This window comes from Larus michahellis, chromosome 1, assembly GCF_964199755.1.
Source record: "Larus michahellis chromosome 1, bLarMic1.1, whole genome shotgun sequence".
In the NCBI taxonomy this organism is placed as follows: Eukaryota; Metazoa; Chordata; class Aves; order Charadriiformes; family Laridae; genus Larus; species Larus michahellis.
Window position 1 is genome coordinate 43,184,969 of NC_133896.1, and position 144,179 is coordinate 43,329,147.

Sequence of the window (144,179 nt, forward strand, 5' to 3'; positions counted from 1 at the left end):
ATAGAAAGAGGGTTACAAATAGATTTGCTGTAGATAGCACTGTAAGCTGTTCCGTGTAGGTTAAGATTTCAGACCATTCCACATCTTTGCAGCAAACATAAATCTTGAAATTATTCCTTTTTTGTTTGTTTGTTTTCAATCTTTATTTGGCTTTCTCTCTTTTCCTTTTTCTTTTATGCACTGCAATTCTGTGTCCTCTGAAAAGATGCTTTGTGGAAAGGCAGTTTTTTGCCACACATAACACTGAAAGAAATTACTGCACAGTGCAGAGGGGGTTGTTATGGACTAGTCAAAGAATTGTGTAAGCAGCTGCGGTTTCTTTATCACCTTGTGTCGACATAGTGACATACTGATGCGCTGGAGGTTTAGAATCTTGCCTGCTGAATATCTCACGCTTTCCTGAAATGGCTTATCTCTCTGGGAATTACAGAGTCTTTATGCCTTGTGCAAAAAAACTGCCAAACATCTGATAGAACAGCCACAGTGAGATTAACAGCGCTTGTTTAGACCAGCTCTAAAAATGCAGTGATATTCTTCATGCTCATATTTTCCCAAGTATACAGCGTACCTACTTAAATGAAAACTTCAGTTCCAGAGCAGAAGATGGCAGCATATGGAAGAAAATTTGTTGTTTCATGAACCATTCCAATTTTTAGCTGCTTTGGATGGCTTCCATAGAATAACATTATTAATAATAAACAGAAATCTTTTATATGATATAATTAGATGTTACTGGAACCAGGGATGGGTAGAAAGTGCCTTTCTAGCCTGGTACTTTGTAAACTCACTTGTCAGACACAGAATTTACAGGCCTTGCTCCAGATTCCAGAAAAGATTTAATCACTGTTAATCTCAGATGAGGGGAAGTGCTGCCCACAGCCTGGAGTCAGCCTGCTACCTCCCTGAGAAATATTTCCTCTTGGCTTATTTAGGCAGATCCCTGTTATAGCAGCCTAGCTTCAGAGCAGAAGGAGTCTGAGTATCTCTGTACATAATATAGGGAACTTGGCTGCCTGACCTGGAGCTCTGGATTCAGCAAGTGCCTGGGAGCAGGTGTTGCAGTGATAAGCACAACTCATCGCGCTGGCTTTGCCACTAAAATCCTTCACTGTTTTACTCCTTTTAGGAGTGCAGCCCATCTAAATGCTCCATGTGTGTATGCCCTGCCAATATTATGCTGCTCCTTGGATTGCCTGAGCCTGTTTGAGCTGGGAGAAATCACAGAAAGCCCTGGTGAATGGCTCCCTATCTCCATGTATCATTGTCACAGCTAAAGAAAATCTGTAAAACAACCACCAAGGGGCTCTCGGTTTACATGTTGCTTGCAGACAGCAACGTGGAGAAGGCTTCGTTTCAGTGAGGAAGCTACCAGACCTCCTAAATATTCTTACAATATTCTTATGCTTCCTTCCTCTGTCCTCCTTCCAGATTCGTAAGCATTTTTGTGCTTCATAGTAAGGAAAATCTACCCTTTGTGAAAGATCTTAACCTTGTGAAAGATCTCAAACTTAAGGTGTGGACAGATGTCTGCTTCTGCATCCCATTTTGCTGGGAGAAGAGAACAATCTGTACTGGCACTTGCTAATTCACTTCACACAAAATCCAATTAACTTGAATGTCTTGGATAGGTCTGAGTTAATTTCACCGATACACCTTAAGTAAATTACCTAAAGGTCTCACTTCACATTGTGTAAAGAATTTGTGGTTCCCACTGTTGCCTACAAGTATCGCTAGTTATGGAGTGCTTTTCAACTTGCAGCCACTCTGCGTATTGAAGGAGCATTAATGGAGATGAGGTCTTGTCATATCTGAGTGCTGAGCACATCTGAAAGCAAGCCACTTACTAAAATGGTTTAGATGCTTTTAATGACTTTTGTGAGCTCTTAAAACTGGTGCTGAAAACTCTGTAGGATACTTACCTGTGTTATATCCATAATATAGATGTACGGTAAGAGGGCACCCTGGGAAGATCCCTCCAAGTGGGTAGCTGATACCTATCCATGGAGCTCTGCATCTCTACAGCATGAGTGGCCATCGCTACTTCAGCTAAGACCAGAAGATGTTGGTTATGAAGGTTATGCATCAGCAAAGGAAGGAACAACCTCAAAGCACGTTCCGCAGACTGATACAGAGGGGGATCCCTTGGTAAGATTTAAATTTTGGGGAAAAGGCTTTTCAGTATGTACTTCACTGTCACATGTTAAATTGTACACTGTACAGTAAAAAACTACTGTGTACCTGTTCCAAAATGGGCTTTTAAAAATGAATCCTACTGTAATTTATTAAAAAGGTTGAAAATAAATAGAAAATCTAGTAGGAGGACAGGTATCACCGTCATGTTAATATGTCCTTAAATTGTTTGCATTTCCCACCTGCCCAGAAATGTATCTAGTCTTCATCATTATCATGTTTGAATACCATTCTTCAGCAACTTCTTAATCAGTTTATTCTAAAAAACACCTTTCCAGGTTGGGCAGTCCTTCATCTGCATTCTACAAATGAGGGACTGAGAAACTCACATTATCTAATTTGTCTATCATAGAGAATTTAGTGGAAATGCAAATTAGACAGCCATCCTCCCATTCCTCAGAACATTTCAAGATAACTGATGACTGTATAACAGTCTTAATGTAAAAGAAATGCAAGTGTGGTGGCATTAAAAGATAAGAGGTTGATTTCCCTCAATGCCGTGTATTGTTTTATTTAAATATGATCCCAGACATTTGGGTTTACCATTGCCGCCTCTGATAATGGACTATTAAATTGCATATATTGAACTGCTATTCTTGCATAGTGCTTTCTCTACAGACTGCCTTTATCGCAATTCAAAATACCGTTTTAGAGAACTGTACTTTTGGAATACAGGCAGCCCTTGGAAAAGGGAATTTCTCAGAGGAAAATGCATTTAACTCTTATCAGTGCCAAGAAAATGATTCCTCAGCCTCACTGAAGCGTTCGGTAGAAAAACCTCATTTGATCCCCTGTCTCCCAGTCCATAAGCTTTGGGGTGATTGTTTGACCCTGTGATTTGGGCTGCCAGTGAGTGTATCGGCCAGGCTTCCAGCACACATGCATCATCTCCACTAAGGTGAAAATACGTGGGCAGCTCGAGCTCAGTGTCCCATCACCCCTGCTCCCTGCGCACTGTGATCAGTGTCTGTATGTGCTAAATATCAGAAGCTTGAAATTTGTGAACGGAGGGCTTGCCCCTGCCTGCGATGGAGCTCACGGGGAGACAGACACTGCACTTGTGGAAACAGGCCGTGTCACATGCAGGCTGTATTGCACAGCCCCCACGTATCCTGTATTATCAAACATGGATACCTGTTAAACCTTCAGCAAAAGCTACCTGATAGCATTAAAGAGTATTAAACGCTGTTCAATGCCTACGAAAAACTTTACAAGCTGTGCAGGCTGAAACCACAGAGATGTAAGGATTCCTGAGCAAACTAGAAAAAGGGGCTTAACACAAAACCACACAAGAATACCTCTTTCTCTTTGGTTTTTTGTTGCCTGCTTTTTTGTAATGACAGCATATTTGTTCCTTGAAAAACACTAAAGCAATATCAACATTGCTTGCAGCCCTGAGCATGCTGGCAGAAGCGAATGTTTTATAAATAAAATCCTGATCATTACACAGAGTTAGGCATCAAGCATCCAAGTAATTTTCTGGGGCTTAATGCTGCTTTTTGATGATTTTTCAGATGGGTTTCAGGTTCTAATAATCCCCAAATTGTGTGGGGGCTGTCTTCTCCTGGGTAGGAGGATCTGTTGCTGCTTCCCTGCTGAGGTCAGCCCCTCCACAGCAGATGGGACTCTTCTGTGAAGCAGCTGGCCTCAGTCCACCCCTCTCTCTCTCCCTCCCCGTCTCTCTCTTGCAGAGGGGGTATGTTAGCGTGATTATGTTTTCAGTTGCCTTTCCAATGTAGTGTGTCTACGCCATCCAAAAATTATCTGGAAGCTTGACTGTCTCCAAATACAGGCCCAGACGTCCAGCTGTGATATGGCTTCCTTCCCCTGCCCATGTTGCAGCTGCAGCCGGTCTCACCCCTGAATTAAAGAGAGTTATCAGGCAGCTCCATTGTATCCCTCTGGTTCTTTGGACCTTTAAACTTCTATTTAAAGACCAGAAGGCAATGAAAAGGGTGCCAGGAGGAGCCGCTGACACTCTGCCCTTTCTGAAATCCTTTTGTGTGGTCCCCTCAGCTAGATACCAGCACACCTCACACAGCAAGGGAGCTTAATTAAATTTTAACACGGTCACTGCAGCACTAAATGAGATGAGATTATGTAAACATTGCTTTCTTCTTTCAGATGAATATGCTAATGAGGCTTCAAGAGGCAGCCAACTATTCGAGCGCGCAAAGCTGTGACAGTGATAGCACCAGCCACCATGACGACATTTTGGATTCGTCCCTTGAATCAACTCTCTGAAAGGGACAAACCTTGGTGGAGGATGATGGTAAAATCTGTTTCCACGAGACCACTGCCAGTATTAAAGCAGCACGCCGAGGTCCCTGAGCGAGAATGGTGTGTTGTAGGTAGGCAGGAGACCTAACTCTGCAAAGTCAGGAAGAAAAATTGAAGTGGAAAGCTTGAATTAGTTTAATTTCAAGGCATTTCAATACCTATGGAGCCAAGTGAGACTCCATTTGTCAACTGGAAAGGGCCCTAGACCAAGGGCATCTAAGCAGATTGCACACGTGTTAGCCAAACTGGAATATTTTTTTTCCCTCTTTCTCTCTCTCTCTGTTTCTCTCTCTCTCTCTCTCTGTTTCTCTGTACAAGTTTACAGTGCAACTTCTTCTGGTTTTCTCCTTTAGTTTACCCTGAAGCGCTGCATGAACAATGCGGTCTTCTAATTTTCTTCTAACCTCTGTTGTGCCGCATGGTGCTGGTCACAGGACTGCAGTGGTGTTTGTGTTGTACGCTACTGCCCATTCCAAAACGAGTCAAAGATGATGATAGTAACTCAGAAAGCACAAACAATATTGTGCAATCACCAGAAAACATGACTGTGATATGCTGGATAAGTGCCAATTTAATTCTAACTGCCATGGTCACGGTGATGCGCTCCATCAAGTTTTTAGTACACGAGTCACAGATTTTATAAAGTTGTTTTTACCACAAAGGTCTTTTTTAACCACCTGCCCACTCCTTAACAACAGTTTTATACCAATTATTAACCAACACTGATTAAAGGCTTTTTAGGGCTTCGTTTGTTTGAGCCTTTTCAGTGAAAGAAGGAACATTTCTTATGGTGCTGTCTCACTGCCTTAAAACAGATTTCTAGAACAGTTTTACAGTTGGTTTAATTCCTAAACCATTGGTAATTTACACTGTTTTTTTCTTCATTTACTAATGAGAAAATGTCAGTTAACACAGTAGCCTCATAACTGTATATCATGATTTTTTAAAGTAATGGATAGGAGAAAGAACAGTTGCTATATAATATTTTTATCTTGTGAATAGATTGCTCTGCCTACCCTCAGAAATACACAAGGAACCCAAACCCACTTCCACTGCCACCTAAATGCTGAGAAAATCGGCTCAAATCCATTTGGTCCCACGGAATGGAATTTTTGGAGGATAGATGTTTTGAATTCTTATCCAGCAGAGCTGGATGCACTTGATGCAGCATGAGCACAAATATATGGGTTTGTTTTTTTTTCCTTTTTCTAGTTTTAGCATGTTGTTTTGATTGCTATTGTTGTACATGAAGAATTCAGCATAAAAGAACACTGAAGCAGTGATGTCCACTGTGGAAGAGGAAGAGTTTATACTGTAAAAGTGGGTTGGTTTTGCACAGTCTACTGGGTGGGTATTGTAAATACTAAAAAAAAAGAAAAAAGAAAAAAGAAAAAAGAAAAAAAAAAGCCTTGCACAAATCAAATCGAAAACAAACAAACAAACAAAAAAAAATTGTATTTTATTCTGTTGGTGTTAAGAGATGTTTCACTTGCTGAGATTTCCTGTATGTTGCAAACAAATACAGAATGCAAACCTTAAAAGCTGTTATTACCTGGTGTGTTTGTCCTGTACTTACAGTTGTTATGACTATGCAGGAGCTATCAATGCTACAGTCGGCATGTTTCAATATCTATACGAAGCCAATACATTTTGGGGGGAAAAAAATCTGAAAACGTTTTAAGCGCATATGTCACGGCAGGCTACAACCAGATTGCATTCCAACTGCTCAGACTAATCGGGAACGCTTTTTTACCGCAAGAGGCGTCCGGTTAAAATAGGTGCATATAAACAAGAAGGTATCTAAGGGCTTTGGCATTGTGTAGACAAGTACTGTACACCTCCGTGGATGTTACCTTCAGGATGTGTATTTGGTGCTATTAACTCTTTGTGGCCACCCTGTGGTCACTCGCTGTAGAACAAAGATAAATCAATGCAGTATCCAAATGGCACTGAGCTGCATCGCTGAATCTAGAGGTTCCTACACGGTGCTATTGCCCTAATAAAACTCTAACTGAATTTATGCATGTAGGATTCAGTCAGACCAACATCATGCCCCCCAAATCTGGATCCATTTCTGATGCAAAATGTCAGCGCCTACACCTTGGCTGACTCAAAGAACTAAAGGAAAGCTGCTCTTTCCTGTACCTGCGCTCTGAGCAAACCTGCAAATCTTTTCCTGCCATATTTAACACACAAACACACAATATCACATATACAAAACTTCCTGCAATACATCTCAGTGAGTCCACCTAGTTTACAACTCAGAAATTGTTTGTGAAACATTTGTCTGTACACATTTTATATTTTGTACATTTTTGATGTAACATATCATGTAAATAGACAGAAACAGTGAAATAAATCATCTGAAAAGTTTTGTAGTCTTTGTAAAGCCCTAATAATAAGTATTTGGTGTCATCGGACTTAACTGGATGATGTATTTTCTATTGGTTTATTGTTCCTCTAGCTTGTAAACCAGCTTGCGTATATTTTTTTGCAGGTGTGCGCACTGTATCTGTCTAAATTATTACTTTGCCATTAAAGTGGAATTATTTATTGAAAACACAGTCTGGTGTTTTTGCAGTCAGAACCACTTAACGGTTAGGTATTATTTCAAATATAAAAAACATACAAACAAAATGACAAACTGAAGGGTATAATTTTCTGTATTCAGCAGAACTAATCTCTGTAGAAACAAAATTAAGTACTGTTTCTAGTTCCAGTGATTCGGTATGATTTTTGAATTACCCTGTCTATGGTGGGAACAGGTTGTGCTGTTCAGAAACAACTTTGCAGTCTCCCCGTTCTCAAGATTATCTTCACGTACAAGGCTATTGATTTCAGTGGTGGTAAATCTGTACAAAACCAGCGCAGCATTATGCCTTATTTTCAAACTTAAAGGACTCGGGGCTGGCTACTTCCTCAGCAGGTATACATCAATAGGGTTTAATAAATTCAAAGAAAGCAGAATTATGTTAGTCAGCGAATCACAGACTTTGAGGCTGGAAGAGATCGCTATGGTCCCGCAAGCTGCAGCGTCTCAGCAGCAGGTCTATAATTTCTCCGGAAATTGTCACATCCCTGGAAAGACCTTTAGACATAACAGCGTGGAGTAGAAGATCTAGCACCTCGTTGTCAATGTGGCTAATTATTCACTGGGTTGGTTTGGGTCTTGACGGCTTTATTTGCAGGTAGATCTTACATATCTCTTTCTTTTCAAGAGAAAAATACCCCTAACTGTCTTTCCTTATGCCTTTTCCTCCGATACTAAAAAGCCGACCACAATCAAAAATATCTTTTACATTGAAGTAATAGTCTTCCTTTCTTTTCTTTTTGATAAGACGGGCAGCTTGCTCATTCTTAGCTTTTGGTGCTAAGGCAAGCCTTTCAGACCTCAACACATTTTTTTGCAGGACTTCCTGACTACTTTTTGATTTGTCAGAGCCCTTTCTGAAGCGTGGGTATGAGAACTGCACACGGTATTCCTGTGATGATTTTACTTTTGCTATAAACAGAACTAATATCACCTTCCTACTCCCACTTCACATTTTCCCTGCTTAGGCTTCAGGGCTGACATTCACTCTCTAATTGCATCATCCTCCTGCAGGCTCATGTTCAGTTAATTACCTACCAAGTTCCTGACTTCTTTTCATGTTGCATCATTTTGAAATACTTTGTCCAATCCTGTCTGCATAAACTATGCTCTTTGTTCCTTAGATGTATGATTGCAAATTTAGCTGTATTAAAACAGGATATTCAAATCCGCCCACTGTACCAAACGATTCAGATCATGCTCTACAATCGGCATCTGTCTAATTTACCACTCCACCGACTTCCCTGGCTTCCAAAAACTGCTAACCACATCCCCTTACTTTGTCTTTCAGTTTTTAGGTAAATGTAGTAAGTAACATTTTGTCAAGAGCAAAGCCCCGCTGAATCCTGCTAGGACCCTCCATGAAGATTTGATTTACACCTACGTTGTTGGGTCACTTATGTCATGGGTATATTTGTATTCCACTTAATCCGGGTATTAATATCAGCATGTCATACAAAACCGTGTGCGTATAATATTATAGGAAATATATGATGAGTTACATGGCTTCTCCATCCCTGTAGTTCTCCAAGGACGGATTAAATTAGTCTCTGTTGAAAATTACATATGTAGAGCTTATCTTACACAGAAAGGGGAAGAGACTAGATGACTTTAGCGATCTCAGTGTGGCTTTCCTATAATTCAGTGCTGCAGCCTTTGCACATTATCCAGCTGCCATTACTTATGGGAAAAGGTATGAAATTTAATTGTCAAACTCGTTCTACGTCTACTGTCTCAGCATATCTACCTGTTAGCCTTCATCTGGAGACCTGCCTGGTGAACGCCCGGGTCCCCAGGACAGGAACAGGAGCAGGAATGGGATAGTGCAGCCTCTGAAGGAAAAGTGGTTTTAGCAAAGTACTTGAGACATTGCTCTTGCTTACAAGAGCTCATTTTTTATGCTATCATTAAATAGCCAGCGTGTTTCTCAGCATGTGCTACTTTTTCTTGATAACTGAATAATGTCACGCAAATTAAATGCTACCACTACGTTTGGCAATGCAAGAGCTACGGCTGCGCTATCAGGGACGAAATGTATTGGTGGGTAATAATACTAGTAGGAGAAAATAGAATCTGTCATGAAAGATAAATTAACTAAGACCCAGGCCATGTGACCTTGCCTTTCTACACTAAATTGCATTTACTGTTCTTTGTTCAATTGCAACCTTAATCAAACATTGATAAATAAGAATGAGTGAGCACACTGAAAGAAGTAAAGTCCTGCTTTTAGTAACAAATTTCATAAATGAAATAATGTTTTGCCTTTGGCAGTGTATTTATTTGGTTTGTAAACATTTTTTTTTTTAAGTCAGTTTACATAATTTAGGAAACTAAAATGAATCTTGACAATTAAATGCCAAAGCTAAAAGAAAAGGCACCTGGTAACTGCTACGTAACAAAATAAAGCATTTACATGGTGACACATAACCAGCACTGATGATTTTATCATGCCACATATGGATGGCTCTGAAAGAACAAAGAAGCAGACAAAATACATACTAACTGTATGACCAAACCCCAAGAACTTAGTGAAATAAGTCATTTAAACTAGTGAACTCTATTTTAGCACTGATAATTCACGGCACCTGAAATACATCCAGCTAATCACAGAATCACAGAATGATAGGGGTTGGAAGGGACCTCTGGAGATCACCTAGTCCAACCCCCCTGCCAGAGCAGGGTCACCTAGAGCAGGTTGCACAGGAACAACGTGTCCAGGTGGGTTTTGAATGTCTCCAGAGTTGGAGACTCCACCACCTCTCTGGGCAGCCTGTTCCAGTGCTCTGCCACCCTCAAAGTAAAGAAGTTCCTCCTCATGTTTACGTGGAACTTCCTGTGCTCAAGTTTGTGCCCATTACCTCTTGTCCTGTCCCCGGGCACCACTGAAAAGAGCCTGGCCCCATCCTCCTGACACCCACCCTTTAAGTATTTATAAGCATTGATAAGATCCCCCCTCAGCCGTCTTTTTTCCAGACTGAAAAGACCCAAATCCCTCAGCCTTTCTTCACAAGAGAGATGTTCTAGTCCCCTCATCATCTTTGTAGCCCTTTGCTGTACCCTCTGCAGCAGTTCCCTGTCCTTCTTGAACCAAATCCTGTGTTCTGTGTTCTATAAGTGCAAGGAAAAGACATACACAGGCTGAAATAGACTCTTCAGTGCAACTGTTAATGCAGGTTGGATGTTCCTCTCATGTAGGCTACATACAATAAAGAGATGTGTCTTCTGTACAGCAGTCCCTGAGCTACCACAGATAATTGGGTGGCAGAATGAATAATTTCGCTCCATCGTTAGCACACTCCTCATATAACGGTCATGATCTTTAACCTACCCTGTCCCTGCTTATCCAGGTCAAGCTAATGGCACTGTGTGGGACTAGTGGCACTGGCTCTTGATTGTGGCTGGGGAAGGTCATGCTGGATGCAAAATCTTACATCTTAACTGAACTACCATTACAGAGCAAATACGTTTTTCATCTAGAGGAAATCTAAAAGCTACGTAAGAAAACTTTGTAGTCTTATTAGTAATTGCTGTGATTAATCTCATTATTACTTAATGGCTTTGTATTACTGCTTTTGTAGTGCCTATGTATCTCACATACTTTATAAATAGTTTTCTTGTAAAAACAAATTATCTATCCAAGTGTAAAATTATACTGCTTGTTTGAGAGCTGGTTAATACCTTTTTTCAGAACACCAGCCTATTAACAAACTACATCCACAAACAGTAAACTTCATCTCTAGCTTAAGGGTCTCTGACATTAAAGAACATGCTTAGTCTTACTATGTGTTCCAAGCAAGTGATGTTCTTTGATTTCTGTCCTGAATATAGTGTTAAGCATGTGAAGAGCTTACCTAATTTAGACTTCAGCACCTGCAAGTCATTCTTCCATAAACCATTGTCTTCAGAGGGTAAGATGGTCAACTAACCCCTGCAAGATTCAGCTGAACATTGTTTGTAGCAACTGTGCAGCATATTACACACAAGAATTATAATTTAATTGTATGCTTAGATGCAGCATTCAGTAGGATGCCATATTGCCTGTCATAATGTTCTCTGAAGTTGAATAAAAGCTTCAGACTACGTTGCTAATCAGAGTAGAGGGAGGCCTCCTCCTTTTCTGGAGTGGAGCAGCTGCTAGCAATAACACCTAGTTGTAGCTGCAGGACGATAGAGAGGTCACTCCAGCTAGAGGGAGACAGATAAGCTGTAGCGTATGTTACAGGGCCTGCTGGAAGAAATCTTTCACATTGGAAAAATACCAGAATCACTCAGCTGTTACCATCCCTTGCTGTATATCAGAATCAGGTGGGTAACTTTTGTAGTCAATCATAGCTTTATCTTACCAGGTGTTGAGATATTTGTGGGTTTTCTGAACTATGCAGAAATCGAAATATAAAATATAGGATTGAAACTCAATATGAACCTTAGAACAAATATCCATGCTTTAAAGGTCATGTTATATTGAAACTCTCTGCTTAATGATGAAGGACATACTACAGTGAGCAGAAATTACACCTATGTCCACAGAAACCTCCATGCTTGCTCAAGAATGGTGAGTCCTGTTCTGGTCCTTCTTCTGGGGGTGCGGGATAAAGAGAAAAAGGGGTTTCTGGTTCACTTGCCTTTTCATGGTTACAAAAAGTCCTCTTTGTGCTGGTTCTCTCCCCTCAGTTTCGTTAGCAGACCTGCTGAATATCAAACCACAGCTGGTCAGGAAGTTTCCAACTAACAAAGCTGTCCTTTGAAGCCAAAATGATGCACCAAAGAATATCAGAGTAAATAAACTTTGGATATACCACAAGCAGAGGATATTTTTGGCCTCGTTTCCTGCCAGCTGACCAGGCAGATGCTTCAGAAGCGGGATTACAGAGGTCCACGGCTCTGGTGAAGTTTTGTTCAGGACCCATAGCGTGAAGCTTCTTGCTCCAGAGCCAAAAAGGCTTGTTGCAGGGCTTCAGCTCCCGTCTCCCCTGGCTGCCCTGAACGCTCCCACTGCGGACAGAGTGGGCAGGGTTTCTTAGCATCCCTCCGCTGCCAGGGAAATACCCACGCTACCCTCAGCTCCCAAGGAGGAACACCTCCTAAAGCTGAAGATGCTCTAAAAATTGTGAGGATGCGAGGAAGGGACAGGGGACAAAGCAGATGGTTGCTCCGATCTGTTCCAGACAACATGAGCAAAACCACTTCTACTTTCTGGAATGAAAGCAGAGAGCATATCTTTCTAGTGGAATTTTTTAGATAAGCTTTTACTGAAATTATTCCAAACAGACACACGCACACAGAGGAATTTCCTGTAAAGGTCATTTCTATATGAAACCAGCTTTGTGGTGTTAACACGAGTTCCTTAGCAGTTCGTTGAGGCTGCAGTGGCAATGGTAGCTGCAGAGCGGGGTCAGGTTTGTGTTGCTGAAGCAGACATTGCAGCTCTCTTTGGGAACTGATGTTCCCAAAACAGGGAAGACACATGCTCAAAGAATTCCAGCTATGTGGGGGTTTAGCCTTTTGTTTTTCCTTTTTCACCCTTTTTTAGATAAGAAAATAGCTCCTGGCACCATCACAGGTCTTTCCTCTCCCTCTGCATTTTGCCCTCTCTGCCCTTCTGTCACGTAGCACATCCCTTCTTCCTCCTCTGCCTGCCTTGTACGTGTTCCTCTTCTCACGGCTGTTCGCCTTGACGCTCGCGTTGGCTCCCCTTCTCTCCCTGGCACGTTTCACGTGTCCGTCTCCTCACTCCCCAGGAGGCTGCTTGCCACTCAGAGCGCGCCAGGACAGCATCGTGTCCCTTTCTGGCTCTGAAGGCCCAGCATATGCTGTGACAGCTGCGCAGTGCGCGGCGACGGCAATGCAGCCAGCGACATCCCCTCCCGGTGGCTGCCCGAGCACCGGCCGCTCTGCCAGCGCCGGGGTAAGACCCGCTGCAGCGGCAGGAGGGGACAGCAGGCGCTGAGAAGCCCCGAACCTCACCCGTGGCAATGTGCTTCAGTGAAAAAGCTGAATGACTTGCGAGGTCGTGGCTCCTCAGTGCTCCCCTCCCTTTCCACCCACTCTGTTGACCGAGAAATATTAAGTTAAAAAACAACTTCTCGCTGTTTTTTTGTTTTTTTTTAGTACTATGCCAAAACTAAGTAGCTCATATTTTGTAGACTAGAGGAAGAGTCTGTGGGATGTGAGATGGGAGACAGGCAGTCAGCTAGGATACAGGAAAGTGGGAGCTCTCCCACTTCTCCTCTTCACCTCTCAGACTGAGTCTACTCTAAGGAGTTTTATTCTCTTTCTTTGGTGCTTGCCAGAGGAAAAGAAGGATATCATCTGCACTGCCGCTTCTGTGACCAAGAATGGTGAATTTTCACTGTAAAAAAAAAAAAAAAAAAAAAAAAAAAAAAAAAAAAAAAAAGGTGGAATTTCAATTCAGTTTCAGAAAGAACAAGCAGAAACATCTCATCCTGAAAGTGAATCAAAATCTCATTGGCAATTTGGAAGAAAATTAGAAATAGTCGTGTTACTATAGTGATGTTTGTTAAGTAGTCATTAGCTCTGGGCAAACACAGAAAACATTTTTCCGTAGCTGTCACTGCAATCGCAATAATCTGATAATATTATTTAGTACTTGCTTAGTGCTTTTGAAGCGTCATCTTGCATCCTTTACAAAGGTCAGGGTGAGCGTTATTGTTAAGGAATGAATGGGAATGAAACCTTACTAACAGCAGCGGGATGCGGATGACAATATCTCACAGCTTCATGTATAGACCTTTGTCTCAAGATGCTGCTAATGAAGAAAGTCCTAGAACTGATTGACATTCCTATCATCTATCATATTTTATTTGGGAGGGGGATGTATAAAATTCGTAGCTTCAGAATGTTTTTGGAGCTGTTATCATGTAAGATGCTTCTTTCACTAACTGAAAATGATGTTGGGAGAGACTTTTAGACCCACAAAATTGTTCCTAGAAAATACAAAACATTTTGTTGTCTGTGAGAATATGCGCAATCATATGTTCGCATATGGAAAAAGGGAGAGAAAAAAAAATATTGGATTTGGGGATTTTAGAAAAGTAGATTTCATGGAGTTGTTGATGTTACCTAAGTGACTAAGGGGCCTGAATTGTATTTTCAATTGTGACTTAAGTCACTTGAGTAGACTTTGTAATTAGTCCTTATAGTCTTTAAATTTATGGTCAGTTGTGACAGTTTCTGAACTCGTTTCAGCTTTCCCAGTTAGCTGGATTTGGAGGCCTTCATGGCTAGGCAGAGCAGGGATTTGGGAAGCAGAGAAGATTAATCACCTCATATGCTGTGATCTAATGTTATGTCTGCAAATGAGATTTCCGGGCAACTGCTAGACATATATTTTTGGATCCTATATTTTTAGTTTGATAACAGTAATCTTAGATATAACTCATTTACGGACTAGTCTAGTCCAGCCAGAAGGCTAGTCCAGACAGAAGGCTCCATTTTATTAGGACACGGTTAGACAGATGCCATGGTAGCAGCAGCAGCAGCTTCTGTAACTCCATCAAACATGCTCAGCCTAGCTTTTCTCAGGAGATGGCAGCAGCAGCATTCCCGAGATGGCTGCAATAATTTCCATTTACTTGGCGGGGCATGAGGTGCAAAGCAATAGTTGGGTGGGAAACAACCCCTCCTTCCCCCTGAAAAATCCTCCCTGCAGCCGTGTGGAGTCTTGTGCTTAGAAATAGAGACCTGTACGTGTTTCACGCAACGTGAGTGATGGTTGAAGTGGTACAGCTAACGAAATATTAGTGAGCTACAACTTACCTGAACTTTTCACAGGTAACCCAAAGCAAGTGTTTCCTTCTGAGCCAACTGAACAAAGGCACTTCGAGCGATGCCGTGGCAGGGTGGCACCATTGCATGTCACTGCTGCCAACTTGCCTACAACCGTCCCCTCTGCAGGCGGAGCGGAGGGCTGAGGAAGGTGAGAGCAAGCTGATGGTGTTTGTGCTGGGTGGGGCGCAGGATTTCACTTTGCCATGGGAGATGCAAGGGAGGTGAGGGAGGAAAGAGTGGAAGGGCAGTAATACGGCAGGAGCAGGCAGGGAGTCGAGAAGGCTATTTTACACTTTATATGTTCTTCTGATGCTGTATTGAGAGCACCTGAGCACTTACGTGTAATGATGAACATCTGTTATGTCCTGTTTGCACTGTAATCCAGCCACCACGGGGAGGAGCAGGGGCAGAAGAACGTTTTATTTTCTGAAGACATTTTATTTAGTCTTTTTTTTAAATACGCGTGCTGCTGTGAGACTGAAGAGGTCAGAAGTGGGTCTCAGGCAGCAGTAGACGAGGAGCTCCGTCACAGTCCGAGGCTCCCACCAGGGCTTGGATGGGCAGGACCCACCCTGCTCACAGAGGTCTTGTGCACCAAATGCACGGAGATGTTGAGGACTGTCTTCCCCTCAGATGTACGAGGTGCCTTATTTTAATAGGGCTTGGATGCAGCTTCTCAAGCATTTTGTTTAAATCAATGTGTTTAGCTTTCTTCTAAATGCTATGGAAAGCCTGTATGGAGCTCAGAGAGAGGTTGGCTACCTATGCAGCATCCTGGCTTGCTGACAAAGGTAGCTATAGAGGTCCATGTTACTCAGGGTTTTCTAGTGCTGTGGACTTCACGCTCGGATATATCACAGGGCCTTAGGCCAGCTGACAGGTGAAAAAAGCAGGAATAACCATCGCCTGCTTTTACCCTCCACTGTCTTCGTCGATTGTAATTTGTGTCCCACTTCAGCCTGCCACTTTTCATCGGTGCTTTGACCACATCCAAGTCTGAGATGGTATGGGTGGCAATGATATAATTACCTGTAACAAAATATGAGCTATATGTGTTGTTCACATATGGTTGCACATGAATCCAGACCATCAGCTTATTCTTCTTGGTTAGGGAAAAAAAAAAAAAAAAAAAAAAAGAAAGGGTCTCTGATCATTAAGGAAATGGCTACTTAAAAAAAAAAAATTAAAAAAATTTAAAAACCCCCAAGCCCCAAACAAACAAAATAAAAAAACTAAGTAGAAAATAATGCTGTGCTTTTTTTCCTGCTCTGTTCATCTGCTCTGGTAGGAATCCTGCCTAGGGAAATCTTTTCCTATACAAAGATGATAACTTGTCTCAGATCCATAGCCAGTCCCTCCATCCCTTCCTGTCATCTTGAACAGGCTGTAGGTTGCTCTGAGCCAAGAATAGTGCCCAGCTACTGAGCGACCCTTGTGGCTGCTGGATTGTATCAGCCGGGGTTAGATATTTAATGCAAGTTGTTGTCATTGTTTCCTCTTACCCATCCAAGGTGGCTTGCACATCCCAAGGGTGGCTACACAGTTCTCCTCCGCCTAGTGCTTACAGAGGGTGGAAAGGGACAGGTTTTGTGTGGGCCACAACAGGAAACCTGTAGATTTGAGATTTTAGGTACACCTGGGACCTTAAAAAAAATAAAATAAAAACAGAGTGGAGAGGAGGGTAAGAAGAGAAAGGAGCTGCAGATAAACCACATCTGCTTCAATGTGGAGAAGCCTGAACAACATTATTTATTCATGTCCTTGGGATGCCAAGCAGTTGAATAAGGAAAAAAAAAAGTGTGTTTCTTCAGAGAAGGACTTCTTCATTTCTTCCCAATATTCCTAAAAGAGACAACTCATTGGAAGGTCAACTTTAGGTGGCTTTTGAGGACATAACATCGATATGTTTTCTAAAATGATATATTTTGCACCTGTCTAGAGCAGACATGTCAAGGGCTAGACTTGACACCATGATGTTTATGCGACAGCTGAAGAACTATCATTTAAGAAGGCCATAGCCAGGACTGCGATAGCAATTATCTGCAGGGTGGAAGGAACGGGAGAGCCTACAGGAGCAGAGGTAGTGTGTGGGAGCAGCAGTCCTTATCTAAAGACTAGGGAGTGTTTCTGTACTGCCCTTCCCATCTTACCCTTCATATTTCAAATGGTGTGGAGAGGTGAGTGGTCTCTGCTTTGTTGTTCCCAGGTGGCACAGCTGGAACCTGTCTGGGTCTAATTCTCTCACTGCAGCTGAGAAACAGAGGTTATTAATAGCAGAGGAAGGTTTTTGAGAGAGTAGTTTAGAGAAATCTGAAGTACCTGCTATTACAGAGCTGCTCTCAATTGTCCAGATATTTTTACATTCTTTTCTGTCTTTAGAAGTAAAAACTGAGCAAAGGAACAAAATACAAAAAGTGGTAAATTGTAAGATAAGAAAGCTGAGTAGGGATCAAAATGAGGGTGGTGAAACACTGGAAGAGCTTGCCAAGAGATACCATCAGATTTCCATCCTTGGGGACAGTCAAAACTTGAAAGGATGTGACCATGAGCAGCCTGCTCCAACTGCTAAGTTACACCTGCTCTGAGCAAAGGATCGGATGACGTAACCTTCAGAAGTCAATTCCAACCTTAGTTATTCTGTGATTCTAGGAAAAATCACAGGTCAGAAAAGAAACCAAGGAACCGAGTCTGGCCTCATTAAAAGCGCCTTTAACTTAGTAAAATTAAACACTGTAGCTAGCTGCAGCCAACTGAAATTCCATTGTAAAGAGAACAAACAGGAGCAGCAGCGGCTCCTGTGTCTGCTGCTTTTCAGTAACTCTTCGCTACTGTCCAGTAAGAAGAACTCAGAGACAATCTTCCCATCTTCTGAACAAAACCATCTGCCCTTTGCTGTAACCCCACACCTGCAGCTCAGGCACTTTCTTTTTCTTTACCAAATTTTCAGCTTTATTGCAAGACATACTAATTGCTCCCCAAGGTCAGAGGTATTGGTACGCCTTCATTACTTAAAAGTGTGCGAGATGGATGAATGAACCTCTAAAGGAAATGTTCAACGTTAAGTGTTTACAGTTCAATTTAGCGACTACAACAGATGAAAGCTCGATAGCTTTATGGGCTGATGTGCTCTGCATCTAGGAGGGGCAGCATCTAGGACCGTCACTGTTTATTATGATTATTAATGACCTGGAAACAGGTTGAACTTTAAGATATGTGCCCAGGTGGCCAAGAAGGCCAGTAGCACCCTGGCTTGTATCAGAAATAGCGTGGCCAGCAGGACTAAGGAAGTTTTGTCCTGCTGTACTCAGCACTGGTGAGGCCGCATCTCAAATACTGTCTTCAGTTAAGGGTCCCTCACTACAAGAACAACATTGAGGAGCTGGAGTGCATCCAAAGAAGACCAACAATGCTGGTGAAAGGTCTAGAGCACAAGTCTTATGAAGAGGGGCGAGGGAACTGGAGAAAAGGAGGCTGAGGAGAGACCTTGTCGCTCTCTACAACTACCTGAAAGGAGGTTGTAGAGAGGGGAGTGTCAGTCTCTTCTCCCAAGTAACAGGCGATAGGACAAGAGGAAACAGCCTCAAGTTGCACCAGGGGAGATTTAGTTTGGATATTAGGAAAAAGCATTGGAACAGGCTGCCCAGGGAAGTGGTTGAGTCACCATCCCTAGAGGTATTTAAAGGATGTGTAGATGTGGCACTTTCAGGGACATGGATTAGTGGTGGACTTGGCAGTGTTAGGTTTATGGTTGGACTCGATGATCTTAAAGGTATTTTCCAACCTAAATGATTCTATGATTCTGTCAACAATAGCAGGTAACAGCATTACTTGGACTGTAATATCTGGAGGCGGTCCCCTCGAGACTATGGAGGTGACAAGATCTTTGGATGGCTTAAAAAAAAAAAAAAAAAGAAAGGGTACATAATGGCAAATGAAAAACGCATTAGCAAATGTAAGTAATTCAGTTTTTAATAAGCACATGGAATTATTCATACACTTGCTAGATTCTCAAGTAATTGCAAACATTCGGCCATCTGTGAAAAACCTCTGCTTACTTCACAGTGGTGATTCAAAAAGCATATGTATTGTTGGGAGATTTGAAGAATGGAATTGAAAATAACACTTGGGGTTATTAGAGGAATAAATACTTTGCATTCAGCTGGTATGATGATGATCCAAGTTCAAAAACGGTAGTAGAAGAAGAAAAAGATTATCGGCATGTGTGTGAAGGTGAGATAGCGAGGGAATTCTTGGGGAAGAAAACATCAGTAAAAGGGTATAGGCATATCATAAACCATGAGCAATAATACAGAAAAAAAAAAATTAATGCTTTTTTCTATACTACAAGTGGGGAAGGAGAAGGACAACCAGTGAATCAAATTATCAACCCGACATTGTTGATAGGCAGGATGCGTTACACAAACACAGCTGAGCAAAGGAACTCAGCCATGAGCATCCAAGGGTTAGGAGAAAGAAACAACAAAGTGTCAGACTAAAAGGATGTCACCAATTGCAGTAGGCCCAGGTACAGTTGTTATGGAATGAACTGCTGAAACATGATCACCACAGTCCCCACAACAAGAACACCAGCGCTAGGCATTGAGCAGAGTATTGGTCTCTATGTCCTTTTGTTTGTTCTGACTGAAAATGACTGGCCTACCCATGGCCAGAAAGGGCAAAGCTAGATGTGAAAACTATATGTTTTACTGTTATTCTGGAAAGCAGAGCAAAGCACAGCTCTTACACAGCCCTGGGATGCTGCCTGGCACATTAAGGAAGGCAAAGCCTGCGTGCGTCTTCACCTGCTGCTCCTGGACCATGTGCTCTGTGGGAGATCTGGTGTCTCAGTGGAGATGGAGATGATCTCCTCTCCTCTTCATCCCCTCCACACAGCTCACCAGAAGACGGATAGGTAAAGATCATCAAATCTCCCGTTGCTGCAATGTGATAGTTTTGCTTTTGATTTAAATGGGGGAAAAAATTTGGTCCAACGTTGATAACAGAAAGGCAGCCAGGACTCACACCACCTGTTTTCCCCTGGTGCCTTTGTGGAGTGCCTGGCTGGGTAGACTTTGGCAGCAGAAATGAACATTCCTTGACACAGCAGGTGGTTTTAGACACAGTCCTCAACTTCATTTAGCTGTTATCACAGAAAATCAGATTCGCTATGACTTTGTGCATGTAATATTACAGCAGTTCACTTTAATTAGACACAGAAACTAACTTTGGACTCCCTGTTGTCCTTCTGGATAGCAAGATCAGCCAAAAGTCTTGGGTCCAGGGTAAGTATTTGCAATTTTATTCTATCATTTTGTTCAGTGTGGGCATGAAGACTCAGTGCAAGCAGAACTGACTGCATGCTGACTCTGGCTTGTTAAAAGTTTCACAAATAAGTGATAACAACAAAAGTGTGGTGGACACTTACTTGTGCTTGACGCAAGCTCGTGACACAAGGAACAGTTATCAGTTACTGCACCTATTTGGGCATTCTGCCCACTCTGTAGAAGAGCTTTCACTCCTGAAAAGCCTCTTTCTCAAGCGCGTACTCATTAACTGTGACTATGCCATCTCTTCTCTTCCTCATTGAATAAATTCCCTGGATCTTTTTCAAGAACTGCTGTGTTGTTGGTTTTTTTTACTCCTTTAAACTATCTCATGGTTCTTCTCTGACCCACTTCTGGTTTATAATCCTCCATCTTGAAGTCCAAACTTTGGAACTGGACAATCTATTCCAGGCAGTGGCACCACTGCCACTTTCTAAATCCATATAATTTATCCTGGTCAATATTACCTTCTGTGTGCAATCCTTGTTCATATGTTTTTAAACATGTTCAGTATCATTCAGGTCACTGTTTGTCTGAGGCTGAGGTCCAGTGGAAGGGTCTGGAGTTACTCAATTTGTCCCATTTATTCCTTTTAAAGTTACGAGAATTTCTCGGGTAGTCTAAGCTTGATAAAAACCGCTGTGATCAGTGTTCACACAACTCTCTTGAAAAATTCTTGCATACAAGAATTCTGTGTTTTGTACACTGCTACTGTTGAATCCCTGCTGTTTAACAAAATCCTAAATTACTCTGGAAAAGAAAGTATCTATCATCGTATGACACAATTATACTATTTTTCATCTTTTCCTGCAGATAGATATACTTCTATGTTCTGCCTTGCATCTACGATTATTGACAATAGTATTATTTCTGTTAATTCTTTAAATTTTCTTTGTTCAAACTCTGCTTTATAACCTTATAATTAACTCAGACTTGCCTGCAATAAGCTCCTCCTCCTTTTGCCTTCCTTCTCAGTGTTCCTCTATTCCTTGCTTCTGATTCATATCAGTCAAAATATCAGAAAGGTCTTATCTTGTGAATACACATACTGGAAGACAAATATTTCTAATTTATAAATAGACTTATACATATGTATACACAAAACAGACACATAAATAATGTTTTTATATATATTATTTGCACATTTTTCCACTTTGTCTCTTAACCAAATTTTTTCTGCCACTGTTGTTTTCATCTAAGTAGATGGATTACAATTTCTGGTGTTGATTTTAAGTTTCCAGTCATGTTCACATAGTTCTGTCAAATTGCTTTTTGCAAATGATTCATTACCTTTACTTTGTTTTCAGTTTCAAGAACACTATTCATTATTAATACTTTTATTTCTCATTCTGTTTGCACAAAGCCAACGTGAAAAGTCATGATTGCGTCTGTTCTGTGTGATCACATCCACATGACCACACAGATCACAGCACGGCCCTTCCTGTGATGCTGACACACCACATGTGATTATGAGTTTCTGGCTCTGTGATCCAAATCCTAATTATCTGCCAAGATGAGGCCTAATACAAAATTCCTTCATGTTGGATGAACACATCTGATTTTAGACACGAGTGTGCATAGATAGGTTCGTATTGGCAGTGTCATGCAGAACAAAAGCCCGTGTGATAACGCTTGTTTCCATCATGACTCTAAGTTATCAGTAGATGCGTGAGATGGTGTGTATCCTTTTCTGTAGTCTGGTATTTTTACGATCAGAAGTGAACACACATTACAGTTCGAAGTCTTGGAATTGTTGATACCTAAGAATCCAAGACACTGTGTTTCCCAGGTATGAGACCAGTAAGTTTTGACCCTGTCAAACTTTTGCCCTTCAACCCACTGAATTAATCTGAAATTGGATCTACCGAATAGTGCTAGCAATGCTAGCCTTGCAGACGTTCCCACAACGTCTCAGTAATGCCTACTAGGTGAAATGTATGCCCTTTAATGAGCAATTCTGATTCCCTTTGTCAGTAATCGGGTCCCTGATATTGCTCTATAGGCAATTAGAGATATTTTTTTTTGCTCCTCATGTGCTTTGATGTCTTGATTAATTTTGCTCACAAACCCTACTTTGGCACTCAGTTTCTCTTTTCATCTTTTCCTTTTTTAGTTAAATACCTTCAGATTTGTTTAGCTGGACTGTCCCCTCAGAGGCAAGTTTTCATTACATTGACACGGATTCCAGGCAAATCATATAACTCCTTTACCTTGTGGAAGGCTAGCCAAATGCGCTTGCAGAAGAGAGACCATCAGTCGTACACCAAATATCTAGGCAAAAACCAAGCAGGAAAAAAAAAAAGCAATCTAGTCTCTCTCTTCAGGTGACAGTGAAAGACAAATGAATTCCAGCACAACCACGTGTCTCTGCTCTTCCTTCAACCCACTTCTGAGTTTCTCTGAAACAGTCTATAGACCATGAAGATGCTGTAATGCAGCAGCATTAGGCCACTGTCTTCAGTGTATCCTCATCACTGAATTCACAAAGCTATTGAATCTCAAAGTACAGTACAGGCTACACTATAATGCAGAGGTACCCAGCCAGCCTTAAATGAACTCACTTGGATTACAGTCTGCAATGGCCATAGCCCTAGAAGTGTAATTTAGTGGAGAAGGAGATAATTAGCTTGCTTTGACTTCTTTGCTGCTTGCTTTCCTGCCGCCAAGACTCAAGCAAGCCTGACCTTTTTTTTGTTTTCTTTTTTTTTTTCTTCTTCTTCTTTTTTTTTTTTTTTATCAGTTCTGAAAACTGGTTCTGATACTGCAATACCTCACTGCAGACCTGCCAGTAGCTGTACTTAGAGAGTGGCACCTTGTGTCTCTGCCTCGGGGAGATAGCACACCATCTGCTGTCTCCTTGTCCTTTACAGGATGTTCTCTCAATTCCGTGTAGGGGAGAAGGCATCACACCAAACTACATTCAGATCTGCAAACTTGTTTTAAACATTACATCCCTGAACTAGAAATGAATCCAAACTATTATTTGAAATCTTTGTTTTAACGCTGTCTAATTGACTATTCTTTCTTAAATCCTGATTGGTTTTTGGAAAGTCTGTTGAACTTGATCTGGAACTTAAAAAAAAAAAAACCAAAAAAACCCAAAAAAACCCGACAAAAAAACCCACCCAAACCAAAACACTCCAAACAGTAAATCTTCAGTTACAGCTAAGTTCAAACCAGGCTGGACTGTTTTGAACAAGGCTGTCTGATTTGTTTGGATAGCTGGTGCTCTCTTTTATGGGTATGTATAGATTTGTTTGGCTAGTATGGAGCTCGCTCTTATTAGTTTTCCTATAAATCAGAACAGTGCAGGTGTGTCTTACTTTCTCATTTCTTTACAGTAACTTTCCTTCCTGTTTGGCCAACTGGCACTCTGTAACATCAGCTGCAGTTATCATGTCAATCACCTAATTGTCTAATACATGAAATCTTTCTATTTTCCTCTTTGTTGACTTTGTTCCTTCGGCTTTGGAGTGCAACCGTTCTTCTCTACCTCCCTGTCCTGGTTTTCTCATGTCTATGGCTATGAGTCACAAACTTCTCTCTGTCATTCCTCAGTGGCCAGCTCTTTCTCCTTGGAAACTTTGTCTTATCTTAAACTATAGCTCATCTCTGCTTTGTGTTCTAATTTGTCACTCTTCTGGAACAGCCAGCATTTTGCATTTTATATACAGGAAGTTTGTTCTGGCTCGTGATAGGAATAAAAATACAGCTCATCCGTTATCGGAAGTAACAACTGTGGGTTTTGATTTCTGAACTCCCTAGAGAATCTAGCTGCTATACACATTTTTAAAGGAAATATTTGAAAAGATATAACAAACCTGCATGCTTTTGTATATAAACCAAGGACCTACCTGGTGTTACAAAGGATCTCCTCCTTTGGCTGTTCTGTTTTTATAATTCATCAGATGCAATATCTCAAATTAGCCAGCGGCCACTTTTAGAGGAAAAATGACTGGGTTAGATAATATCACTGAATTGTAATGTAAGGAAATTTCTAAGCTCTCTGTGAAAAACCTTGACAAGTCATTATACCCCAAAATATTTTGAAGGGGTTGCCAAATGAATTGCGTTTTTTATAAATGATATTTTTTCAGTCTCTCTGACTAGAGCAGTAACAAGTAATGGTAACTATGGAAAATATTTTAATGATATAGACAGCTGGATAGAAGTCATCAGCTAATTTCGTGTTGTCATAAATGTTTTTACATGATTTCCAGTTTACATAAGTTTATTATTCTATTACAATTTGAAATTAATAATCAGATGAAACAGAAAAGGCTTCTTAATAAGTATATATTTGACGGGATGAGGATAAATCCTTGAAGACAAGAAAAAACATTGTAAAGATATTTATGAAAGAATGTAACATAGTTAAGCATTCAAATCAGAAGAACTATAGGAAGAATAAGGTGAGGTAAGTAAATAGCAGCCAGGATTTAAACTCCCTGTTGCACCTCTTTGTATTGCAAAAGCATGATAGCACTGACGTGGAACAGAGCTGCCCGGGCTTACTAGTTCTGAGGATACACCACTCATAAAATTTTAATAACCTTTATAACATGCAGCTTTTCAGAGATAAAGAGCCGGGCTGTAAAATTACAAACAGTCTTTGTGGAGTAAAGGCTGAAAATGCAGAAGAGCATCTGGACTGAGACGAGCTAGCAGAAAATACACATGCTCACTCCAGAATTAATCAGGAGATACTGTAAAAATATATCTTTCAATATATCTTAATCTGGGGGAAGAGAGGTTGTTCATGACACTCGTCTTCACGCAACCTGATTCCTGCCACGTCCCCCTTTGAAGTACAGAGGTGTTGCTATTAAAGCCATAGTCCTATTTTAGTACTCTAAACCAACCTCTGCTTCAATTATTCATATGTATTCCATATAAATTGTACTTGAAGGACTTGTGCTCTTGAAAACAGAAGCTTTTTAGGGTAATTTCTTAGCCCTGTCCTTCATGACATATGTATATTCATCCTTCTTTAGGGTAGTATTTTAGACCTATCTGTTGTGATATATGCATCTGTATAGCTTTAATTCAGAAGGAAGAGATTAGAAAAACAGTCATAGCAGTGAGGACAGTGAGAAGGAAAAGGTGATTATTTTTTTTTAGAGAGAGAGAGAGAGAGAGAGAGAAGCCGGTCAGCAGTGTGTAGGTAATACAGGAGGCAATGTTGAAAGAGAAGGCTGAGAAGAACCAGAAGAAGGAAGCACGGACACTGGTGAGGAAATTGGGAAGAGCAGAGCAGCTGATAAAGCACAGATCTTCACCAAAGATGCAGGTGGGAGCAGTCAAATGCCAGGGGAGAACCTGGTCCCACCAAGAACATGCCTGCCAGCAGAGAAACTGGAAGGAAAAGGAGGAATGAAGTTGGTGTCTGAGAGGATGGCGCTTGCCGGAGGCTCACAATTATACGCAAAGTCTGTTGGCAGACAGCAAATCTGCGTCGGTGCTAGAAAAGGTCGGCCAAGACATAAACTCTTGGGTTTGGTATCAATTCATTGCCTCTCTAAGAGGGCCTGCCCTTCTCTTTCTGTCCTGCAGCTTTCAGCATCCTGAAACTATATGTACTGCTCTCCATATAAAGGCATTTACATAAAAAACATTATTTATTTTTTTTCCTGTTCAGTCTCCTACAGCATGCCAGGTGGCATGGAAGGCAGAACAGTTGCACAAAATGCCCTTTTTATATCAGGCAGCATTTAAATCGCGCTGTTGGTTGAGCGTGGCCCTGTTCCCACAGAAGTCAGTGGGTGCTATTGAGCAAAGGTACCACGATGAGATTAGGCCTTATGCTTTTGAGGCACTGCCCCGTTATAGTCCACACCTCAAATAGCATCCTTCCTCTAACAAACAAGCAGGGATGGATGGGAGCAAGCTGCTTCCCTGGCTGTTTCCTCCAGCACTATTTTATACCCACCGTCTGCCCACCCATCTGTTCAATCCCTGTTACGAAAACTGAAAACATTCCTGCTTTTTAAAAGGGTGAAAAATGCCTCAAAAGAGGAATAGGTACTGTGAGATCTCCATGAAATGACTGACATGCTTTTCCCAATTAAACGAGATAAAACCAGGAAACTAGGAAGATTTTTATTTGTTGAAGGATATGGTCTTCTCTGTGTATTTGGTGAAAGCAGCATATTTTGTCAAGGATTTATCAAAAAGCCAGCGATCAGCTCTGGCGCCACTCAGTCTCTGTTTATGGACTCCTAGGCTAATCTTGAAGCGTTTAGTGGAGCAAAGCTGCTGGCCGATGTTTCTGGGAGCCTTTGACAGTGGAGTGAGTTGCAGAGCTGAAACCTGAGTCCAGAGAGCTGAAACCTGAGTCCACAGAGCAGCCACAAAAGTTGAGAAGCCACCAGCCCTGGGGGTCACTTCACAGCCCAACTCCATGTGGTGGCACCATCAGTCATTGGGTAGCTCTGACCTCTATGGATCTGACTTAAGCCATGGGTAAACATTTGGAGCTTGTGACCAGGCCCTGGCTCACTGCTACCTTGAGGATGGCAGGTCAGCCTTCTCCTGACTTGGGAACCAAGGATGAGGCAGAGCTCAAAGGGGGCAATGAGGGACAGGGAGAGCTGCTGCCATGGGAGACCCTTCCTGGACTCCTGGGCCCCTGTTCAGGGAAGGCCCAGTGGGGAGCAGTAGGGCTTGGTGACCTGGGGTGATGTCCCCCTTGCTGTATTGTTAGGGGCTGCCTGGCTTAAGAGGGAAACACTCCTTGCAATGTCTGAGGCCAGTGCGTATAGAAAGACGTCTTCAGAAAAGTCAGCAGACGACAGCAAGGATCCCCTCTCAGTGAGGCTGTGGTCATTCTGTAAGCTGAGAAAGGCTTTCAGGTCGGAAAGCAGGAAAGGGATTTTCTACAGCAGGCAGATAAGGAGATCCATTAGGAAGCTCCTTGAAACGATGAGGTAAGGCTACTTGGCATCGTGCCACGGTTTGGAGAGGCGTATCGGGGCAGCAAAGACTCAGCAATACGCCTCAAGTGGGGAGGGAATTTGCTTGCTTTTAGATACAGTCATAAGGACCACTTTTAAAAAATCCCAACTCCTAACTTGAAGTCTTACTGCTGGCTTTGCAAGTAGCTGGGGAATAATATTTGCAACAACTGCAAAGAGAAAACTGTAGAAGGAATGAGGTCTGACTATGCATGGCCAGTGGCTCATTATGTTTTATGGCCCCTAATTTTTGCTCTTCTGGTAATTAATCAGTTTATTTATCAGCTGTTCAGGAAGGGGGGAAAAAAGTAGACTGAAGACCCTCCCTGTGACAGGAGGGGACACTGCTGCTGGGGCCACCTTGGCTTGTGCACAGATAACGGTGTATGGAGACGAAGAAGTGCTTGTGTGAAAACAGACACAGCTGGAAAACAGCCTCTAGAAAAATACGTAGTTCAGAGCTGCATTTGCCTTATTATAAAAGTAGTCAAGTTCAAGCAACGTTTATCTCATACGACATCTTTATAGTGTGATCAAGTCTTAGATGGAGACCTGCTACTAGTCACAGTTGTTCATTTTCATTTAGGAAAAAAAGAAAAAAGATACTTGCTGTTTGACAGGGTGGGCTGGTGCTGAACTTCATCTTTTCCTGACTTTTTATAAAGCCAAGACAGCTCAGCACCCTGGCTGTTTTTCATGCCGTGACTAATGCCAGCTAGTTGCACTGAAATCAAGGTTTATGAAAGAGTCTCTTCAAACCTTCGCATTTGAAGCTTATGGCTTAGGCTCTTATCTGAGGAAAAGGAGTCATGCATAACAAGGAAATAAATTTTAGCTTGAATTACTGAATGTGGATTCAGATTCCAATAAAAACTAAGTCACTGGGATTTGGGATATTTTTGAGTTTCAAATCAAACTGCTTTCCCTCTGTTGACAATTTTTTCCACACAGAGAGCATCTTGCTGCATTAAAGAACAGGCTTATCTGCAAACAGTGTGTTGCAACAAAGACTTAGTCTTTTACACTAGGCTTGTCTCCAATTAGAAAAATAAATATTAGAAACTGCTGAGCAGCTGCAGTGAGCAGGAAAAGGTTTAGACAACTTTCTATTTCAGACAATATTTTCTGCCGTAAAATTTGGGCTGGGAGAAGGTTGAATACTGCCTCTGGTACTAATCGTGTTAATATGCACCTGGAAAGATTGATCCAACAACAATTATTCTCGTGTTGTGCCTTTTACCGACTACAAGTCCCACTCTGCAGGGCTTCATAGTGCTGCAGGGCAGAAGTCAGCTTGCAAGACGTGAAGTTGAATGTTGGGAACTGTAGTCTGTACACAATGCAGCTCCATATTAAAGGTTATTACAAAAGACCTGTTTTCTGCAGGCAGAGTGCAATATTTCTGACAGTTTCTAACCTTCAGTTTGCCTAATATTACAGTCTTCTGATGCTTGGTTAAAAGGGAACTTTCTTCTGCAATTTGAACAGAATGTATTTTACAAAAACACGTGAAATAATCAAGTATTTCTTAGGTGATGTGAGAACTTTTATTTTTATAAAATTAGTTTCTTGTCAGGAGAGTAAAAAGTGATGGAATAAGACAGACTACTCTTCAACTCTGTGTAGGGAGGTTGTGGAATACATGGTTCAGTCAAATCACGGAATCACGGAATCACGGAATCTTCAGAGTTGGAAGGAACCTCTAGAGATCATCTAGTCCAACTCCCCTGCTAGAGCAGGATTGCCTAAAGCACATCCCTCAGGGCTGCATCCAGGCGGGTCTTGAAAATCTCCAGAGAAGGCAACTCCACAACCTCCCTGGGCAGCCTGTTCCAGTGCTCTGTCACCCTCACTGTAAAGAAGTTTTTCCGTGTATTTGAACGGAACTTCCTATGTTCTAGCATAAATGTATGTATTATTTTCTAAACTCAAATATCCCTGCAATTCTGTGTGACCTTATGTCACAGTTTTGGCCAGATTGGCCAATGGCTGGTGACAGATGCTGTCCCCCCACTTCCAGAGAGGAGGAGGTGAGGTAAAAAGATTTACAAGTTTAGAAGAAACTGAACTACTTTAATGAAATGTTAATAATAAAATAAAAAGGAAAATAATGAAATAGATACAGTATGTACAAAACCGTATTAAGCTCCCAGGATGACGTCACCAGCAGGCACTGGGGAAGTCCCAGACTGGACTCAGTGATGGGTGGGAACAGGATTGCAGAGTTGGAGTCAAGAACACACGGATACAAAGGCAGATGAACAGACAGGGTCCTCCTTGGACGTCAGCCATTGAAGAGAGAGATGGTTGACCCTTTGATCCCTCAGCTTTTATACAGAGCATGGGGCAGATGGGATGGAATATCCCTGTTTGTCAGTTTTGGGTCACCCGTCCTGTCTGCTCCTCCCTGCGGGTGGGACCCCTCTACGCTTTTCTGTTTCCAACCCTCCAACAGGGCAAATAACGAACTTAGCTGACCTTGGTTGTTATAGCAATAAGTATAAGCAAGAGCCTCTCTGCGTACCATTGCTTGGCATTAATTGTAAACATTGGTCTTATCACTCCGAGAACGAACCGTTCTCAGCACAACATGCTGTTAGTTTCAAAGAGTAAGAAGAGGCCTAGCTAAGAAGTAAAATTACTGAACAGAAAGTTGGTTCTGTTTTACTTCAAACCAGGACACCTTACAAAAGTATAGGTGGCCAAAAGGTGCTCCAAATGCTAGAAAAGGGGAAAAAATAATGGGGATTTGGGGAACCAGAGCCTGCTTTGCTGTTTCTGATTGCTATCTGGATGCTGAAGTCAGATTGTTCTGGGTACGCCCATGCCAGGAGGCCAGGCTGGTGCGTGCTGGCCAGAGCAGGTCCCTGGCTCCCTGGTGCTGAGGTTCTGCTGCCCCTGCTCTTTCCAGATCCGTGTAAAACTACTGCTCATACCCGAGTCCCACATGGCTCGTGTAATCTGTAGATATTGGAGCTCGGCAGTCATTACAGACCCGGAGGCGTGGAGTTTCGGTCCCAGGCTCTGGGGTGCATTATGGGCTAAATGAGATCTTGCGCTCTGTGTCTAACGCTGTAATTGCTGTTGTCAGCACTGTAAGGCTGCAGCTAGCATCCATCTCCAGTAGATATAAATATATATGAAGAAGGTACTAAAGAAAGCCTTAACGTGCATAGAGGAAAAAAAAAATAGCTGGAAGTCTTTAAAGAAAGAAGATGTGTATTAAGATAGGAGCTCCTGACTCCCACAGCAAATAACAGGTTTTCAAGAGGGTTTTCTTTTCTCCTGTGTTGGCAGCCACTTTGTTAGATAATTGCTGTGTTCCAGCCAAATGATACTGCTACACAGCTTCTGGAGATTGTCTGGTGCTTATTAAGGCAGGGAGTTTGTCCATTTTATAAGGGTTACAGGCAAAATAACAGGAAACTTCTACCATTCTGTCTTTACTGCTGTGCATACTATTGGGACTTGGAAGCCAGTTATGCTGGCGAGATGTCTGTTTTCTAGTATCTAGCCCAAGCGGTTGTGCTAGAGATATGTTTATTTTCTTCTGGAAGAAAAGGGTTCATTAATTTGTCTTTGTTATACTTATTAAGAATGCAAGAAAGAGAAGCAGCAGGACTAGGGGACTGTGCAAGCAAGTAAGGAACTAAAATGTTTTTTCTTCTTCTCACTGGTTTGCTGCTGCATAAAATTGTGATGGAGGAGTACAGTCTACCTTCTTTCCTCTCTGAAAACCACTCTCTGAGTGGTTTTAAAGGAAGCACGCAGTGTGGAGGAGGACAGGACATACGGTGTGTTTGCCAAGTTGAGAAATGAAATTAAAGAACAAAACAAGTTGCAGCTTTTTGCAACAGCCTCCTAATAACTCCACGACACAGTGGAGAGGGGCAGTCCAGTATCTCTTGTAAGGCTATTTTAATCAACTGGTCCAAGTTCCAAAATAAATCTCTACCAATTTGCCAACGAGCTTGTTTAAATGCAAGCAGTGCTTAGTTTGCTCAGCAGATGATTTAGAAGACCACAGGGTGAGGTAAATTTGTCACTTCTTTGCAATTACAAGAGTCTGGTACAGTAGCTCAGTACCCTGACAGGTTGCTGAGGGTGCCACGTCTTATTAGGCTCCTAATCCATCCCTGAAAGCGTGTTAGGGCAGAATTTCCTTCACTGCAGCGAATCACTGGGACAATAGTCTGGATTCAGCCAGTCAGGGTATACCTGAGATTTTCGTCTTCTTGACTCAAGGTCAAATCCTGAGTCCTCATCTATCACATGCCAGTGTGATCTTCCCTTGTCTGGTTACAGAAAGTCACCTGAGAACCCCTTTTATAAAATGACATGTGGTAGATCACGATCAGTGGCTTCTTAACACAGTTTGTAGACTAAGGAGTTAGGGATTTAGTAGGGGAAAGGATCTGAACTTCATCTTTGAGTGTATTTTTCTGAAAATGGAAGGTATTGCTTCATCCTAATGTAGAAAACCAGACAAAGTAACTTCCTTCCGACGATAGGTCATTAAAGTTATGATATCTAATGTCAAGCTAGCTACCATTGGCTCCTTTTACAGGAACAAGTTCTTCTAGGGAGCGATTCATCTCATCTGAAGAAAGACATCTAAGGTAGGTCAAAAGAATTGCTCTTTGCAGGCTTCTATTTTTCTTCCTTGACTATAAAGGGAGATTGGGATGAGTGACTCAGGTTCCTGAAAGTGAAATGTCTAAGCCAAGGGGAGACGAATCTTGCTTGGAACAGCGAGCCAGAGAAAGCTCTGTGGCAGGGAAGTGTGATAAACCTTGCCAGGAGACAGACCTCACCAGTGTAAATGCTCAGTGTATATAAAATTAATATTTATTTTATGTTATTGTTTGACATGCTAGTAACTCCTTAATACTAGGTGCCTGTTTCTCTGGCTTTATGGTCCCCATATTTCTTCTCTCCGCTTTCTTGGATAACCTCTTCCTTTTCTGTCTAACAATCCTTGTTTTTCCCTCTCCCTCGCTCTTTCCTTATTAGATTTCTCCTGACCACCTCTATCTCTTGACCTCTCTCACAGACAAGAAGCGAGAGGAACCCCATAGGTGTCTAATGTGGAACTGCATGAGCTCACAGTTCATTCCACGCTGCAGACCTTTAAGGAGCTGGAATTGCACGGAGGAGGATCTGGGGGTTTGAGCACTGTGGGCTGTCCTTGGCATTCCTGGCAGTGCTCCTGCATGACAGACTGGCTTCTTTCATTCCTTGTCTGACTTTTTGGTTTTTGTGTCCTATTTTTCTGTCAAAGGGAACTATACCAGCTTCCTGCTTCTGCAGATGGAAGTGGCTTCCTGGGAAACTGGCAAAGCCCTCTCTGAACCAGGGAGAAGCCAAGCCTATTCCGCAGGGAGCCCACAGGGACTGCTACGGGCACATTTTTTTCAGACCAGGGATTCTTTAAGGAAGCCACTGCTCAGGGGCAGGTATTTCCCTTTTACTATAACAGCTTCTTTGGAAGAGTTTTAGGGAGTGAAACCTGTTTGTAATTTCACTTGCAAGTTCATTTAGGAGCCGCTGTACCTACTGGAACACCCATTCCATATGGGATCACAGGTTCTGCGTATTCATGGCACAGAGCCTGAGAACACCTTCCTCAAGGTCATCTCTCTTATTTTTAAAGAAATCTCATCTAATATCCTGACTGACTAATGGCATTTTAATTGATATTCTTTGACTTAACCTATTCGTCACCCCTACCAGAGTCCCATAATAAACAAATCGGAATGCAGCATTTTCCCCCTAAAACAGCAGATAAAAAGTGATTGAGAGAGAAAAGGTCTTATTATGTTCCCTGTAATACATTTGTAGAAGTGTTCCATATAAGTCCTTGGAGAGATTAAATGGATGATAGTTGTATTAAGTTTTAATTGATGCTGCCTCCTAAGAGATAATACTGTTATGAGTGAGCCAGATTCTTCTGGTGTGTAAATTGCTAGAATTTCATTGACCACCGCTCAGCTTCACAAACTCACACGACCTGAGGATTAGGTCCATGAGGTCTCACTGAATCTTCAGCGTTCACTGTAAATGGATCCTGCTGTATTTAAGACTGACATTAAGGAGAAATAAGTCATTTGTTGAAGTGGGAGCAACGTTTTTATCATTTTCAACTTTTGCCTTCTCTGTTATTCCCTAGTCCATTAGTTTATTTTTTTTCTTGTCTCTGTCTTTGTTCAGTGGCATTAATTTTGCTTATTAGCAAAAGTTGTACTGGAAGATGTTGAAATAGGGGAAATTGTCTCATGCATAACATAGTTTTATTATTTGCTACAAATGAAAAACAGTCTCTTATTGCTTATTTGCACCACATTAGCTCTTACAACCTTAACTAGGTCAGGGCCCCACTGTACTGGAGGGGTACGCCATAAAAGAGAGTCCCTGAAGCAAAGGACCTAAAACTGTAGAGATAAGAAACAGCAACTGAGGGAAACAAAAGAACAGGGAGGACATGAAAAGGTCTAGATAGGCATGAAAAACAGACTCTAATTTCTATCTGCACAATTCCTGGGTGTATTAAGCCGATCAGTAGCAATGATAGCACCTCTGTTATTTGCTCTTCCAGTAAGGCTAGGCTGAACAGAATTTAAATTTCAGAGCACTGCATACTAATTGTGTTTGTATTACCCACTTGCCTTTTTTCCTGATTTTCGAATGCTTTATCACAGACTTTGTATTAATTAAAGCTCTTGGCTGAATGGGATTGTTCGGCCTGGACAAACTGGACTTGAAAGATCAGCCTCTTACACAGCGTCAAGGAAGCCAAGGCCAATTGCTTGGATAATGACCTGCAGAGCAAGGTCCTCCCACCGCTATGTTGCACAAGTTGATCCTTTTCCCTTCTGCCAGGTACCAATGGATCGATCAGCAGCCAGTCTAAAGCCATGATAAGCTCAAAGGCACTTTCCAGGACTGGTATGTCACTAAAATATAGTTGCTCCTTCTGCCGTGAGATACATGGTGCTCCATGGTTTTAGTGAATACAAATAGCGTACCTTTAAAAACAGTATAATAATGAAGAGATGGGTAGGACACCACATTTGCCAGATTGTTTAATTTCTTAAAGTTTACTGAGGGACAGGACAGAATTAGAATGTACATAATTAGCCTCCGTTTAACATTCAGGAAGATTTGTCCAGAATGTCTTCTCATTTTCACTGATGCCACCTGCTATTTCCATTATTTATTTTGATAACCAGCATATTTCATATAGTCGTCCTTCCTGCTACCCATTTTCCTCATCATTAACCTCACAGACTTCTACTCTGCATGTTTCTAGTAGGAAATTATTGAGGTCCTGAACTTAAGAGGTTACTACCTAGTCCAGCAATGTTCTGAAAGAAAGAAGCAAGTATAAGAGTTATCATCGCAAACCTTATTTGCTATTTTCTATTTGATGAACCAGGAAGTTGTAAAGAAAATGTGGTACCTACTATATGAGAGCACTAAGGTCAAACTTATTTTAAGTTTACAAAGAAGCGTGATACTAATTGTATCTCTGTGATTTTGCATCTCAGCTAACAGGTGCAAACAACATGATCTGTCCAAACTTGTGCTGTACTCTGTGACATCTTCAAAAGTCCATACTGGTCATCTTCTTTACCTCCTTACCCCAGCCTGGTTTGCAGATAGATTGCCTTCTTACACCAATGCAATCAAAACTGAACTGTGTTTCAGGGGACACCATACTGGCAACAAACTACCTCTTTTGTTTGCAAAATATGGCTCTGCAGAATCTTTGTGGTTTTTTCTATCATTACAGCTTTTTAACTTGTTTGTATATACATGCTTATGTCTCTCATCAGTATCTTTGGTAGCAGGCAGTTCTTTATGGAATTTGTATTTACCAGGGTATAATATCTATTGATATTAACACTTCAGAGGAAAGGCAGGTTTCTTGTCTGAAGAGCAAGCATCTTAATTTGTAGTCTTGACACAGCTGGAGATGCATGGAAGCAAGAAAGTGAAGGAAGGATGCTCTTTGTGCATAAATAACTGAATCACCCAGACAGATATCTTCATATCCTGAAAAAAACCAAATTTTTATTGTTTTTTTTCTTATCAATGCTTATTTTATCTGATGCTGCAGAATTCAGTAGTCACACATTTCCAGCTTGAAAAAGCATCAGGACCTAAAACAATTCCCTTCTTGAGCTCTGCAGAAGGAGGTTTGTTTCCTCTTTAGACATTTTTAGGATTGTACAGCCATACACACTTCTTGACTGAAGTTAATTTTCCTCCTCCAAGATATATGGAAGTTAGTACGCCTATAGAGCTTTATGTTTAGGCATTTACAAATGTGACTTTTTTTCTCTAGCAGTAGGCCAATATTCCATTTACATTTCCATTCAGTAAGTCGTCTTTTCTCTGAGGTTTCTTCAATATATTTCTAAGGATATCTCCAGAAATATCGGCAAATTCTTACATAATAAATGTGTTTTGCAATATCATACTATAGGAAAGAGATAAATATAAAATAAACTCCCATACAACCCTAAAATCAAATGGCCAGATCTTGAGTTTTCTTACAGGGGATAAAGTTTTCTTCTTGAGGGCAGGAAAAATTTCCTGTCTTATTTCTGGGAATTGTGGTACATCTTCACCTCATGTTTCATTTAGCTCTAGGATTTATTGCAGAAAGTCCTAATCCATGTGCACAATGGGAAGAGGAAGGAAGTCTGATTGGGAACAGACTTTGTGAAGTACGCTAAGAAAAGTCTTGCAGTTCCCCTGGATAAAGAATTGCTCCCGGTACTCTGAGAGTTCCAAGTTGTTCCAATTCCATGCCCAATTTCAACTATAACACAGTTGGAAAACTTCTTTTGTATTTCTTGTGTTCTTGCAACCAGTCTAAAATGCCCCTAGGAGGATCAAATCTCTGTTTCAGAAGTAATTCACCAAGATAGATAATTTTCCATTTAATTATTTATTTATTTTCCAGGCCATTCAAATGTGCAACACGAGTATTATCAAATCTGTGTGGACATAAATGCTTTGAATTCATGCTTGGATGGTAACCATAGCCATTAACGTGCCATATTATTTGGCTGTAATAGCGGGATTATAACAAAAATCACTGATAAGTGATGTGAGGGCAGACTTTATTATTGGAAGGACCATGAATAGAATAGTTAGCAGATGCTTTTAATAATGATAATAGTAAAAAATCATCCCCTCAAAAGTACTGTGCTACTTTCTTCAGTGTCAATGTGCTTCTCAGTTACCTGCTCATGGATGACTGTTTCAAAGTGTGCTTTCTCTATGGAAAGGTAGGCCAATTTGGCTGCTAAAATTTTTCGTGCGTCAATTCCCCTTCCATTTAGATGTTATAAATTCTGAAATTGCTCACAGGAGTTTACACAGTCCCAATTCATCAGACGTTTGTGAGATGTGCCATGCATATACTCAGAAATATCCTGGGTTGCATGTTAAAGTCTGGTGACTAGTGAGATGAACTGGTTCTGTTTCCAAAATACACACTTGGGCACATGAGGGTTTGATCAACAAGCAAATGAAGATCACATACGCTCATCAAAAGGCAAACATCATTTGGTATCATCACAGCAAATTCCATCTTGGTTAGATTTTCTCTTTTATTCCTGATTCTAGCCTCTTATCAACTTATCACAGTGTAAAAATAACGCTCTTGGTCGTTCAGGCTCTATTATTTAGGAAAGGCTTAAGAGGAAATTAGAATCTGGCCTCTTGTTTGGAGAATGATCAAGACAAGGCTTACTTCATTCTCACCTACTTAGGGCCTCTTTGAGAATACTTTGTCTCAGTATTCAGGAGATTGACATTAGTCAATACACAGACAAATGGAAAAGCAGACGATTTCAGTAACTTTTCTCTGACCCTCAAAAACAGATAGGTTCTTCTGCAAGGCTTTCCAATATCCAGTTGTCCCCAAGAAGTCAGTTGAAGGCTCAGGGACAAATTACAACACAACCACAGGTATATGTGTTGAGACTAAGCCACTGCTGTCTCAGTGATGCAAACATTAAAGCTTATGAAAGAAAAACCTGTATTAAAAAAAAAAAAGTTGAGAAAAAATTTTGGGCTGATAAAATGAAAAAATGTCTGTCTGACATTTTTAACTGAATCCTTAACTATTGATTTTTTCCAGAGCCAAAAATGTCCAGAGATTATGTTTCCTTTCAAAAGCTACAAGCGTGTACCTACCTTTCAGCCCTTTGTGAAAGTAGGCTTGTGAGCTCTAAGGCAGCTTCCCTAGTGAGAGGCTGGCTTTGCTCACCCTCCAGGACCTCTGCCTAATGGAGGTATTTGTCTTCCTCCGGGGAGAGAATACCATCACTCCATTAGAAGTGAAGTCAAACAATTGATACAGCCTTGGCATTTCAGAGCATGAGTAATGCTCATGGCAAAGGTTGCCACATTTGGGCTGTTACTAACATTTCCTGAGGCAGTAACCCTACTGGATATGGGAAATTCTCTAGAAGTGTGTTCTCCCCCTTTAATTGTAAAATAAAAGGTGAATTAAACAGTTCCATGATGTGTACCAAAACTGCAGGAACTGTACTGTTAAATCATAAAGATCTTAAATCTTACTTTCAGCAGGGAACAGGGTGCAGTCGTACGCTGCTGGAGAGCTGAACTGCTGGTGGATGAGGCTGTGGATGGGTGCCAGGAGCTGGACTCGTGGACGCGCAGGAGCTCTGCCTTAAGGTTTTGTTCTGAAGTGTGCGGGTGCTGGCTGCGCTTTGCTGGACTTTCTTCCGCAACGGCAATTTTAAAGTGACATCGGGGACAGATAAACAAGTAGTCCTCACAGTGTGAAGTCTTGCCATTACTTTACTTAATGAGGGAGTCTGTGTGTGAAGCAGCTGCATGTGTCTAACCGGTAAATCTTTTTCTCCTTCCCTTCAGAGGGAAGCTCAGCTCTGGAGCAGGGGAAGCAATGCAAGTTGTGGCACCCAACACCTATGTGCTTCCTCTCCCCCTTTTTTTTCCTTTTTTTTTTTTTTTCTTTAGTACAAGGAATGAGTAAATGGCATGTACCTTAAACACAGCCTGTTTATAGAACAGTGACCTTAAGAGCTTTAAATGACTACACTGTTTAATGTGAAGGCAAAGAATACCACAGATCAGTGGAAATGTCATCAGTATTTTTAATGAATCAAGTTTGGTTTAATCGATATCCAAGTCTTCTTTCCGTTGCCCTGAGATTGTCGTGCTTTGCAAAGAGATAATAGTAAATGTCATGCTCTGAAAAAGCAGTGGCTTTGTTGCTATAAATCAATGGAAGCATTGTTCTACTAGATGTGACACGAGTGACAGAAGTGCCGTCTGTCTGAGGAATCACTATTTCCATGCCCCGTTTAGAAATGGGTTCTGGGGAGTATTGCTTAGAGCCTCAGCCCTCTGCTCTCAGATAGACTCTGCAATGGCCGAGACAAACGTGGGAAAACACGTGCAGGACACCAGAGACTGAATCCGAGGGGAGAACTACCCGAGCCGGTCCAGCAGACATACAGTCCTTTTTGGTTTTAGCTCTGTACTGTGAGTTTTGCAGTCCAGTGGAGAGATTAGCTCACATACGAGCCGAGAAATAAGCTCGTTTCTTTTCTACATTTAGGTGAAATCTGAAACTGCAGAACTATACCACAGGGTTTTCCTGTACAGGCAGCTGAAGCTTATCTCTGAGGGAAAGTGTCTTTGCCTTTTCAGGTTTTCTTTTTTTTTTTCCTCCCTAGCCTTTACAAGAATAGCTATAACTTGTTGGTTTGTTTGTTTGTTTTTATAGGTCATTCTGTGGCTATAGTTAGGAGTAAGAGCCTGTAAATTTAATAGCCGAGCATACAGATGTCTGACTTCATAAACTCAAGTCAAGCTCTGGCCCTGCCAGTGAAGTAAATGAGAGAAGTGGTCTGTCACCTCATTCAACACAACATCCAGTGACAAGAATTCATTACTTTAATGCCCAAAGCAGTCAAGAGTATGCTAAAGTACAAGCTACAGTATATTACATTTATTCTGGATCTTGAGACTCAGGCAATCTTGATTTTACTTTTACTTTCTCAACCTTAACTTTATACCTCTGCAATTTATACAGTAGCGTGGAATTTGAATGGTCAGCGCATGTCTAGGTTTGTGCTCCAGAAGCTTTATCAGCTTTATGAGCCCTTGGAGTGAGCCCCTCTCAATGTCACAGCCATGTCCTCTGATTAACACCCTGCAGGCATGGTGCTGTGTACCACTGGACTGCTCAGGACCAAACTGTTTGCTGTTGGCTGCCTCTCTCTTCTCCTGCTAGCAGTATCAGCGCTTCTTCCATCTTCATGTGCTCGGGACACTGCCTCAGCAGAATTACCCCTTATCTGCCTCTCTCTTGCCTGAGGCCTTTCTAAGAACCCTTTACCTCATGTCTTATTGTCATATATTTATGAAACCAGCATCCTCTCTTCTTGGCAACTTGCATTTACACCGGTGCTGTTCATGCCAAAAAAAAAAATGATCCCATCAGGAGTCAAAACTTACAGATGGATGGAAAAGCCCAGAGTACAGTAATGCAAAATAGTATCTGTATTTACTGGACAACTGTTATTCCCTAAGAAACAGGCCAGTTGTTTGAACTTCTTGACAACTTCTTCAAATTTCTGTGATGGTCTGTACTGACACCACTGCCTAAAGCCCTCAGGTAAGGGGAAGCCTGGGGCTGAGAGAGGTCGGCTGCAAGTCAGCTTCTTGTCTGTGCTGTACCGAGATCTGGAATGTTAGCTTTTTAAATTTAGCTCTATTTGAACAGAATTTTCTGTCTTCTTTTTCGTCTTTTGAAAATAGCTTCTGTTTCACTGCAGCGGAAGGATAACAAGGACCCCAGGCAATGCAGCTCTTGCTGACCTATTTCTTGAAGTGTAGGACTGACATCAGTTCTGGGATGGGAAAACATTCCTTTAAAATTCTGCTGAAAACACTCAGGCTCCACCACAGTCTGCGTGTTTTGCGTCCTTGTTTGCTAGCAGACAGATACTACAGACGTGGTTGGCACCTATCAAAAGAAAGCTTTGTAAAGGTGGTTTTCTGATTTGTAAGTATTGTAATACATATGATGAGTTTGGGGAGCTCATTACATGGCTGAATTTATAAGACTCTAGACAGGAAAAAAAGCAGAATCATGACTACATCACAAGACCAGAAAACTTAATTCCTATATTTTATAGAGAGATTACAGAATTTGAAGAGACAAAACTTCAGGAGTTGGAATCTCACTGGAAAACGTATAGAATCTCCTGGTTGAATGAAAGGAGCTTTTTATTTGCTCTTGAATTATGAAGGCCGCTAAGCTAAGAGGCATCTCTGAGCTATGAGGACAACTCTACCAAATTGTAGTTCAAATCCTGACCTCTCCTTCTGCCTTACTTCGGATGTTCTGATTGAACAAGCACTCTGCGCTGGTATCTAAGGCTCGGTTCTTTGGGTGGTGAGGGTGAAGCATTCCTGTTCGTAGACCTTCTTGGTCTACATAACCCCAAAGTGGCTTATAGACATCTTTTCCTGCCAGCTCCATCACTTGGGAGAACCAGGCTTGTGCTGTCACACTTAATTTCAGGCATGGCTGAATTCTACTGTATTCTTGAAGACCTCTTGTTCTGTTGCATATTAACGCCATGTGTCCAGGGCAACCTCAAATAAAGTAGGTAAAACTTCCTTGATTAGCTTGTGCCAGTCATGAAAGCAAAAATAGATTTATGGTAGAATAAGCATGACTGGCCAGCATTTTATACTGTAAGTAAAGCATAAATACCACCTTATAAGTCTGTAAGCTGAATCCCTTTTTCTAGTGGGGATAGACTACACAGACTCTGACAAATGATTGAAATGAAGGATTTTAGGAAAGGTTATGTCTAATATTTTTTTTACATTTAATGTGAATTATCTATACCATATAATAGAAAACTGGCTTGTCCTCGCACACTTGCAAAGAACTGTTAGACTACTGAAGTAAGAAAAAACAGATTACTAGCACTCCATGAAAGGATAAACATGCTGAGGTGCCCTCTGTGATATAATTCCTTTTGGATGTGTTAGATGTTTTGCTGCATGCATTTGCTCTGAGCGTGCCCTCTGAATAGCTTTTTCTGTCAGCAAGTCTCATCATGTTTATAGGGAGCTCTATTAAGGGTTCTGGGAAAGCTAAGAAATGTATTTGCTTCAAGCATAACGCCGGGGAACTTGTTAAAGCAAAGTAATTCCCGTGCTACTACAATATGCAAAACTGGACCACAAGACTGCAGTTGGGTTAACGTACCAAAATGAAATAATTGACTGAGGAAGAGAAAATGCAGCTTTTTGAACATGAGTAAATTCGCAAGTTTAATGAAAGATAGGAGGGGCAGGTAGCAGTCAGAGTCAGCTTGTTAGGAAGGGGGCTACTTTTGTCAGGCAGTTAGGTACTCCTCTATGTCAGTGCCCTGCTACCCAGCCCTAGATGGTCAGTTCACTCTCAAATCAGGTGAAACAGGGATTTGCTAGACATTAAGCACAATGTAACAAGGAGTTTTCTGGGATCCTACCCAGCTGGCCACCAGGAGGTAAATGAGGTTTCTAGAGGAGACAGGCTGCTGTTGCCAGTCTATAGGGAAGACTGGGAAAGCATCACCAGTAGCCTTGACTCAGTTTCCCCCAATCTAGACAACCTTGCTGACCCACTCCACAATCCACAGCTTTTATAGTTTGTCCTAATTATTTGTGACCAAACCTTGGAGCTCTAGAGGCTCCCTACCTCCTTCCACAGCTTCTTGCAACTCTGCTTCACAGGATTATTCACAAAGCAGCCCTGTGTTAAGAGAAGGGAAGGAATATGCTGAAATAAAGTAGAGTCTGGCTTAACAAGGCATAAAAATCCCCTACCAATCCCTGCCCCCCCCTCCCCAAAAAAAAAACAACACCAAAACAACAAATTCCTCACTTTTAAGCATATTTGTGTGCTTGTACACTTGCAGATACGTAGCAATTCTCAAGAAAATGTGGTAGGAAAGTCAGAATACCCACAGAGGTGGGTTTAGCGTTGCGACTGGCTTTGAGACATGGCGTCTACCGATTGATATTTGAATTGTGATGCCTGAACAAAGCAGGGCTGCAGAAGAGGTGTTTTGCCTACACACTAGTCTGGATACAGCTCCTGGCAACCATTGTAAGGTGAAACTGAGGCAGCAGAACAGTTGAATATTGTTAATGCTGCTTAAAAACAATAGAAAGAATTGGATTTTACTAATGTCCAGTTTCTTTTATACCATTGGATTGTGATTGTGTCACTGGGTGTGTTCACAAGAATGCAATCTTACAGCAGATGGGGGTAGAATACAGGACGCTTTACATGGAGCAGATATAATAAACTGTAAAAAACGTACATATCATAAACTGTAAAACCGTATGCAGAGATATTTAGGAATGCAGTCATCTTTAAATCATCCAAATTCTAGCAAATAATACTAGAGCTTAGCACTTGGCATAAGCCAGAATAAGCTTTTCAGGCAAGCTTCTACTTTGCTCTCATGACAACGTTATTATTTATCATCCCTATGTTACCCCGTGTGTCTCAGATGCTGTGGGCTCCATATACGGGGTCAATTAAATGTGCCCAGGAACATCCGTGGGCCCGGAGGCACAGGCACAGCACGGCCTGTGCCCAGACCTGGGAAATGAAGTGTCTGTGAGCCTGCTGCCTGTGGGAGTGTTCCCTGGAGCCCGCAGCATCCGAGCCAGGCTTGGGAATTGCTGGGGATAGTGCTAGTCGTTACAAGCCAGAGCAGTGCAAGGAAGCATTATAACAGTTTACTAATGTAGGCAACTGAACTCCTGAATATTCCTGAATGCTTTGATTGAGTAGTATAGCTTTGGCTGCCTTTTACCACGAGGCTCAACTTTGCTTTTAACGCATCATAAATATATTTTATAATCTTCAGCGGAGGCAGGTGGATGCCATATAGTATGTGCATACACTGCTCAGTTCTTCACGTTAATTCAGCAGTTCACCTCAAATTTAAAGATAATTTCTTGAATTTGCCAAACTCATTATGTTTATTACCTTTTCAGTTATATGCCATGTTTAATGATAGGAAAAATTAAGAACCAAATGTTGCTTATGTTTTCTTCTCCACTACTCCTCTTCAATACAGAAAAATCTGTGTTGCCTGAAAAAGATCTTGTCCGTCCCTTGTCTAGTAGAGAGATTGAGGCTTATGTGTACATAAATATACTTGTTTCACTCTGTTTAAAAAAACACTAAGCTATTTACAATAATCACATGTAGGAGTTTGAAGTAAGACCAAAGGGGATAAAATCAGCCAGTTAATCCTGTTAGCTGATGCTATGACACCAGATCATGATGTATTTGCCCAAGTTCGTTATCCCACTGATGGTACCCTAACAAAGACGCTCATATTAATTTTCCTATTTGCCAAATGGCTTATCACAAAAATTTGTTTTATGAGATACAGACTGCATTGTTGTGGTGCCTCTCAAAATGGTGGTATGATTTTGCATGCTGCATGGGGTGGGGGGAAAGCAAAGTAAAATTGTTTGGTTTTTTTTTATAGGCAGCAACAGGAGAGCAGACCTGCTCGTGTCAGAGCTACCTGCTTTGCTACAGAGTCTTTGCTCACAGCAGTGCTCCACTGGCCACCTGCCCTTGGAGACCATGCAGGGACCTTCGTTGTGCTTCATCCAAGGCATAAGCACTGCCGATCATAATCCTCTGCAATCCTGAGGATGTATTTGCTTGTACTGTTCAAGGATAAAGCACCTATGCTTTTATAATATAGAAATATATTTTAGGAGCTCAATCAGAAGTGTGAAGTTGCTCTAAAATTGTGAGCAGAGGAGATTCTATCTGTCCATCTCCTTGCCAGAGGTGTTGTTACCTCTGATTTACCGTACCTGGGGCTTAGAGGACTGAATCTTTGCAGCCAGCAAGGAATTCAATAAGACGCCCACCTCCTTTCCCTCTGCTATGCCACGGAAGTTAGGAAGAAAAAAAATCCCCACCGAAATAAACAAAACCGAGAACTTTCACAGCTTGGGGATATGCTGATATAACCATAAGCCTATCCCTGGCCAAGCATAATTGCTGTCTTAAATAAGTGTTGTATACCAAATGCAGTACACTTAGAAATTAGTACTATAGCATCCAGGAATAAAAAGGGTTATATGTGCTGAAAATATAGCATATCCCCATCGGTCACAGAACTATCATTCCACGTGAACAGAGCCTGATCTCTGGTATAGATTTACAGAATTTTATAGCACTATGGTATATGTTAATTAAATATCCAGTACTGTATTTGTACTCATAGAAAGATTAATTTTGTTGAGAGCAGAACCTACTGTATTTCTGTTATTTTACCCTTCATAAGAGTGCCTTTTGAAAGAATAAAGAAGCCCCATCTCCCTAAAAATAAAATATGTTGAAAAGCAGCAGGGCGTTTTCCAAGTAACCTAAATACTACAGCAATATAATCAAATTTCTAAAACACATGATCCATAATGATGGGCAACAACTGTTTCATGCTGTCATGGCAACAGGAAATCTTAGGGTTGCAAATCCATAATTTAAAAAGATTATCTTGAGAGTGCAAAGGGTTTTTATACTGCAGCTGGAGCCATAGTATACACGGTATACAGTTGCTGGCTACTTCGCAACCTTTTTCTTTAGTTTGTTCTGCTTTTCATGGGTTTTTAAGCCGCATTCGTGTGTGTGATGTTCTTTTCTTTAAGGATTTGTTTGTCTTTCATTTCATGGTGAAGTTTTTATTAATCTCATGTCATGCTAGTTTATAATACGCTTTTAGAAAATATCTGGGGGTTTGGCCACCTATTTATTTTGTAATTGCAAATTCAGCTCTTCTTTTAAGAAGTACGTTGTTTCATGTCAGGACTATTTTTTGGATTTAATGTTATCGCTGCACATTATCTTAGAATTATGGGTATCGGGACACTGTTCCCTTATCCTTTACCTGAAGCACTGCTCATTGCTATATAGCTACAGATGGTTTTCTCCTTTTTTTTATACCCCAAAAGCCTTAGTAGAAAGTAGAGCAAGGAGCAAGAGGAAGTAACACGGAGTGGAGAGGTTTGCATGTTTTTAATCTGATAGTTGTCCCTGTGATTTCAGGAGGTGGCCTTGTTCAGTATTTGCCTTTATTTAAGGTTGAGTAGCCAAAGCATTAGCCATACAATATATGGATTGTAATATATAAAAATATGGTTGCCTTTTACTGTCACTGTGACCAGTGACAAAATTCCTATAATCTTCTGGGAAGCCAAGATTTGAAAGTAAAAGGATGTTCTGTTCTGAGCAAAGGAGACATGAACAAATTATGTAATGTTCTCTCTTGATCTAAGATGCAAGATTGCTCTGCTAGTCACATGGAAGAGAATATCTCCCCATGCTAAATTTATCCTTAGATAGCAATCATGGAGGAGGAACATTGTCTGACTAGATGTGTCTTGTTAACACATTTCATAAGACTGAAGGGAACTCCTGGATACATGCCATCACCAGAAATTGTGTCATAAAGTTAATAAAGCTTTATCTTAAAGCTACACAAGCTGTTTTCCTCTTCATTACTCATACTGAAAGGCCATTCCTGTAAATATTCCTCTAACTTCCAGCCTAAACTGAGTCTTACCACATACCCATTTTACTTGTGTTAGTGCGGTTCTTCAGCTTTAATAGGTCTTCTCTCTTCCTGCTGTCCCCCTCTAATGTACTCGGAGAGAAAAATCATATCTCCTCTCAGCCTCCATGTTGAGGGCCAAGCTAGCTCTAGGTCTCTAGAGCCTACCTTTTTTTGGTTGACCTAGTGGCTCTTTTCTGCATCTCTTCCCATTGAATTCAGTTATCCTGAAGAAAGGGGAAGGCAGATCAAAGCTGGTCACAGGGTAACCGGTGCCACATGGGGTCCATAAGGCAGAACTTGCATAAGATCCATAGCTCCAGATCCACTCTGTTACAAAATATGCTTTTGTTGTATACATCACAAAGTGAAATTAATTTCTTATATGGCTACATCTTCATTACCTCTTAGAATTTTGTCTCTTATGTTATAGTGTTTCTGTGCGTAGAAATAAAGGCAAATCAATATAAACAAGAACAAACCTCCTAATACATGTGAACAGTCGTTGTGGCCTCATGTTAGTCAATAGATAGTAATAAGCAAATCCTTATACAGTCTATGCAGTGCACCATATGAGATGTCAATATTATGAATTGTTCAGCCCCCCCTTGAAATCACGGTATGGCAAGGTATGGACTTTAAGCTGAAAGTTGGGTTTGTTGGATGACTATTCTGATACGGCTGGCTGAAAATAAACCTCTAAATATTTCTGCATTATAGGTAATTCAAAATATGAATAGAATTGATTTGTGGCTTTGTTCAAACTGGATCTGAAGAGCTCATACCTCTGTAGAATTATGACATCTAAAAAAATGTGTACATTAAGAAATAATGATTTTGTACTTTTAAAAGGTAAGACTGAGTTAGAAGGCTATAGCTAGGTTTGCAAAACTGAAGTCTTAGCAAGGACTCACAGCAAAACTTTGAAATGATAAATATTGCCATAAGATCATTGCTGAATAGAGGTTAGCTAGGGCTTTATCTTTTTAAACTGTTATCTGGAATAGCACATACAGAATACAGAATAGACATAGCCTGAGTTTATCTTGCACATATTATTTCACAGTGCTGTGAAAAGTTATAAATTAGCTCTTGAGACTTCAGGGATTTTCCAGAGCAAGACTGAGGTTTGCATTAGAGCACACATCCTGAGGCTTTGTTCCCTTGGCGTAGCTCTAGTCATAAGATCCACACAGAATCATAGACTCGTTTGGGCTGAAAAGGACACTGGAAGTCTCCTAGCCAAACTTTATGGGTGAAGTGGGGTCAGCACTGAATTCAGAGCAGCTTGCCCAGGGTTTTTCCACAACTGCCTGGGCAACTTGTTCTAATGCTTAGTTTTCCTTATTGAGATTTTTATTTTCCTATATTTCAAGTCAGAAACTGCCATTTTAATTTATGACCATTGTTGTCATTCTGCCATCATGCACCTCCATAAAGGGTTTGGTTCCATCTTCCTGGTAACCACCACTTAGATACCAGGTGGGTGTTATCAGGTCCTCCCTTGAAGCCACCTTTTCTCCAGGCTGAACAATCCCCCCTCCTTCAGCTGCTCCTCACAGGGCAAGTGCTCCAGTCCCCAACCATCTTGGTAGCCCTGATGATCAGGTGAAAATATTGGTTAAAAATTGCTTTACATCTGAACAAGTGGTTATTATAAGAACTATAGTGTGTCTGTGTTGTCATGATTGCTTACAAACTTGATATTGACTAGTATTTAAAAATACTGATATGTTCTGAATGCCAAATTGATGCTGAGATGAAGGGGACTGGGGTGATTTCGCTTTGGAACCCATAATGACTTCAGTGGACTGAACGCTGCTGGCTCATTAGTTAAGAAAAGAGTGGTCTATTGGAAACTCACTTCTGAATCCTGTTCAGGAAAAAAATCCCGCAGGTGCCCATTTCTGGCTAAGCATCCTACCTGCCACAGGGGGTTCCTGGCCATTCCCCCCTTCTGAAGAGCAAGCCTTGTGCAAGCTCTATGCGCAACTGGACCAAGGATCCCAGGACTGGGCCAAGAGCCCAACCCTGTATCTCACTCCCTGAAGAAAAGCAGGGGACCTTATAACGAGTGTCGGTAATGCTGGTTCTGACATCAGACTCGAGTTTCCCCTTCGCTTGCTCTTTCTTGCTGCTCAGTGTTTCAAGGCTCTGTGAACTCAGCTGCTCGTCTCTTCTGTTTCTTCAAAGCCCTGCTCCTGTGGCTGCTCAGTTCTGTGCACGGAAGCAAAGCTTTGAAATCGATGCTGTGTGACCACAGCATCCAAGTAATGAGTATTTAAAAAGAAGATTTGTGAGCACTAGGGAAAAGGAGGAGAGGGTGGGCTGAGGGAAATGCTCATCTGTTTAAAATGTCAAGGCTTAAAATACTGCTCCCCAGGAATTTCAGGGAGCTTTGAGCCCAGCCAGGAGCTGCCTGCTTGTCCCACTTCAGGCATTTTGTTTTCAGAGAGCTATGGCCTGTTTAGAATAGGGACATTTTTTTCCTCTTGTTCTTGATTTGCATGCTCCTTAACACTGCTCTTTTTTTTTGAAATTCTGATTTATTTCTTTTAAATCATGAAAATATTAATACAATAGTATGCATTCCTGCGTGTATATTTGTCAAGTTGAACCTAAACTTACATGGTCTGTTGAAGGCATGAGGTGCTTACATCTCTGACGGAAACATATAGACCTTAACCCCTTGAATTACTGCCTTCCCACTGGCTATAGCACAGTCTTGATGTTCTCTCCACGCCCACCCCCGCCCCCACCCCCAGTTTACTGATGAATGCATTGTGTATTATTCCTTATGGTTCTTAACATTCATATTACTGCAATTTAATTAAAACAATTAATATTCATGTAGTAATAAATGGTAGCAGCAATTTTGTGAGCAAAATGGTTTTGAAAGCACCCTATGTGCATACAAATGGTTTAATTTAAATAAATATTATAATTAACATCTTATTTATAACATAAATCAGGAAATGCTTACAGAGCTCGGTGTTGTGTAGCACTTTTGAAAGACAAAGCTCCAGGCATCTGCAAACACGCAGAGAAACAGGGGCGAGGGGAAGAACAATACAGCCACTGCACTGTTTTCTACCGTTTAATCTTCCAAGGTACACATAATCATATACTAAAAGCAAGATACAGGATCAAATGAAAGGAAGATAAAGATGGGAAACTGACAGACAGAAATCACACTGCTGTGACAAAAAAGATTAAGCTGAAATTACCGTGAGGAGGTGCCGAGTTTGAATCCTCTCACTTGTCACCATTTCATTACATTATTTTTAGTGGGAAACTCAATATGAAGCCTTTGCTGGATGACAAAAGTCACTGTCTTCCTGCAGATCTATAATCCTAAACTATCAGGTGTGGAAAAACAACGCACATGCACAAGGACATGCTTTCACTGCATCAAGGTGGGAGAGCGCTTCAAATATTAGTGCTGTGTCCTGGCTTCCCCGTAAAGATCTTGTTGGCAACATAGAAATTATTCTCAGGTAACTAAAGTTCTTCTTTTATTAACAGGGCTTTCTGCTGACCTGATTTCTCATCTGAGCAGAGATGGTCTGCAGAGGTTTTCAGAAAGAACTGGATGGGACACTACCCACGCCCCGCTCCCCCTTCCCCCCGTATGTCCAAACCACTTCTCCAGGAACATTTAGGCACCATACCAAATAAAGAAGGAATAACTGCTTTCATTTGCTAAGTAGATATTTCAGCTACATCAGAATAATTCCTGAAAGGTCACAGCTGAATGTAGACAGATACACACTTAGTAAATTTTGTTATACTGCACGGATCTAGAAAGGATCTCTTTTCCTAGGAATTGGAAACAACTGTACCCTGCCGAAATGCTGATCATCCCCAAAATAGCGCAGACGTAGGGAATTTGCTCTTACGGTTGTGTATATTCTCCTATGGACAGAGGCTGCAGGGCACTGGGGTAGACGAATTCTCTTCCTGCCATGTTGAAACCCATATTGGGATTGTGCTAATTTTCAACCAAGCTTGGAAATTTTAAGGATCAAGATAGAATTAATAAAAATCCAGCCTAATCTTCAGCCTAACAATTAGGAAATTCATATTGGGAACAGGCTAGGATTCTGCTGCTTCCTCTCTGACCTTCATCTAATACCAAATGGATTTGTTTGTTAGAAGACAGCAGTCCTGACTACCTCGTGGTCTCCGCATCATTTGGGAAGGGGTAGCAATTGTGTCTTGAGTTTTCTGTAACTGAGCAAACCAAGGTAGACTGACAGTGATATGCCCAGAATTTTACATAAAGTTAGCTACTCATCAGTCTGAGAGATGGAATTTCAAGAAGCTGATATTTTGCTGAAAGGGTCATTGCGTTGAATGTGGCTGTATCCATATTCTGGTTTATTATTATTATTTAGATTGAGAATCTGTTTTCCTGTGTGGAAAGCGGATACTTTCTAAACACGCAACAAGGAAACAGTCCATACTCCTTGCAGATGGGAAGGGATTGTAGGTGATCCTTTCGTGCGGATGCAGAAAGAATTGTAGAAGGGATACCCCCATAACAGTGAATAGATTAAACAAAAAGGCATCGAAATAAATATTGTCTTATTAGAAAATACATTTGGTACACTATTTATTCATCTTCGAGGGAGGTTTATTTACTTTGGGTCTGGTTTGGGGTTATTTTTTGTTTAATTTGTTGTCTACAATTTCTACGCTTTGTTAAGAAACAGTTCTTGCCTTGTAAAACACTTTCTGCTTTTCAAGCTAGTGCTCTTGTACAATGATAAATGTATTGTCAGGCCTGGGGACTTCGAGCGCAATACTTTAGAGAATTGGAGAACAGGCATAGAAGCAGAGAGAGTATAGAAGAATGCTGTGGTAAACAGAAGAAACCTTTGGAGTTAGCACAGGAAGGATGTTGGATGGGATTCGTTTCCCAAGAAGCTCTCATCAGGAAGCCTGTGTGTTTTTAACGCTTGAACTGTTGTGAAGCAATTTGTAGGTTGTAGTTCTTCCCTTAAGGCAAGGCTTATGTTTAAAGCATCACTGTGATATTATGAATAGATTTCATTTAGAAGGAAGGCCAAATGAAAACATCATGTCTATTTCTTTCAGGAAATTCTGATGCATCTCTCCATTTGTATCTTGTCTCATCAGGAAATTTATTGGCCCAAGCAGAACTGCCAAGATTTAATTTGGGTGAATTCTTCATTTTTTTCTGCAGTAAAATAGCTTAGCAAGAAGCAATAAATTGCTATCTAATTTTGTTTCTTTATCCCTTTGCAGTATGCAGTTTTCAGTTATACTTCTGGAAAGTGTTACTTCAGGATAGCAATAGATTTCTGTTGTGGTTGTGGTTCAGGTTTAACTTGAATCACATTGTCTCTTCAGTACCAAAGGGACTTCTATCAATGATCTTATGACAGTATAAAAGGAGATTGGCAAGAGAAAGAAAGCAATTTCTACAATCATCATACAAAAGTGCTGATGTGGATATCCTGGAAAACTGTTTTGGCTGTGTACCAAATCCTTAGTCATCTGAGTGACTGTTCTGACTTCTGTACTCCAGTAAACTGTGCCATTCACGGTAGCATCTACTTCAAAGCACTTCCTTGATTTTTGTCCACTCTAGCAGAGAAATATGTCACCATATCTGCAAATCTCTTGTAAAGAAATCAAAGTGGAGGAGCACATGGCGCTGTGATAAGGGAATTGAACAGCTAATGGGCAGCTTATTCCAAACATTTCTCTTGCAGAGTGGGTGCAAGAGACAAATTAAAAATTAAGCCAAACACATTGGCTTAATTTTTAAGAATTTAGAGCAGCGCAGGAAGGTAAAACCCAAACAAAAGTGTATGAGTGAAGAAGAGGGATGAGCACTTCAGGCAGTGAGAGGACAGTCAATGGTACTATTTGAGAAGACATCAATCAAAGGGCAGGAAACAGGCTGCAAAGCTATAATACATACAGACAAACCAAATTAGGTGCTCCCCACAGATCAGATAAGACAAGTTTATCTCTTTAGCCCCCTTTTAAGTGGTAGTAGTGATGAAGGCCCTGGCAATGAGAATAAAGGCTAACATTTCCGTAAAGGTACAGCACTGAACTTCCTCTTTCCCAGAAGAGGGGGCTTAATGTGGCCTTAATGAACTCTTGTTAACCTCTGAGTCCCAGTATAACTTTTTCTAGGTCCTTATCCCAGCTACAGCAACCATCTTCATGGTACCTATGGCCCAAATCACTGCTCAGGGTGGTTGCGGCAATGCCCACTCTTTGTTCTAGCCATTCTCCTAAGATGGTCCCTTCATTTCCCTCCCCACCACTATCCTCAAGGGCAAATTTACCAGTGACTTGGAGGCTGAGGGATTCCTCCAGCTCCCACTGGGGTCAACAGTTTCTTAAAACCCTTCTTCATTCATCAACTATGTAATTATATTGTCTACTGCACTAGGCCCACTGACATTTTCCTCTACAGTCTTACAGATCTTTCAGGAATTCTTTCCAGGCTTTCTTCCAGCCTTGCAGCATCCCTGCTGCATGAGGGAAGGGTTGAAAATGGTAAAGCTAGACGGTGTTTTTTTTAAAAACTAGGCATCTCATCTGCCATTCTGCTCTGGGTCTTGCAATGTTTCTGCTTTAAAGTCTCTCTTTTCTGTGTGCCTTTCACACTTGGTACAAAGCAGCAGGTTTTGAATTTACCTGCTCTTAAATATTGCTTTGTGTAGGAGTCCTTTAGATCCCTGATGATAATGGTTAGTGTGTCGTGCTTCTTACAAGAAAGGGTGGAAGGCTCCATTCATACTTCCTGACTTTCTTAGTTCCAGGATTTTCCGTTTGCTATAGACTCATAGTTTTATTTATTAATGACAGATACAACTGTTGCATTAATGGTTCCACTGATATGTTGGCAAAAATGGTCTAGTGAACATTGAGATTATAATACATTGAGAAGGTAATAACAAAAGTTGTTGAAGCACTTAAACTAAGCACTATGAAAGCAATGTAGACATTATGGATAAAGTGATTGTTTTTCTTGTTATGATATTTTGTTAGACTCTACTCTTAACTCTCTAATATGCCTCCTAGGATTTGATGGAGCTTGTTCAAAACCTCATCTTACATAGTTACCAGCTTTTTGCATCAAGCAGCATGAACAGATTCTCAATACAGTTTAAAATAGTTTGAGAGTATTACAGTTATACTGATATAATTGTGCAATGTGCTATATAATGCAAACAATTGCTTGAATGTGCAGAACAAGATAAGACAATTGGCTTTTTAAAGACAATTAGAGACATTGACTGGATTTCAGTGGTACTTAAGCATATATTCTTTGTTTGAAATCAACGATGCTCCATTAGTCCTTGGTGGACTCCACACTTACAGAAGAGCTAAAAAAACATGTACTTTAGAGGGTAGAGGATATATCAATTTGCAGTGGCTCTCAGAGGTTTGCATGATGTGCCCAGGCGTGTACGCTGCCTCTCTAAGGAAAGTCTCTGTGTTGCCCTATGACCTCTGCTATATGAGGAGAAGGTTGAATGAAACAGACTGGGCATATCAAGAAGAGATTCCTCCTATAAGTGCTTTTCTGCAACGGATGTTTCATACTTGAAATCTAGTGATAAGGCAAGGGCTAAGGAATGGCATCCATAAATGGGTTAATGTCTTTTTTTTTGTATGTGTATGCATGCATAAGCTAATAGATAGCTGTGTCAGTAGCGTTAAGTATAAAGTACTTAAGGCAAACCTCTGCCTGGCTTTATCCTAGTAACATGGGACATCGGTCCATCAGAGCAGTAAGAGCAAGGAAGATTTATTTTTTTTTTTATTACCACAAGGTTCCCTGTGGTAACCCATGCTGTGATTCATAAAGGGGAAGGGGGGGAGGAGGAGGCAGGGCGGAAGAAGAAAGGAGCACCTTGATTCTTATTTATCATTTATCCAGGGACAATAGTCCCTACAACAAGGCAATGATCCCACATGCCTTGAAAGTAAGTTCTGTTCCTTCTTCATCAAACAGCGTAATTTATCTCCCCTTGGAACACTGTGTTACTACCCAGCAAACACTAAGCAAATAAAACTGTTGGATCTTTCATAGACGCTCATTAGATCTCTGTCTTTGGTGTCACATATACTAATTTTGAGCTATGGCAAATGAAAAGATAAGAGAGAAAGGTGGTTATTAACAAGACATTTGCATTTTAACTAGTGTCCTTTAGTGTTCCTATTATTGTAATTTAGAAAATAACTTACAGGTGATAATTAAAGAAAATGTGTTTATTCAATCTTTATCTAGGACTCCAGAAAGAATTCAAAGGGGTTTATATAGCAAAAAGTGAACTAGAAGGAATCTTTCATATTGAGTTTATTCTCCTCTCATCACTGCCATGTTCAATTCCATTCATTAAACAATAGGTCTTAAGCCCTTTCTTAAACACTAGTTAAATTTCTGACCTCTTTTTTTCCTATTATAAAACTGCTTCACTCCTATGATGGTTAGAAACCTTTTCTCATTTCCAGTCTAAATGTATTCGTGACTGCTTTATACTCATTTATTCTTGTGCCAGTACTGCCTTTGAGTTTAAAAAGTTCCTGTGTCTCTACATTTATTCCTTCTTCCCCCACCCTGTGTATTAATAGATGGGAGTCTTATCCACCCTCATCCTTCTTATAGTTTAGCTTAACAAGCCAAGTTCTGCTAGTCTCTTCCAATAGCTCAAGTTTTCCATGCCTCTGCCAGTCTAGGAAAAATATGCTGCATCTGCTCGATCTATAGCATTTCCATTGTGAGTCAGGTATCTTGAGCATATGGAAACAAAAATGTCTGTCTTGCAGATGAGGTCCTGGTAGGAAAATGTATGTGAAGCATAGATAAAAATTAAAATGTATAATGTATCTCTGTCCTGCTGGGTTTTACCAGAATATCTTCTTGGGTTTCTCTGTCTGTGTAAATTATAGGTTATAAATATCTTGCATCATCTTTCTTACATCTTTTTAGTTCTAGAGGTACTGCAGCACTCCCTGAGGACCAGCACACCATCTTGTTGATGTGAGATCTTGGGTCATCTTTGTCTTGTTTTACCTTTTTTGCAACTCATCATTGCAGATCGATTAATTCGGGTACCTTGCTTCCACCTCAGATCTGATGCTTTCACTTCCATGCCCTCCAGACCTCCCATCCCGCTCCCTGCTAGGAAAAACCTGCCTCAGTAGAGGCTTCTTACTATCCTTCCCTGAAGCGGTTGTGACTCAAACAAAAATCTATTTTGTTCATTTTATTCTTTCTTTTACCTCATGTGTCATTACATCATTAATGCAAGTTACATGAGCACCTTCACCTCAATTTCTTAATTTCCTAAAGAAAGTGTATCATTTGGCACACATCCTTGTCTTCCACCGGGTTTTATTTACCTCTGCAATGTCAATTTTTGTATTCTAAATCAGTGGCTAGAGTTGCTCCTTGCAATGGTATCCTAGGAGCCCTCTCAGACCCAGTTTCCTTGAGGGATTAGATGTAGCAGTTTAATTTACACCACTGTCTATCTGGCTACTGCTCTCACCCATATGGGTACCTTCTGCTCTTTTCAGCAGGTTTCTGTTCTCTCATTAGAAGCCTGAATCAAAACCCAGGGCTCCTCCTTTCCTAGCTGAAGGGAGTGATAAAAACAACGACATAAAATGAGAACTAAGGTACAAGCACAGATGGAAATTTTCTGTTAGAATAACAATTGTGATTAATCTGCATTTCAAAATTTGTGTCCCCCGTCCCCTGTCGTTTCCTTCCCCCTCTCCCCAGGAAAAAGAGGCACCAGGAGGTTGCTACGGCTCCACACTACTGTTTTACTGTTCTACACCTTTAAACTATTGTAATAAAAAGGGTGATCAATAGCTCAGTTACAAAAGAGTTTGGAGGGGAGGAGAGGGTTTGCCAGCTCGTGAGCCAGACAGCTCATCTCATGCAATGAGGCTGAACAACTTCTGTTTGGTGATCGTCACGGTTGGGTGAAGTGGAGCAGGGAGGGAATAAATGTCTTTCAAATTAAATTGCAAAACTACAGGGGGAAAATGCCTGCCTTGAATTTTTAACCAACCACAGATCTGGTTAGCTAGAATCATGTCTTTATTTAATTTGATAGCTACTTTCCTAATTTAGGCTTAAATTGTTACAGGCCAGCCCTTTTCAAGAGGGGTCTGTTCTGAGGCTGGTTTTGCTTGCACAGCCCTCGACGGGTGCCGCTGAGGACAGCTTTGCCTTCCCTCCCTGCCTCCCCCCAGCTCCCTGTGCGTGCCCTTATCCCTGTGCAGGCTCTGTGGGAGTCTGGCAACATCAGAAATCAGCTCATGGCATCCTCCTAAACCACCTAAGCCCGAGACACTCTCAGACACCTGGAGTGTCAGATGCTTCAAAGGGGGCAAATTCAGAGAAAGGAGAGACCGAGTCTCATCTTGAGAGTCAAGCAGAGGAGGCCCTCCAAGGCCAGGGTAGACATAACCACTGAATTTTAATGGAAAGGCCGCCTTACTGGGTTGCGGATTGGCAGCCCAAAGGCTTTACAAGGGTTCTGTTTGCTTTAGCAAAGTCTAAAAATGCACTTGAATTCACTGTTGAACCAGGACCTCTCAGATTCAGACAATAAAACCAAATAAGCAGGATACAAGGCAAATCTCATATGAACTTTGCTTCCAACTAAAATGCTCCTACCCTATATCTCAGATGGCAGCAGTCAGTTAATTTACTTCTGTTACCGTTCTAAGAGATGAATTACAAACGTGTTTGCTTTTCGCAGTAACTTTGGGTTATGCTGGATACATCACGTTCGTTTTTGATTGAACAGAGCGGATGCCATATTGCCAGTCATTCTGTTTACACGAAGCTTTTCATCATCAAAATTTATACTGTGCTCTCGACTGGCAATGGTTTAGAAGAGCGGTACATGGAAATACTCACATGATAGAGGTCAGGCATCTCTTCAGAGTGGCAGCGAAACCCTTTCTTTAGAAGCTTAGGTGAAATTGTGACTGTGCTGATTTACACCATTTAACAAGCTGGGCCTCCAGCATTAGCCCAGGGGGACAATAAATTTCTTTAGAATAGCTGTTATTCAGCAGCAATGTTCCTATCTTCCTGCTGCTACCCTCCAAAGGAGAGTGATTGACTTATATTTGTTGTGGTTTCTCTGTCGGGAAAAAAAAAGACAGGTAAATAGGGCTGCCTCTGCCATCAGCAAGAGGTGTCGGGAGCAGCCTAATGGAACGATGGACAACCTGTTATGACACTCCCAGGCACAGGGAGGAAATCTGTTCAGGCCCTATCACAGGAGAAAGATTTAGGGTGAAAGAATCAATTTACCCCACACAAGTTAGGCTTCAAAAGAATAAAGCTGTCCTCAGCTGATTGTAGCAGACAGGAGAAATGAGGTGTCACTAATCCTCCTGCTGCTTTTGCTGGCCGTTTGAGGGGCACGGGTCTCTTTTTAAAGGCCTCCTGCAGGCAGGTCTGTCACAGGTGAGCCCATCTGCGGTGACAGTGGGGGATCTGCAGTGGCACCCACACAACAAAAAGGAGTCGTCCACGGCAGGGTCTAGAACAGGGGTTAGGTTTTGGAAAGAAAGCATGTTTTCAGTTTCAGGATAAAATCATAGAATCATAGAATGGTTCGGGTTGGAAGGGACCTTAAAGATCATCTAGTTCCAACCCCCCTGCCATGGGCAGGGACACTTCCCAAAAGTCTCTAAATGCCATGTTTAGTTGGGTTAGGGCTTAAATTATTTCAAATGGGACAGGTCAGTTTACTTGATCAACAAAATAGAAGAGGCCAATCCAGTGGAAGACTGAATGCTTTTTCTAAGACTACATTTGCTTCAAGTTTCAGCTTTGCTGTAGCCAGTACAATTAGCACTAGGATTGATAATGGCACCATGAATTTTATTCCTCTTTTCTTCCGCTGCTTTCGTCAACTTCAGAGTCTAAGGAAGCTTTAATCCTTATCTTATGATGCCTTATACAGCCTTGTGTGTTGGATTATTTGGTTTTGTTGTTGTTTGGGCAAAATGCCACGATGCAACTGAAAATTACTAGGGCAGCATAAGCTAGGACAGGTTTACAAATAGTAATTGTAGCACGGGCATCTGCAAGATGCCTCGCTATTCAGCGCCTGGGATGAACCGACCCGTTGTGGTGTGCTCCAAGGATGGCGGGCAACCCTGCGGGCAGGGTCTGTGCCCTGCCCCATGCCTTGTCTCACCTTCATCGGAAAGCTGTCTTTAAGAAGTACCTTGTTTGGAGTTATTTCTGCTGGACCAGCTGCAAAACAATTGAGCCTCTGGGAGCAGGAGGTGGAGGGGTGATGTGCGTATGAGCAGGACTGAGCTCTGCAGAGGCGGCATCCGGCTCGCGAAGAAAGGCATTTTAACAAAGCTTGGCCAGTTCTTTCCTGCAGGCTCCCACCGTGGAGCAAGTTCATGACCCTTGTTCTTTCTCAAGCAGACATATTTTCAATTAAAGCTGCCTTCTTAACAAAAAAGGATACATATTAGAAAGGGCAGGCTGGGACACGTGATGGCCCCTCCAGGCTCTTCCCCTGCAGCCTGACTAGAAGAATGGCCTCAGGCGAGGCTGCTTACGACAAGGGGCAAAAAAGTTTCTCTTGCTGCCTTTCAAGATAAGGCAAAGGTGGAGGACTTTTTTGTCCTTTGTGAGTTGGGTTTTTTCCTCTATATTGCTATCCCCTGCTACAGTTCAGGCAACATTAGTGTGTCCATTATAAACCTGTTTGTGTGAAACATCCCATCTATTTTATACGGTGTCTTAACAGAAAATAACATGTAATTTATAAATGTGGGGATGGGAAAACTTCCAGTTTGGGAAAAAAAAAACCAAAACAAAACACACAAAAAAACCAAGCAGAGAGAAGCCGTAACATTTCCTTCCATGTGGTGTCCCACTGATATCAGTTAATGTCCCCTACTGACCAGATTACTGGGTCACCACTGCTCTGGCCTCATCCGCCCTTGGGTCTTGCTTGGTCTGAACGGTCTGCAGGGCTGGCTCCTTTCATGGCCCCACTGTCATGCTTCCTGGGTCAGACCTGAGGGTAACCCTCAATAAGCTTTTCTAAGAAAACCCTTGCACTTGAGCTTCCTTGTTTCTCGGGAAATGCCCCTGCATTTCATATTTTAATTAAGTCCCATATTACTCAGAGCACTGACCTCTCTGAATTCTTTAAAGACCTGCCAAGGTGGAAGTAAAGAGATGCATAGGTTCATCCTCTTTGCTCTCACTAACTAGTACAAGTATGCAGATCTTGGCACAACAGTAAATCACAAAAAAGCAGCTGTAAAGGGTCAGGCCAAAGGCCTGTCAAACCCCATGTTCTGACACTGACAGCTGTTGTCTACTGTCTTCTACTTTCTCTATAGTCTCTGCTGCTCTCCACTCTCCATCCATTTCCTCACCACTCTTGGGACAGAGCCAAAATTCCCTCTTCCTTCCTCTCTGACTTCTCCATCAGGTGGCTGCCTCTCCGGAGGCTCTTCTGCTGCTCCATGATACTTTCTGCTTCCTGAAGTCCTTTAACAGCTCCTTTACTGCAGTTGTGTAAATTTGACAGTGCTTCAAACCTGGCTCCTGTGAGAGTTTTTTATAGGTGTGCAGCTGTTCATAGCTGTGACTTGGTTTCACTACTTCCACTGAGAGTTTCGAGCCTATTCCACAACCATTCAGCTTCCTCAGGAAGGGTACGCCATGAGCTGGCCACTCCGTTTGACTCCGCAGGATCACCCTGCACATACCCCTTTTATGTTTTCCCAATAAGGGGTTCAACGTTGCATGTAACGCAGGTGAAACACTGCACCTCACCTGTGAATTCACACCTTTGCCGGTCCCTCATTTGCAGAGCAAATGCAACTGCCAGCAAGAAGATGTCGCTTCAAAGACCCTGGAAGCCACTGTGTCCTACAAGATGCTGTCTGCCAAGGCTGGGACTCAGATGCAAAGGCAAAGGACCAGAGTGTGTGGAGGATGATCAGAACTAGTAGATTATGTCTGCTTTGACCTCAAGCCAAAACAGAAGTTTTCTGAAATGTAATGCCTAAATTTCTTCCTCTGGCTGTCATTTTTGAGGGTCCAGCAATATCCTGTAATATGGAGCAAAGGAGAAAACAGAGCAGGTTCTCTGCTATAAAACCATAAGGAAGTAGACATCCAACAAATCCTTGAGTTACAATCCTTGAGATATAACTTGAGTTAATATTTCATAGTGGTTATAGGGGAGCAACAGTTGTATGGACTATGAATAACACAACACCTGATGCTCCTAGAGTTTGCTCTTGGTCTCCAGGGTCTTTGCCCCTTCCACTCTGCAAAACTGCAGCGGCTTAAGAGCTCTTCTATCACTGACTGTCTGCAAGCTTTTGTTCTGGTTAAAGGGCCAGAATGTTGTCAAATGAAAATTAATGGTGTCACAAGCAAATTTAATGTCTGTGTTTACAGCAAGCAGTTCTTCCAGTGCTGATTAGGACATGGCTCCATCTGTCTCTGGCTGGTCACTCCACCATATTTTGTGGAAGGCCTGTGTAATTTAAAGGAAAACCTAGATTTGAAAGCCAACAACAATTTCTTCACACTTTTTCTTTGTCTATACACAGTATTTCTATTTCTTTTGATTCCCTGATTCCCACAAAGCAGAGAACAAGCAGTTGATGCATCCACTTTAAAATTATCTAAGGGTTTGGGGAGGTTTGGGGGTTTTGGGGTTTTTTGGTTCTTTTTATTTCTTCTCCTCAGCTGGTAAAAACCTTCATACAGATTGGCTTGTAGTCCTTGTAGTCCATGTAGCCCATACATACACATTGGCTTGTAGTGATGCCAGCATGGAGCTTTCATAATAAGTTGCACTCACTGGGTTGAAACATAACTTAAAAGTACCACTGGGGAAAAAAATATATAATCTATTTCTGTTTGGATTTGCCTCAGCAGATAATGATGGTTAGACTTGTTTTAAAGTACGAATATAAAACCCAGACATACATCAGCCACTTCCATATGTGCTACTGCACTAGCAAAATAACTGCAGCAGACAGGGAGGAATTGGCTTAGAGGGATGTAGCAAGACACAAGAAAACTAAAGATGATAAGGATTTGTATGCCCATGCTCTTAGGTGTTTGCTAAATGTAGAACAGTTGATAATGAATTATGTAGCCATGAACCTGTATTGTTTTTTTGTAAATCCAGTAATGCTAATTGTTCTTGTGCACAGCACTGTTTTCTTTGTGAAGCTACTCACAGCAGCTCTTAACTCCCAATTCTGTGCTTTAATAACAATACCATCTGGCTGAGGTTTTCAGACTTGCCTCTGGGGGTTGAAAGCCCGTTTTTCCATTATAATTAATGAGATTTGGGCGTCCAAAACCCCTGGGCAGCTTTGAATACATCACCTGCATCTTCTTGGGTTCATAAGTGCTTTGAGACTTTCAGAAGAAAAAGCCATTTAGCTGACCTGAGATGACAGACAGGATGCTATGCAGCCCTTAATGCTTGACGCACTAGTTTCTATGTAATGTGGCCAAAGCTTGCTTTATTGTACCTGAAAGGGAATGTTGTTGGCCTGGTTAAGAATGAACAAACCTCTTGAGGACCTTATTGAGTGCATTTAATTTTTATTCCTAAAACATTTGACTGGAAGGCCAGAATGGTATTTTTTGTTGTTCAGTATAAACGCAACATTTTTAACGTCTTACATTAGAGCAAAATTTGGTACTCATAAAAGTACATCAAATTCTGGCAGCCGTTAGTAGCGGCAGTTATCTGTGGTATGACAAATATGCAATAATTTGCTTCATGATCCTCTGGAGCAAGGGTGGCCAGCCTTAATGTCAGGTTCCAAAATCTTCACGTGATCACAATCAACAAAACCCCTTCCGTATTTACAGAAGAGATAAGAAAAGAGGGCAGGCAGTTGCTCCTAGTCATCTTGCAGGCTGGATTTCAGCTGCAAGGGCAGACCTTAGCTGTCCCTCCTGCGTCACTTCTCCTGGCAGCTGAAGGCTTGGAGGCTCCTGCAGCTGGAACAGCTGGACCCAGCTGCGCTGGGGAGTCACACTTGAATTGCACATGGCTCAAGAGCCACCCTCTGGTCACTTTGTTCTTTAGCAAACTGCCAAATAGCTCGAGACCAGAAATGCGGCACCAAAGCACTTCTATCCTGTGGGTAAGTAACACCTGTCTGATGGCAGATGTATTTCATGGACACCTGCATAAGAGGGTCTTTGGCACTTATTATGAAGCATTGCTCCATGAAAATTGTGTAAAAATGGAGGTTTGTAAGACAGAATTAAAAATGTTCTCTATCTACTGCAGGAGAATCCTTTCAGCAGAGGTAGGATAGATGGGCTCACTAAAATAGTAAATGATATAAAAAGAAAGTGGCTTCACACAGAGGACAGTCATTTGCAGTTAAATGGCAAATAAAAAATAAGTAGTGAGTCAGTTCAAATAATATTGTTTGGGGCAATCCATTTGGGTGTGCTTATATAATCTATTTATATAAGAATCTACATAAAAATCTCTGCACTCAGTCTTAAGAGTCTTGTTCGGTTTTATGTTGTTTGGGACTTATAACAAAGGTTCCTTCCGTATGCCTTACAGACAAAAAAATGGGTTTATTCTTTTAGAAAACTCACTGACTATCAGGATTTTCATGCAGTAATCTTCTGGATTTAAATATGCTACCTCCAATATGACTCAGTTATTAGATTTGTAAACTGAATATGGGAGGATGTGGTTTCCTGCTCAGCGTAAGCAGATACATATCTTGTACCACCTCAAAATAGCAATTTTAACTGCTTTAACTCAGCTTTCCTTTGTGCCGGTGTTAGCAGGGAGCAGGATCTGGCTGAAGGCTAATCTTCGTTTGGGAAAATTAAAAAAAAACCCCAACAACCAAACAAAAAACCCACAAAGTTTTCAGCAAGGTCAATGTGCTCGGCTGAGCCAACACACCGGAAGGATGGAAGCCCAGGGCGAAGGGCAGGGTGGGAGCGGGAATCACCCCTCTGGCCTCTGTGTGGTCTCAGGTCGGTTTATGCTCCTTGTGTCATCCCACTCGGTGTGAACACGCCTATGCAGGAAGCACACAGGCAACTCAGGACAGAAGCGACTGGCTGCGTGCCAACATATCGTAATTGTTGATAAATCACGTTGCTGGCTTTCGGGTTTTTTTGTGCGTTTTTGAGGGTTTGGGGGTTTTTTTTGTTTGTTTTTTTGTTTTTTTTTTTTAGGACTGTTAGCTCTATATTCTACAAGGACTTTAGGCTAAATCAGAGAAATAATTAGCTATGTAAGTACGCGCAGCAATTTCTCTATTAGTGAAACAGAAGGGAATCCTGACAGACCTAGATGAGAGGGAAGAAAGGACAGCAGTTTTCCCAGGAAGAGGACATGTTTCAGAATAAATGCTGTGTGTAAAGAATATGACAGTAGGCTCAGTAGGATGTCAAAAAGATACGGGTATGGTAATGTCTGCATTATTATTTGTTACGAATTTCAAAGACGGCGGACTGGCCGCTGAAACAGTTTATTAGCTGGGCTTAGCAAATCACCTCTGCCCTTGTTTACTGGTATAAGTGAGCAAAAAGGGAATAATGCTGTAATTCAAGGAATTACAAGGAATTCATTACAGACTGTTTGCACCATGTAGCCAGTTGTTAAATGATATAAACATTAAGAAGGCAAGACCCCACTTATGCTTCTGGAAGGGTAGAACCTTTGTATTAAAGTGAAAAATAATGTTACCCAATTTGAGAGCAATAATCCAAGAGGGGATTGTTGATTCATGTATACTGTAAGAAAATCATCGTGAGCTACTGCGGGCTTCTATTTATTTTTCCATGTCTGCAGCACCCCTCCCAACACGGTAGCTGAACTGTGACTGAAATATTGTTTTTCCATCCCCAGATGGCAGTGCTGCCTTCCAAGATAATAACACTCAGTAGCTCTGGGAGAGAAATGTGTGCCGGTCTCTGGCTGGCTTCCGTGCCATGTTTCTTTGTTTCAGGGGAAATATGCTACAAATTCTCACGTAACAAGACTAGGGTAATCAGGACGGGCTTGCTCATCCAAGTCTGACACAGCAGCCATCTTCTGTGAGAGGCGCCCACCAGATCACAGCCCGTTCACAAGAAGTGTCGTCTGGGAATGCGAGTTGGAATTTCTGCTGAACTTTATTTTAAACATGCAATTTCTAATATCTTCTAGGTGGACGAGAGAAGAAATAAGTGACACAGATAATTTGGCTCCTAAAGGAGCTGCTAAAGGAGACCAGACCACGTGTGTGCTAATCTTGGTCCACAAGGCTTTGGCATCAGGCCTAATACTGCTTCCGTTTGCCTTACTAGCACAGCCCTTGCGGTCCTCAGCAGGGTAGGCGCTGAGCAGCGTTGTAGATACTTCACTAGGCTGTTAAATCTCGCAGTGGCTTGCAGGGCAGGATGCTCGTTTATCCCCCTGTGCCTTACCCTGCACCTTTGCATGGTCCCTTCAGATGCCTGAGTAAGAAACAGTCGCAGTTGTCCCACCCTGGGCTGCCCCCACTGAGGCTGATATAATGCACTTTTAGTGGGCAATCTTTAGTGTTAATTGGTTAATCCAGGACATAAAGTAAAGGGAGCAACACAATAAAAGAAACCCGGTGCCTGAGGATGCTGCCAGGTCCAGCGGCACACTGAGGTGCGAACATGGAGAGGGCCTGGGAAAGTCAGCCCAGTTCTCATGGGAAGTGAAGCTTTTCAGCAATTGAAAATCCAGCCAAAGGGTTTAGCATGTTCCCTTGTATTTTGGAAATGATGAGAAAGGTCCTTCCAGGTTGGGAGGGTATGATCTTTTTCAAGGATCCTCACTCTCATTACAGCTTTTTTTTTTTATGGCTGACAGGCAAGAAGAAGAAAAGGGACTTTGTGGCAAAAGGATCAAGGGATCTTGTTCCTTTCCTTCACTGGAGATATTTGTGTGTGCTGAGCCCTTTCTAGAAATTTCTGCTACTTCTTGAAGATCCTAAATCCCAGGTGGCAAAAGAATACTCTTAAAGATAATCCTCTGACCCTCTCCCCCGGCCACCCGTTCTGTGGTTTACATCGCAGTAAGGAGAGGCTTTTTTCCACCTTTCCTGTACGCATGGCCACAGAGCCAGTGGGGCAAGCAGATCAGGGATGTGCGTTGCCCTTCCCCTGCCAAGCCCAGGGTATGGGGGGGCCCATGGCAGAGGCTGACAAGGGGGATGCCCATGCAGTAACCGCACGGCAAGTCTGCGACAAAGGCTTCACCCCCAGTCTCTTCTGGAGGTGGTGCCGCTCTGTGCTGCTCTTTAATTGGAGCAAGCGGTAAATATAACCTGGCCTTCCCAGTTAATAGGATAAGGGAAATGCAGATTTAGTTCCAGGGCAGCTACTGTGTCGCTAGTGGTGCGTGGGTCACAGCTTCCATCCCCAAGCCCTCTTTTATCCTCTCTTATTCCCTTTCCTTTTCTGCCTGAAAAGAAAAATAAAATCCCTTTTTCAGGAGGGAAATATTTATTCTCCCTTTTCAGGTGTCTCTAACTCCCTGCTTCCTCACCCCAAATTCCTTTTATGTCCAGAGTAATGATTTCCAACCCCTCACCTTCACGGCCACCTCTTCTGCTGACCTCAGAAATTACTAACCCACCCTACCTAGAACGAAGAGTTATCAAACATAAATTGTGCCTTCTCAGCTCTGCCACAGCTGGAATTTCTCATCTCTTCTCTGCTAGCTGTAGAGGACCTTGGGGGAAAATCTGAAAAAACTAAAAAAACTTATAATCAAACCCATAAGCAATAATTCCTTTTTCTTTTTTTTTTTTTTTTTTTTTTTTACTGTTGGGAGCACTCAGCCCTCTAGCCTACTGACAAGTCCGGGACCTCCTTATCACTCCAACACACACAGAGTCCAACAAATAAACATATTTGTAAATAAAAAGCAATAGAGATGGTATTTGAAACAGAGGGGAAGAATCTGTCCTTCAAAATGGTGTCTGGATTTTACACTATTTTCTCAATCAAAGCCCCTCTCCTTCTGACACACATTAGCAAAGGTGAAAACGACAGTTTGGTTTAAAAGCTGCATTATCAAATCCCTAAAATATCTCTTCTTTTTCCTTAAATCTGCATACACAGAGAAGAGGGAGGAGGAACTCCGCCATCTCAGCCATTTAAAGACACATCTGCTCATCCCCAAAATTTGATTTCAGCTGTCACCAGCTCACCTGAAATGATTATATGGGAAACCAGGCTTATCAACTCCAGTTTCCCATTTCCAGTGATTACAGCACTTTGCAATTCTGATATTTTTTGCCTGCAGAATATGGCAGGCTGAAATACAATCTTGGTTTATTTTTTAAATAACCAGATTGCTCAGTTCAAAAGAAAAGCAACACAAAATAAAAACAATATTTCTGCTGCTTCAGAATAAAGATTCTTCCATCTTTTAGAATGAGTTTGCTGCCAAAGTGATGATTTTTCCATGGCTAGAACATATTTTTCATTTAAGAGTGAAATATGTAAAGTTTACTGAAAACAGAGATATTTTATCTGAAATTAAAAAACCCAGAACAGCCTTTTTCCCTCTAAATAGAAGAGAAAGTTTGTAACTGCTTTTTATGATTTCCTTTATATGTGTACTGAAAAATTATGTTTGACACAGCTTGGAAATAGACTCTCCCTCTTATTTCCAATGTATTAAATTGGAAGACAGTAGCAAAACTTGTTGCTATGGCTGGATTAAATCACCCTGACATCAATATTACACATCCTTCATTATTAATAGACAATGAAAAAAAAAAAAAATAACCTTTGGTATCTTCTACTCAAGACCGAGGTGGTGCAATACTTTCTGGGATACAGCTGTCCCTGGGATACTTGCAGGGAATATGTGGGTAATTAACACATGGTTAAGGATTTCTCCTCCTTTTGTGAGGAAATACATGCATTCTCTGCTTATTTGTGAAAAAAAAAGGCAGGGGTTACATTACAGAGTCTAGGAAAAAGAAGTAGTTAGAAGAAAACGAAAGATTAAGGGTTTTAGGAGCAAGGACTAAATAAAAAGGGCCTGTGAACTTCCTCATGCCCAAGTTTTATTCTTGTTTTGGCTTGGGAACCTTAGTCAGAACTACACAGGTTGCATAGGAGAGACGTCTGTCTAATCTTGGATTTGCCTTTGAACCAAAATCCTCTGTCTAACTGCTTGGGTCAAAAAGGGCAGCGGTGTTTTACAGCTTAGCCGGCAGAACTTGGTTAAATGCCTGTCTCCTGACAAATCAGTATTTTTGAAAACAGAGGTGACTCAGAGACACGTGAGGCAGGAAGGCTGTGCACCTCAACAACTGGCAGCCACTTTATTTCCAAGTCCTCCCAAGGAAGGTAGACTTACGAGGAACACACATTCTGATTCAGTGGCATGTATTGCAAATACGCATGCTTTAGGACAAAGGGCAATAGCCGGTGCCACTTACCTGATTTTCTTGGTTTGAGTAAGTGGGAATTTGTTGCAGGTTCCATAGCTGGGCATAAGTGGGAGCCCTCTCGCTCCCGGTTTTCTCTTTCTGCCGTCTACTGCTGTGCAGATGGAGGGTAAGGTTTCTTCCAGCCATTTTAATTGCAGTGTTCATCAAGACTACTAACAAACATGAACCACCACAGTGGCACTTTGTGTTTCAGAAAGATGTCTCTGTGTCTTGCACAGTGACAGATTTTGTTTTCTTTACCCATGTGAAAAAGATCTGATTCAGCCAGTGAGCAATTGCGCTGATTTTGCCGGGTGAGCTGGAGGGGAACATGCCTCAGCACTCCCAAGGACAAACCAGCCTGGTCCCCCGTGATCCCTGCCGGGGAACAGGATTGCACTTGGATCCAGATTGCATTTCAGCCAGATATTGTCAGTTCCCATTAACTTTAATTTTTTATTTATTTATTCACAATTACTATCCAGAATATTCAACCTGGACCAGATTCTGACATTTTGAAGGCCTAATTACTAGTCTAACAGGGAAGCCTACATTAATTGTCAGTAAGATAGTGTGGCTATTATCAAAGTAACTGCTGGCAACATACCCAAATGCCTGTTATCAGCAAGGGAGAAAGTCTGCCAACTTTATGCTAAAGAGAGTTTTTACTCAGAGTGGGGGTTTTGATTCTGGAAGTTAAATCAAAATGCAGAGGGTATTTCCAAAAAGAATTATTATGAAGGGTTACTGAAAAGGAAGGTGAAGCAGGGAGAATGAGAAAGCAAAAGCTGCATGGGAAATTTTTCCCTGGATGCATAATTTGGTTGGAAAGAAATAGAGGAGGGGGAACAGAGAAGAGGAGAAGTTGTCGTTCCTTTTGAAGCACTGGAGACTGGAGACAGGTTGTGGGGAGTGGTACAGGAGTACTCCTACTGCTTCTAAAATTTCTCAGGGGCTTGATTAGTGTAGCTTGCACAGATTTAAAGAGACTGACTCATTTGTGGGAAGCAAAGAATATCTCCACAGGGCAGATATTTGAGATCTGTTTTATTTCTATTTTTCTTGCCCTATTGCATGGGGCATTACCACAGATGGTCCACGAATTTGACTTCATAAATTTCTTCCTATTGCAGACACCCTTGATCTCTTCTGCTCTGTTTTCATGTCACGTTGCAATAATGTGCTTTTACTGTTTAACAGTAAGCCTTTAAGCATCAGTGGTACACTGAGGGTACGCGGGGGTATTTGGTATAGAAGCTTATGGAGTAAAGTCCCATAGACCTTTCTGAAATATATTTTTATTTTGCTAGCCTATGTTGGTGAGGGAGATAAACAAACCTGTTGGAGGAAAGAACCACTTAATGGCACCTAATGCCATCACACATATAGAAAACTTTGCCAGAAAATGGCATGCCAGCTTGTAGCCTCCTCCCTGTGGAGCACTGGACGTGCTCTTGGGCAGGACTCCTACCCCCGGGGCTTTGTACCATACAACCATGGCAAACATTTATCTCCATTTTTTAAGCTCTAGATGAAAGTAAATAGGCTTGACCAGCTCCCAGGCAGTGCATTTGTTTCCTTAAAAGTTAATGTTTGACCATCGTTTCTCAGAGTGGTCTAGTTCGAAGGGAAAGAAACCCAGGATAACTTGAAAGATGATCACATTTTGATACTGACTACCAAATTCTCTGTTGGGCCATGAGTTATATGATAGCTGTTCCTCAAAAATTATCTAATAAACCACTACTAAACAATATGGAAAAGTAAGATATGGAGATTGATCTGGAAAGTAATCAGTCAGCTCATTTCTGTTACCTTTGTAATGCTTCTTTCTGGAGTAGGTGCTGGAGGGATCTCTGTGACACTGGATATTTCCACTCACTGAGGCCAGCTCAGTTGTTTGAAGATGCTTACTCCACTGGGAAATTTCTTTTGATGTACACTCTGTGATGCTTTTTCCCATTCTGGTAAGAAGATCTTAGGATAGACTTTATAGGAGATAATAAAAATCCTTCACAGAGAAACTTCTTTTTAGAAGCCCATGCTTTTTGCCCATCTTGGGAAAGTTTTTAAAATACAGACAGTAGTTAACAAATCCAATTGAAAAAAAGCAATTTATAGTTCAGACTTGTTGGAGCAGCTGCAATGGGATGTGAGTGCTGAATTTGGCTTCCAGGTATTGACCGTGCAAGATGACAGTATTGATGTTGGACCGAAGTGCTTTTTCTTGGGATTTTATATGTGGGCATCTATACGACCCTAGCTTTAAAAATCTAATCATACCTCCAGGAACTCCTCAGCAACCTCTCTTTATTCTTGTAGAAACAAGATCATCTGATCCTCTTAGTATTTTGCCTGTAATGAAGGATCTAATTGTCTTTTTCCTCATTATTCAAGGTCTTGCCTATTAAAAACTCAAGAGCTAGTACAACTCCATTCTGTTTCCTTAAGTGTTACGGCTTCAGCTTCCCAAAGGTAGTTTTAACCTTCTTGATTGCCTTCCCTGCTGTACAATCTAACACTCAAGTATGATTGCAACTATCCGTTGACCCACTTCTGTGCTCCTAATCTGAAAAATAATCCTAATTTAATTTATAAAAGAATGTTTGCTATTTTTTCTTGTCACGGAATATTTGGATTGAGAATTAAGGTTTTTCTGGTGTTGGAATTCCCAGTATTTTTTCAGTCATGCTTTGTAATATGTTTCTTCCCTTTCCCATAATCACTCAGTTAAATACAAACTCAGTTTATTGTGACAAAGTGAAAGTGCAGTTTCTAGAACATTTTCTATTTCTGTGTCTGCTGGGGCATCCTTGTTAATGCTCATTATGGGCCCATGCCAAGCCCTAGCAAAGTAAAAGAAAATGTTCCCCTGACTTTGGATCAAGCCCCCAAATAACATAAACTCCAGTTTGAGTTTAAATGGCTTCTCCTTCCCCCAGCCTTCCCATATCTTTGCAATGTATTGAGGAAAGGGAAAAAGCTAACACTCTTGTAATATCCTTTGCTCATTTAAAAGCAATGCTTTTAGAAGGAAATAAATATGATATTGTGTACCCACTTATAATAGTCATGGGTAAAATTATGCTGCATTGGTTATTGTTCTTTACATATATTACCAATTGAAAAGGAAATGAAATTTGAATTAATGGACCCATTTGTACAAACATGATTGTTAATATTAATATGCAGGGTAAGTCAGTTGGCAAGAGCTGAAATAAATTAGTGGGTCTCTCGAACACAGTATTTCACTGGAGTCTAGCTGCACAGATGCTGAAAATACAATCCTGTAGTTAAACCAGTGTGCAGGGAGACTTCTCTTAGAGTTCAGGGGAAATATCAAAGTGCAGATTCCCCGCAGTACACTCTTATTGTCCAAAAGTCTACATGTGCTGCCAGGAGATTATTAGTGTTTACTGAGAAAAAGCACTCTGCGAAGGAAGGAGCTGGTGGAAGTAACAACCTTCCCCATTTCCTTCCACGGCTGCTGGGCTCACGCTGCGGTTGCAGGATATTCTGGATGGATTTTTCAGTTGAAAAAATAGCCACGGGGAGTTTGGGTTTTGTAGGCTGAGGTAGAATTGTTAAAACCCAGGTTTTGAACCCTGCCTGTCTGGGTAGCGCTCAGGCTGATTTCCACATGCCTCCGCTGTACGGGCAGACATCACAAGTGGTACATTTATCACCCTCAGACGTGCAAGCTCACAGAACGAAACCCTGTCCCTAGTTAAGAGGTAAAGCTGTGGAGAGCTTGCTGGGAATCTCATTAGTAGATTAGAAGTTTTGCTAGTTAGTTATTCACGTTTCTAAACTATTCCTCTAAAGACATTCAATTTGTGATCTTTCATTATAATGCTGAAAGACTTATTTTTGTGCACCAAGTCCAAATTTCTCTTAATTATTAATTATCTTCCAGGAAACGAGCTTTTTGGGAAAAGGAAAGCCACTCACCGTAACTATGCGTCCTTGTTTGTAATCTCCCTCATTATCTCTGACTCTTTCCAAAATAAGTATAGTAGTTTTGCTGGCCCATTTCAGAGCCAAGTTTGAATTCCCTCACTGAGACAAAGCTGTCAGTCTCTCAACCTGAAGAAACTTTACAGATCAATCAAAAGCTGTCTTTTTATAATAAGGAAGGGCAACTTTTCCTGAAATCAAAGAATCCTCTTGAAAATGGGCTTTCTTTGTTTCTGTGAAATACTTTACATTTTCTTTCATTTAATCCATTCATCAAGCTTTTCAAATGTAACAGCGGAATAACAATGTTAGAAAAAAAACCCAGGACAATCACTAAAATGTTATATTCTGCATCTGAATGATAAGAATCCCATTAAAACTCAACATTAAAGCATTATTTGCTGTAAGAAAAAAATGATCACGGCTTTGATAAAGAAAAACAAAAACAACCTTGGTTTTTCCAGCTTTAATCAAGTAATTTGTGACCCAGTAAGGGCTCTGTACTGCTGAGTTATTTTCGGAGCATTTATCACAGGTGTTTCACATGTGTTCAGCACATCCTGATTCTAATCCTCTTAATACGCTTAACAATAGTAGGGCAGCTTTTGGGAACAAGCGAACTGGCTCTCCTGGTTATTTTGGACTGTGTTTTTACACAAGGACTATTTATTGAGGGATTTGAATCCCTGTTCCAGGACTCGTTTTATCAAAAAACCAACTCCATCTGTGCAGGGGGGCTTCTTATCCTGCATCACTAGGCCAAACAGCTCCTGCTGTATAAAAACAGAGACAAGTACAATGACAAAGCTAAGACTTAGGCTAGTTCCTTCCATGTTCATACAATGTTCAGCGCACTGGACACCAACCATTTGAAGGAACTTTCCTTGTCTGGGTGCCCAGCATTTGGAGTCTTCTCATCTAGTTGGCTGGCACCTGGGCCATACTGTGGGCTTACATCATGATGTCATGCAAACAGGAGCAGAAATAACCCACAGTTCTCTAATTAGCCTCATTAATTCATTACTTGTGAGAGCTCCTAGCTTCACTGGTCTTATGATGGATTGCAGCAAATACAATGTGCATCCCAAGCCAAAGGCGAGGGCATGTAAGAGAGCAATGTCCATGAGATGATCTTCAGATCCAGCAATGAATATTTCTGTTTAAGTATTTAATTTTTTTTTTTAAAGTACTGCAGGTCATTTTTCTTCGAATGATTATGCTTTTACTGTGTGATAAATAAGATTGTGCCTGAAGATACCAGAGGGCATCAGAATAATATCTCTGCAACATATTTTGAGTGGTGATCATACCATTTCTAGCTCACCATATGGCTTAGTGCAGATGTCCTAGCATTAAAATGACCTTCTTCATTACATAAAGGTCACAGATGCAGAACTCAACATTTTGTAACCTTGGCTGGGGTACAGGCTATGTAGGGAATACACCTGTTGCCTTTCCTGCTGGTCAGAGCACTGTCACCCAATAATTGACTGAAACACTGGGATTGAATTTTAGCTTGCATTGCTGTTGCTAATATCAGTTAATAAACTTAGATGCTATTAAACTGTTCAATGTGCTGAAATGAAGAAACAAAAATGCTAACATGCTAGAATCAGCTTCTATATACGTTTTACTTTGGTAGCCCTAGTAACAAGAAACATCATATCCTTCTTTTCTGAATCCCTGGCAATGGTCATCTTCCCTCCTAGAAAAGAAAAAACGGAAATTAAGTTGAGGCAATGATCAGGGGTTTCTGTAGATAAAATAGTTAAATTTTATTCCACTCAAAAAAAGATTTTTTCTGCATGTAAATCCTGCAGTGGCCAGACTGGCCAGATTTAACCGCTTCCCCCTGCCTGGTCCCCCAGAAGCTACTCTGTTACAGAAGGGTTGAGCTGGGTTTCCCTGCCCTTCCCACGCTTTGCACCCTCCTGTTTCTCTGACAGAAAAACCTTGGGATGTTCCTCAGTGTGTTTCTCCTGCTGCTTCGTCCTGCTTCAGCCAGGCAGCACGCTGAACAAGACGGAGTACTCAGCCTCTTGATTTAATCAGGATTGCAAAGGTCAATAAAGGTCACAGATAACCACCAAAACACACTTCTGCTCTCATAGGAATGTTCAATGGTATCGACTTTTGCTGGATATCACTAGAAAAAGTTGTTGTTTACATGCAGCTCTGAAGAGTTGCTGCATAGGATGTTTTAAACAGCATATTCTAAAGTTAGAGGGGAGGGGAGAGGAGGGGAGGGGAGAGGAGAGGAGAGGAGAGGAGAGGAGAGGAGAGGAGAGGAGAGGAGAGGAGAGGAGAGGAGAGGAGAGAATATTTCAGTTCTATAGGTCTCAGGAAGAGACCCACACAGAGCATCTAGTCCAACTGCCTGACCACTTCAGGGCTGACCAAGTTAAAGCATGTCATTAAGGGCATTGTCCAAATGCCTCTTAAACACTGACAAGCCTGGGGCATCGACCACCTCTCTAGGAAGCCTGTTCCAGTGTTTGACCACCCTCTCAGTAAAGAAATGTTTCCTAAGTTGTGCTTGACATCGTTCTTTCTAGCTGACCGTCCAAAAGTACTTTTACACAGCCGCTGCAAGTTTAATAGTCCTTTGGGAGGGATTTCATCAGTACAATGCTAATATATTCAGGAATATCTCAAAATCACGTTCCCTCAGCCACTCTCAGACCACCCTATCACGCATACTGTTTCTGCCTGCTCTGTGCATTTTCCTTAGCAATGAGCTTTCATGAGAGCTACTGATTTAGTTTGTTTAGGATATAATCAAAACATGCTCCCTGACAACCTAATTGAACTAGGAACACCTGATGTGGGAGCATTTCATTAAAAAGGGGTACCAACCACTGATCTGGGATGTGATGTTTTTTTGATTATGAATAAGAAGATCCTAAGATATATGAAAAGTTGACCAAAATAAAAGTATTTAAAAAACCCAACCCAAGACTATATTTTATTCCCACAGGTAAAGGGACAAAAAGAAGTGAAAAGGCACAGACGGTGAGGTACATGATGCTCAGTGAGATTGGCACAGCATTATGAAGCATCTAATTTCAGCTGTCAAAGGGGCTCATATTGATTTTTTTTTCTTTCATTCTCTGTGTGTGCTTTTATAGAGACTTGAAATAGAGTCTCCATTTTGCTCTTATGAAAACCACGTTTCTTGGAGGGCAATGTGGGGGAGGGAAAAGAATAGCTCTTTCTGCTCAGAAAAATAGCAGCCTACTTAGCACTTACCAGAGGATTATACACCCTAATGTTCTGAGAGGCTCCTGTTCAGGTAGGCAGAGGGGAGCTGGATGGCTTAGCAGTATTTATGAGTGATTTAAATCCATGCAGGCTGCTCTGTGTTTTCCCCATTTGTGCATTGTGAGAGAGGGATCCAGATTCCAGACATCACTTTTGGAGCTATAAAACCTAAATTAAGGGCAAAGTACACAGAGCAATTCAGAAATACCTCCGTTGGTAGATATAATTGAAGAATAGATGAACTGTTACAAGGAAAACACTCTTTCTTCAGGGCTACTACAGTCTGACTCCTTGATGTTCAGATAGGGAATATGGAAAACTCCAGTCAAGGTCCGTGTCTGACTGGTCAAAAGATCGGCTCTTCATACGGTCAATTGTTGCTGACAGTTAAGAAAGTTGCAAATCTTTGAAGGATCAAAGGAAGATTTATTAGCAGCACAAATACCTGCATTTGTTACTTTTTTCAGAGAGGCTGTTATTATTAAGTAAAAAATGCAAAGAGTTGCATAACTCTTATTAACAAATACATCTTACTGCAGAGCGAGGAAGGGAGAGAACTCACCTTTCCTTACTTTTCCCTAGTTGTTTTTTGTGGAGAGGCTTTCACCAGAGCTTCTCCAACTTTACATCTCCACCATGGCTTTCTAAGAGCTGGAGGAGCGTCCAGCTTTCTGCAGTCACACATTGCAGTTGTTCCCGGCACTGTAGTTCGGAGCTTTATAATGGCCAGAGGCCGTAGCAGATGTATGGCTTCCACTGGAGCCCTGGTGCAGCAGTCTTGTTTCATTGGTTTTTAGGACAACGGGGTTGGGGGGAAGCAAAAGAAGAAGAAGAAGAAAAAAAAAAAAGTCTGTTAAAATTCCAGCATAGGAAAAGTAAAAATACAGTAAGGAGTCTGAATCTATTGCTGCAAATGTTAGCTGCCTCTTTTTGTTTGGCACCGTAACAGACCGAAATTTGAGCCATCCAAATGACAGCTTTGAGAAGGGAGAGGGAAGGGAGGACAACAAAAAAATTCTCATGACTCAAACATCTTTCCTTTTGCTCCCCACGTTATCTGGCAGAATTAAAAACCCAGCAGGAAATTAAACACATACACCTGACAAAGAACTGCTTAGAAAATGTGATGTGTGATTATAGATGACTCATTCTCATTCTGGAAGACTGGTCTCCTTTAAAGATTCTAGCAAGCTCTGTTGTCTTTTTTTTTTTTTTTCCCCCCCAAAAGGCATTTTACAACTCCATTTTCTAAATATGATTTATAGTTATTGTAGGAAAATAGGAAATGTAACAAGTTTCTTTTAATGCTGCACTATTTATATGCCAGGTTCACAAATGAAAATATTTTAGCACCCTGTTTTCCCAGGCCATGGAAAAAAAGAATTCCTTTCTAGGTGCCTGTGAACTGTATTTTTAAATTAGCGTGGAGCTAGCTGGAGGCCCTACGGAAAAAAAAAAGAAAAAGGCAAAAAAAAAAAGCAATGTAATAATAACATTGCAAGCAATGCAATAATACTTAACACATGCATGGCACCTCTTACATAAAAATCTGCAATGCCTTCACAGTGACTGAAATAATCATTTTTCATAACACCCCTAAGATGCAGAGAACAGATAAGTAATGAGTACTCAGTAAAGGATGGAATCACCAGAGGTGATTACCTCTGGTGTACAGGACAACCACTGCTTAAAGTCTTCATCAATAATAAACAGTTTAGACTGTAACTTGGTTTCCATCACTGAAACTATCTGGGGATGTGAGTTTTCAGAGTGTTGTTCCTGAGCTGGAATTTGTCCAAGACATCCAGGTTAAGAGGCAAACTGTGGCTTTCAGAAAAATTGGTGTGAGTGTTAAATGATCAAAAAGGGGTCACATCCCAACAGTAGGCCCTATCAAAGGATTAGACCTGCATCATCAGGGTGCTCTTTAACAAACCCCTATCGGAGTATTGGCTCAGTACAGACTTAAAAGGAAGACTGCAGTCTAGTGAATCACCAGCACTGTTTAGTGCAGACTGAGTATAATGTCACTTAACTTGAAGGATTTGACATGATGAGAACACAAAGTGGTGAGATGTACAGCCTACAACCACCAAGGACTTGTGCCTTCGAAAAATGCATTTTAAATATTGTACTAAATTTACAAGGACTGTATTCAACTCCCCACTACACAAGGTGATCATTATCACCGTAAAAGAAGCACCTATAGGACTAAGAAGGCCCTGCACGCTGTACTGTGAGATCCTGATATTAACTGCCTATAACATTTAATGACTGGAATAGTTCAGAGTAGTGTTTTTCCTGCTCAGGTGTTTCATTTATTTGTTTGTGAAAGTTTAAGGTGTTTCCAGAACTGAGATTACTAATAAAAGAATGCTTTTCCCATGTTAAATAGGTAAAATGCTAGCAGCTCTTTGACTGAGGAATTCTATTGCTGCCAACCCTTGGAGCTAAAAATCATAACTTAACAGGGTATTATATTGTTTTGAAGGATAGAGTCTCTTGGTATTTTTGTAAAAATCAACTGCAGCTGGCCCAAACTCCATGAGTATATGTTCAGTAGTAACTTATAAACCTGATAGCAAAATTCTCACATGTTCCTGACCTTTTCCTGCCAATGGCCTGGACTTGATACTCTGTCTCCTTGCCCAAGGAACATCTCCTATCTACTGACCCCTGAAAAGCTCTAACCTATGCTAGAAAACATCTTTTTTTCCCATCAGCGTGAAGAGGTTGAACCAAAACACAGAGGGGTGAGGAACTGGGGCTAGGAGATGTGCAGAGGAGAAGGAAAGGCAGAGGACGATGGCAAGAGCTGGAACTGGGAGCAATTAATCTGAAACAGAAGATCTGGAGCGGAACGAAAACAAGAGAGTGGGAAGTTACGTGAAGGGAGGAGGGATTAAGGAGAAAAAAAAAAAGAGGAAGCCTCTGTTTAGCAGCAAAAGAAAATGGGAGGCATCTTTAGGAGTGATGACAGAGGTAGGCACTTGAGAGAAAGGAAGAATGGAGGTGGGGAAGATTCAAGAACTGAGGAGATTAACATAAATATAAAGGAACAGATAAAAGAAGAGAGAGAACATTTCTGTATCCCATGTCCATGAATCTGAACGAGAACTAAATAATAACCTGTGAACTCTCTAGGGAAACTGTTTTTTTCCAACTTCCTTAAATGGCAACTCTTGTTACAGCTCAGTGGAAATTCTCTCCTTAGATTTTAAGGGTTTTTTCTCCCCCTCAAACTTGCATAAGTAAAGCTTTGTTAAAAGCTTGGTAAGACAGCTAAGCTATGAACTCAGATTTTAGGAAATGACAGAATCAACAGTGACTATTTCTGTGAGACTTTGCCTAGTTTGGGGTCGGGGCTTTTTTTTTTTTTTTTGTGTTGCAATGAATGACTTATATTAAATCTGGGCAGCTACCTAGGGGGAAAGAAGGAAATCTATAACTATTTGGGAAAAAAAAAACAAAACACAGAAGATGAAATAGAAACAGCAGAGGAGGGGAGAGCAATCGGAATGGGTGCAAGATTTTGGAACCTTTTCTGAGCTATATTGTTGGTCATAATTGAACCCAGGCCAGTAAAGATTGAAAATGACAGTCATCTGCTGGCCTATGAAAAGCTTTAAGTTTTGCTAGAAAGCAAAGCATATTTTTATTCCTGACAGGAAACAGCACTCTGAAATTAAGCTGTGTGGGTATGGAATATGACCTTGTTTTGCCAAAGGACAACTGGGACATTGTAAATTCCATATGATGAGACCAGACGCACAGACACCACAACTAGTTTTGGCATGCGAGGCACACCTTCGAGGGGAAAAACGATGTTGATTGCCAGTGACCCCTTTCTGGAAGGCTACAGACCACTTCCCTGGCTCTCGATATTAGTGCTGGACCTGACATCACTGCAGGATAACTGCAAAACCCTTGCATACACTGCTCAGAACTTACTGAAGTAAGGTCCTCGGTTTAATTAATGAAGGGCATAAACTAGTCTGTTTTGCTAAAGCCCTTCTTAAACTTGCAGTAGCTTTGCCTACAGACACCTGAGGAGATTTACAGATGTGCACAAAAAACAACAATATCTGACAGCAAACTCCTCCCTCTTGTATCATCACCATTGCTGGGACGCCTTTCAGCATCCTTAGGGAGAGTGTGTCTTTCCAGTCCTTCACTTGCTCAGCTCAGCCCTCTGATGTGGTTGGTGATTCGTCTCTTTTTGTTCTTCCTGAAGAGTCTGTCTCTTTGATGACAGTCTTTGATGTTCCTGTTCAGATTCAAAGATACTGCCTTTTTCTACCATAAAAAGAAAGTTTTAAAGCAAACCAAAGGTCATAGTAATAAATAGAGTTCATAAAATCAAACAAAATTAATTAAGATTGCATAGATGCATAGACAGATTCCTCAGAGTCTCTAGTGCAGTGGAAAATCACTGATACTTCAGGGATTTTTCTGTGTATGTTTTTGAATTTAGGGTTGAGATTTGTTTTGGCTACTAGTATATGTTGACACAATTTAGATAAAATTTAAATTATTGCAGTTTCTATGAATCATTTTGGATGGTATTCACTGCTTTATTACAGTCATTATGACCACAGTTTAGTCTCTGACTGATGTAACTTACCTTATTGAAAGACATAATTACTGCTGTCGAGAGTATTTGTTTAAAGGGAGGAGAGGTCTCCTAATAATGGCCCCCAGATTTTTCTCTCCTTAGGAAACCCTCCAAATCATTTCTCTCTGGTGCCTGGAGGATTTACCCAAACTCTGCAGAGGCACAATAGTGACAAAATGAATGCTGCTCATAAGTAGGTACCTCCAGAATCTGTCATTTCTTTTATTGGGCAGATACTGTCAGTTATGGCCAAGAAAAAATCTTCTCCTTCTGAGGCACTGAATTTTCAGCCGTGGCAGGAGTTTCAGCCATAGGAAGTTACAGTGCTCAAGGTTGAAACAGAGCTCTGTGCGGAGCGGTGTGCCATTCACTGCCTTGGCTGTTGGGCTTATTCCCCCTCCGTTATTCTTAAATGGTGTCATACACTGTCCCTTTTGAATTTTAGAGCAATGAAAGATGCCATTAATATAACAGACTCCTTGACTTGCTTGAGTTTGAATGATCAGAAAATTCATTCTCCAGTAGGGATTTTTAAACTGTAATGAAGAATTAAAAAACCTAGCTGCATGTCAAGGAACCTGTCAGATTTTCCTAAGCTCTTTCGTCTATGAGGTAGGAAAGGGCAGAGAGTCCAGCTGTTAATGGAAATAGCAGAGGAGAGCTAGAACATTGCTCAATAGAGCTGTCTGGGCTATACACAGGCCAGCGAGCTGTAAACAAGGAAACAAAATGCATGCTTAGAGAGGATTATACATTCATTATGTCACTTTAGATGTTTTCCTCAGAAAGCACCAAATTAATATTTCAACCGTTCTGACCAGTATTATGACATTTTAGAGGATGAGTTAGGTGCAACTTCTAGAATAATATGGTTGTCTATAGAAATTTCATGGTTAGAGTCACTAACAGTAAATTTAGGCTTGTAATTTCTATGGCAAAAGAAAACCCAGCTCTTACAAAAAGCATCAAAAAGTGAAAATTTTATCCCTGAGGTGTCTGACACAATTGTGTGGGGTGTTGAGAACATATTAGCGATTAGCTATAGTTCTATTCAGAGCCTCACTCTATAAATGATATTGTAGCAGCTTTGTTCAGAAGAAAAGAGAGCGAAGATTCATAATTCCTACTGTAGGATTCACTGAAGAGAGCGGGACTTAACAATCAAGCCTCAGCTTGCCTTTTACTTGGAGAAATGAAGTATCCATTTAAGCCAAATACTTTGAGGGATGTGTATGCTAAAGTTCAGACTGGTTCTCTAACAATATGGATTGCAATATGTATAAATAACCGGCATCAGTTACACCATGATACTAACTCTCATGAGACTGTTAGCCCAGCAATGCCTCTGCTTGTCATCTTTCTGTATCTTTGAGGATTCAGGTTGGGAATTCCAACCATGGAGGATACGAGGCAAGTCATGTACCTACCCCAGCTCAACAAGATTGTAAGGGTGGTCTGAGGCCTTCCAGATCATCAGGGTAGATGAAGAGGACCACAGAGGTTCAACTGAGTGCAGGGAATAAACCTCTTTACCTGATCATCAGGTAAAGCAGGACACAGGGGAGGTGGGAAATGGGGTAAACTGAGATCTGAGGAAGCATCAAGGGCATATGGTAGAAGAGGCGGAGGAAGGGGTGGCCAGGTGCCAGTTCCTCTGTCTGTGCCTTGGCTGGTGATGAGGAGTACAGCTACCTCCACCCTCAGCCCTGCACCCACAGCCCATGGGGCAAGACCAAATCAGTGACACTTGGAAAGTGGCTTTAGATGAGTCATAATCCAAAACTTCCAGATGATAACAGTCAGGTGTATATAACTTCTACAGGTGCCAATAGTTTGGACAAATTTTCTCTGTTACGTGACATGGGTAAATAAATTTACAACGGTGGTCTTGGGGAGAGAACTGGAGATGGGAACAGCAGCCTAGAGATGGAGATGGGGAGATAGGGCCTGGGAGAAGAAAGAGGGAAAGAGACAGGCAGACTGGGCTGATGCCTGCAGCCTTTCAAACCCCTCGCCTCTCCCTCTTGCCTGTACTACCTGCACACACAGCGTGACAGACTCTCTAGTTAAATTATCAGTGCTATTTTCCTCTAACTTTTTTCATGCTTTGCTTTGCAGCCTGAATAGGTACTTTTACAATGGTCTCTGCAACACTGAGAGAAATTGTACGAGACAAGTTGCAGAGGCCCTCCGTGAACACCCACGGGCATGCAGGCAGTTAATTTCCTAGTTATCTCAGATGCGGGTTTAAAGAGTGAGAATAATAAAGCAGAATGGCCGAAGGCTCACCAAATAAAAGAAAAGCAAACAAATCCGTAAGTAGAGCTTCCTGGCGGCTTAGAAATACAGCTTTTAGGGTTGTACAATAATTAAAGCATATTTTCTCTTTGACTGCATTTCTCTTATTTTTGTGCCAAATTCTGCAATTTTTCTGGCAATAACACAAAAAGGGAGCACCTGCTTCTAATTCAAAAAAAAACCCCTGTAAATTCTTGTCTTAAAAATAAAGCGTTCTGAGAGTAAGGCATTCTTCTATCACGTGTTGTTTTCCTTTACCAGTTTACATCCTCAATCAGGAAAGGATTTTTCAGTAATGTTACGTTTAGGTTTTCCAGTGGTTTTTTCCTTTTTCTTTTTTTTTTTTTTTTTTTTTTTTGGCGGGGTGGGGAGGGGGTGGAGCTGTGTTGTTTTTTTTCCCCAGGGGCTTTTAGAACTTGAAAGTAGGAAATCCTTGGGCATGGATATATATTATTCTTAACCAATAAAATTGCATTCAGATCTGCCTGAAACATGAATTATTTAAAATAACTAATTGCCTTCAGTAATTTGTGTTTGTTGGGAAGATTCTGCAGTGTGTTAAAATTAATGAATGTCTAGAAATGTTCTGCAGAGGCTGGCTCACCAGCTTGATCAGTGTCTCTAGCACCAGCCACATCACCACTGCCTGTCTGCTTCTAGCAGAAGTGGCTATTATGGAAGGGATTATGAGAGAAATAAACCTACTGTGTCCTACCATCTCTCTGGACTCAAAATATATCTGCAATACCACTATCTCATCTCATGTCCTCCGGGTCACTCCTGGCACTCCCCTGTATTCCGGTGGTTGGAGAAAAATGTACAGAGCCTTCTGGACGATGGTGAAAGTCATCATGGGAGGGTTTCCATATCCCTCATTTCTTCTCTATGTGTGGGTGTTAAGTGTGGGAGAACCCCAAAATGACTCTTTGTTGGACTTGATTCTTCTGCACCACCCCTTGGAGCAACGGTGTTCTCCTTTATCAGCTGTTTATGAGCAAGTATGCTGCAAGATATCTATTCTTGGTATGTAGTTCAAACACTCCTAATGATAAATGCTGAGATTGTTATAGGAAGGCACGCCACACTTAAGTTAAAAGGCCAAACTTCTGAAATATAGGATGTTCCAGTAATTAGGCTGTCTGTGTAATCTTAATTCGCATACAAATTTGCATGGACAGCTCCACTTCATAATGCTTTCACCACAGGAGCCAGGTCTCGGTAATATATACATTCTGCATGCAAAGGAGACAGAGCTAAGGATTCCCAGACAACCATGGAAAAGGTATTTTCCAAGTTATTAATCTTCAAATCCTGTGGAGCAGCCAGAATTCACGGTGTAGATTCAGAAATCCCTAGTCAGTGTAAGAAGTAATGGACAGTAAACATACCGCTGCTCATTAAAGGTTTTCAAAAGACCTTTGGAGGTCATTTAGTCCAACTTCTCCCCCCAGAAGGCAGGAATGTTGCCAGCACCAGGTCAGGTCAGCTGTGGCTTTGTGTAACTGCATCTTGAAAACCTCCAAAATTGGAGATTTCAGAGTTTACCCACACAGCTTGACGGAGTGCAGCACTGCAAAGCTTACTCCTAGTGAAAAGTTTTTCCTAATGACCACCTTAGCCTTCCTAAGTCTTTCTTTTTTTTTTTTTTTACTACCCTTCAAGTAGTTGTTGCCTGCTATTAGACCAGCCCTTAGCCTCTCCAGCAGACTAAGGACCTTGCAAACTTTTCTTGTGGCCCAAGCCTCTGAACATCTCCATAGTCCCCGCATGAGAACTTCTCCAGCAGGTGATCCGAAACCAGATTCAGTTTTCCACATGCAGCCTCACAAACTACAGGCAGAAGGGAATAACAACTTCCTCACAACTTTTGGTCAACTTCTCTCAACACAGCCTGATCTGCATCTTACCTTATCCACAGCAAGAGATTGCATTCAACACAGAGTCCACCACTACTCTTCTTTTAAGCAGAACTGCTACTCAATCTTTAAGTATGTGTGAGCTTACGCTGTCCCAAAACCAAAAGTTTACTTTTGTCTTTGTTGAACATCATGAGGTTTCTGTTGGCCCAGTTCAATTTCATCAAAGTCCCTGTGGATTCAAGTTCTGCCATTCATTGTGCAAGTCTCTCCCCTTAATTTAGCATCATTGATAAATTTGGAGGTGATGCATCCTGGGTCATCACCTAGGTCACTGATTAAGACATTAAACAATATGAGCAAGGGTTTGGCCCTTTGGGTACTGGGCTCATTGCTGGCCACCAAGCAGGTGCCGAGCCAGTCTTTGCCGCTCTTTGAGCCCAGAGGTACAGGCAATTTTCAGTCCTTCTAACTGTCATTTCTTCCAGTCCACACTTCCCCAGCTGCCAAATGAAAATGCTGTGAGTCAAAAGGTTTCCTAAATCTGAGGTATATCACACCCGTAGGCCTCCCCTTGTTCACAGAGACAGTCATTTTGTTGTGGGAGTCAAACAGGTTTGCTGAACAGCACTTGTCCCTTGTAAATCCATGTTGATTACTACTTCAAATGTTTTGTTTTTCACATGTTTGGAAATGCATCCCAAAATGACAGGCTGTGTGATCTTTCCAGAGACTGAGGTGAGACTGGCTGGTCTGTAAGTCCCTGGACCCTTCCTCTTATTTTTCTGAAAGATGACACCCAGTGCTGCTATGCAAACCATCCAGGGAAAGCAGGTGGGAAATTTGTGTTTTCTCTGTGAAGGGCAGGGTATCCTGGAACTGGTTTGCCCTGACAGAAGGGTCTGAGCCTGGGAAAGCACCATGGTCCTGGCAGCATCCAGTGAGCTCTTGCTGGCTCTTGAAAATCTGGAGAAGATAGTGTAAATCTCATGCCAGGCCATGCCCATATGGGCACAAGTATTTATCCTAGCTGACCGTGTCATTTCCATGCCTTCGGACTAACTTTAGGCTTCTCACTTAGACTTCTGAATTAACAGGACAGGTCACTACATACATAATTCTTCCAGTAGGTAATCCAGAATTCGCCATTTAATTAGCATTTTAGCTCAACTTCATTATCAGTGTTTTACCCTCTTAGGGGAGTATTGGTTATAAAGGAATCTGACTCAGTGCCCTGAGTTAAGGAATCACTCCCTTAGGCAGTGTGACTCGTCCCACTGAGTTCAACTGGAAATTTATTTTGTTGCATAAAGCAGCGAAATATGATTCATATACTGTTAATACTCAGCTGCATGTTTGCAATTTGAGCACTTAATGAATTTCAGTTCAACAAATTAATTGCCAGTTTGGTCTGAAAAGGTTTCAGAGATCCTTGCGAGAGAAAGAACATAATTCAGTTCCCTCATCTGCGTGGAGCAGCACATGACCTCTGCAGCTACAGCTGTCTTAAGGAAAAAAAAAGTTTTGTCTATTTAGAACAGCCACCACCAAGGCAGCAAAACCGTTCAGAGGTGAAGTCACACGCTAAGAACACTTTTGCTAATTATTGCTGGACGTTAATGCAAAGAAGATAATTCAAGTGTCAGCCACAGCAGTCCACTCCCTACTTGACAACAGCCACAAAGTTTTGAAACTGCAAGAGCCTTTTAAAAGATTTTTTTAGGACAATGTTGGAAGATTGTTTTGTTTGGAGGTAGTTGCATTTGGAAGCGCCTCAGTGGTCGTGGTCTTTCGTTTTGCAGCTAGTACACTGTGAAAAACTTCTGGCCCACCAGAGGCTTCCTGCAATGCAGGCACTGAACTGCTCATCCTTGATCCTTTGGCTTCGGTGGCAGTATGGGGAATACCCACACAGAGAGCACAGGCAGAGGCAGGCTGGGTTCTGAAAAGGTTACATTTCAAGCCAGCGAACGTTGACAGAACAAACTCAGGAATCCCCCCCAGAATTAGATGTTTCTAAACCGCAACCTTAAGAACTTCCTTCTGCCTCTCGGACGATATTGCTGCAAGGGATAACAAACACGAAACGCTAATAGAGATTTTTGGAGAGCGTCACCAAAAGGCCCAATGAAAGCAGTGGGGGAAGCATTGTGTGGATTTGTACATCCCAAATTTGTAACTCTGGATCCCGTTAAGAGAAATGAGGGAAGAAATCCATTCTAGCACGGATGCCACTGGAATGGTGTTAATTGAGGGCATGGGTGCTGAAAAATATTGCCAGCTCTGTCACTTGTTACAAGTTGTTGATTTATATGGGAAATGAGAACTACAAAGGTGTGTTTGCGGATAAGCTTTCATGTTTCTCTCTTGGTATAAAGGGCTGAGAATAGAGGTGAAAAAGCCAAGGAATGAGAAGAATACAAAAGATACCCACACACCTAGTGAATATTATCTTGTTCAGTAAGTGACATGCTAATTTCCTCTTTGAGTATTACATACTGTGCCCTTGCTAAAGTTTATTATCAAGTAAATTAAACTGGAACTTGCAGCCTTTGGTATATCAGTCAGCCCAGGGAATACATGCATTTCGTTATAATTTTTTTAAAAAACAGAATGAAAATTTGACTTTATTTCCAAAGAAATAGTCAAGTGGAATGATGCATGCTGTCTATGCTGTGTTTTAGGTGGTTTATCATGCAATTTTGTGTCTCTACATGAGGTTGCTTAGAAGTTAAAGCAAATTAGCAAAAAGATAATAAAAAATTCCAATTTCTTAAAAGCTTGTCACTTTCATTGTACATCAACTGGGTCTTTAAATAAAGTGAAGTGATGGATGCAGGAGGAATTATGTTAACTTTGCCCCTTGTCTCTGAGCTATCCCTGAAGATAAAGTTCTGCGTTACTTACTGTGTTGATTTCAAAGGAATACAGCCATGTGTTCACAAAAGTGCGATCTAAACCTTTAGCTTTCATCTATGAGACTTCAGTAGAGAGTAAGCAAGTATGTGCCTCACATTCTAAAAGAAAATAATTTGGCCACCGAGAATTCATGGTGTTTATACTGTAGAGTTTCATATGTGTCCTACAATTAGAAACCCAAAGGACCTAGACAAGAGTTTTCAAACCAGCAATTGTAAGTTCTCTTTTTTGCAGCCTGGCTGCAAGTCATGCTGTTGTCTCAGTAATTTACATCTATATTTTCAGAGTTCCTCCAGTAATCATATTTTTATTAATTTATTTGGACTTCATCCGAGGTAGGTGGGGTAACGTGTGCTAGGGAAGGCAGTAAAGTGTTTGGCATAGTGGAGATGCCAGTTATCTAGATGTTGTGATATTCAGTCTTTTGATTATGTATCAGTCTGCCATCAGCAGGTTATTATGAATCTGATCCCCTAAAATTTGTAAGGAATCAGTAATTCCTTAAAATCAAATTGTTTTGCAGACTCTCAGAATGTTTTCTATCTGCTCAATAGGCTATGCAAGAGAATTTCTGTCCAAAACAAATTTAAATAGTCCTTGAAAACATGTCACTGAAAAATTAAGTCTGTGTCAGGTAGTGGGTTTGGGTTTTGAGGTGGTGGGTTTTTTTCAAAAATGTAATATTTCATAAGAAATAAAGAAATTGCTTGCTGCTGCCATTGCTGAACTTGCTGATGGCTCTGTGTGGGTGTTCCTTATTGTGGTTATGCAAAAGAAATCACGAGTCATAGGCAAGTGCAAGGAGGCAGTTGCTGTAGGCGCTGCCACCGAACCGGGGAATGGCAGAGTGCTGCAGGCGTGGGGGAAAGAGGCAGTTCTCTGACATTTTGGCTCCTCGCTCTTCCTGCAGTCCTTCGCTCGAAATGTCGTCTGAACGGTGAGGAGAATGGCTGCAAATTAGAAAGAGGAACTGGGACTGAGCTAGGAGAAAATACAAAAATAAGATGGATTAGGTAAAATGAAGAAACAGAAACGGAGAAGCATGCTGATAACGATAAGAGAATTATAGCGATATTTGATTAGGGACCAGTTTGTAACAACCCCCAAAGCCAGTGTATGATTTGCCCACCTGTAGCAGCTGTGATGAAGGATAATGTTTTCCCACCTCCTTTTCATTCAAGTGTGACAAACAGGATCAGCAGCAAAGCCGTCTTTGGAACAAGTTTCTCATTCCACTAATCCATCAGCGTTATCTCCCGAGCTGCTTCCTCCTCCTGTGAGCCTGCAGCAGATGTAGTTATGTTGCAAAAAACGCACAGGAATCACTTTGCAAGTCATTCCTATCAGTGCCATCAGCTCACTTAAGAAATGCATCCCTGACCACTTGCACTGAGTCTTAGGCAACGTCTCCCTCCGTCCTAACTCATGGTCAGTGAGGTATCAGCAATGACAGGCGTCAACACCAGACAGACAAAAATTGCCAAAACCCTAGGACAAATTAAAAAATGAGCAGCCAGCTGGATGCTATCAAAATAAAAGGCAGTAAGGCTAAAACACGAAATGGGAGCGCATGAATCTTGGTGTCATAGAAATGTGTGGGGAAAAAATCAGTGGTCACGAAAGCAATTTTTACCATCCCTGCTGTTGAATGAATAGATGCAATAATAAATAAACAAATATTACAAATATAAACAAATATAAACGATATGGATAGTGCTACAACTTTGATCAGGAGTTTGACTGATGCAACTATGGCTATCCTATAGAAAGTGTGAAGATCCTGGGCATTATGAAAGGATGCAGCTGTGTCCATCCTCTGTTTCGTGGTTAATACACGAAGGAACTGTTCTCTCCTTCAACCCAAGTTTACTGCAATATTTCTGATCTTGCTACAGAATAAAAGGGTTGCTTAGTTCCAGGTCTCGGTGATGGGGAACGAGAAAACTAACAGAAGCAATGACATTGATTCATTGCAGTACCTTAAAGAAATCCGTCACGTTCTGGATGCTGGTTTCTATCTCTGTTTGTTGTGAGGATTCATCAACAGTTATGTTTATCTCTCTGCAAATCATCTGATAGCATTGACGGGGAATGGCGATGCTACCTGTTATTACTAATAAATATGAAGGTGTCATTTTTTTGTCATTGCAAGAAATACAAGTTCCCTTGGATTAGAATTATATCCGATTTTGTTTTCAAACCCATCATGGGCTTTTTATTTATTGCAGAAGTCGCACCGGCAGACCTATATAGCAAAAGTTGAGTTGACAAATAGAGGGAAAAAAAACCCTTTTGGTGCAAAAATCATCTGAATACAGAGCTGTGGCAAGTAATCCCAAGACCAAGCTCTTCCCTCTGCGCTGCTCGTGGCTAGCTCCTGCTCCAGGCAGTAACTAATAGCTTGCAGTTTGGCCTTGACTTTCTGGGATAGTGGAGCAGTGCTTAAAGCACATCTGAAGTAGAAGGAAGAGGCATTAAGATGCTGACGCATATGCCTGAACCTCAGGTAACAAATGCCAGCCTGCGCCTGTGAAACACATTAAAGTCGCTTCAGGGCTGCTGTCGCTCATGCTGTCTGCCTGCTCCAAAAGTGCCATTAGGGCTGTTGGGGAGAAGATGAATGGAGTGACTCTTCAGCAGTTTCAGGTGACTTAGCGTTGGAGTGGAGGCATGGCATAGGAGTAACTGGGGCTCTTTTATGCCATGCTGACAACTTGGTTGCTTATTTAGCCAGCAAAAGCTGGAAACAGAGGCTGCTCATCTGGCTGTCAGAGGTTGAATGCATTCACTGGGTTTTAATTTAACGAAAGGGCCAGCATCCACAAACTTTCACAATTTGAATATTGCTGAAAACCAAAGCACATTCTTTTTCCTCATCCTTCAATGAAATGACAGTGTAGCTGCCAAATTTAACTCTCTTTTGTGATGACATATGTGCCAGCAACATTCACTCTGTCACTATAATCTTCAGATTTGCTAATCGATGTCCCTGGGGGCGGTTGGATGAGGGACTGGTGATCAGGGGCTGAATTCTTTCCACAGCACTCTGTTCAGAGGGGCAGTCAAGGAGATGAACCTGTGTCCTGTGTGATATTCTCCAAGAACAATGTGTAGGTCAAAATACATTAGTCTTAGAGTTTTCTGACTGCACTTTCCTGTACGAAATTATTCTCCTTATTGCTGCCAAAAGCAGAGGTGGGCTATCAACGGGAGGGTGGTGCCGAGCCCAGGAGGCAGGGCACCCTGCACGCTTTGGGCAGCCTCACTTTCTGTTCTGCAATGGTTCCTTCATTCCTCCATGCCTGTGCGAAGCCAGGTTTTCTCTTTTCCTGCAAATGGAGTGTCTATACACCATTTTGAGATAAATATGTGCTAGAAAAAAATTGAAGCACTTCAATGCCCACATCCACCAGACTAATTTTTATGGCATGGCAATGTATGACAGAAAGAAAAGTTGGGGGTTTTGTTAAGAACTTAAGAAGTGAAAGGAAATAAGCTTACAATAAACCTTTTCTCTGAAACTGCAGGCTGCTCGGGAGACTGACAACACAGAAAGTGCTCTATACTGAATGACTGTAAATTCTGGGAAAACAGGTATGTGAAACTTGGTAAGGAATAAAGGCAAAACTAATGCAGCATTTCAGTCTGTTTTTTCAGTCCATTAATGTTCCCATTTATGTTCTCATTTATGTAGGTGGTGATCTCCTATAGTTTTCACAAGTTGACGCACAGCATATTGCTGTGCAGATGGAACAAATAACCATGGTAAGTAGCAACAAAAGTTACTAAAAGCCTTAAACATCACAGAGCAAAAAATATTTTCTCCATCTTTGCATATACCTGGGCACTATGTATATATACACATGCTGTTAGCAAAGATAATCATATGATAACCCACAGCCCTCTATGACAATCTTTATAGCCATGTGATTTCTGCATGCAAGTTCCGCCACACAGCTTGCGCTGGCTTGTTTTTACATCTCCTTAGGCTGTGTTTCCATCATTCCAAATGTGCAATAGCAGATAGAGTCCCAGTCCGCCAGGTTTTTCTTTTTCTTTTCTCTCTCTTCTGTGAATTAACATTCCAGGCAAGTGTCTTTGTCACAAGGAGAAAATGGAAGAAAAGGTAACCTGTCTGTGGGGAAGTCCAATTCTATGCTCTTGGTTAAAGAGAAAAAAAGAAGTTTTTTACTTTTCCTTACTATTTCTCAACCATATTTAAAAGCAGAGTGATAACCCATCCATGATAGATTGCAATGTGTCTCTGTTCCCAGATTTATAAGTAGGAATTTATAATGGAAAAATAGTTATAAAGTATAGTTATCATCTCAGACACATGGTCCTCATCAACAATGCATTAATTAGCAGTACTGGAGAATGTATCAGAAGAGATATCTTTATTTTTTCCCCAAATTTTACTCTTCATGTCCCTGCAGTCACTCAAGGACATCAGCAGCAAAGCAGACATTAACCCAGATTTTCATGGATGTGTGGTCCATAGTGGCCATTTGTCTGAAAAAATAATGAATTAAATATTACATAACCCACTAATTTCCAGGGAAGGGGGGTTGTTTCTCATTAAGAAAGGCTTAAAAATCTCATATTTCCTTCTTGAGAGTGTAATCCTACAAGTTACTAGTTGCTAGAAAGACTGGGGCGTGGAAGCCTAACACGCCTGGCGAGCAGCTCTGTACAGGCCACATCCGAAGCATCCTTCCTCTCTGGGGAGCTGCTGTGCTGTCTGAATGGTCCCCTTCTGCTTCAGAGCCTGGGTTTTGACATAATAAATGGGGCTCATTTTTACAGCCACCATCTTTCAGTCTCCAGAGTTAACAGGAAGTCCTTCCAGGCATATTTGTAGGAAAGCAGGACATTCAGAGCCAGGCTTTGTTCCTTTGAAAATGAAATGAATTAGGCAATGTGCTCTAGATGTTTGTCCCAAAGGCTAGTATTATTGCTGTTTAACCAATGGCTGTCATTTACTGAAATACCAAACCACATATTTAATTTTAATGTTACTGTCACATCTGAATTGATAAGTTAGGTATGTAAATTTGATTTCAAATGAGAAATTAAATGGCTAATCAGCTGATCATTACATTCATAGTATGTCATTAGCATTTTAGGTCTTACATTATTATTTCTCTTTGACTACCGGGTAGTTTCACAGCATGTTATTTAACCCAATTGCTGTTTTTCTTGTTATATTTAATTAAAACTTGTGAAAAAAACATTTACAAGGGAAACAACCAAAATTACTGTTTTAAAATAGCCTGGTGTATCCTTTACAGAGGTAGAAAAACACTAGATAAACATCTCTGTGGATGTAAGTTATCACACAATTCTGCACACGATTCATTCTGTTCAAGTAGAACTTTCATTCCTGCCATTGTTTGCTAAATTTACATGAATGGGGTAAAGTGGGTCAAAGAAAGACAATAATGACTTGAGTTTTACTTTTCCAGTGTTTATGCTTTGGATGGGTTTCCATTGTTTTGAGTGTTCATCATACTCCCATACTACTGGCTGGTCTATTGAAAAGATAAGAGGTTATTTCTGCAGCACATTACAGAAGATTTTTCTTATACACAGTTCTCTGGTTTGATCTTCAACTTTCAATCATCAGATGATTGCTCTCTGGAGGAGGCATTAACATGTTGTTGGTGTTCTTTTCCCTTTAAATTATTTTTTCTGTTGTGGATGAGTTTGGTAGAATGCTGAGAAAAACTCTTAAGGTTCTTATAAACCAATAACTTCTCTTTTTTCAAGATGGAGATCAGTGTAGAAGAAGTTTGGAGAGAATATACATTATCAGAACTGTCTTTTTGCTTAAAAACTCCAGCAGCTCTTGGCTTGGAGTTGGATTTGGCATTTAGCGAGGAGTAATTTCTTTATACATGAAAACCCCCACACACTTGATAAGTCAATGTAGACAGCTCACACGCCTTGAAATTCCAGCATATAAATGCCCTGAAAGTGTCATTTTCTCTGAATGTGGAGTGGAGCGGGATTTCTTCCTGCCATTGCAGCTCTGGGCTGCTGTAATTGTGCATGGTCTACATGCCCACACTGGGTGGGCTCTGTGTTTCTCCAATTCTCTTCCTATCTCTTGATCCAATCACTTGAAAGACTAAGGTAACCAGTTCGGATGCATGGGGAACAAGGCAGAGCAGAGAAAGAGACACCGGAACGGTGAGTGGCAAATGAAGTGATGAACTCAGACCGTGAGTCGGACTGGGGATCAAAATTAGGAGTTTGGCATGGAGCTCCTGTCAGAGACGCTTAAATGTCTTCAAGCAAGACCAGGAACCTCCGAGAGCAGTCAGGGTTCTTGGTCTCCCGAGCAGCTTGGAGAGCAATCTAGGAACTGGTGAAATTGGAAAAAATGAGAAAAGGGGTCTGAAAAGCAGCTTCAGTGCCAGCAGGAGCGCAGCAACTGCTCAGGCAGCAAGAGCTGAAAGAGATAACAGGAACAGACACAGAGTTTAGAAGACAACTGGAAACCTAGGGTGAAAGAAAAGGAAAATATAATTGAGCTACCAGAAAGGGAAAACGAGCCTAGTTAATAAAAAAGACTACTGGATGAGGGAAAAGAAGATGTGGCAGTGGGCAGCACTACAGAAGGGTAGAGGAGGACTGGCTATGCAGAAGGACCAGAAATGGGGTAAGAAATTAGAGCACTTCTGGGACTAGTGAAGTGAGGAGATGTGTCTTAGGAGCAACCGGGAGAAGGGCACAGGCAGGTTGAGGAGGATGGGCCCACCGAATCAAGCTTGGAGCTTGGAGGTGGGGAGCAAAACATCAAAGTCTGTTCCCATTAAAGCACACACTTCTATAGATCCTGGCACTGGAGTCAAGATTCCAGGGCCTCTTGTACTATTGCTTCCAGTGATGGCCAGGTGTACATGTGTTTGCAGCATATGCTACTTATACCAGTTTGCTCTATTTAGATTAGATAATAACAAGGATGTGGCAGTATGATCTCCTTTAGGTGTGATTGCACTCCATCAGACCACTTGGGAAGGGCCAAATTCATGCTAAGACCTCTGACACCAGGTATTCATTAGGGTTAATAAATTAATGCACATATGTTACAACATAATACAGTATGTGAATACACTACAGTGGTGTTCCACACTGATACCTGGTTGATACACACTGCTTTTGCTGTCTGTGATAGACAGACCCAGTTCTTAGGCCAAAAATGTTCATATCTACATCAGAAGCCAAAGGTTTGGTCCAGTTCTGATCCAGGTGGGAGCTCTCACGTATGCAGTTAGAGAATTTGATTCCAAGAAAACAGGAGCAACAACACAAAGACATACACACAAATGTACGTCTTACCATAAACCATTAAGAGTGTTATGCAATAGGTCAAAATGTGATGGGGCGGGCTAATGTCAACCTGAACATCAAGTTGAACTTCGCCTCTTTTCCACGCCTCTAGTGGGGGACCTCACCCTTAGTCCCCAGATACGTATGCCTGTGACAGTGATTTTCCTACTCTAGCTAAGTCTTGTAAGTCTTAACAGTGCTAAATAACTACCTATCTATCTTATAACTAAATTGTCAAGATTCACAAATTGCCATTCTTTTGCCTGTCTTTTTTGATTAGGTAGCTTTTTCAGAGCCTACCTATTAGATTAAGCCTTGGACAACACAGGGTGCCACTGACAAAGGCACTGCCGCCAGTATTTTTCCAGAATTCCAGTCTCTAGAACATGCACTTAGGTGTGGCAAACTTGGCTTAAATTAGTTAACGAGTCACTGTACTGTAATGACTTTAATGAACTGATTCTTTGCCTGAAAAAGCTCAGTGGTTTCTGTTGAATTTACTCCATTCTGACTAAAATAGTTAAACCATTCACCTGAAGTAGGATCAGAACTCAGCTCCCTTGGTTTCGTACCTATTACCCGTAAATGTATGTCCATGGATGTCCATCTGCTAAGTTTGAAGCTTTTTCTCTTTCTCTAGTTCAGCAAATAAGTATTTATTTCATGCAATGTGAAATAGGTTCCACTGAGGGTTTGCGAATCTTGATCTTAACTGTTGTACAGGGAGCAGGAGGCTGTAAAAGCCTGTAAATGGACTGGGGACAGTCTGTGGGGTCTGGGGTGTTGGTCTATCCAGCATTAAACCAGTGCTTTGCACTGATTCTCACTGCTTTCATCCCTTGGTTTCTAGCGCCTGACCTGGGACATGCTCTGATTTGCAGGAGTGGTACATGCACTTCACTGGAATTGATGCAGTAGCAGCTACACTCAGGGCAGATACAGTAGTGTGTAAATCTGAGTATTTTGAACATTTAGGCTCTGGGCGTTCAGACTGAGCACCCAAATGTTGGGAGGGCTCCAAGCCTGGGCTCTTTGGCTGTCAGATGGAACTAACACCACTCCTGGCAGTTCCCAAGGTTGCCCTGAGCAGAGTGTGTGTGAAACATCTAAACGGTTTTGTGAAGAGCACCAGAGAAAAGCCTTTAAGGAGATTAATCTTCCGAAGAGTTTGTTTTATGTGTAGTGCCCAAATCCAAAACCTGAAAAATGAGGAGAAAGCAAAACAGTTACGGTCAGCTCATTAAGTGAACTCTGTCTATTCTGAATGAGGCAGGGTCAGGGAGGAGAAAAAAATAGTATGTAATTGTTTAACAGGAGAATATATCATCATGTAGATGTACATAAGGTTGAGTCCTCTAGAATTAATTTCCGCATTTCTAAACTTCAGGGTGTTATACTCCATGACCTTTTAATGTAGTTTTGTATGCAATTTTTATATATGACTTTTAAAATCTGACTGATGGCAAGCTTTTACAATTATTATCCCTTTATTTCTCACAATGAGATATAGTAGATTGTAGAATAAATTCCTAAGGGAAATGTTGGTTGCTTCAGTGGTTGTGTCAGTTAAAACTGTAGTGTACAATATATTGTAAAAGACAATTCTACAGTGGTAAGCTAGAGGACTGTATGACTTCATAGGGTTTTTTCTGTTTGTGTTTTGTGTGGTTCTGGGAAAGGGAGTTAGCTTGTCTCAGTATTATCCTGCTGCTCTGCCTCAGGGAAAGACTGGACCTGAGCAGGATAAATTAATTTTCATTTGGATTGTGTCTCTCTCCCTTTCTCCTGGCATCACATTTGAAGTTCCTGTGTTGTGTGATCAAAAGGCACGTGATACAGAGAGTCAGTTAGCTGTGCTACCACCAGCGGGACTCTGTACAACACAGACGGTACTAGGGATTATGGAGATACTATCTGACCAGTAAAGAGAAGAAAAGCATCCAATCTTTAATAAAATGGTTGTATCAGTGGGAGTGGAGAAACATTTGATCAGTGTAGACAAGGTAACACTTAGTAAAAAGCTTAAGGATTAACTTCTAAACTCTCGCTCATGTGGGAAAATGAAAAAGGAAAACATTTATCTTCTGAAATCAAATGCATTTTCTTCCCAGGGCACTGCAAATTGCCGTACAGCAAAATCTCCATTTGGCTAACATGCATTGCCTTACTCCAGAAATATTGCCCTAAAACAGGTTAGCCAGAGAGAATCAGGATTTCCAAAATTTGTCCCTGCCTATTCATTGCTATTGGAGCTAAGAAATGAAATTGAGAGCTCCTGATGTATGGTTTGGCTTTCTCCCTTCCCTTCCCTTCCCTTCCCTTCCCTTCCCTTCCCTTCCCTTCCCTTCCCTTCCCTTCCCTTCCCTTCCCTTCCCTTCCCTTCCCTTCCCTTCCCTTCCCTTCCCTTCCCTTCCCTTCCCTTCCCTTCCCTTCCCTTCCCTTCCCTTCCCTTCCCTTCCCTTCCCTTCCCTTCCCTTCCCTTCCCTTCCCTTCCCTTCCCTTCCCTTCTTCTCCTCCCTTTCTCTCTCTTTCATTCTTCCTCTTCAGGTACAACACTGCACTTCAGTTGCAGTCTCCCTCTAGCAGCTCTCTGGACCCTTTTTTCTTCTGTAAACTCAGCACATTCAGGTTTCGGTCCAGCTGGCAGTACTACTGGCACATGAACTCTCAGTCCTCCTAATGGGCCTGGAGTTGCCTGAAGGAAGAAAGTGCTGCTGTCTGAACAGAGTAAGTAGCAAGGGATAATCTTGGCAAATATAATTGCTACTAGCATTGTGAAATTTGACATGATTTCTTCGATTACCTGTTCAAGAAATAATGTATTTCCGAATTGCAGTGATGTGTGTAATGCCTACTCTGGTTAAGTTTGCAAGACACTTATCATTCTGATGTTGTTCTCAGGTGCTTGTAGCTTTATTGAAGCATTCAAATTTCATTCTTCAACTTTGTCTGAAAGCTGCCCTACCCAATATTTTTTTCCCCAAAGGTAAAAATGGAACAAAACCAAATTACTTAAGTTTTAACAGCATATCACTTCCAACAACTGGATGGGTTTTCATTGTCACCTCAGTTAAACATTCCAGCTAAGTGATAAATTCCTCCTATGCCACAGAAAACTACTTATTTTTCCCTTTTTAATTCCATCAGGAAAGGTTCATTTTGCATAATAAAATAGGGATGTTGTTGAATGTCAGCGTAAACAGCTGACAGCATCTCTGTGAGTCGATAAAGTCGGTTTTCCAAACGGATGCTTACTCCAGAGCTGTCTAGAGTTTTACAGAGGGTGAGGAGGGTGGAAGTTCCCAACAAGAAAGTGAAATTTGGTAGCATATACTTAATTTGATGGGCATAGACTGTTTATTCTTGTCCTATTCCTTACTAAAGAGGAAGTATCCTGCCTAAAGTTAGAACTAGGTGTCTACTACATAGCTAATGACAGCTAAAGACTTGCATGATGTCTCCTGCTGATGATCATCCAGAGGGATTTGATACTGTGGGGAAAACAGTGTTCTGGGACTTGGGCAGAAAAGCTGGAGCTAGAAATTTGATAGCTTATATTTAATTTAATGGGCATAGGCTGTTTATTCTTGTCCTTTGTCCTTTTAAAGAAGAAATATCCCAAAAAGAATTATCCTAAACAGAGTTAGGACTAGGTATCTACTACTTAGCTAATGATCGTGGCTCTAATTGCCCTTCTAACCGTGTCTCCACCACTGTGTTCTGTCCACTTACAACAGTGTAAAAATTGTCTCCACAAAGATGGTTTTAAGAAGATGAAGCTAATGCTGTCCTAGAAGCTCTCTACAGTCTTACCCAAAAGCTGATCTATGGGATTTCCCGGTTCCTTCATCCCAAGGAAAGCTGTTGGCTATCCTTTACCTCCAAATTTCTCTCTGCCATGTGGACGAACACATACATCTGCTCTGTCTTTTCTTCTTCAGCTTCCTGAAGGCGGAAGGGAGGAGAGCAAGCAGTTTCTCTTGAATGGACCAGCAGAAAAAGTGTTTACAATGGGTGATAGCACTCCGTTCTGCAGGCCTAAAAAAAACCGACTGGTAATGTTTTTTTGTAAAATTGTATTTATCAGGGAATTCATCTGACTGTCATCTCTTTGAGAACCCATATTGAAATTGCCTATTGTGCGGCCTTGAACAGCTCACTTGTTTTTATTCTAGAAGAAAAATGTCTATAAACCTTCTACGTATTCACTTCAGTATTTCAGCTACGAATAAGAGATACATTTTCTAATAACAAAGAAACTTATGCAATTGTTCCACAACTGTATTCTATTTGGCAATCTGGTTCAGGCTTTGCTCTGTATCAAGTTATTTTGGGGGATACCTGATCTACCAAAACCAGAAACTGTCACTTGGTTCTTAAATGCTGTGCAGTTGTTTAACAAGCGCTGCCCTTGGGCAAGGGAACAAGAAGCTTCTCCCACACAACGTAACATGAAATGAAATTGAAAAATGATCTGCCATTTGTGTGAGTGGGACAAATTTATGAGAGCTTTGTCATGGTCAGCAGGGAAGATTAATGGAAGCTGGGACTTGAGTCAATCAGTGTTGAAACAAACTGAACCAATTAATTAAATGGAAACACTTAGCAGAGCCTGTATCAATAAATACGGATGAATATTGATGTGGATCTGTAAGATCTGGGGGGGACGGGGCGGGGGTGAAACACTGCAAAGAATGGAAAATGCTTAAAAGGGAAGAGTTTCACTATGTTTCTGTTGCTGATCATCTGTAAGGATTTGGCACTGAAGGAAAAGCTGCTCTAGGACTTGTACAGAAAAGCTGGAGTTATATTATTTTTCTGTAATGTATCTGCTCTGCATTTCTCTCATAGTTTTCAGCTGTACTCTTCAGATATCTTTTGCTCTTTTTGCTGTTTTGTTGTCAATGTTATTTACTCATGATATAGAATCATAGAATCATAGAATCATAGGGTTGGAAGGGACCTCTGGAGATCATCTAGTCCAACCCCCCTGCCAGAGCAGGGTCACCTAGAGCAGGTTACACAGGAACATGTCCAGGCGGGTTTTGAATGTCTCCAGAGTTGGAGACTCCACCACCTCTCTGGGCAGCCTGTTCCAGTGCTCTGTCACCCTCAGGGTAAAGAAGTTCCTCCTCATGTTTAGGTGGAACTTCCTATGCTCAAGTTTGTGCCCATTGCCTCTTGTCCTGTCCCCGGGCACCACTGAAAAGAGCCTGGCCCCATCCTCCTGACACCCACCCTCTAAGTATTTATAAGCGTTGATAAGGTCCCCCCTCAGCCATCTTTTTTCCAGACTGAAGAGACCCAAATCCCTCAGCCTTTCCTCATAAGAGAGGTGTTCCAGTCCCCCAATCATCTTTGTAGCCCTCTGCTGGACCCTTTCCAGCAGTTCCCTGTCCCTCTTGAACCGGAGAGCCCAGAACTGGACACAGTACTCCAGGTGCGGCCTCACCAAGGCAGAGTAGAGGGGGAGGATGACCTCCCTCGACCTGCTGGCCACGCTCTTCTTGATGCATCCCAGGATGCCATTGGCCTTCTTGGCCACAAGGGCACATTGCTGACTCATGGTCATCCTGTTGTCCACCAGGACTCCCAGGTCTCTTTCAGCTGAGCTGCTCTCCAGCAGGTCTGCCCCCAACCTGTACTGGTGCATGGGGTTGTTCCTTCCCAGGTGCAGCACCCTACACTTGCCCTTGTTGAACTTCATAAGGTTCCTCTCTGCCCAACTCTCCAACCTGTCCAGGTCTCTCTGTATGGGGGCACAGCCTTCCGGTGTGTCAGCCACCCCACCCAGCTTGGTGTCATCAGCAAACTTGCTGAGGGCGCACTCTATCCCCTCATCCAGGTCATTGATGAATATGTTGAAGAGGACAAGAATACCCGTGAATTTGTTATGTTTGATTACACGATAAGGCAAAGTCCATGATTTGGAATTAAAAATGTACAGCTCCAAAATGCTGTGGCATATTAATACATATGGAAATTGCATTTTCTCCAGATCAATTAATCAAATGGAATTGTATATAGCAAAACCATCCTTGTGACTGGGGAAGTTTCTCTGGAGTTTGAAGGGGGTGTGACTGGGACAGTAAGGAGTACAGTGGTGAAATACAAGTAGAGAGGATTAGCAAGTGGTACACAAAGATGTTAAAATTCTTACATCAACAAAAGGGGTGCTCAAAAACAAATTTTAGAGTCTGATGTGGTGTAGGAAAGAGTATCTTCTTCAAATTACAGAGTTTGCAGAACTTGGGAAAAAATTAACTGATGATAAAAATCATGGGGTACTTTTTCGTCTTTTAAATGACTAAAAAGGGTAATACCTATTCAAGCAGAGAAATGAATCATTTGTGTCTTTCTCCCTCACTTCCTGGCCACAGCATTAGTAACTGAAACATATACAGACACAAAAAATTTTGAAAAAATATGAAGTTGTCTTAATAACTCAATTTCTGCATGGCAACCAGTTATCTTTGAGGTGCAGCCTTCTTTCATAAAGGAACACTGCTGGAAGGGCTACATACAAGGTTCCTAGTATAGAATCCAAATTGAATTAAAGTGCCCTTCCGAGCCGGGCTCTGTCCCCGAAAGATAGAAGAAACAACAGAGTAACATCATGCAGTTAAATTCATCTTGCTGTATCTCAGCTCCAGGAAGCTGGTGGATGGTACGACCTCAGAGGTTCATCTCCCTGCTAAGGGGAATTGTTCAGCTGAGTGAGAGCAGCCAGGAAAAAAAGCAAACAGACCAGCAGCAGCAACAACAACAACAACAACAATTGCTGCTTCTAATTCCAGACTGAACTAGAAAGGATCAAAATTAACTCTCTGGGCCCGATGCAGTTGCTAATAAAATCACGTATTCTATAACTAAAACAATTGGGAGCAGGTTCAAACTTCATTTCTCCTTTTTTATTTTTCAGGGGCCCCTTTTTATCACTTTATAATTCCGTGGACATCAAAAATGCTCTATATTTTTAAAAGTTAAGTAAGAAAATAAGCTTGCTTGCTGCCTTCCCCGCTTTCCCAGCAGGGCAATGGAGCTGCTGCATATAAATAGGAACACAGTTTTGACCAGCATTGTCAAAAATGAGGGGAAAATATCCATAGCTTAGCAAAGAAATAGGTTAAAAATTTAAATCTAGTGTGGTGGCTATAAGAAAACTGACTATGCCAAAAAGACTGGTACAAACACAGCCAAGCTGTCTGTCAAATTTTCATCCCTACTTCACCCTTAGGACTCTTGAATTGCCCTACTACAACCCAACACCACCACAAAAATGGGACATACTGATGCTTTTGGTTTTAGACACCCTATAGTTTTCAGGCTTGATAAATTTTATCAAAGCAACCGTTTTGGTAGGGTATATAAAATGCACATAATCCCGTTGTGAAAAGTCACAGTACAGAAAAGCGCTGGTATCAAGTTCTTTATACCATTCTTGCTGTGCTTCACATAGCTAACATGCCATTATATTGGCATGAACACTTGCATAACTGCATCTTCACTAGGGGAATTCTGACATTTCAAATTTTCTGGCATGTGTAAAACAGGCAAAATTTTCTTTAAAGGAATAAGAGAGTAAAAAAAAGTCTTCTCTTTTTACTGTCTTTCCTTTACCACAGTAGGGTTTTCTTGTTTTGTAACCTGTATGAGTGAGCCTCCTGTGTGAATGGTCACCTTCAAATGAAAGAAAGGATAAAAAGAGCACCAATGTGACCTCTGAGACCAGGGGGTGATACGGCAGAAGTCCCTTCTCAGCCACCCTTCAGTCCTGGGCCTTCCCTGCCTGCTCATACTTACTGTCAGAGAACAGCCCATTTCAAATAAAAGGCTCTGATAATCTCTTGATTATATGCAATTCCCATTAATTGCATGCATGTGTAAGAATAGGAGGAATTTATAGGTAGTATTTTATGCTTTCTAACAGATAAGAATGGATGGTAGTCTCAACTGGGTTTTTTGTGAATTTACCCACCCCAAAGTTTCGACTGTCTAAACAGAGAATCCCTCAGAAAGTGAAAGTGAACTAGTGAGAGTACGATAACATTATAACAATGTTATAGTTTTCCACTACTAATTCCCGACTTTAGATTAACATTAACTGCATAAGTCTTTGTGCATTATTGTCTAGATGGTGAAGGGTGGCTTATACAAAGTGCAACTTGTAGGTGGTGTCAGTTTCTCTGCTCTATTGAATTGTTTCCTTTAAGAAAGAAGAAGATAAAATCCCATGTTATCCCCACCCGAGAGCATAGAACTAGTGAGGACTTTTGCTGTTAGAGCTGAAAAGAACTTCTGCCCTGAGCGCTGCTGGGAACAATGGAGTTTTGGCTGTTCGCCACAGTGTGTCTCCATCTGAGATGCCAGGCTGAGATTTTCACCAAGCCTATTGTTACAACTTCTGTCTTCCCTATGTCTCTAATAAAAGCAAAGCAAAACCAGTGGGAACCCACTTAACTCACAAACACATTAATAGTCAAGAATTTTTAATTTTAGAGCAGTGGTAAGTATGCCACTCCCCACCCGAAACGTATTTTTAAACTTTTTGTGTTTGCTTACAAATGACTGGTCTGTCAAAGTAAGGTTCTTACTAGTTAAGCTTCATAATAGCTCAAGCAGTCAGTTTTATCTGATCAGGATGTGAGAGGAGTTTCTTCATAGAACTAAGAAAATAAGCCCAGTGTCCTGATCCCAAGTCCTGTGTCCTGCAGAGAAGAAGAGGCATTCCAGTAGCTTCCTACAGCAAGTGACACTGAATGATGCTTCCGTTGATTACCATATTAAATGGGATAGTGTTTTACTCTCCTATTCAGAAACACTTTGCTAGAGCATTCAGTATAATTAGTTAAAAACATACTACTTTATCTTTAGCAGAAGATAGCTGATTAATTTTCTAGGTTAGAAGACACAGGTGTGTGAGGATAAAAGCCTTGTTTGTTTGAATAAACAGAAATTGTCTCATAGCTTTGCAAATTATTTCCTTGAAAGCAATCTAGGTAAATGAAGGCAGAAATACCTGCTCAATATTTATTCACTGAGAAGCGGAGAGGTTTCTGTTATGTTTTGTTTTTGAAACAATGTTAAAAGCTGTTCTAGAGTAACTCTATTGAGCCTAATGAATTGTCACCGGAGATGAATTTGGTCCTGGTATCTCGGTTTTCACCTGCCAGGAAAAAAAATGTTTTGCAGCTGACTTTACATATTAATCACGCACAGGCAGGAAGACAAGTCCTGGAACAACTCTGTCTTCTTTATATGAACTTTCTAATTCAGTTTGCTTTCTAATGAGGTGAGAGGGGAGTCAAGATCGCTCCGTTATTGTAACGGCTTTGAGTCAGTTACAAAGATTTGATCGTGTTTACCCCTAAACTCAAGAATTTCTTTTTGGATTCATCATCGTTTGAGAAAAGGCATAATGTTAAAAGCAAACTTGGAGAATGGAAAAAGAAAAAAACAGAGGTCCTTAGGACATTTTATTAGCTGACTTGCATACAAAATTTTGCTTTGGAAGAAGCTGAGGTTACTTTCAAAGATCTTGAATTCTCTAACTTTTAGATAGGTGAGAAATGTGCTGCGTTCGTGCCTTGCCTAGATAGGCAGGATACCTCTGCCAGCACCGAGAGAGTGACCCCGCGGGGTCTGGGCAAAGGGCCCGGGAGCTCTGGAGCGGTGGCAGCTGTAAGGGGGCTCTGGAGACACGGCTGTGTCCTACTGCCATCTCCCCTTAGACCATACCTCCCTGCACCAAACCTTCTGCCGCACTCTGGCTGCCTGCACCCAGATTAGAGGGAAATGTGTCCTGTTTAAAAAGCAATCGTCTTCCATCTATATCTACCCACCGCCCAAGATTTTATCTGAAAAATATGTAACTTTCAGAGTCCCATGGCTTCCAAATTCGGTGTCGATAGCATGCAGTTCCTGGAGACCTGTAATTTAAAACTAGTTCTGCCAGGCAGCCTATCTTGGAAATTGGGTTAAAGAGACGTTTCTTAATTAGCAGAATGTCTCACATTACAGAAAACTTGTTTCTATCAAACGCATTGACTTGCAGATCTGGTGGAAATTTTTTGTTGTTTTGGCTTGTTCCAAAAACATCACATTATATAATGTAGATTTTAAGATATTGTGACTTCAAGAGTGACGTAGTTCACTGACTGATTTCTCTTAAAAAAGAAAGGTTGGTTTCTCTTCCCTCACCGCAATGGAGTAATTGGTGGGCTGACATGAATGAGTCGTGAGTTGCATACATCAGGGCCACTTGAGTCAAGTTTAAGTCCTTCAAACCTCAGTTTGTAATTAAAAATGAGAGTATAGGCATGGTCCTTAAATCCTGATTAGAAGTCACTTAAAATAATTACAGAAGCAATGAATGCAATTTGAATTATTCTCACCCTGCTAGGCAGCAGCTAATCATAGCTGGTGAGCAGAAATCTCCATAAAATATTCTTGAAAGTGATAATGTAAAATTTCAGATTGTGTGTTTAAAAAAAATCATTTCTTAGATATAGAAAAGTGGTCCAGAGTATACAGAGCCAAATCTCAGCAGTATGTTAACAGCCATACAGTATATACCATTATGTATTATATCCTCTGTTATACTATACAGAATTGCTAATACTACATTGTATTTACTATTTTATATATTGCTTTGATATATCAGCTATATTTTGGCATAACTGCTCTGACTTCATTATCATTCATGGAGTTCACTTGCAAAGCACCCATGTGATTTCATTATGTGAGTTTATTTGGACCCTCATCTCCTTAGATTTAAACCTGCATTTTTCCTCATGTATGTAATTATTTCCTCCTTTATTTCTCCTGTTTTGATTTCTGTTTTTGTGAGACTCTGATTGAGAATCACAGCTGTTTGGGAATGAGGTTAGAAATACCTGCTTCTGCTCACTGTGCAATTTGGTGATTGGTTTTTTAAAGACCCCTTGCATTCCCCCAAAATCTTCTGAACAGTAATACACACATTATGGAGTACAGTTGTCATCTCAAGGCAGCCTTCCATAAAGTATTGACCATTAGTGCACTATCTGTTCTACCGCATCATTCACATGATTCATCAAGAGCCGGGAAGGAACAGTTTGCTTTTTCTGGTTAGTACACAATTATCCTTAATGTATTTTCTGAGATTTAAATTCAATGCCGAGTATCACAAGGATTTCAGACAATGCAATGCCATTAAAAGCTTTTGTACCACCAATGTCTTCATCAAGAGCTATAGTTTAAGCCATATGTATCTTACAGCTTCCTATTAAGATTTTTTTTGTTTACTCCCACCCTTACTTAGAATCCACTTTGCATTCGGAATAGATTTGCAGCTTTGTCCTGTTCTTGTCATTGTGTAGGTGGGCAGAGCAGTACTGCAACCACATTTTGCTTTCATAGTAAACCAGTTTTCGCTTCTTCTCCAAGTCTGTGAGCTATTCATGATTTGCAAAGAAAAAAAGAATTAAGTAACTCTCTCTCTTCCTGTCAACAGAAATGCGAGAAGCAACTTGTATTTATATTCCTACAGAATTATTATTATTATTTTTCTATATTTAGGTGGGACAAGATGAGAGGAATGCTTCTTCTGGAAAGATCTAAAGAGTTACAGCCGTCTCTAGTGGAGGTTCATGCTCCTTTCCGGGAGGACTGTGTCCAGCCAATGTGTCCACATGCACCATCCTAACTGTTGCCTGTTGTGGCTTGTGCTGCCCCGTTTTGCTTCATTTTACAGCAGACCAGGAAGGCGTGGGCAGGATAGTGTGCATATGTTCGGAGTTCCTTAAATGTATGGTCGGATTTCAAAATACGTGGATTTCACTGACCCAAGAACCAAACCGACCCCAAGAAATCTGCAGTCTAAGGATGTCAGAGCACAGTCTTGCATCGTCCTCTTTGGGGTGTATACCAGTCCACAGAGGGCGACTGTGAAAGACTGTGGCCACAAGGCTGGTGCCACTCCTTACGTGAGAAGGAAGGCTTTCGGAACAGTTGACTTACCTCTGGAGAGCTGTATGTCAGTCCGGTGAAGGAACACAGAAGAAGAAAACGTTAATACTTTACTCTGGGCTTGTTTAAGGTTAGATAGGTTTATTAGCATTTTTATAACAAAATCAAAGTGAAAGAGACAGAAAAAATGCCCATTTCAAGACATTTCACCCAGAACTTCTAGCCATGCACATGTTAGTTTGCATTCACATCTCTGATTGATCTCAATAGATAAAAACGTACTGCAAATTTCCTTGACTGAATCAGGTAAGGTTACTTTTTAGGTGTACTAATTAGAAACATGTGTGTTTAGTGGTAAACAACGCTGGCTTTATGTTTATGGATCTTTACATCACTTAAGTACTTTTCCTGTCCTTGAAAATATTTGTGCTCAAAAGTTCTTTGTAAAATGAGTCATAAAAGGCAGCAGTCAAACTGGAGAGGTATGCAGGTGCTGAAGCTCTTAACAATATTTCTTTTATCGTTTTTTTAAAAAAAAGAGGGATTTATTTTACAGTTAATCCCTAACTCTTTTTTTTTTTTTTTGAGATGACATTGAAAAAATAGTGATGTGGGAAGAAAACCTGCTTTAATCAATTTATGAGTTTTTTTTTTAAACAAGGTAAATATTCTTCTAGTATTCTGTGAATGTGTCAGAATATTTTAACCATTTGTTCTGCTTGCTATCTTAGTTTGAAAATCTTGGGATAAAAAGTATTTTCCTTTACTGTGTGAGGCTGCCTACTTCTAAGAAATCCATGCTGAAGTCCCATAAGGGCTGTTTCATAACAAACTTATAATTACTTAGTCAATGAATTTCTGGTGCATGATATAATTGAAAGTATTTTCATTCTTGATTTGTTACAGAAACAAGCTTTGAACGATTTTGTTAAAGACTGATAATAAACACGTACAAAAATGTGCTATATTCAGATGAAATATTGAGATGGAATTGTGAGCTAGATTTTTTTCTTCCCTTAACTTGATGGGTATAGTAAGCACTAAGGGGATCCGTGATAGAGCACAGACCCTTAATTTAATAGGCATACGGCATAAGATCAGCTTTGGAAAACTGTCGTTCTCACGTTGCATCTTTGCCAAAACATTGACATTGAATTTTAGAAACACTAATTTAGAGTTTTAAATAGAGAATGACAGGAACATATCAGAGAAATGATGGGATTTTTGTTGATGGCATTGTTATATAAGATCTATTATAGTCAAGAATAATACATTCTCAGACAGCACTTTTCTTGCTGAGTCAGATTTTAAACTAAAACCCACAGTGCTGGCTGGACTACACAACTCCCAGTGGAGCAACAACAAGACCACGGAAAAAAAAATCCCTGCTCCAATCTGTGCCCAGCTGCTCCCTCTGACCTCTCATTTAGCGGCTCATATAGGATGCTCCTGGCTGAACCGACTCCCTAAATACTTCCTTCCAAGCCTTTCCATAAATATGTCATTTTCTGCCAAAGACTTCAGTCCTCTTGCCTCCACCGTAGCATCCTAACACCAAGTCACACCTTTCCCACCCCACAAATTGGACATGACATTTATTGAGTGGCTTCAGTTGTTCCTGCCAGCCAGGAAGATACCATCAGAATGTGGCTGGCATGTTCTCCCCCAAAATGCACAAAATGCCTGCACAAACCCTCGCCTCCAGTATGGGAACATGGATGGTGATACAGTGAGACACATGGTACAAGGAGACACCTAATCCCTTCTAACATCTACTGCCACCAAGGAATATACTCTTTCTAACAGAAACTGCTGCCACTTTATGAGGCACTTCTGGAGCTTTTTCCATGGCCAGGGGAAGGTAGAGCTTCTCAGCTGAGCTGCTGAGGTGTGGCCCGACCTGCAGCTGGGGCCACCTCAGCAGCCACAAGTGGTCGCGTTTGCAGATCCTTCTTTTGGACCAGGTGCGAGACCAGCCTGCCCGTGCCAGGCCACAGCAGCACTCAATGCGTCAAGGAAAGAAAGTTCCAGCCCAGGGGTTTCGGCCCCGCTGTCCCCTCTGGGCTGTCTGGCCTCCAGCCTGGTGCTGCTCACCGGGTCTCCCTCCGCCCCCTCATCCTTTTTCCACCCCACTGCCCACAAAGGACCTTGGACACGGGTTGGGATTTTTTTGCTTGAGATCCATGTAGGTACATTTCTAGGAGTCTTTCTCTCTCCCTTTTTGAGTCCTGAGACCCTAATCCATGCCCATGTCTTTTCATTGCTGTTTTCTTTAAAAATATGCTCTCTGCTTGCTGGCAGAAATGTAAGATTTCCTCCATGGCAAGTGGGTAACATATTTAGTGTGTTGTGTGCTACCAGCAGAGATCACAAGATATGAACAGTAGTGCTTCACAATTAAAGATGTTTCAGCAGTGCAGCCCCCCATGATATTACATGCTCTACTAGAGGAAAACTACAAATAATAAAAAAAAAATTACTGAGAAGTTGAAAAATCTTATTCACTATGCACAAAGTTGGTGTTTAAAATATGCTCAGATGTCTATGAAAATTAATGAAATGTCAGTTTGAGAGCAGGAAACATATTGTTAGATTATATTTTAATATGAGAGGGTGAAGATGAAGTACATTCCATGTAGTGAGATAAATAGAGAAGTCTGCAGCACTTACTTGCCAAGCACACTTGCAAATAATTGCATTTTGGTTGAAGGGGTACGGTATTTAGGCCAACCAAAAATTAATGCTGTGTTTAGCTGGATGCGTGGGAAAATGGATATTCTGCTTCACCTGGGAGATACATTTTTATTTCCACACAGGCCAAAATTATAAGGAATTACTGTCAGAGATTTCAGCATCTTCTGTTAGGTACAGCCTGATGACAAAGTGTACTAATGGAAATCAAACAGTATGACGAGAAAGTAGCTGTAATCCTCATGCCCATTAACAGCTCTAAAATCAGTGACATTAACTGTAATAGCGTTTGGCCAGGACAGAGTTTAAGCCATTGGTGGGCCGATGAGGGGAGGAGGACTTAAATCAAATTTTCTTTAGAAAATTGTATTTCATCCTGTGCCTTGTCATTCATGCCTACTACCCCACTAAAAAGAAACTTCAGCCTTTTGTTTTTGTTGTTTTTTGGTTGTTTTTTTTTTCTATTGGCCAATTTCAACCACATTTGGCAGAAAACTAAAAGTCTCAGGGATAATTAACTTTGTCAAGTGTTACACAGCCCCAGTAAAGAAAAGGCTGGTGTTAGCTCACCAAGAAATGTAGAATTCGCACTGGAGAAATGTCTTATAAATGCCCTCCGTGAGCTTTGGTGTATCTTGTACCTTCTAACACACCAAAGATGATCAGTCACAGGACATTGACCTGTAGGAAGTCAGATCATTGGTTTCAGTGGTTGCTGAACTCGTTTTTTAGTTCATGGGGAATGTTACTCAAGACTTTAATCCTAAACTATCAGTAGAAATGCTGTATTTTCAGTATATCTTGTAAAATGGCTGACTGCTGATTTTATTTTTTACTTTAAATTAACATTATATTCATAAGTGCCCCGGCTGAACAATAGACACAACAATTTCATCCCTTCCTAACAAAAGAAAGCAAGTTGCCACCTACTTCTTTTCTATGTGAAGCCGCAACGCTGTTTATGTGATCATAATTCCATCTCAAATACTGATATACAGAACTATTTCCATGAAATTCAGCATCAGGAGCGGCAGGGACAGAAATGAGGAAGAATGTGAGATGTTAAGCAAAATGGTTGCTAAGTAGGGTGGCTCTTTAACGGTCTCCAAAAGCTGGTAGATGAACTTTAAAGGTTGTGTATGCTTCAGCAGGCAGAAGCTCTGCTTCAGCAAACCTGAGACTAAGTGACGATAATGTTAAGTGCATATTGCCCACTTCTGTAAAAAGAGCAGTGGAAAAAAAACACCTCAAAATCACGCTTGCCTAAGGACTTAGGGAAAAAGGTGACTTGTGGGTGGATGAGATTTAAGTATCATATAAATAAGCTAAATGTTCTGAGGCAACTTGAATCTCTTTAAGAAACAGAATTGACACAGAGGAATCAGCGATTACAGCAAAGCTCATAGACACTCTTCTGGAATAAGTAACGAAAAAAAGATCATTTCCATCTTGGCAATTGAATGTTATATGCAGTCTTAAAGACAACAAAGGAACTGCAATGCTATATGCCATTGATAAGGTATTGTGCCCTTGTGATATATGTTTATTTTCAGGGAATTTCTGTCTGAGTGCTCAGTTACTTTGGCGTCAATTTCTTGAGTGTAATTTTTTCTCTTTTACCTCTCACAGAAATTTCACAATGATACTTAAACATATTTATTTAAAACAATAATATATCTAAAAATGGAATGATGTTCAAGATATACTAGATGTTACACAGTTATATTTTAATAAGGATGCATTTAATGACATACGAGCCTTATTTGATATGAAGTATAGAAAAATCTTCAGTGATACAGCATGCAGGATTCTTGACAACATCAAGCAATCGTAGTTGTAAATGAAATTACTTTCCTTCTCAGCATTCTTTTCGAGAAGCACTTTTCAAGAAAGGCTGCTTTGATATTTATTGAAGCAGTTAGAAAATGAAGCCTCGGGTTGTGAAAACATATGCATGTCAGTAGTTTATGCTTCAAACTGACAACCGGTGCATCTTTTCAATAAGCCTCAGATGGTTTGTAGTTGGCTGGCCACATTAAGGATTTAAACTCTTGGGGTTAGTGTTTGCCCTTTTCAAGGGAAGATAGTTTGCTACGTCTTGCTCTCCTGCAGACTCTCAGTGTGTCCTTTCTCCTGACAAAAGGCGCTAACGCTGTACTAAGGTTTCAGCCCTGCTGTCCATCACTTTGCTTTCTCATAAACTGGAGCAATTTACCTGGTGACTGGGAAATGTACACTGTTCAGCTTTGTCAAAAGGAAGATATGATGGTCAAAAGAGTTCACGTGGCTGGAGAAGTGTACGTCACCTTGGCTGTGAGAATTCATGGAACTTCTTTCCATGCATGTTTTTTGGTAAGTTTAGTACAATTTAGATCTCCTTGTTTCTGATATGGGGCCACCAGACTATTCCTATAGTGTTTACCTGGTAGCCCTTTATTAGTTATTCCCTCACAGTTTCTGTTAGTTAGTTAGTTAGCATCTTTCTTTCAAGTCTACACGGCTGTAAACCCCGAGGCCTAGGCCTGAGGGAAAATAACCATGTTAGCATAGCTGAAAGTAAGCATCTCCCAGGTAACGACAGTTTCCCTTCCCTTCCTTTTTGTCATCTTTAAGTTGTGTTCTTTCACCCAATGTAATAGCAAATAGGCAAACTGAGGCACATAACTATTCAGGGGGGAAAAAATATCTTTTGCATTGTTTATTCTATTCTTGGATTTTGTTTCTTCCTTTAAATCTTCCTTAAGAGGCTTTCAAAAATCCATTTAGCTTGACTCAATTTGAAATATAAATAGCAAGCAGCTCACTGTCCCAAATATCATGTGTGTGACTCTCTTTGGCACTTAAACAGCATCCGGTAAGTGCCTGGCACAGGCACAGAGAGACGAGTCCCTGCGGACTAAGCTGATTTAAACACACGTCATGAGACCAACATGTCAGTAATTGCCAGTTTACACACTGAAACTCCTGGCTGACCTAAGAGCTCTTAACTGGTAGTGGAGGAGAAAAATTCATGGTAAATTACCATGGAGTAAGCTTTACCGCAGATCACGAATATTTTCACTACGTTGCAAGTTAACTCCTTAATGGATCCTGTGTTGACACGCTCATCTGGCTGTACCCACGGATCCGTATTGCCCTGGAGGGAGAGGTCTGTATCACTGTTAAAGTAGCCGTGTTCCCTACCAGGAAGAAGAAAAAGTTTAGTTCCTGTAGTTTTAGAACACTTCTCCCGTCTGTGCTACGACGTGTCTTAAGTCACTAAAAATACCATCTGGACGATAACCTGTGGACACTTATCTCACTTGTGCCTCTGCGTGGTTCAAGGTGAGGGCACCACCTGCCTTGGAGGTGTAAGTCCTGGCCTAAAAACATGCAGGCTCAATCTGTTTGTGTCAGTATCTTATTTATCTATGCAGAAGTTTGAAAAGCTTATATGTAGGACTAATAGGACCAGGAGGTATTTTTACCAAAAATCAATGGCTAGAAATATCACTGCCAAATTTTACTATCAGGTACGATTTCCACCAAATTTGTAATTTAGCAAGAGATATAAATTTACAAAATTCTATAACGATGTTTTCCAGAAATGCCTTAGACTGCTTTATTTAATGATTAAATTATAATGTGTGACCTATACAATAGAATGGCATTCAGAAAAAGTTTTATATTGTTTTAGAGCTTTGAGTAGGACTGTATATTTTTTTATTACGCTTCCAAGTAAGATTTTTGAACTTGTAAAGATATCACCATTAGTATGGTTTGATTCTTGACTCAGTGATTAAACTTCAGAATAAAGAAGGAAAATAAACTACATGTTTCAAAAGAAGTAGTTGTTTGTAATCTCCTCATCTCTGTCAGAACCTGAATTGTGAAACACAGCACTGATTTTGTGATGAGCATTATTTTTTCATTCCCTTGTAATATCTGCAAGCCACGTTCAACTGCCTGAAACGCTATGCAAGAGCCACGTTTGGGTTTTGTCCTCAGCTGGCTGGAATAAAGAGAATGAACATCCAGCGCTGCAGGCAGGGTGAGATGGCACCTGTGGGCACGACGTTCAGAAACTGACAGTTGTTCACTTTTCCAATAGCTTAGTCCAATTAGCTCTTCATTTTTCAGTATAGCAGATACATTTACTCTCAATTTTCTGGTGGTCACACTAAAGTACTTGCATGAAGATTTATTATGTTGATGAAAAAATGTGGCTTTTTTCCAAAATAGATCCACTAGTAGAATAAAAAAAGATTTCTTCATTTTCTTTCTTTGTGTCAAATTTTGTCGTCAGAATTCTAAAGTTGCTTTTTACGTAACGCTTTATCTCTCTTGGAAGATGTTATCTTTAAGTGTGCCTTATCATTCCAGTGACTATATGTTTAGCAAGAGGCATAAAGACATACTGCATCAACACCTCTGAATTTCGGAAGTATAGCCTATGCTACAGCTCATGTGGGAAAATGAAGAATGTGTACTATTGGCTAGAACTCATTTTGATTCTGGAACTTTATTAGCAGTGTTCTTTTTTCTGATCATGATCCACCATATCATGAAAATAGTTTTTTATCAGTATAATGTTTGTTACAAGCAGGTGAAGCAAGAAAATATATAAATAAAGGGGCATAAAGTAGGATTAACTGGAATCCCTCCTCAAGGATTATCACAGAGCCTTATATCTCACAGAGTCTTGTATCATCATATCATGTGGAAACAGCTTCTATTTTATGAGATTTTTTTTAATTCTTAACCTTTTCTCTCCTTCTTTTCTACAGACATATTTTGCTTGATGTTAGTAGGAACTCTGCATTTAGTCTTAACAGGCATTTCAACTTCATACAATTTTTGAACCATAATTTAACTATTAACATCTACACCACTGTTTTCTTATTTACATTTAAATAGTATTTTCCATTTTCTTGCCCACCCATGTACACTAGTAATGTTCTTTTAATATGACACAGTCATTTTTTGCTTATTGCACTGTCTATTAAAGTTCTTTTAATAATAAGGTGTTGCAATATGTCCTGCATATTCAAGACCAGAAATTCAAGAAGATATTTAGAAGATGATCTGAAAGAAGTATCAAATATTTGTCAATACATATATCATTTTTTATGACAGAATTTTTAGCCAAGATGAATGATTTTTCCATTGTTTTATTGGTCACTAAGCAGAATAATACCAAACCCATTTATATGTGTTTACTTGTGACATTGAAAAACAGTTGTGTTTATTAAGGAAGTGTTGAGGTACCTGAGAAACTGAGCCGTTTGAGCAGAGGCTAGTGAGGTAACCATCTGCTCAAAGTGGTAAAGAACTCCCAAACTGCATAGAAGAGGTAAATCTCAGTTTATCCAAGACTGATCGTGGCTTAATTTTAAATCTAACACAAGTGCCATATGTAATATACCATAATGGTTTAGCTGTATACTCAATTGTCTAATACCCACTTAGCTGATATTTGAAAAATGAATCAAGGCTGTAATTCTCTAAGCCATGTCAGTATTCTGAGTTCAAACTGCTCCTTCCTGATGGAGGATACGTGATCCTTAAAAGATCTATCCATGTGCCCAAAGTTAGAGTCAGCTGCATGTAACATGTAATTTCTGAAATTCCCCAATGCTTACACGTCGATAACCCCCCTAAGAAATCTCTTTCATTGCTTACCTCTTCTAATAGCTAGTTTCCACTACCTCCACCCGAAATGCCCAGCCTAGGGCCTTGCTTTACGCTTATGAGATTTTTTTCCTACTACATTTTCCCAGAGCAGTGCTAAGGGACAAGGTATGAGGACTTCCTGGATTAAACTGTTCAACAATTCTAGTCACGGCTACCAGCGTTAGGAAGCCTCCACCCATTCAAGCTCTGCATGGCCAGAATAAACAATGACGATTACAGTGTCAGTGTTTTCTAAACAGGCACTTTTGCAGAAAATGGCTTTTCTTTTATTTAATAAAAGTGCAGTTGAATGTAATTTTGTTATTTTAAGTAAACTGTTCTCTAAAAGAGATACAATTACAAAATCACAACTCAATCTGTAAAGAGGCAATGTTCAACAGATTCCAAGAGGCAGAGCCTAGATTATCTTCTGGGTTCTTCAAATAACACTTTCAAGTGACACTGCTTAATAACAACTGAGAGTAACATTCTTTGTACATAAATTTAGTCCTTTAAGAGTTGCTTCAGTGCAGCATAAGATAGTCATCTCGTCTTCCTTTGTTGTCAGCAGAAAGAAGTAGATGGACTGAATTGTTTTGTGTCTGCCCCTGTCTCTCCACTGACTATAGATAAAACCTAGACAACAATCTCTGACTGGCCAGTGCATTTTTTTATCTTTCACTAAAGGAAGTTTTGTAAGATCAATCCTATTTGTGAAGTTACCAGCCTCTGGTGAATCTTGAGAGGATTCCAGCTGTTCCTTCAATCCCTACAAAACTCCAGAGCCTCTCCAGCTGATGTCTGTCTTTATTGAAAGAAGACCTTTGTCCAATCCTGTAGTGTTCATAACCATTTCTCTCTTCTTGTCAGTCCCTACTCAGCTCACATGATTCTTTACTAAAGGTCTACACAACTCGCTGCGAAATTAACAGAAAGTTTCTCTCTGATTTCACAAGGCTCTGAACTAAGCCTTCTGCTTGCACTGTGACCCTATAGGATTTTCCCAGTCTTCCCTCTTTTCTAGCCAGCTCTCTAAACTTGATGATCAGCTTCTGGTTCAAACAGCTGTCAAATGCCCTGCTGGGCACTAAGTAACTGCTGCTAATTTCGCATTGCATACATAATGAAGCCTGGCGCATGTATCCCACAGCACGTGCGATTGAAACCCAGCTTTCTGAAGTACAATAAATGGAGAAATTCACTGTAAACTCACAGTTTCTTTTCTTTGATTGTAGAGTAGATAGAGCTTAAAGCTATCACAAATCCTTCCCGTTTATCTTTTCGATACACGCTTGGTTTCTCCCATATTCCATTAACAATAAAAGCAGCTGAGCGTGTTGCGGTTGCTCACAAAAATGCTCTCTGTGCCAAAATAATTTTTTACTCACATATTGGCATTTTTGTTAATGGGAGGGCATGCGAGTGTGGGGAGAAAGAGCCCTGCCAGGCATAGGCTCTGCCTTCGCTCGCAAGAGCATATTAGGGGTCTCATACCACAAGTGCAGAGAATTGCCTGCAACAACTTCTCGCTGGCTGCGCTGCCTGCTGATTTGGCGCCTTGGGAGCCCAGATCTCTTTTGTGCAACAGCTCTGCCTGTCATTTCTCTGGAGGCTACAATAGGAAGCTGTCACCTCCCTCGTGAAGCTCCTGGTGGCTCTGCCATGTAGCCAATGCCAATGTTTCCCGAATGAGCCTGGGCTGCTATTCCAATGCTCCTCTCTGCTGCCTTTGTGACAGATGGTGTGCAGCTATGCAGCGGCCACAGCTGAAAGTAACTTGTGGAGGTGTGACTCCACTGTAAAGATTTGCTAGCGCTGCTGCTCAGAAAAACTCCAGTGACGGGAAGTAACAGTTTAAAATTCTATTACGTACATAAAAGCATTTATTCACTCCTCATTGCACCCAGGGCTGGAGGGTATTGCTGTGCCTATTAGTGACAATTTGCATTACCTGAGTATCATGAAGCTCTGCTGCACCAAAACTAACCCCTTGCATCCTGACTTGCCAAGCAGGTATGAGAAATGGCTATAATTTTTCAATAGGTTTGACCGGCTCAGGTGTTGGGGGGTCTTTAATAGCCATGGGCATTGGAACCGCACATGTCTGAGAAGCTGCAGAGTCCGCACGTGGGCTAGGGCTAAGGGCAGTGAATGCTGTTCGTCTGGGGCCATCGCACATTGCCAACCTTTCACACAAAGCGGTTGCACCAAAGAAAATGCCGAGAGCACTGCTGCTGGGTGGGCTGTGTGAGCCTGGTGGCAACTAGCACAGTCACCCTGCCCTTGCGCTGCTCCCGGCTGGCTCCCGGCTGACTTAGGGGACACACACGAGTACCGCATGGAAAACGTGGAAGAGCCCTGTCTGACATTCAGCCTGCAGAAAGCTCAGGTTTTAGGCAGTCTTAAGAAAAGCCAAGCTGGTGTAGTCCAGAGACTAAAAGTATTATCGGAGTTCTTGGGAGACATAAAGAAAACTCGGATAGCAGCCCACTAATTGAAGCAGGACAAATTATGTTTTCATTAGGCTACCTGTTCCTCAAGAAAGGTAGGACTACAGATACTTTTACTGGGACCTTATAAAGGGGAAAGATATTTTTTTTTTAATACACACTTCTTTCAAAATAACACAAAAATAGAATTTCTGGAGAAAAATTAATATGCATCTCACGTCAGTCACCTCACAGTCATACTGAACCATTATGAACTTACGTCCACAGATGCACATTTGTGCCTCTTTGGGTACTGTAAACCTTCAGGCTCCTCAGTAACCGGGGCCATAATGACAGTTATCTGTACAGATACACTACAAGCATGTAGGCTAGCAACCTACAGCATTTGCATTAGAGCATCTTACAGTTGGGGGCAAATGTTGAATTTTTGGTTAAGAGGGTTATAAATCATCTTAGACTCTCCTCTTTCCCTACCCTGGCTCTAGCTGGCTTCACTTCTCCACCGATTTTCTTCACTTCTATGATTTCTCAATCTGAGGCGGTATGATTGCTTGTTGTCAACGAATGTACTGTATAAGGTGTCTGCCTCTAAATTGCTTTCAAGCTGATAACTCTTTCTAATAAGCTGCGAGACAGTGCTCAGCATGTTTAATGTTTCTATTATTTTTCTACAGAATTAAAAAACCCTTGCCAAGATTTTTTTTTCGTGTTTAAATCTTTTTACCCCCCAATCAGCTGGAAGAGAGAGGGGACTTACGCTACAGGTGCACAATTCTGAGCACAGCTGTCTCTCTTGCCTGTTCATGAAGGCTTGTCATAGAAAAACACATTGCCAACCTAGCTACTAACAGGAAAATATGTATTCACTCATGATTATTTTTGTTTGGATTTTATTCCTCTGGAAAATAAAAACGCAGATGTAGAACTCTACCTGGTGTTGGCACTGGCGCCCCTGTAGGTCTTGTGATAGAAAATTTAAAAAATAGATGCTTACTAATTTGTCATTATAAAAAATTAAAAAGAATAATTAAAAAAATAGATTTTAAAAAGGCGACAAAGTGACAGTCCCTTCATAAGTCTGGCAACACCAGAGAAAAACAACTTCACAGCCTGATGTTGCTGCAGTTTGGCAGCCAAGTGGGTTTGTGTAGGCTGTTGTTGGCAGCAGTTTTCATTAGCTTAGGGCCTCCTTTCTGGAAAGACAGAATCGAGCTGTCAGACACGGACATCCAGTCTGTGCAAGCAGAACTCACTCGCACACTGTCCTGCTGAGCAGCCCTCCTGGGCCTCCCCCATCTGCCCACCTTTAAGTGCAATTCTCTTATCATTATGACATGCCTTTTAAAACTTTTAAGGATATTACCTAGACAATACCTTAATTTCTGTCTAATTCCTTTATGTTTAATTCTGTATCTCACAAAGGGGTATTATTTACTGTTTTCCCCCTTTTTGGCTACACAGATGTCTGAAGTGAACGCTCCCTTTCCTGTAATTCCTTATATATGAGCCAGTATCAAGGTTCTTTGGAGGTTTCAGATAAAACATTTTGTGGTCTTCAATGTTAGCGTGTTGTATTCTTAAAGAAGGACAGAAATTTCTTACCTTCCTTAAATATTTGGGGTTTAATTTATATGTCTGCTTTAAGCTAAATTTCCTCTTCTGTCATAGTAAGCACTAGTAATGATGGCAGGACGGTTCAGCAAGGAGAAATGAGTCACGTTCCTGTACACATTGAAGAAATGCCACTGTGACTGCAAACTGCCATTTGGATTTGGGCATTGTTTGAACTATTATTCATAATTATTTTTCATATAGTAAGCTCAATAAACAAAACTAATCCAGGATCGCTGTAATGTTCATTGATTGTCTTTGGTTGATCCCTCAATATAGAGAGTACTTGCAGAAAAAGAAATCGGCACCATTACTGATCAGATTATTGTTATCCTCCTGGTGCATCTGGTCCCATGACTGTTCCCTGACGGCAAAAGATCAGAAGGATTTAGCTCTTCTTCTTTCTGACTCCCTGAATAGAAATATGAAAATATGAATTCTTCCCAGAGTGACAGCATAGAAGGAACTAATCATGTCCTCATGGAAGTAGGATCCTTTTCAAGTAATGGCTATTACTAGAAAACATTTTAAAACTTCTTTTGGAAAACAGTCCTCTGTTGCTCTTGTACTTGAATACATTTGAGCAAACACTTTGTATATGATGAAGTTTTGAAAATTATACCTTTCCAGAATTCTGGAGATGAATCTGGAGAAGAAACTCTCGGGATCCAGAAAGACTCCTAGATAAATTGTGCATAGTGAATAGGGTATAGCTCTACTATCTCCCTATCAGAAAACTTACTCACAGTATCTCTGTAATAAGTGGAAATTTTTCAATGCAGTTAACATTTGGACTGGAAAACCAGACTTTTTGAACACTAAGTGATAAACTTTCAGAGATGCAGTGATAATTTCTCTCTGTTACTACCATACGTCCCAAGGTTTTCTCCTCTGTAGTCCAACTTTCCAATATGCAGAGTCCAGTCCTCTATATATGAGAGTTTGAGGGCTCTCCAGAAAATAAGAAATTATTTGTTATTTTATTGTCAGTCCCTCCGGAGAGGGGAGCTCTATTCAGTCAGCGGAAGACAGGATCACTACCATATCTTAACCATGCTTGTTACTTACAGAAATGTATTAAGACAATAACTGCAACAAAGCCAAAGGTGCTAGAAGTTCATTTGTGTGAGTGAGAAATTGCTCCCGTAGTGCAGCTAAGTAGGTGTATTCTGGCAGTTCTTTGTTTTCCTTTTAGGTTGTGGTGGGTTTTTTTGAAGGATGGAGGGCGTCGGTTAGTTTGGCATGCATTTTTTTGCAGCTGTATCTGCACCTAAATGTGGTGATTAGGACAGACCAGTACTTTGCCTGATACAGCTGAGGACTTTTTCCTGGTTGTCCTAAATCTTTCCTTTGTTGCTATGAACTCAGTGAAATCTCATTATATCAAGGTTAAGACCAGCCAAACAAAAAACACCTATCTTCGTTTCCTCTGGCTGCATTATTCAAATAGCAGTGGAATTCTATCTCCATTTACTTACTCTTTGGCTTAACTGATATGTGTTTAGCCCATCTAATATTTCCATAAGTCTGTCTTGCAAGTGAATTATCACTTGTGTTTTGCTACCCTGGATTTCTTCCAATCTATCACTGTCTCCCTGTAATGAGATGTCCAGAGCTGCTGCAGGTGTAGTTGTATTTATTGTCCTACATAGATGAAATACCCTCTGTAGATTGAATGCTATTAAAAAAGCTATGGACTTTGTGCTGCCAAACTGCATTGCAAAAGCGTTTCTTGATTGCTTCAACACTGCTACTAGGTCTCTTTCTGTGTGTTCAAAGGTGAGATATTAATTTTGATTTTTCTTTTAACTAATCGAAATAACTACAGAAATCTAATCTGTTCACTTGCATAGAAGTCTGCAGCAGCTAAGATGATTAGGCACCTCCTTTTTACTTGGCTTAGGTTAAGCAAGATGTGCCCTGTGTGAAATAGTTTGTAAAAAGTAATTGTTACAGCCTAAGTGACATGGAAGTGCAGCAAAAAGTGAAAACTAGGTAAACGCGACTCTGTGAAAGAGTTCATGCTCACACCTTCTGAGACTTATATAAATGACAAATGCAACTCCTTCTTGATTGACTCATTATGTAGAAGAAGGCAGAACTAATGCATAGCTAACTCATATATTAGGCATGCCCTGCATAAGGCAAGCGGAGGCATCTCTGTGACTTTTAGATGTGAAGGAGTAGCGGTCAAAAATTGCAGTCACAAATGTTGTTTTTCTCTCAGAGAATATAGCATCTTTAAAATTCAGCAGTTCCCTTGATGTCTGTCAATGTGTCTGTTTGTTTTGGGGAAGAAAAAGATGAAATGCTGCTTTTCGGTAAGGTCAAAACCTTTCCTTTTCAAGCATACCTGGAATGTTTTGATTGTTTCTAGATTCACATTCTTACTTTACAAGAAAAAATAAAACTGTAGATCTGTACACTCTGGAATAGAAAGTATGTTTACATTTATCTCTTACCGTAATAGACTAACCAAAACAAAACTATATAGGTTTGTCAAAACCGTATAGGTTAATTGATGTTGTTCTCCCTACAATTAAAAAAAAAGAAAAAAGGCGTTAGAAACATTTTATTTCTCTTTACCATTAGACCATCTATTTTATAGGACAGAAAATGCCATGCTCAGTCAGATACTGAGCTAGCTTTGAAACACCACATGTAGTGTGCAAAAGGCTAAGTTAGATCACACACAAATACAAGGACACAATCCCAAATACCAGTATTAGTACACAAGCTGGGCCAGCTGTTTTATTTCGAACACCAGTGCAAATAATTCAGCTTAAAGGGGACATGTTTTATAGTAACTCTATTCCAAATCATCCTCTTTTATTGCAATCTTCCTGCAGAGCTAGTAGCACAAGTAAAACCAAAGCTTTGCTGAAGAGTGAAGCTCTGCCTATGACTTTACCCTATGTCTCTGTCAGCACCTTGTACAAGACCAAATGCGTCAGCAACCTCCTGTTCTCTGTGGGAAGGTTCTAATGCAGGATTTTTCAAGAATTTTCCTCTAAGGAGGTTCATTTTCATCTAATGAGAACATATGGTTTCGGCAGCACCAATCTTTAAGGAGTGCAGTCAGCCTTTTCTTCTTTTTTTTTTTTTTTCTCCTTTAGAAAGAATCAGCCTAAGTACTGAGCTCACTTACCAGTAAATCACCAAATAGAATGAAGTATTCCAAATGTAATCATAACTATCCTCACTTGAAGAAGGCTTGGACTGATGTGAATCATAACTGCACTTCATAACAAAGATAATATTGTGTAAATGTTCCTATCCAGAAGCAATGAGTCATGCTACAATGACCGTCACTTAATCATTCTGACTAAACAGAGGATCAACATTTACAACTGAACATGTTAACTTTTGAAATATTTTGGAGAGGGAGAAGTACAGCAAAGTGCAAAAACTTAGAAAAGATACCACTGCATATTAATTCATATGACCTAACCAAGGTAGTTATGATTTCAATGAACATGCTTCCAAAAAAGTAGAATGGGTAACACTTTTTCCAGTATCAGGAAGAATAATCCACTTGACCCTTTCCCATGCTGTCTGTGTTCTTTTCACAGGAGATGAATGTAATGAAAAATGCCTAGTACAGTTGAGAATAAAAACAGTGTAGGTGGACACGAAAGGGGGATTTTGCTTTTTTTCTTAATGTACCTATCTTTCTGTACTTTAACTGTTGATGAAAACCTGCTATGGAGTGGCAGTTTGCTATCAAATGGCCCTTTAAAGAACTGGTTTATAATTCCATAGTCATTACCTTGGATTCTTCTTGGTCTGGTACAGATTTAACAGCTTTCCTTTACAAACTCCTTAACAATATAAAGCTTTGTCTACAATAAAATCAAGTTTAAACGTAAAATTCTTAAACACTACATTGTTTTTTCCATACTGCCAAACACAGAACAGGAACCAGCAACATGCCCTTGCTGCAAAGAAAGCTAGTGGTAAGAGACACGGACCTACTGTAAAGAGTCCAGTGCATCACCACTAAGATGATTAATGGACTGGGACTGGAGCATCTCTCGTATGAGGAAAGGCTGAGAGACTGTTCGGCCTGGAGAACATAACGCTCAGGGGGATTTTGTCAATATATGCAAATACCCAAAGGGAGGATGTACAGAAGATGGAGCCAGGCTCTTTTCAGTGGTGCCCAGTGAGAGGACAGGAGGCACTAGGCACAACCTGAAACACAGGAGGTTCTTCCTGAACATCAGGAAACATTTTTTTACTGTAAGGGTGACAGAGCACGGGTACAGGTTGTCCAGGGAGGTTGTAGAGTCTCCATCCTTGGATATTCAAAAGCCACCCGGAGATGATCCTGGGCAACTGGCTTTCTGTGGCCCTGCCTGAGCAGGGGAGTTGGATAAGATGACCTCCAGAGGTCCCTTCAAACTTCAAGCATTCTGTGATTCTGTGATCTCCTGTAACTGAGTATGCCAGTACTGATGATGACCCAAAATGGCACCATTTGAGTAAAACAGGAAGAGCTGAAATCCATTCTAAATTTATGTTGGATCTCTGCTAACCTTCATGAACTTTGGAGAGTATATTTGCTCTGACTTCTCTCTGGACTCTGCTTTTCCAGTTCATCTGGCACAACTTCTACACATGCAACACTTTCAAACCTCTGGCTTAGCCCATGTATTGCCCTTTCCACTTCGTTCTGCATAGACATTTCTAATTTACTGTCCTCCCCCAAGCTCTTGGACTGATATGACATCCATCAGGTGGTGGTGTCCTGATATGATCATGTCTCCTGCTGAACAATATTTTCTTTTTTCTTCGTAGTATTCTGCCTGCATCCATCCTTTGAAGCAGGGAACATCTGTTTTTTACACACTGATTAACCTAGATTGGAGACTCCTGGGCTCTCCGGTAATACAAGTAGATGATGAGGATAGCAATATGAAGTGAGGCTCCAGCCTAGCATATTGATTTTACCTACATATGAATATCAAGTTTTGGAATAAAATGTGATGCCTCAAAGACAGTCTTAAAACTCCTAAGGATTTCCTTGGAATCGGGACTTCATCTTTGTTTTCCTAGCTAATCCAAAACTGAGACTTTGAATAATTTCATGTTCAGCTAGCACTGTAAGTTACACCTACTGGATCTGATTAAAGAATACTTTCTACAGGGAAATGAAGCACAGAAATATTTTCATAGATTATGAGAGGAAAGTTTTGTAAACACATAAACGATATACCAATTGGAGCACAGAAACCCTGGAGGCTTTTTTTTTCTTTTTTCTGAAAGAAAAAAAAGAAACAGAGATTTTGTTATTACAGAAAGATGCCATCAAAACTATCCTAAAGAATTGTGCAGCCCTTCTTTCCTTGAGCAAAATAAGGTGGAATGCAGCCAGTAAAAGAATCAACATCAAGAAAATAGTCAGGCTTTTTAAGAATAAAGGAGTTCATGTGCTTTTAGAGAAACATAGTTCTAAATGTGGAGGACACAACATATTCTTAAATGTTTGTCATAATCATTCTTTTTCTTGCTGATGTTGATGTGCCTTTCCTACTCTGGATGTAACAAACTTTAGAGCCCTAGTGAAAAGAAAGGAAAGAACTAGAATGATGGTAAAAGTGAACTTGGAAAAAAAAAATCACAGTTGGATAAATCCTCTTCTTTAGTCTTAATTCAGCCAAACAGCAGGTATTACCGTTTTAGAGACAGTTTAAGCACAGCATGGTGTCTTCTCTTTCTAGAAGGAGGCCTAGATGATTTTCTGTGTAGTAGGACTGTAACAGGGAGGTAGGAAACTCCATTTCAAAACTTTAATCTTAGTGAGACCATCTATTCAAACTTTCCATTTGCACAGTCACTTGCTATCAGGGAAAAATGAGTAGGGGAGAGAAGAGTGTTCATAAATAATTTTGAAGAGCTAGGTAGCTGGCACCACTGCTGGCTGCTATTTTTGCACTGTACAAGAAAACAGGTACTGTTTATGTCCTCTCATAAAATCCCTTCTGCTTGAGGTCACAGCCAGGCCCTGAAGCTCACACACTCTCATGTGTTATAGCAGCACATTTGGCTGGTATAAACCTACTCCCACCCATCTCTAGGTCCTGTTAGTGCAGCTCTGGGCTTTCAGAAGGGTGACATGCTCTGGGGTAGGTGGGCTCCCCAGCACGCTCCTTTCAGAAAACACCAGGCTGGAGACCAGCCTCTTGTGCTTCTCCACTGCAACAGATATGGGACATGCCTGGGTATCTTGGCTAGGTAGAAGGAGCACACTGAGTCTCCGTGAGAGGTTTGTAAGCGTGACAGCAGGAGGTCTGCCTTGGTTGCATGGCTGCTAACAGTGGGGGAGTCTGCATCAAAGATGGTTTCTGCATCAGAGGCGTATAAGAGCTCTTGCAGTTAATACAGGGGCAGGCATTGCATGGCTGCCCACCCCGGCTGGGTCCTGTAGGTGCCGTGGGGCAGGCCCTGTCCCACAGCTGAGGAGACCTGAATGTCTCCCACCCCTCCTGGCAGACTGAGTCCTGGCCAAGAGCAATGGAGCTGGCGCCAGTCTGGGAGGAGTGTGGGAACACTGTGAGTAACTGTGATAGCAAGGTTAGACAATGACGACTGGCACTCAAAATGAACTGAAAATAGATGCAAATCAGCCCAGTCAAATCAGCAGGCACTTAATTCCATGTTCTCTGCGCTCTCTGACGTGGTGGCTGTGGCTCCAACATTAGCTGCCACCTCCGAAGTGTTTTCCTTCATGCGCAAGATCAGTAACAGTAAATTCAAACATCTCCATAGGAAGTAAAAAATCGAGAGTGATAAGTCAGCAAGACAGGTGATATTTTCTGAAAGTAACATCGTGATCTACTTTATTTACAGCCAGTCATAATAGCAAAAGAGCAGCATGTAAATCTTGAAGAGGGAGTCGAAGGTGGAAAGATGACTGTGGAATGAAGTACATGCCAAAAGAAAGAAGAGCACTGGAGACTCTGTATTTATTTTTAGTTTATTTATCCATACCTATTTTAGAAGTATCATTAATTAAAATGATACGAGTGTGATGGTAGGTCGTTTGTTCTGCAATTGAGTTGTGTGGAAATGAAAGGTCTGAATCTCGGCATAGATAAGCTGTAGCAAAATTTCAATTCAAAAAAAGTTTTCTGGCAGAAAGGAGTCAGCAAGGATCACAAAGTTCAGTGCATCATGTCCTAAATAAATTCAAACTAGTTTTAAGAATTTTTCTCACAGCCTTTGTTCTAGATATCTGCTGGCTATAATCTGGGTGGTACAAGATCTAAATTCATAGAGATGAAAATCCCCCTTTCAAGTCAGTCAGGCTCTTCAGTATGCAGGAGTTACATATCAAAAATAGATTTAGTAAAATAGAATGTCCATGAACATATCCTATCTCTCCTTCACCTAATTAGAGAAGCAATGACTCATTTTTATAACACAGAAGATACTGAGGCATCAATAAACTATCACTTCTGGTTCTTAATTCAATTAATTTCATTTCAAAAAAAAGAAAAAAGTTATTCATGGTTACTATGGGGAATGAAAGTACACAGTGTAACCTCAGCTCTGACTCTATTAATATGAAATTACCCGTTTGGTTATGTTTCAGCTATTTAACAGTTACCATAGCAAATGAAAGTGAAGAGAACCAGTATGTTTATATCACCATCATGCACTATTTAGCCATGTGATTTCTTAGCATTTATTAGGATATTCTGTCACTATCATAGCGAATTAATAATCCAAAAACGCAGAAAACTTATGTGTATTCAGAACTCTTTCATGCACTGTGTTAAGATCATTTTTTTACCCTGTTTGTACCACATCTTTGCTCTGCAAAGAGACTGCATTGCTGCAAAAGAAGTCTTCTTCACAGACAAGCGGATCCAACCTTTTCAGCCTTCACATTGCTCAAACACTTCTGTTGTCGAAATGAGAGCATCCCTCCCATTTGTATTGCATCATGGAAGTTTGTCAGATTGTGTAAGGTGACTTGACCCTGAATTTCCTCTGTCTTGTGAAGACCAAATAGCTGCTGATTGGCACTCACAATTCTGAGCTGCAAATGTACTCTTAATATTTAAACACTAAACAGAATATCTATAGGCAAAGACATTTTTTAGTTTTAGTCTTGAAAGATGCACATTTACATTCTGTCAGGATAATTTAAAATTTGCTGAAGTGATTGTCTTCTGCTTTTGCAAATCCATTTTTAAGAGGATAGGCTTTGAAAGTTTGGAAATACAAGCAATTAAATGAGTAAAGGAAATTAAACTCTTGCAAAAAGGAAATGGAAAAGCTTATCGAGTACTTGTCAAATTCTGAATACCAGACTCTTTTATGAACAGTCGTGAAGAAGTTACAAGAAATTAAGAGAGCCACTGATAGCTATTTATGGTTATATCTAAAACTATGGGAAATGTAATGGTCCTGTATATACTCAGAACTGGTCCTTTTCAATCTGCAACCTAATGCATATTGCAGAACTTCGTATTCCGAGATCCATAGGGAAAACAGAATATCCTTCATAATGTAACGTTGCAGTCATGGTGCATCAGTGGTTTCCTCCCTCCCCTTTCTAGATAGGAATATCCTTTAGGAAGCAGTTAGGTAAGGCTGATGTGATTTCACATGGGAAAGTATTTCACAAGAGTGGCAAGATAACAATTGCTACTACTAGCTAGTACTCACTACATGAAGTGAGGTGAAAGGACTAAGAGGATATCTTGCAATCTGTTTTGAATATCCTCTTTTTTGTCTGTTTTTCTTTTTTATTTACTATTTTTGCTATTCTAAAAGAAGAGTTTGGGTGAAGTACATTTCTCTTTATTCTTCTCTTACAAGTAAAATAATTGGCTATATTAACATTATTTCTCCACCTCTGGCTTTATCATACTCTTTTTAGATTTTTAGCATCATATTCTTTTTATGTTAACTTGAATACAGACATGTCTTCTGACCTCCACAGTTTTTAGATGACAAAATCACTTTACATTTTCCATCTGTGATAGAATTAAGCCTCAACCTCCTAAGCAGCAGGAATGAAAGTGTTCAAAGCAAAAAGAGTTGAATCTTGCTAAACTAGGACTCATGAGAATTGATTGTATAATGTATTGCAAAATTACATTATCTTCTAAGTCATTGTGGGCCACCTTAATATTTTAGTTAGACAGACAGACAGGGTAGAAAGTCAGGTGGTGAGCAAAATGGTTCAGTAAAATATGAAAGGGAAATTGTTTAGATTTAAATATGTCTGCTCAGAAGAAGAGAGGAGACGTGTCATATGAGACAGTTCTTTATTTCTTGATAGGCTTTGGAGTGGTGCCTTCTTTCCTGAAGAAGCACCAAACCAACCAAAAAAATCAGTTTTTTGAAATGGCTTGGCAGTAATTTGTGAGCAGAGGTATTGCACACAACTCCACTTCTTTGGAGGGGTGGGGTGGGGGAAATGTGTGACTTAATTGATATGAGTGAGTATTCATATTGATATATCCGCCTCCATAGTTAATTGATATGAGTGAGTATATCCATAGTATTCTGCTAACTTGACTGGACACTAGATGAAGTCCAGAAAGTAGACAGTATTCATAAAAAACTCAAGAAACAGTCTGGATAACTTCCAGCTCTGCATGTGAACAATGGTAGCGTGGGGGAAAGCCCATGTGTTGAATTAATTCCCACATACAAAAGTAAAGGCCATTTTAAAGGCACTTTAAAACTCTTCCTGAAATTCTCTTTTCGATCCCAGCACTCACATGGTGGTAGAATGAGCATAGCCTGATTTGCTTCTGTCAGGTTACAAAAAAAGCAAAACAAAACAAAAGGCTAAAATTCCAAGTAAAGAAAAAAAAATCTCCAAACCAGTGAAAGTCAAGCAGGAAAAATTTAGTTCTTGCTTCTTGCTTCAGATTGACCTTGTAGCGCCAGCAGCTTCAAAATATTTCAGTAATGTTGTGTGAGCAACTTTCATATGAAATTAGTGGTATAAAGCATTTGTGAAAGGTAGCGCATAACTGGATTTTTGCTACTGTATGGGTTACAAAATCAAATATGCATAACTTTCTGTCACCCTAAGGTGAAATAAACATAAGAAGCATTCTAACAGTCTCAGTTCTTGACCAACCTTAAAAATCAAAGGAAACGTTTGCACTCAAATATAAACAAGGGCACGCCATACAGCAACGCATAAAACTACTTTGGTGTTTCTCAGCTTTGTGATTTTGACTCATATATTACTAGGGCTTTAATTGTTGACAATTAGATATTTTTTGTCGAAAAATAAAAATCCCAGTCCTACGTAGTTCATCTCATTTTATGGACTGACTCTTGCCTTTGTAGCCTTATTCAGTGAATGTTACCATCTTTTTGCTGTAGTGTTTGCAGGAGTTAAAATTGGAGGCTAGATAAACACATTGGTTTACACTGCTTTATTTACGTTTTCATATGCTTCCATACAGCTTCATAGCATTCATCCATTTCCCATCTGTTTATCTGAAAAGCAGAAGGATCAAAAATACCAACACACACCAGACATACAAATCATTATTACTGGCTTTGTCTGGCAGTCTTAAAAATGGTAACATTCAGGTGCATACAAATCATCGATTGCTTGTACAGAGAAGTAAACTCTTCCTAAACAAGATTTTTAAAGTCTTTTTTCAGAACCAAGGCTTCAAGAAGTTTTGCTAGACCTTTTGACATGCGTTGGATTGTGTAATGACTGTTGGACACTGGGATGTCCCAGTTCTCCATCTGATACAGTAGAGAAAACTAAATTCTACACAGACACGTGAATTAAAAGGACTACTTAAAAGGTAAGTTTTACCAGCTAGCAGGAAACAGCCTAAATGACTTAAAATGTATGACATTTAGTAACAATTAGAAAAACTGATTCAAATGTCGGAGAACTGGTAGAGTGCACATATATGGGCTGAATTCCACCATTAGCCTTCAGTGCTGTGATTTTTATTTCTTGGGTTCCTCTTAGGCACCAAAGAAACCTCGAAGCCAAAACAAAAACCCATATTACTCTTGAGCTAGGGGAAACTCTTTCCTGAATCTAAGAAAAGGTTATTGAAAAATACCTTACAACTTACATGGTCTGTAGACTTCCAAAATTTTTTGGAAATTATGTGATGGCCAATGCTAACTCCATCTGATAGTCCTTGGAGTTGACAGAAGGTAGAGAGATTAAAACAAATCAAAACATGTTTATGCTTGTATTAATTATGGGCTGCTTCCTCTTATTTTTTCTTTCAGAGTCAGAAGTACCTCAGAAAAATGAGTTCAAATAGGGATACTTTTCCCCAAATAAATGACACTGATTTGACATAGGAAAAAAAAAATCACTCTGAGTCCTTACCTTACCGAGATGCTGGCTGTCAGATTCGTTCATTCTTCAATCATGGGATTATATGGAAAACTGCTATCTATAAATTGACTAGGTATTTGAAAGCACCTGAATCTTCTAAATCTATCTAGCTTCCTTGGGAGTACAATAATTTCACCTTTAGGCAAGAAAAAATGTGGTATTTTTCCTCTCTCTGAATGTAAATTTACATAAGGACAAAGAACAATGTAAAAATGATCCTTCTTCTGGGTTCATCCTTCTTATCTCCCCCTCACTCTAGGCTGAGGCTTTCAGTCCTGCCTTCTCTAAACTGAAACTAAGTGTCTTGTATTGACTGAATCAAAGGCTCTGTAAAGGTACCAGGGAAAATCTGCAGAGATTCATAATGTTTGTTGTGAATATTACTGCAGAAATTACAGCATATCCCAGGCTGGAAGAAAAGATCATATTTGGGAGTGTCTTTAAAGCAAAGCAAACAAAACAAAAAACAGCTTATGGCCATCTCTCTTCTCCCCTTCCCCTCACAAACACCAGAAAAGTTTGACAAGGAAATATCAGCACAGAGAATAGAAAGCAGACTTCTTTATATAGGTAGATGGACAGGTCTGCCACTCTATTCCCCCTCTTCGTGTCTTGTTATCAAATCAGCCACCCTTGGAAAGCATTTTAGATTGTTTCTTGATGCAGGGACCTTCAAAACGTTTCAACTTCAGGTTTATTTGAGGAGAGTGTGCTGGAATCAGATCCATCTTTCTCTCTATTCTTTAGTTAAGCAGAGTCTGTTTTCCCACTTTCACAAACGAAAAAGTTAAATTTTGACCCAGAAGGCTCAAGGTGTTTAATGCTTTAATTTTACATCACAACACCATCCTGAAATCCTACACGGGGCCAGGGCACACATCTCTGAAGCGACGTGCTAAGAGCAGTGTCATTCTTTCAACATTTTTTTCACCAAAAAACCCATACGAGATCACTTCAGAAAACAGAACATCTCTGATTTATGGAAAAAATATATATGGCTAAGCAGTACGTTTGACTTATTTTGTTCAATTACTTTGTGGAGAGCTCTCAGAATGAAAGAAAGGCAAAGTCTGAAATTAGCGTGGGTGTATTTAGCTCAGCTTTATCTCTGGACTGGCAGCTAACTGCCTGTCAAAAGGTTTTAAGTAAAGTTCTTGATTGTAGGTCATTCCTCAGTGGATAAATCACAGAAACAGCCACAGATAAGGCACATGGTTGGCTGTTCTCCCACTGAGGAGAGACTGCATTAAGGTAGACTAATGAATACTGAATCATTTTCTCACCCTCAGGGTGGACGCCCCTGTCAGGGCTGAGTCACTGGGAAAGCAGTATGCTGAAGTGATTTAAAATGCAGCAGCCTTTAGTGCTGGTGACAGATGGATATAACTTGGGCATCATACATACTCATTTTTAGGCCTTCACAAGCCATGAGTGCAAATATACAAGAAAACGAAAGATAAACTGTGATACAAGTCTCCTGTTCGTATGTACTTTAGAAAAGTGCAAAGTGGAGACCTTTTCATAGCCATTTAAAATGACCACAGGGGACTGTCTTCTAGGGTAGTCAAGGGTGGATATTTTATTCCAAGGTTTCTTCGTTGCTTTCCTTTTTTTCCAGAAGACTGCAGAATTTCCTGGAAAAAGCAATGTGTTACCTCTGCATAATGAAACTGCAACTTTTACATTTTCTGCTGAAAATTTGTTCTGATGTGATCATCAGTTTACCTAGTCAGCTGGAGGTGTTACAGCACCAGAACTGCAGATATGAAAAGCATGAGGTACATTTTGATTTTGTCAGTTGCATTTTAAATAGAAATACATGGTCTTGTTTGAGAGAGAAGATAAAAGGGTAACTTTAGAAGCATCTACCACCCTGAAGGAAAGGATTGATTGAACAAATGCTATTAGAGTCTGTGTGAGAAATTAAGCAATAGTTTCCAACCTGGCTGAAAGATACATCTTATGGGCTAGACTCTGCCCTGGATTATGATTTCTGTTCGTACAATCCTGTCATTTGGCATCATCAGCTACTCACACGTCTTGCATGTTGGGGTTTGTAGGGGGTTTCCAGGGGTCTCCCATGGCAATCAGTGACCAGCCTGGGGACCAGCCCAGGAGAGGCATTAGTTCACGCTCTGAACAGCCACTGATGCTGCCAGGGGGGCTTTGATGAAGGTCCAACTGCTTGCTATCAAAAGTTGCCTTCTCCTGAGCCTTTGAAAAAAGATTGTGCAACCCTGCGATCTCTCTGTGGAGAGCCCTCATTAGCCAAGAAGTGCAAATAATGCTGCCTGGGTGCAGCCACAGAACATATCGTGTATGGAATGCTATTAATAAAAAAAATGGGTAATGAAACTTCATAACGTATATGCACGAATTCTTCCAGCTACTCAGTCAAACCGTAGTCTATGGAAACTTAAATTGGAAAGCTGCTTGGGAAAGGAATCACGTGCCAAAGGGTGGCTATGAATAGTCACTAGCAGAATAGCTTTATGAAAACAATAGCTCTAATGCTTGTATGCTGTTCTATATCATTTAAAGCATTGCTGTTCATTGTAGAAAATGGGACTTTTAAGCTGACCTTCTGTTTTACCTTTGGGGAAGCTAATGCTTGTGCTGTGAGGGGGAAGCTGGTTGGTTGTTTTTTAATATGGTATGTGCCACAAATGAGAATGTCAGAAAGGTCTGAAATTTCATCTCATCCAAATCTATTAGTGTTAATGTTCTTTTCATTATGATTTCATCAGGATTAATTAACGGAATCTGTGAATAATATGCTGTACATATTTGATATGCAAAACCAAATCAACTGTACAATTTATGTTTCCTTACAGCTGGTGCTTCACATATTGACAGTCAGGAGTATAGACTACATGCATTAGTCTACACCAGCTGTCCGTGACTAGTAGCTTGCCTTCCTGAGCCATGAGGTGCCCTAGGTGCCAGTGAAGCCTGGCGCTAGTGGCCGACCCTGCTGGTGTCAGAGCTTCTGCAGTGGACAGCCCAGAAAGCAGACAGACTCATTTTCTTACAAGCTCAGGGGGTTCAACATATGTTTAGATTATGCTGCTATAAATGCGTCTCAACTCTTGCGTTTAAAAATAGTTCTGGATAAACTTATGGACCGTCTCATATTTGTTTTCAATGACTTGTCCAGTGGTCACTCTGAGAGCCCTATAAATTGCCTCACTGGCATGATTCATCAGCCAGGAGATACAGGAGTGGACTGCTTATAATTGTCAGAAACGCAGTCAGGTTCAGCAGAGAGAAATTTCTGTTGATAGCAATGGTGGTGTCCAATTAACCCCTCTCTACATGAATATCTGATTTTTACGGAAGAAGCCATTTTTTAAGTGTCTTTTTTTTTTTTTTCTAGTTTGTTGGCAGATCGCAGGATAAAGATTTGAGGTCCTTTGTACCTTTTTTAAAACATGACAAACCATCTTTATGGGCAACAAGATCTTGATGTATTGATATATTTTGAGGCACAGAACCAAAATAGTGCAAATCTGTTTTCTGATTTCACTGGGCTTGGCACTGGCTCCTGGATATTTACATCTTAATTTCTTCCACTCGGATGTGGTATTTGATTTGAGTGTTTGTGAAAGCTACCAATCTGACAGTCCTGCAGACCGAAGACCTCCGTTTATTCACCTGTTAAGTACAAAGTTCAAGTTTCCCTTTCCAATTAAAGTGCCTCTACCCGTGCTGGCCAGACCACCTCGAGGGAGGAATCATTTAGATTCCAACCACACGCTTTCCCCTGCCTCGCTCTTGCGAATGCCAGCAAGAAGCCGATTTACACCAGCTGTTGCATATTTCTAATGGGCACACTTGTCTATAGGGAATAAAGCAATCAGATAACTTCTAGAAGATAACAATTTCAGGTTACTACCGGTCTGGACTGGATTTGAACTGATACTCCAGAAAGAAATTCTTCTCTTCCGTTACCAGTCCAGATACATCTTGGAGTTTCTGTGGGGCTCCATGAAGTATCTTAATGGAAGTGGATCTATTTTTAAAATATATCCGTTGACAATTAAGTGGATTATCTGAATTTCAGGCTGTATTAACTGCACCAAGATATAGTTTATACTTAATAGGTAAGGAAAGTAGCTCATATTATAAATGCAATACATATATATTATACCCGGTGCACATTTATCTAAACAGTGTCAGGTTTTGAAACAGCTTACATTAACTCTGCATCTGTGCTGTGAATCCAGAAAGAAGTTGAGGTTTGTTCAGCTAAATCCTTTTTCATGGTGTTGGCAGCTGAGAAGGAGTTTGTCACTGATGTGCTTACTTTTTCCCCCCTGTTTCATATTTCTGAAAAGGACATAAATGAGAATAGATTGATTCTAAAGTAAACAGAAGGAGCGATGCAGAGGCAATAATGATGAGCATGTTCCAGTTGGATGGATTATGGGAGAAGTCCAAAACCTCCAGGTTCTCATTTTCCCACAAGACAGACAATTCTGACACTTTAATATATAGGCATGGATATGCCAGAGGGGGAGCAAGGAGACGTTTCATTCCTATCTGTTGTTGTAGCTCAATGGCTTTGGTGCCACATGTCCTACTAGCACCACGCTGTAGTGGGTGAATGAAGAGTCTCACTGTTTCGGGGAGAAGGTAGAGAGTGTTGTGGTGGATTCCCCAAAAGCTGTATTAAGCATTCCATCTGTGCTGTTGTTGCTGGTTTGAGATGGAAAGAAACTTTGTTAGGACTTCAGCATGCTGTATGTGGCACACTCGGTCCTTGGTATGTGACCCACAGGAGGGGGCTGAGCCTCACCATTCTTGTTACAGAGGCATATATTTCTGAAGTAGAGTATTTATTTCTCTAGTGTTTTCCACTACTTTGAGTGCCCTGAAAAGCCACTATAAAGTTTTTTGCTGGTAGAGAAAGTATGAGTGCTGCCAGTATGGGTTTTGGAAAAGGGTAGAGAAGGCAACCAGGGCAAACACTCTCAGGGGCAATGGGGATGCCTGCACTATGCAACTGAAGCCTTGGCAACAGCTGGCAATTGCTGCCCATGGCGTCATATATATTGACTAGTCTATACAAATTCAATCCAGAGGGCCATGTGGAACAAGAGACCTTATCCTGTTGAATATGAACTGTGAACCTGGAAAAGAACTCACAGTAGATGAGACAGAAAAGCAAAATGCCTATACGCCTTTCCCTGCTTCAGTTTCCTACCTTCCTCAGCTGTTTGGGGTCGGTTTTATTTGCTTCCTGTGGTGTGCTTTTAAAGGACTGATCAAAATCCTCCAAGTTATACTTTAGTTATTTTTTTTTCTTCCACATCTTGCTCCTTTTCTATCATTTCTCCTGTCTAAAACAACCAGCCAGAAGCCCTTGAAAAAATAAATTCAAGCTCCTCTTGACAAACGACCCCCTGTTCTGCTTTGCCAGGTGACTGATTGATTAGCTACTGGTATCCTTGGCCAGGCTGTCTCTTCTGTAGAGCTGCCAGTTACTTCATCCAGTGGTGCTTCCACTTAAATGAGTGATCACCAGGGACTTGCAGCCTTCTCCTGTTAGCCCTGTATCACTTTCTACTTCTACATAGATGAAGATACCCAGATAGACAAAACCTTCAATCAATCTACTATTTGGAGTCTGACACATACAATGAGAGTCTGTAGTATTAAAGAGACTCATAGAAGTCGAAACAGATTTCTCAGATCATTACAGAACTACAGTTATTTGCACTTGGCTAGCACATGCTAGGTTGTTCTTATATCCAAGTCTCTCAGCTGGAATCCATCTATTTTTTTTCTCACGTTAAGACCTCCGGGTTTATTATAGTGGTATTTTTGTCTGCTAGTAGATTGAAAGCAGTATGAGACATATTTGTCACATGAGGAGGGAAATTCTGTAAGGATGTCACCAGCTTTTTTCTTTCTAGCAGGCAGGAAGAACTAGACTCACCAAATCCCTGAGCTTCAGTGCTTCTCTGAGAATTTTGAATTTTAAACTTCAAACTTTAGAATAACAGCTCAGGTCAAAAAAATTAATAATTTCCAGCTGTACCTCAAGACTGGTCTTCAACCTGTGGGAGGGAAATTTTCACTGTAGAAATCTTTCTTTCTTTGTTTTTTTAGGTACTTGCACTATGGGCTAAACACAGAAAAATCAGTGTCTTTCTTTTGCTGCTTGCCCTTTCCTGGGAGGTGCACTGGGGAGTTCAGGCAACTATTTAAATCAAGTGAATTTTGTCTGTAAGCTTGTCCCAGGTGAGTTGCTCCCACACAAGAAAGGAAAGGAGACAAGAAATAAAGAAAACGTGGCTTTGGAGAATTTCTGCCCCACTTTTGCAGACAGAGTTTGCCAGAAGGGCAACATTCAAGATGACGCCTAGATAGGAACTCCATTATAGATTGCACCAGTAAAACATACCTCTGAGTGGTGTTATGACACTCTTTCCCTTTAGCTTTCCTTTTTTAATCTGAGAGAATGCTACAAACCAAGGCAAATATATTAGATGGAGTCATAGACCAATCTTTACCATGCAGATCCATAGCAAATATCCCAGAAAACGTTATGAGGTTATGTTTAGGATATTTGCAGCTAGACTAGACAGCCTGTTAATGGACACTAGGAGGGTGATGTTTGGGGCAGGCATTTCACAGAATCATAGAATGATAGGGGTTGGAAGGGACCTCTGGAGATCATCTAGTCCAACCCCCCTGCCAGAGCAGGGCCACCTAGAGCAGGTTGCACAGGAACGTGTCCAGGTAGGTTTTGAATGTCTCCAGAGAAGGAGACTCCACCACCTCTCTGGGCAGCCTGTGCCAGTGCCCTGCCACCCTCAGGGTAAAGAAGTTCCAAACATGCTTAGAAGACACAGAAGCTTTGGGTGGTCATCCCAAATCATTTTGTGGACTATTACATCCCATTTACCAACTTAGCATTTTTGGCTTCTGTTACAGTGCATATGTCACTTATATCCACCAACATCCACCATCACCCTCAAAGCAGGTGGCAACTCACTAAAAAAATCAGCAGGCAGTATGGGACCCTTTGGTTTATCGTTTATTTATTTCCAGCTCAGCTTCTAATTTTGCAAAATAAGGCTTCTCAGCATGCATCAGAAAGAGATTAATCTTGTATACCTCTCAAAAATAACTGTTCATAGCTTTCCTTGTTTGTCAGGAGCCTTCCTTTTATTCTCAGCAAGTAGCCTGTTATGTGGATGATGTGCAGATGGTCATTCTTTCACCTTTAGGTCCTATGGTAGACATATTTAGTAAGCAGCAATCCTTCACAACTTGCAAAGTACTCTTTCAAAGACATTTATTTCTTCAAAGAAATTAATAAGACATTGGATCTATTTACATAGATTCTTAGTTTTATTGTCCTCAGCCATCTCAGGGTTACCACACAGACACCTAATGCAAAGTTAAGACTGTGCAGACTCATTAGAAAAGCCAGCTTAAATCTTCATTTCTGACAGACATAACGCGACCGAAGGTCAGGTGCTGCAATTTTTAATTTTGCAACTACAAACACTGAGTTTGGAAAAGGATAACTCATTTATTTCTCTTCTGTTAAAGCATGGGTAAATATATTCATGACACTAAAACATTTGCATTATTAAAACATTTGAATAAACTTGAGTAAATTGCTAATCTGAAAAGGCTATAATCACTATCACCAGACATGAATAAATAACTTTTTTGCAGCATCTGTAAGCTTAGGTTGTCCATTTGCCCTTGTGTACTTGTAAACTCATATAGCAGTTGAGTCACCTGGATCAAAGCCATTTTTTAATAAGACATAAAAGAAACAAAGTATATTTGCTGTCAGCTTTCTGTACTGGAATTACGAAAATTATTGTAATTGATTTTACTTCTTTGGAAAAAAAAAAGTTGACCCTTCATTTGCTTGGGCAAACCAAAATGGTGGTTAACCATCTTCAGTGACCTTTCTCTCAGCTGACAGTTTGCTTGTGACAGATGAGAGTGTGTATCAGCCAACTGTGGTAAAAACCAAAGCCATGTACCTGATGCAGTCTGGTTCTGAACTATCATTTGTGATACATACGAATTTGTTACGAAAGCTTCAGCATTTGGAATATCTTTGTCTTTCTGTCCAGACATTGAAAAATTGTTCAAGCCTGTTTCTTCATGGGGAGTGTATATTTCATTTCCGAATTTATAGAGCTGGATTTAATAGCATCCTTTAGTTTCCTATTTTCCTAGAAACTTTTCTTTTCTTTGCTAGCTTTGGGAATTCCAGATATCTCCTGTGTTAAACATGTCCCCGAGAATGAGTAGTAGCAGTCTAACGTTAGAAGGAACCAACATGAAAAAAATGTGTCTTTCATTTGAGATGGTGTCTCTGTTGCTGAAACAAAGAGGGGCAAGAAACACTAATTGAAACATGGGAAATTATGATTAGATGCTAGGAACAAAAAATTCACTGTGAGGGTGATCAAACACTGGAATAGCTTGTCCAGAGATGTTGTATGATCTCCACCATTGAAGATATTCAAGACTCAACAGGACACGGCCCTGAGCAAGCTGACCTAAGTTGTCCCTGCTTTGGGAGCAGCAGCAGGAGTTGAACTAGGTGACCTCTGAAGTCTTTTTCGACTTGAATTACTCTATAATTCAGAGCCTGCCATATGAAAGATGACAGCAAAATATTGTCTCTGATCATTGTCAGTCCTCAGATTCTAGAGTCAAGATATGATTATCTCTCCTGGTCTATAGATTGCCTTGAAATCTCCAGCAAAAATATTCATGCCACCACTTCTATGTCACAGACCTACAACCGTTTGTTCTTTGGAAAACTGTTCTTCATCTAGCAGGAAGAATCCTGACTAAGCTTGTGAGTTTTGTCTTGGTGGAATATTAGGATTAGATTGTGCCTGCAAGCAGAACAGGGAAGTGAAATATTCTCCCTTAAGTTTCTCTGAATGCTTAATCAGGAGTATATCTCATATACAAGCTTAAGTACATTAAAATTCAATTACTGTTAGTTACTGTTAACTAATTTGAAAATTAGGGGGCCTTTGGAAATCAAAGCTATGATAATGGAATTCATGCTATGATAACGGAATTCATGCCTTCCCATGACATGCAGTGAAAGAATCAAAAGTTGGGCAGGTTCAGATATGCTTACCATATCCTGTAATTGGTGGGTGATGTCTTCTGCAGGCAATAATGAAAATGGCTCAGCAATAGAATAAGAAAACATAGATAAACTTCTAGTTTGAAGCATACTTTTTTTTTCTTTATTTTTTTTTACTGCTGTGTTTCAAAGTTGTTAAGCTTAGCATGTGGAAACATTCAATTTGGTTTTACCTTCCTTGGATAAGGAAATCAGTAAGGATGGTATGGGATGGAGGAATGGAAAACATACCCATGGACATTTAGCTGGTCTCCCAGTTCTACTTGGTTAACAAAGTTCCCTTTAGAACAGGGAGAATAAAGAAAAAGCAACAACTGCAACTGACTGTATTGGAAAACAGTTGGGTTTGCTATATTCTGTCTTCCTTTCATACATTCTATTAAGCAAAAAGTTATATATAACACAATAGCTGGAGTATTCCTGACCCATGGTTTAATGGTACTAAAGATAAAGGCTTCCCACCTCCCAAAGCATTTTTTAAAAGAAGACATGGAGTTGCTGTAGCTTCTGAGAGGAGAAGAAAATAAAAGAATTTCAGGTTCTGGGCAGCAGCACTGCACATATTGTTACCAGTTTAACCAGTTTTAGATATGCCTAGAGAGCATGCATTAGTAGACCGTGATAACTAGCAACTGCTATTGTTCTTTCATCAGAGTCAGCACTATCACACACAAATCAAAGAGAACCAGACCTAGCACATGGAAATCCTGCACAGGAAGAGGAGATCCAGCTTGCTAGGACTATCATATTTCCAACAGCCAAACTAGGGGAGTGGAAAGGACAGGACATAATAGCCCTGTGCAGTGACAGGCTGTGATCCTTGTCTCCCAGTTGTGCTTGCTGAGCTGTTTCCCATTCAGGGATGGGACACAAGAGCCTACTATAGGAAAAGCACTTGTTCTGGCCTTATCCATACAGCATAACATGTAAGAACATATAATTTCAAGCAGTCTGAATCATCAGAAAACCATGCCTTTCCTGGGTGTAAGCCAATAATCCACGAGTCACCCCTGCATACAAATTTGACTGTTAGTGAGAAAGAGATGACATGGCAGAATAACATTTTGTGCACTACTGATTGCAGAAATCAAATTCTGTCCAGTGCTTGTCTAAACCAATGACTAACACTGGCCATTACAACATTTGGTTGATTGGAGAAGAGTAGTATTGTACCGTGCCTTATTGTCTCCAACTTGATGACACTAAGCTGAGTGGTGCTATCAACATGCCAGAGGGACGGGATATCATCCAAAGGGACCTGGACAAGATAGAGAGGTGGGCCCATGCACACCTCATGAAGTTCAACAAGGTCAAGTGCGAGGTCCTGCACTTGGGTCGGGACAATCCTCATTATCAATACAGGCTGGGGGATCACGTGATAGAGAACAGCCCTGTGGAAAAGGACTTGGGGGTACTGGTGGATGAAAAGCTGGACATGAGCCAACAATGCGCACTCACAGACCAGAACGGCAATTGCATCCTGGGCTGCATCAAAAGAACTGTGGCCAGCAGATCCAGAGAGGTGATTCTCCCCCTGTACTCTGATCTCATGAGACCCCACCTGGAGTACTGTGTCCAGCTCTGGAGCCCTCAGCACAAGAAGGACATGGACCAATTACAGGGGGTCCAGAGGAGGGCTACGAGGATAATCCGAGGGCTGGAGCACCTCTCCTATGAAGACAGGCTGAGAGAGTTGGGGTTGTTCAGCCTGGAGAAGAGAAGGCTCCAGGGAGACCTTCTAGCGGCCTTCCAGTACCTGAAGGGGGCCTACAGGAAAGCTGGGGAGGGGCTGTTTGCAAGGGCATGTAGCGATAGGATGAGGGGCAGTGGTTTTAAACTAGAGCAGGGTAGGTTTAGATTAGACCTTAGGAAGAAGTTCTTTACAGTGAGGGTGGTGAGACACTGGAACAGGTTGCCCAGAGAGGTGGTGGAGGCCCCATCCCTGGAGACATTCAAGGCCAGGCTTGACGAGGCTCTGAGCAATCTGATCTAGTGGAAGATGTCCCTGCTTACTGCAGGGGGGTTGGACTACATGACCTTTAAAGGCCCCTTCCAACCCAACATATTCTATGATTCTATGAACTTCTTGCCTTCCTCCTTTCTTTTCTAACCCAAGACTGCTCCTTCTCAGCTCTTTCCCATGGTGCAAACACAGATCAGAATTTGCTTGTTAGCTCAGACTTGCACTTTTTTTCATCTGACTTGTGCCTTATCAGTGAGATCTGCCACCGTGGTTGAGAGGAACAAAACTAATGAAAAAAAATCAAAATTAAGGATATATGTATTACAATTTACCTTGGATAGCTATAGCTAAGATCTTCCACCAGATGAATGTGCTGCAATCTCATTGAAAGCATGTAAAGATGATGCAACATAAAGATGATTTGCCCTTACATATCTGAGAACTTCCAAGTCTTCTCTGGTCATCTTTTGGGTTTTTTTAATCCTTCTGGGAGGTGCTGGAAAGGCTGGAAGATGCTGAAGATCATTACCTAGCCATTTCCACTCATATTTCTTCTTAGGAATGGAAAGACTATGCAAAAGTATCACTGTGACATGATGATGCAAAACGAAGCACAGAGTGAGTATCCCACATATCACAATAGTGGCACTGTATGACCCATTACTGGTCTACTTTGAAAACAACTCGTGATTTTTTCCTATTGTAGACTTAAAACAGTTCCTTATTTAAGAAATTCTACTTAAATTGTCCTGGTGATAGAAGTTATTTCATCTAGGGACAAAATCAAGAGATGAGCTAGCAGGCTCCTGCAGCTGCTAGGCTAACAGCTCTGGTTCTCTCTGCAGTTTTCAAAGCCGGCTAAAATACTCACTGCAGTGGATCTGCAAATGTTGTTATTCCAAAGGAAATCTGAACATATTTTCCAGTTCTGATACCTCTTTTTTTTTTTTAATTTTGTACATGATCAAGGTTAAGTTTACTTTATACTCTTTAATAGTTGCAATAGTTTACTGCCTGTGACTTATAAAAATGCAATTCCTTCTTTATTTTTTCTGACTCTGAACTATCTTCTGGCTGAGTTCCTGTGTTTCTTGCTTTTCGTTATATGACTCAGTCTTCCAAAGGCAATTTTTCCACTAGGAAGATAAGGTGAAAAGGCAACTGAAATAATACAATGTGTCATCAAAATAAAATGTGGTACAATTTTAGTTTATTGTTACTGAGGGAATTCCGTTTCAGTATCTTTCCCTCTGTGCCCAAAAGTAAGATAAACTACTGAGCATCGATACTTCTGGTCAGAAATTTTCACATATATAACTTACTGGCATATACGTGCTGTTTGTACAAGACAAAAGCAAAATTTCCTCCCCATGGACAAAAGGCCATTAGCTTTAAAACTTTCATTACTTCTAGATTCATGATATCCTGAAGACAAAAACTTGTACTCTTTTCCAAGACAAAAAAAAGCCTTGAGTCTCTTCCAAAAGATGCACAACTTCCTCACAGTATTGAAATTTTAAAAATTGCTTCAGTCGAGGCTTTAATATGCTTTTGGTGCCACTACGTAGTAATCTGTATTTCTGAAAGCTTTGTAATGGACAATTAACTTGGTTGATGCACTTAGAAAATACCAGCTATCTGTGGAAGTGGCACTCAGTAGGAGCTACCCCCGCTCCTACAGATCTGTTCTGCATACCTGCCGGAGACCACAATCAGGGTTTGAGAGTCGGTTGCTTTTGACTGTAAAATTACAGGGCAGATTAGCAGTCTTTCTGCCAAGAACTCAATACCTGAGCAGAGATAAGCTGAATTAGTAAGTGTAAGAAATTGTAGGAAACAGAAGGAGATGAGCACGAGGCAAACTAAGGTGCTTTCTTCTACCAACTCTTCAACAACATCTCCCAGACTTTCCACAAAATGCCTACAAAATCAAAATAAAAAAGCAAACTAATTGGACTCAAATCCAGAAAGTATACTGCGTTTTCTGAAATGAGGAATGTTTTTCCAGGCCTCCAGCTCCACAGTTTCCTGCAGTCAAGCAGCTACAATTCCTCACTATCTTTTTTTTTTTTTTTACCGATTGTTGTAAACTAAGTGTTTTATAGAAACACAAACAGATGGAAACATGTAATTTCATGAAACACCACTCACTGGATGGAAAGCTGGGTCCCAAAAGGTTTAACAGATGTTGCATTAGATGAGGGGAGAGAAAGAACTGTCGTGTAAGCAAAATAATCAAAAGAAAAAGTAAAAATTAAGTAGGTATCAAAGAAAAAATACATTAGTTTTCATTATTTTCAGAGGCCATTCCAGTCAATTTTCATAAAGCTTTTTCAATATTGAATGCTATGTTGGCAGCATAAAGCACTGCAAACCTTGACTAAATCCCTACGAAGGACTAACTTCCATATTCACTATGCAGTCAACCGTCATGACAGAGATAAGAACCCGGCTGATTCCTCCCTGATCATGGGCCCAGCTCTGTAACATTCAGACCAGCATAAATTTGGAATAGCTCAGTTGAAAGTAAAAAAGTTATTTTAAATTGATACCGAAGTAATTCAGAGCAAGCCCTGATTCAGAATGGGCAGATCAGATAATGTCATGTATTGAATACAGACACAAATGCAGGGCTTCACTCACTGAGCAGTGAATAAAAATAAGTATTTAATATACTGGTTAACTAACAATTAATTGGATTTGTTTAATGTTCTATCCGTTGATAAATTAAATAACAGTTACATTGACAGCAATCGTACTCCTTGCTGTCTTGCTCTGTGCTGCTGTGATAATTATTATTTCAAAGCAAAAGTCAGTCTTTTTCCCTCATTCAAGTGATACCGTCCACCATATGAATTGTGGATTTTATCTAAAGCATACTAAAGTCCATTGGAAAAACTCCTGTGGCCTTCAGTGAGCTGTAGACCAGTCTCTGAATGGGTCAGGGTTCTTGTAGAAAATAATAGCGTGAGACCTTGTAATTATGTCTGAATATATAATGCCTGCGCATAGGGGGTATGTTGGAAGGAATCAGAATGGCTGAAGTTGGAGGACACCTCTGGAGATCAACTAGTCCCACCCCTCTGCACAGAGAAGGGTCAATTAGAGTATGTTTCCCCAGGGCCACGCTGGAACATAACTCTTAAGTTTATTTCTTTAGTTTTAAATGACTGACTTTCCCAATTTAATGTTCTCTTACATAAAACTCTGTACTACGTTTTAATCTGTAATTATGGGATCATTTGCCAATCTTTTGTGGCCTCTTATCAAGAGAGTGGAATCCTGTTGTGCATTTTACATTTAGTATTATAATTTTTTTTCACTGAACAGGGCATCAGGATTCAGAGGTTTAATGCAATCTTGGAAATTATTGTAATGTGCTAAACTAATTTTGACCTTTTTAAGGTTCTATATTTTGATTGCAGAGCGCTCCCATTTCTTTAGCATGAGTCAGTGAGACTGCAATCAATGGAGAGAAGAATTAAACAGAACTAATGTAAAATGGGTATCTTTTGGATGGGTAGGTAGAGAGATACCTTAAAAAATTGTCAAAAACCTACCAGAAACATAGAACCCTGAGACGCTTTGCTGTCAGACATCATTGTTGAGCCTCAACAGAAGTGGGACACTAAATACCCACCCAGGTTTCTATGCAGATAAGGTTCAATTCTTGTCCCGCTGATTTCAGTGGAATTGTTCCTGCAAATTGTTGTGTCCACAGCCATTTGCAGGACTGCTCCACTGAATCTTTTCACCATTTCACTGGAGGTTTATTAGTTGACATCCTGCAACTTTCATGTTCGTACAAATCCTCTTATTTAGTA

At 40.8% G+C, this 144,179-nt stretch overlaps 1 protein-coding gene and 1 long non-coding RNA gene across 21 annotated transcripts in view; both read left to right on the top strand.

Moving 5' to 3' along the window:
* The window catches only part of NAV3 (neuron navigator 3), a 565,631-nt gene extending 559,625 nt beyond the window's left edge, over nucleotides 1-6,006 (top strand). For all 19 annotated transcript variants that reach the window (XM_074573833.1, XM_074573778.1, XM_074573817.1 and 16 more), the window contains 2 exons: nucleotides 1,942-2,145; nucleotides 4,315-6,006. In XM_074573833.1, the coding sequence (XP_074429934.1) occupies nucleotides 1,942-2,145; nucleotides 4,315-4,434 (324 nt within the window). In that variant the 3' untranslated portion in view covers nucleotides 4,435-6,006. The remainder of the gene's footprint in view (nucleotides 1-1,941; nucleotides 2,146-4,314) is intronic.
* An 8,737-nt stretch (nucleotides 6,007-14,743) lies between these two features.
* On the top strand, nucleotides 14,744-106,470 carry LOC141738559 (uncharacterized). Of its 2 annotated transcripts, none has more exons than XR_012585415.1 (6): nucleotides 14,744-14,996; nucleotides 89,725-89,791; nucleotides 89,892-89,962; nucleotides 96,080-96,259; nucleotides 97,270-97,587; nucleotides 105,092-106,470. It is a non-coding gene; the product is annotated as an uncharacterized LOC141738559 (long non-coding RNA). The 2 variants fall into 2 exon arrangements; XR_012585416.1 differs by having other exon boundaries at nucleotides 97,474-97,587.
* Nucleotides 106,471-144,179: the final 37,709 nt, after the last annotated feature.